The 144,179-nt window shown below is 37.8% G+C and overlaps 4 protein-coding genes and 1 non-coding gene across 9 annotated transcripts; 2 read left to right on the plus strand and 3 right to left on the minus strand.

Annotated features, from left to right (window-relative positions):
- Positions 1-29,301: 29,301 nt before the first annotated feature.
- On the plus strand, positions 29,302-30,983 carry LOC116248924 (probable xyloglucan glycosyltransferase 8). The gene is made up of 3 exons (XM_050076321.1): positions 29,302-29,311; positions 29,956-30,072; positions 30,385-30,983. The coding sequence occupies exons 2-3, from the start codon at positions 30,034-30,036 to the stop codon at positions 30,643-30,645; spliced, it is 300 nt and encodes a 99-aa protein (XP_049932278.1). The 5' UTR covers positions 29,302-29,311; positions 29,956-30,033; the 3' UTR covers positions 30,646-30,983.
- A 6,216-nt stretch (positions 30,984-37,199) lies between these two features.
- Positions 37,200-45,171, plus strand: LOC116249125 (DNA-directed RNA polymerases IV and V subunit 5B-like). Of its 2 annotated transcripts, XR_007572421.1 has the most exons (5): positions 37,200-37,591; positions 37,675-37,854; positions 41,375-41,509; positions 42,732-42,845; positions 44,736-44,751. XR_007572421.1 is itself a non-coding variant. In XM_031622276.2 (4 exons), the coding sequence occupies exons 1-4, from the start codon at positions 37,358-37,360 to the stop codon at positions 44,859-44,861; spliced, it is 654 nt and encodes a 217-aa protein (XP_031478136.1). In that variant the 5' UTR covers positions 37,209-37,357; the 3' UTR covers positions 44,862-45,171. The 2 variants fall into 2 exon arrangements, 1 of the variants encoding a protein (XP_031478136.1); XM_031622276.2 differs by lacking the exon at positions 41,375-41,509 and having other exon boundaries at positions 37,209-37,591; positions 44,736-45,171.
- A 4,694-nt stretch (positions 45,172-49,865) lies between these two features.
- LOC116249124 (uncharacterized) lies at positions 49,866-58,936 on the minus strand. 3 transcript variants are annotated; one of them, XM_031622273.2, is made up of 10 exons: positions 58,727-58,936; positions 58,316-58,661; positions 56,787-58,213; positions 56,565-56,687; positions 56,416-56,482; positions 55,484-55,587; positions 55,276-55,378; positions 52,943-53,244; positions 50,991-51,296; positions 49,866-50,902 (listed from the first exon to the last, which is right to left on the minus strand). In XM_031622273.2, the coding sequence occupies exons 3-10, from the start codon at positions 58,173-58,175 to the stop codon at positions 50,423-50,425; spliced, it is 2,874 nt and encodes a 957-aa protein (XP_031478133.1). In that variant the 5' UTR covers positions 58,176-58,213; positions 58,316-58,661; positions 58,727-58,936; the 3' UTR covers positions 49,866-50,422. The 3 variants fall into 3 exon arrangements, with proteins under 3 accessions (XP_031478133.1, XP_031478135.1, XP_031478134.1); XM_031622275.2 differs by having other exon boundaries at positions 56,787-58,198; positions 58,316-58,936; XM_031622274.2 differs by having other exon boundaries at positions 56,787-58,203; positions 58,316-58,936.
- LOC116249398 (small nucleolar RNA U3) lies at positions 58,712-58,929 on the minus strand. The gene has a single exon (XR_004171167.1). It is a non-coding gene; the product is annotated as a small nucleolar RNA U3 (small nucleolar RNA).
- Positions 58,937-64,123: 5,187 nt separating the features above from the next.
- On the minus strand, positions 64,124-96,371 carry LOC116249123 (protein CHROMATIN REMODELING 5). Of its 2 annotated transcripts, none has more exons than XM_031622272.2 (31): positions 96,179-96,371; positions 94,138-94,946; positions 93,883-93,953; positions 92,411-92,839; positions 89,837-90,073; positions 89,638-89,721; positions 89,335-89,394; positions 89,120-89,223; positions 88,519-88,570; positions 87,384-87,447; positions 84,838-84,931; positions 84,585-84,672; positions 84,357-84,491; positions 82,747-82,938; positions 80,840-80,907; positions 77,392-77,485; positions 77,148-77,272; positions 77,011-77,074; positions 76,669-76,881; positions 72,959-73,201; positions 72,763-72,873; positions 72,575-72,664; positions 72,201-72,383; positions 71,714-71,794; positions 71,337-71,576; positions 70,614-70,766; positions 70,177-70,354; positions 69,792-69,973; positions 66,510-66,863; positions 66,327-66,420; positions 64,124-65,227 (listed from the first exon to the last, which is right to left on the minus strand). In XM_031622272.2, the coding sequence occupies exons 2-31, from the start codon at positions 94,856-94,858 to the stop codon at positions 64,752-64,754; spliced, it is 5,280 nt and encodes a 1,759-aa protein (XP_031478132.1). In that variant the 5' UTR covers positions 94,859-94,946; positions 96,179-96,371; the 3' UTR covers positions 64,124-64,751. The 2 variants fall into 2 exon arrangements, with proteins under 2 accessions (XP_031478132.1, XP_031478131.1); XM_031622271.2 differs by having other exon boundaries at positions 96,045-96,371.
- Positions 96,372-144,179: the final 47,808 nt, after the last annotated feature.

Raw genomic sequence — 144,179 nt, forward strand, 5'->3', positions numbered from 1 at the left:
GTTCCCCTTGGCTGGACTAAGCTCACTCACGCTTGGACAGTCATGCCCCTTCTCTTCAACAGACGAGCTTGGAACCCACAAGGTCTGAATCCATGAAGAGAGCGAGTGCAACCAGATCCAATCCAAGCACCCATTTACTTATGTTTATTTACTCTTTTGTACTGTCTCAGTTTGAGACGTTGTTAGGATCATTTTGCATAAGCTCTTGTACCGTCTTGGGTTAGAAGTAAGTGAACCGAGACACTCTCTCTTGTATATAAACTCAATGGCGAGAAACCCTAGGCATCTTATGCATAATGAAATGAAAAGTTAGAGTTGTTTTCTCTCTCCTACCCGTGTGGGTCTCTCTTGCACTTGTCCTCAACCGGCGACGGCCAGAAAACTCTTTTCCAACCTTCATTGCCGGTGATGGCTGGTTTGTCTTTTTCAACCTCATGACCTCCTCCATCTCAGCCTCTTCTCTCTAGTAAAGTCCCACCTTCCACGGCCGTTTAGAGATACATACTAAAGATCTCAAGAAGAAACTTATGGGAAGCCTCTTGATACCTTCATCTTACGATTCACAACCCTAACTGGCAAGCAACGAGGATTACAGTGCATTCCTCCTCAACCACACGGAGGTTTAGAGGCCAGATCTTCTATGGGGAGGTCTATAGTCAAAGAGAATGCCCGTGAATCTGGTGTTTGCCTTCTCCAACATCAAAATGACCCTCTTCCAACAGCTTAGGTGAACTATTGATTATCATTCAGTACTTCCCTAAACCCTAGAAGCGGATTTACATTTTAGGCAAGAAGAAATCGGAGATCTCCGCCGCAAGAACCAAGTTCGGATGCGGTCGAGCGCTCCGATTGACATACAGAAATATCTGTCTGTTCAAATGGCAAGATCTGAAGATCTACTGAGAGTTAAAGGACATGTCATATACCGTCGGAATCGTCTCGGCATCCTCTACAACATACCCAAATTTCATTGCGATCTATAGTTGTTTGGTTAGTCAAATTGAATGAGAAACAAAACAATTTCTGCGGCAGTGACTCTGCCGTATTTGGCGGTAGACTTCTGTTCTTTGATCTGGATCTAGTGATTCCCTGAGAACTTTAACGCGTATAATACACCGTTGGAATCGTCTTGAGGTCAGCTATCACATACTCAATAGACCTTCCATAACTGCCACCTCCTTTCCTCATGTCATCCCTTTCCATAACGGACTACCTCCTACTTTCCTTCCTCGTCATACCTAGCAGCCGCACCACCTCAACTAGCCGTTGCCAAGTGTGACTCTCCAAACTTAAGGGCAGATAGCCACTTGTGTGACAAACCCTAACCCTAGTCTCTTCCTTCCTAAACAGCCCTTGACCTAGTCCGAACCTACCATTGGACCTTGACCAAACCCATCCACTTCGCCTCACCCGAACCTACCTCCACCGAACCCAACCAAGTGCAACCCGACCTAGCCTTACCCCCTACCCCAGACTCAACCTAGCCTACCTATCCACCCAGGCACCTCTTCTACGAGGCCAAGCAAGGAGCTTCGATTACTTGGGCATCAACTAGCACCAGCCCTTCGGCTATCTCTCTATCGTGGCAAGGTGTGCCGCATTGCCGGAGGGCATCATCCCGCGAGCCACAACCACCTTCGGCAGGAGAATACCTCTTCCTCGGCCAAGAGGGCTGAGCCTCTCCATTCAGGTTGCTGCAATACCCGAGGGTTGGTCTTCACCTCGGGTCATCGTGCGGATTTAGCCAAGCATAGCCTTGGCCGGTGATTTCTCAACCCCTTTTAGTCATGTGGATTGGGTGTTACTTGCATGATTTGCTTTTGAGCCCGGCTACAGCCTTTGCCCTATCTTGCGGTACTTCTAAGGCTCAAGAGGCGATGACACGATTGCGGGGGCAGCAGCCTACCTAGTGGGATTGGGTGTGGTTTGGCCACATCTTAGGCATGTATGGCAAGATTGTTTGATGCATGTGGATGAATGTTGAGTGAGATGCGAGTGATTCTTGTGTATCGATCACGTTTGTAAAAGCCTCTCATACCCTATTAGTGCTGTAGTAGGCAAGACTTTTTTGGGTAACCTCACTTGTATCCACTACTTATTGAGTTTTTGACCTGGGGTTCTTATCCGGTCAAGATTTGAAATTGTAAATAACTTGTTTTAGTTTTGTTTTGACAGCTTCTCCGAGAGATCTTGGGAGAGGATCAACATTTGGCAGCGGTTTTTGGTCGACACCGGGTCTGGTCCTATCAGGAGCAGCCACTGCTCTCGCTCCTTGTCCATTCCATCAGCTAATGCATGCTCTCTCTCTTTCTCTCTACAATACGCTTTTGCCTCCTTCCTTCCTCTCTGTTGTCAACCTTCAGAATTTGGGGGTTTTCTTTTGGTTACTCTACTACCAGTGAGGAACAAAGGAAGGAGCAAATGAGAAGTGACGAAATCCCCATCTTCAATCAGCCACTCCCCACCAGCAATATATGTTGCCAAACACCAAAACTGGTGCTTCTGTTTTGCTTCGCTATTTCAGAAAAAGGGCTATGCAGGAGCAGCCCCCTCAAGCTGATTTCTATTCAAACAAGGCTATGGAGCCCCCTTCTCAGTTTGCATTGACCATGGCCAGTACAAGCAAGAAGCAAGAGAGAAAGGGATGGTTGTATCAGGAGAAGGAGGTGGTCATACGTGGGTCATTTGCCATGGGGGAGAAGGAAGCGGAAACTGATAGTCCGCCGACTTCAGTGGGAGCAAAGGAAGTGTGCAGGAAAAGAGCAACAGGGAGGGAGGATTGGGCGTTGGTAGGGAAAGGAGAGGTGGTCTTCAAGAACCCTAACGAGTCGATGTGGTCTTCAAGACTTCAATCGGTTGAACAAACCTGGCTGCAACGAGCAAGGAGAATCTTCAATGGCTGAGTGAACTGGCTGGCGAGCAGGAGAGTTCTCAATGGGCTGCGCAGCAAATGGCGACAAGTGAAGAGGAGGGGTGAGCCAGCAGCGGTGGAAGAAGATGAAAAGAGAAAGAAGAGCCCTAACAGATAGAAAAGTTTTTCAAGGATTTCGGTCGCACCCCATGGATCATAATCTCATATTTTGGTTGAAAATTTGGGATTATGATCCAGTGTCAAAATTTGAAAATCAGGACAATGATCCCACTTGTACAGTAAAATCCTAGCCCTCCAAGCACCTTAATACCTAAGCAAGTAGGTTACACGTTAGGCCCCTAATATGTGATAGCAGCTTAGGAATTTAAAATGATAAAAAGCCCTATCATGATAAACCAGAGGTTCCTTTTTTTTATAGACAAAAGTGGAATTCAAAAAATTGTCTTTTATAAGAAAGTAAAAAAAAAACTCCTCTAGCAACATGCTAGAACACTAATTCTCTAGTTAGCCACTAACATGGAACCAATCTTTCTCTTAAGAGGATACTAAAATAAATGTAAGCAAAAGAATGAATTTGATCTTGACCTCCTGTATGTATGTAAATCACAAACAACTAGGGCTGGGCATCGGGCCGGGCCGGCCCGATAACAATGTAAAAATGAAAGCCCGGCATTAGAAACGGGCCGGCCCGAGGCCCGGCCCGAGGCCCGGCCCATTTCTAGATGGGCCGGGCCGGGCTTACGTAATATCGGGCCTCGGGCTTCACTTTATGCCCGAGGCCCGGCCCGGCCCGATTGTTAACGGGCCGGGCGGGTTGGGCCGGGCCTTGAGACGGGCTCGAGAGAATTTTTCCCAATAAATGCCTGCCACATTTGCAAGAACCTCAAACGTCAAAAGCTAAACAGATGACAATTTGCTAATAATTGCAGAATTAGCAAAGAGATAATCTCATGCAATCAGTTCATTTATTGCTCCCATATAACGCAACATGCCATATCAAGTTCTGCAAAACCCTGCATTTCTTTTAATTATAGTCTCAGCATAGACAATAAAAAAATGTATTTGATTTCAGACGTTTACAAAATTTGCCAACACCAAGTCACCAACGCTGCTCATTTGGTCAACTTCAACTGATTGCAGGTCTGTACCTTGTAGGCTGGTAGGCTATAGTGAGAACCTGATTTTCAGGTTAGAAGTGACATATCATTTTTCTAAGCACCAAAACAATACAATAACAGAAAGGAAACATACTGAAATAATTTAGAAAATGGCAACAAAGTTGGAAGAACAATATAGGAAAATGAGAGGACAGGAATGAGTATGCTATCTAACTAGAATTCTGAAACAGAAGGAGAAAACAAGGACATCTTGCTGAGCAAGTTACAGAGCGAAAGACCAATTCAATAAGCTGGAATGAAACATGATAATCACCCAACACTGAACAAGCAGTAAGCATTCAACGAAGCATTCAACAGTTCAATCTGAATAACCTTCTAAGTTGGAAGAACAAATGAAAATCACTTAATTAGTGGCCTGGTTACATATGTTTCACTAACAAATCTGAATAACCCTCCAAGGGGTCTATAGACAAAATAAAAATCACTTAATCAGTGGCCTATTTACATGTTTCACTAACAAATCTTATTTACATGTTTCACTGACAAATCTGAATAACCCTCTATGTCCACCATGATTGCAATCCTCCTCTATGTCCACCATGATTGGTGGTCTTGATGCTTCTGCACTTGCAATGGCCCAATGACAAACTTGGATTTCACCTACAAGAGCAACGGTAGGAAACACAAGTAAAAGTTAATTCAATAAAACCTACACGTATAAAAGGCTAAGTGGATTAATATAACCAGATGAACTCACAAACAGATATAATGCTTTAATTAAAAAATTATCCTTGATGGGCATGCATGACTGGAGCTAGTTATGTTATATGGACATGCTAGTTCAAAATATGAATGAAATGTTATAACATTTTACCACAACGAAATATGAATCATGCTAATTCATCACCAGAAGAGTCCTCCTTATCTTCAAAACTACAAAAGACACATCACCACAAGCAAACTACAATGTTAGTATATCATAAAAAACAAAAGGAATGAGCAAAATTTAACATTAAACAATGAACATCTTACATTTCGCATGAGTTATCTTCATCACGAATCCAACTCTGTGTACAAACTAGTGCTTCAACAGTTTCAGGAGTGGTTGAACATCGATAATCATTAATTATTCTTCCAGCTGTATTGAATGAAGACTCAGATGCAACCGTGGATATAGGGATTGCCAATATATCTCGAGCCATTTTGGATAAAACTCTATATTTAATTTCATTTGCCTTCCACCAATTTAATATACAGAAGTTTTCATTGGGCCGAGGTCGTTCTATTGGATCAGTTAAATATGCTTCCAGATCTGTGAGAGGTACTTGAGGAGATACAGAACTCATGTAATATGTGAAGAAGGCATCTCTTGAAAAAGCTGAAGGTCTCTCTTCTTCAAATTTCACATTGGTGTTGTTTGCATTCTCATTTTCTTTATCATATGTTGCATACACATTTTTGTACTCAGCATACAATTCATGAAGACTTCTCTCTACTTTTTCATATTGTACCATTTCATCACGTTCATTTAAATTCTCAAGCACATACTTCAAATATCCCAATTTGGACCTGGGATCTAAGACAAATGCAATTGCAAAGAGGACATTGTAGTCATTTTTCCAATATTTGTCAAATTTTTCTTGCATTTTGATGGCTAATGATCTTATATAATCATTGCCTGCCACACTATGTGCATGCAAATGGTTGCGTACCTTCTGTATTTCTTCAAAAACCACATTAGCTGTTACACTTCTAGTAGCAGAGAAGATATTTGTAACATTATAGAATAACTTCAAAAATTGACACAAGGTAGTTGCATAAGATCATTCATCCTCAAAAGGCAAATTTATATAATTGGGATCCACAGAAGCCAAATGTTGAAATGCATCTTTGTAGAACAATGCATCTCTCAACATAATATATATGTAGAGTTTCATCGAGTTGGAACATCATAGGTTAATTTCTTTGTACCAATCAAGCCCACTGTTCTTATACAATCCTTAAAGGAATGTAACCGCTTTGGTGATCCCTTTACATATTTAACACTTTCACGAACTTTTGAAATTGTATCATACATATCCTGCATACCATCTTGAATCATAAGATTTAGAATATGTGCACCACAGCGAATATACAAATGTTGTCCTTGCATTGGAATAAGATGTCTTCTTCCTAAGTTCCTTTTCAATATAGTTATTGCACTATCAATCGTCGAACAATTGTTAGCAGTAATAGAAAATAACTTTGACTGAATGTTCCATTTAGAGATGCAATCTAATAAAGCCTCACATAAACTATTTGCATTATGTGGTGGAGGTACATGTACAAAACTGAACATATGAGCATGTAACTTCCAATATCTATCAACATATTGTCCTGTCACGCATAGATAACCCAATGTTTGCTGTGAAGTCCACATATCAAATGTCAATGAAACTCGCTGGGTAGAATCATTTATAAATCCTTCAAGTCGGGCTTTCTCAATCTTGTACATTGACATAATTTCTCTTTTCAAAGTTCTTCTAGAAAATGGAATGAACCTATGATTGCAAGCTTGAAGAAGTTTATTATGATATTTATATTCTGCCAAATTGAACTGAAGCTCATGTGCTATTACACACTTAGACATCAACTTTCTTATAGACTCCATGTCAAATTTTTGTATAGATACAGAAGCGGCACCAGAATTATTAACTGCAAGAGCTAAAGTTCTTTGTTTTCCTTCATTGATTTGCCTACTTAAGCAAGATTTTATATGTCGACTTAAATGGCTAGTTCCATGAGCACTGCTTGCTTTCAATCGTTCTCCACAATGTTTGCACTTTGCAAAATCTTCTCCTTTATATGTAACCAATATAAAATCAATCCATACTTTTGAAGTCCTTTTTCTCTTGGAGACAGCTTCTCTCTCGGTAGATGATTCCAATGATTCCATATTAGAAGTTGGACAATATTCTTTATCAGAGATACCGTGCGACATAACTGACATAAGTACTGCAAGGAAAAATATCATTCATTCGAACCAAAAAACAGTAATGCAAGGAAAAACAGTAATATCATTCATTCATTGGTTCAAGGATGATCATGATGCTGACAGTGAAAATGAAGGAATGGAATCATGCATATTTTGAAAGAATATTCTATAGTAGGGATCAGGTTTTGAAATCAATGGCGACTCCAATTCAATGATTTGACTGAGCCGATCATGACTAGGTGATAAATATGAAAAAGTTCATTTTTGAAAGATATAAAAAGAAATCTATATACTTAAATAAAAACAGAACGCTTTCAAATGTTTTCAAAAAATATACATTGAACCCTCGAACCATCCATCCAATCGAATCATTCGCCGCTATTATATTCTGATCAGCTGATTCTGATAACATTGTTAGGAATATGCAGTAAATAAGCCATGAAGGTGGAGCACTGCTCAAGCTCACAAAGAAGTTGAAGTAAACAAGAAAAGTTTGAAACGAGTTGGGAAGTTGAAGGTGGAGCGCTGCCCAACTTGGCTCCATTGATACAGACCCACGAGTTAGCTACGAATATATTTTTATTATATTATAACGGTTATGAATCATTGAAACAAAGTTTTATAGTTAGGATATTATTCTAGTCTAGTCTGCTTTCAGTTCGTTCAATTCCTTCTAAACCAAAATTTCAAAAAAAAAAAGAATCCATTTTTTGAGCAGCAGAGCCATATATGGGCACCAGCCCCTCAAGGTTTCTTTATTTTAAATTTTGTGGCTCTACTACTGCTCTCAACCATCTATCAGATCATATGAGCATACATATATATAGACACACACACTAAACAGAAAATGAATATTGGGTGAATTGTGTTGCAGAAAATGTGAGTAAAGGAGCAACAGAGAAAAACGACATAAAGAAAGAGCTAAAGAATTCCACAAGGATGAACTTTATAAAGTTGCACGATTAATACCAACAATGGAAAAAATACATTTGCAGGATGTCGGTATCGAATAATAAAAAGCGTAACCTTCTGAAAGCATTCACATTGAGAAAGTACAAAAGAAGAAAGCATTTCATTTAAGATCATGACATTGAAAAAAAGACAGTGTTGAGACGAACAGGGAGAAAGGGGAAAAGTGGCGCACCTGCAAGAAGGACGGACGGGGGGACAACAGATGGGCGACGGGGACGGCGACGGACGGACCGGAGGATGCAGCCGATGGGCGATGGGGAGAACCGGAAAAGGCAGCGGATGGGCGACGGCGTTGGCGATGACCAACTGGGAGGACCGGTCACCGGAGAAGGCAGCCGATGGCGACAGCGATGACCGGAGGAGGCAGTGGTGACGAGGAGGCAATCTCAGTCTCTCGACAGCCGATGGAAAGAAAGAGAAAGTGAGAAACAAAACAGGTGAGGAAGAAACCCTAACTAAGTTCATTTTTATTAAACCCTTCATTTTTCAGAAAAAAAAGACGGGCTTCGCGGGCCGCCGGCGATCAAAGCGGCTGGCCCGAGCCCGGCCCATTAGTTACTGGGCCGGGCCGAGCCCGATAACTAACGGGCCCAAAATTGGTTTTCCAAGGCCCGGTCGGGCCCGGGCCGGGTAACCGGCGGCGGCCCGGCCCGGTGCCCAGGCTTACAGACAAGCAAAAGCATGCTTTATTCACCATTAAGATCAACCAATGTATGTGCTTAGAGGTCGTTTGGTAAATGGAACACTTTATGAATGTGCCATGTATCTCAAAATGTGTGTTAAATATTAGAGTAAATCCATGGGCATTTAATTCTAGTGTTCTATGAATATGCTCTAATCTTTAGGCAAATTCATGAAGCACTCTGGCGTTCTAACAGCCAAGCAGCCCTTTAAGGGGCTGCTGGTAGGGAAGTTAAGATGAAGCGAAGAGGGTTGGTGAGGGAAGATGTTGCCTTGTTCCCTATAACACGTAAAAACAAGTAAGGTTGTCTAAAAGCATAGGATTATGAGAGTCAACAAAAAAAGAAAAGAAAAAAGAGGAGGAAGAAGAAGATCTATAACTAAATTATGACCAGGAAGAAGAAACTACAACTACAATTACCATTTTTCAAGTTAAGATCATACGACCATTTTATTCTAGGGCCCGATGAGTGTTCTGAGGCTAACCCACTTGCGTGTTTGACCTCTCACACGATTTATTTCTATTTTTCAAACAAGGGGAATTTTTTTCCCTTATACAGGTTCTCCAATTTCATCATATGGGAGCGTTTTGGTTTTTAGGCCCCAAATTTGCACCCTAGTGCTTAGGGTCTGAACATATAACCAGCTTTGGTTTCATTCATCCTCATGAATCATAAATTGCATTGTATAAATCTAAATTTTGTTTACGACATTATAAGCTTCAAGAGAAATATATCACCCCATTACTAAAAAGGACATATTCACTTTGTTGTCAAGTTGGAAAAGTTCATATATTGCATTGTTAACTAGGTATTTTATTAGTTAATTGATAACAAAAAACACTAATATGACTGATATTGGCACCCCTAAAGAGTGCAACAGCGGCACCATGAGTGGCAAGAAAAGAACATTGAAAAATAAGGGAGTGAGTTCGGTTAAGAGGAAAGAAGGAGCAGAAGGTGGCTGGGCTCTGCTAGGAGATAAGAAGAATGTTAATGGCAATGTTCCTTGAAAAATAATAGGGCTGTTAATAAGGAGAATGACCCGAATTACCATTATGATTTGGGAGGTATGCAGACTTGTATTCTTTAGCGTGAAAATTATAAGTTGGGAAACTCGGGGACTTGTCAATAGGGCAACCCATAGGGATTTTGTTTGATTAATGGAAACTCAGAAACCAGACTTTTGTTTCAGTTTGACACTATGTTGACTTTGACATGTTTGTAAGATTTTGTGTGGGATTTTGAGATTATAATTTTGAGTCAAACTTAGATCTGGATGGAAAACAGAGATGATTTACTTCCAGAATTGCAGATTCAACCTCTTTTGGATGGATATCAATTTAATGACATCCAGTCCACAAAAGAATTTGATGTTGTGGGTGTATATTTGCACCCAAACCTTCGTTTGCGACGGGAGCAGTTCTTGATTCTTGGTGCTGCGTTGTCTAATAAAGAGTCTCCCACCTTGGTGTTAGGAGATTTTAATTCTGTTAGAGACCATAATAAAAAATCTGGTCATGCTCCAGCCCTCCTTCCAAGCATGTTGCTCCAGCCAATCCTTGATAGAATTGTTTCAAATTAGTAGGCTGCTTTTTCAACAGGTAGAAGCATACTTCAGTCCTACCTTTGAGCGCATAAAATGATTCATGCTATGGCAAGAAGCAAGTCAACAAGTATGGAGGTCAAGATCAAGTTGTCAAAAGCCTATGATAGAGTAGACTGGAACTTTTTAAAGGTTTTTTTTTTTATTATCTTGGGTTTCATCCAATTTGGGTTGAAAGGATTATGACTTGCGTTGCCACCACATCTTACTTTATGTTTATCAATGGAAGAGTTGGCAACTTTTTTAATAATGAATGAGGTTTAAGACAAGGAGACCCACTAGCTCCATATCTTTTTCAAAATGTTCTTGAGATCTATAGAAGGAAATAGCAAGCAGCTATAATGAGACAAAAAATTTCCATTCCGAAGATTGGTCGAGGAATAGATAGCATGTTTGCAACTCTATATGCAGATGATACATTTTTTTTCTTAAGCGTCCCCTTGTTCTCTTTCTACTTTTGTTGAGATTCTTAAGGAATTTGAGAATTTTTCTGGGATGAAAATTAATGCCTTGAAATCCAATTTTTTAGCTTTTCTATGCAAACAACGACGTTATTGCTATTAGTGAACAATATGGTTGGATGCCAGGTACCTTTAGCGTAAACACACAATCAATGTCCTTCATTCACTCTGAAACTAGATATCTTGGGTTAACTTTATCTCAGTGTTGCTTATCTGTTGCTGAAAGGGACCGTGTTGCTATTAAGATGCAAAATAGATTGAGCTAGTGGAAAAGTAGGATGTTGTCTTATGCTGGAAAACTTTGTAGTATCAAATTTGTACTTGCTGTCATTCCTAACTATTGGTTTATGGTTCTTAAATGCCCTGCAATCAAATGATTAAGAAGATAGAAGACATATGATCCAATGTCTACGGGAAGACTGAGAGATTTCAAGGAAAATTCATCTCTTATCTGCCAAAGTTCTTACTTTGCCCATTATTGAAGGTGGAGCAGGACTGAAGAGACCAGGGAAGGTTAATATAGCTTCTCTTGTATGGGATGTCTTGCAGTCATGAATCATGGTGTTTCAACCAAAGTCTATAGACTAAAATATTTTGGTAGGAAAGGTTCTTGGGATAACCTAAATAGCAGTAATCGAGCATAGATATGGAGAGGTGGCTAGATTATGGACAGACCCTTGGAAGAATGAGAGACTCATCAATTGTCTTCCTATAGACGATAGGATAGGAATGGATCAAGAGTCCCACCTCTTGGTAAGTAACGCTTTCGTAATTTGTTGTTAATGATAGTAGATGGCTTCAGTATTGTTTTATATGAATGGGGAAGTAAATAGATTGAGAGATGGATCTGATTTTCTATGATGGAAGCTAGAGAAGGTTCTGACTTTCTATGATGGAAGCTATCACATCAGCTAACCTCTATGCAGTGTCAAATGTGGGAGCATATCAGAGCTAAGGATATTGTTATGAAATGGAGGAAGTGGGTGTGGGACAGCAAGTGTATTCCATGAGCATGCTGATTTGTGCATATTTCTTGCTTTGACAGACTGCTCATTGATTCCGGATTGCAAACACTAGCAGTCTCCTTGGCTTCTAAGTGCTATTAAAGATCAACATCATGTTTTGTTTACATGTCACTATTCCTTAACAATTTGGAAATTTGTTGCATCCAAATTTAGGATCTTCTTCAAACCCAGAGAAAATTTATGTTCCACATTTTTTATGGTGGAATGGAAGGAGATTCTTGTGTAAATCGTTTAAACTTTGCTGGAGAATTTGTTTGTGCATCATGGTTTGCAAAAAATGGGGATTAGGAATTTGTACTCCTATGAAGAAACTTATAAAGATGTTACTAAAGCCAAACATGAAGTTTGGTGTTCTGAAAATATTATAAAACATCATTGGAAAGATAAGATGCTTAAGGCTATCCAACTATGGTTGTTGACAGGAGTGTTCAGTCCCTTCTAGGAAAGGAAGGATATATGATTGAGATCTCCTATGCAAAAATGACAACAAGTTGCTTTTGTGTCAGTGTTCTTCGGTATAATGGAGAAATCATCTCCAAGAAAGCTCTTCCTGATAATAGGTCTAGGGAATTTTTTGAATCTGACATATGGCTAAACCTTTTGCAGCACATTCTTGATTGTGCTATTAGAGTTTGGCTTAGAGCTAATAACGTGCAATGAAAGTCTTGGCATCACTGTCTTAAGGAGTCAGCTCCAATCAGTGGCTTTTACCACAATAATAATGTCAGTGGTCAGATGGTAATTTGTGAACAAGCATTATCTTTTGATGTTCTTACCTTGCTTTCTGAGCAGAGATAGTTAGGCCTTTTGGTTGACATTGCTTTGTATATAATATTCTTTATTCTTTCTCCAATGGAAGGGGACCACCCCAGCCCACTTTCATCGGAACTGGGTATTTTATTATTTCCTTGAAAAATATGGCTTAGGAAAGTTGAAAAACATGTTTCCAATGCAAAAAGTTTTAACATGAAGAGAAGTTATCCCTAAGAAGATAATTAGGAATGTATATGCATTGTATTAGCAAGTCAAGGCCACTTCGGAACCAATATCCAAAGTCGAAGTTCAAGTCTAGAATCTAGACAGATTTGGAATTCAAAAATCCAATAAACATTAAAAACAAAAGAAAAACAATATAATCATTAAGAAAGACAAAGATAGGAAGGCTAGACATGCATTGGCCAACCACCGGCCAATGCCTGGCCAATTCCCTCCTCAATAAACCCAGCTAACCAGGCCTGGTCAGCCTCTATTGGGCAGACCAAAGATCAGCCTAGATTCTGGACTTTGTCCCAGTCAACCTCTTTGACTAGCAGTGAAAAACAATTTCAAAATTTGTGTCTCTTCCCTAAGTGTTTTTTCTTTCGGGCTAGTCCTTTCATGGTATGACATATTAGGCTAGTCCTTTCATAGTAGGACATATTATGTCCCTTAAGCTGATGGTTAAGAATCATTTTCACCATTCTATCAAATTGCTCGGAAATGCTGAGGGGTAATCCTTTTCACCATTCTATCAAATTGCTTGGAAATGCTGATGGGTACCCTCACTGGATCAATACTGTTTTGGTTTTGTTTATTTTCTAAGGTTTAAGGAACTTAATGAAAAAATAGTTGGTACTTAATGCAAATGGGCAATGCCAATTGATATGTCGTGTTTTACCTATCTTCCAAACAATAATGATAATGCATCAAATGCATCAAATTTTAATATTAATTTTTGTACAATATTAATAACTTATAATGCTGAAATCTCATGTTTGTGCTTGTGCAGGGTCCAATGAGTCATGGTTTGAATTTGACCTTAAACAGAGCAAAAAAGAGTGAAAAAATGTCCAAACCATGAAAATTGGTATTTAAGGGTGAAGAAATAATTTTATATCTTAATACCTCAGATTTTTGGTCTAGCCTAAGCACACAATGCTTAAGATGGGGTTATTTAGGGGGAACTTAGTTAATGTTATCCAGGTGGTCCCCAATAAAGCTATTGAGGTGGGTTGCAATATCCAACAATCTCTTGTTGTTCTTCCTTTTATTTTTTGATTTTATTGTTTTTTTAATTTGTGATGTTTTTGTTTGTTCATATGTGTGGTCTACAGATGGAAATCCAAATTCAAAAATTTGAATTTGGTTTTGGATGAATAAAGCAAAGGCTAGATTTGCAACTGGTTGCATCCCATTCAGAAAACATGATGGGTGGAACGAAAATCCCAGAATTGAAAATCTACCTGTTAGGGCACCAAGAGGAACCTTCATTGATTGTTTCCATCAACTGATTATCATTCCATAGATAGGAGAAAGGATTACCTAGAATAAAAATCCAATCATCCCAAATAAAATATCCTTTCACTCAAAAGAGGTATAACTGAAGAATGCATAGATCCTTTCTTTATCCTTAGTAAGAAAAATATATGCTTTCATTCGCAACTCTTTCTTAAGACCAATAGTTTCCAACCATATATATACATCTTTCTTTGAGTATATAATGATTGACTCATCTCAAGTATAGCAGCAACACTTTCATTAGATGTTCTACTACTTTCTCTAATTGCAGTGGCAACCTATTCAATCGCATTTTTTATAACTTCAACTTATTTAAAGCTCTCTTCCTTTGTAGTTCTCTTCTTTGTATGCTTTGATGATGAACTAAAATTTGTCAACTTCATATACTTCATAGTCATCGTTTATGTTGATAGAAGGTTCTAATGTTGTTTGATACTGAAAAATCATTTTATCAGTATGTTGAAGAGTATCACCATAAGTTTCATCACTTGAATTCATTAAGTCATTAGCTGAAGCCTTTCTTTTTGCTATTATGGAACCTTCTCGGGTTGCCCTATCTTGCCCAATAGGGTCAATAGCTTGTCATAATTACTTGGGAGAAGTGTAGTCCTCCATTTTTTCGCCTATGGATTTGTTTGTAAGAATATAGAAAAAAAGGCAAAGAACATCAATAATATATAATACAAAAGAATTTACACAAACAATACATAATTAAATACTTGAAATTAAATCAATTGCCTCTATTAATGCCTTCCAAACTTCAGGTTCAGTAATCCACATATTTGTCATTAGGCCAATGCTAAATCCACTCAAGCAATTTTTAAAAATGTCATAGAATTTGCTGAAATTGAATTTCAATGTCTTCATAGATTCTTAATGTGATCATTTGTTAGTATCTTGTCAAGCTTGTCATTTATTTTTGTGACAATATTATTATATGAAATACTTGTAAATGTATCATTTACCTATTATCAATCTCCTATTGTTATTGACATGAAATACCTGTTAGAGAAATAAGTGCCTCATCCATAAATAGACTCCATTGTTATTGACATTCTTTGTCCCTTTCATTTGTTTCTAATTATTTTTTATGAGTACTATATAGATCAAAACAAAAAAAAACACTTCAAAATGAATAAAAAACAAATGATTGGTTTACATGCTCCATACCATTAAACAAAGTTCAAATATTTAGATTCGCATACATGCAAACTGACAAGTATAAAAAAAATAAAAATAAAAATAAACAGAACATGTCGTAGTGATGTAGCTAGTTAGTTTATTGGAGCTTGTAATTGATAGTCTTGCAACACAGTTGATGAAGATATAGTCTGTCATGTGTCTGCATCCCAAAAATTTAATTTGGTTTTTATAGTTTTTCAGAAAAATAAGGCCTTGTTTTGAAAATAGACTCGTCCATCGGTACAAGGATTAGTCATTCTCGGTGCCTTTACCATGAGTAACTAATCCAAGGGATATGCTTATTCTTGATGTATTTTAGTTTTTTTTTTTTTACTTAAACATCTTCTTCACCCTAAATGTGGTGTGACATTTGGAAATAATGTTGAAGATTAATATCTCAAAGACTTTTGGATGAAAAAATGTTGAAGTATCATTTGTGATAATAACCATTTTGGTTTGAGAGATTTTTGAATCAAGAAATCCTCGTGAATATTATTTGGAAAACTTTGGAAACCAATGTTGATATTTTGAATAATTCTTTTAGAATCAATTTAGTGTTTCTTTTAGAATCAATTTAGTGTTTCCTTAAGATCTTAAGTAGGTTTAAGATTTTGCTCTAATTCGGTTACTATCTAACTAGAGCTCCATTTCATTTTGTTTAAGTTATTTTAAAAAACTGTTTGTGATTATTCATGAACTTCATGAGTGATTGTGAATGCATGAATACATTGATTCTACATGATTAAAAATAAATTGTTTATCCCTACCATAATTTATATCTAAAAGCATTCCTATCATCACATACATCTAAAGTTCTCATACTTGTTTGCATATTTTTTTATCATTTTTTTATAAATATTCTTGTAAAGAAAGAAAAGGTTTTTAAAGTGGAATGTGACTATAGACCATCAAACATGATTTCAACATTGAGTCATTACTTGAATTTTGGTCTTAATGATGTTGACAAATGAAGATTAAAATTTTTAGGTATTAGAAAAAGGATATTTGAAGGAGTGAAAGAAAGTAAAACAAGAGAGGAAGTGATTCTAGAGAAAATGATATATATACACACACACACACAAAACACATATCTGCAAATATGATCATCCATAAAAGATGATTCTAAGCCAAAAGAGATAGAGATAGAGGGAAAGAGAAAGAGATTTTACCTGCATATATGATCATCCATAAAAGATTATTCTAAGCCAAAAGAGATAGAGATAGAGGGAAAGAGAAAATTATTTTGAAAAGAGAGACATATATATGTATATATGTGTGTGTGTGTTTATATATATATACACATAAAAGAAAATTTATGAAAGAAGACTTTAAATCAAAGAGAGAGAGAGAGAGAGAAAGATATATATATATATATATATATATATATATATTACGTATATGAAAATTTTATAAAAAGAAAACTTTAAATAAGAGAGAGAGAGAGAGAAGTGTATATCTATATATACATATATTTATAATAATACACATACACACACACACACACACACATATATATATATATATGAAAATTTTATGAAAAGAATTTTAAATCAAAGAGAAAGAGAGAGAGAATGGGGAATATACGTATACAGAAGTATATAAAAGAATATGTTAAGTTAAAGAGATAAAAATAGAGAGAGATATTCATGTACATATAAATGCTTATATACGTGTATATACACATGCACATATATGAAAATTAAAATCAAGAGATAACTTGAAGCATTTTCCAATTTCGATTTTTCTATGTATGCTGGAGAAAAACTTGGGCTCATGCAAGAGCTTAGGCTAAATCACCAAGGCCTCATTGAAGAGGGTTTATACTTTTGAATTTTTTTGAAAATAAAATTCAAAATATTTTCATATAAGCATGTAGCACAATGATTATTTCATCTATTATAAGTTTCTCCCACCATTAGATATAAGAGAAAATCAAGTATAACAAGTTAATAACATAAGAAAACTCTCTTTCGGATCCCTAATTGGGTGATTAAGAGAAACACTAAATGTAAAAATGTCATAACGATGCATTTTAATATATACACATGCATAAGGGTTTTACCAAGTTGGACAAATCTCAACCTCAAAAATTAACATAATAATAAAAAAATCTCAACCCAAGTACTCATTCTTACCTTTCATTCACATATTAATTGAAAAATCAATCAGCATGAACATCATTTCAAACATAAACAGTCACACATTCAGTGAAAGAAACATATTTTGATCCTACAAAGAAAAATAAAATTTACCTCACATTACTCATATTTCTGGTTCACTCAAAAATAGCCCTTGACTTCAGAAAAGATATTTAGAGTTATCTTGTATGGCCATGGGGAGATGAAAAAGAGGGAATGAAAGAAAAAAAAAAAAGATTGGGATATTGACTACATACCTCTAAATAGACTGGTTAAAGAGAACAAAACTTCTCCAGATGATCCTGAAGCCTCCCCAAGTGAGTCTCCAAGTTGTTGAGAATGTCTCTCCAAGCGGTCTCCTCGTACTCCTTTGAAGAGTGGAAGTTGAAGAAGAAGCTTGCTCCTAATGTTGGAGAAGAAAAGAAGAAGAGAATTGGAGAGAGCTAAGGAAAAAACTTTTAAAATTTTGAATAAAAAATTTTAAATGTTCTCTAAGGGTTAGGTCATATCTAAGAAAGAAGATTTGAGAGGTATTTATAGAGAGTTTTGGAGCTAAAACTCAAAATTTGAATTCTTTTGAATTTAACAAGATTTTCATGTGAATTTCAATTTTTTTTTAAAAATATGCCTTGAGAAAAGGGGATTGGCCTTTAGCCTCTAGACACCCCTTTGGGGGTGTTGGCAGGGCTAGTGTCCACCCAACATGCATGGACTGGCTGTGCAAGGCCAAGACATTGCACATTCGTGCGTTGCTTGGCCAGGCGCGCCTTTTCTCCCTTATTGGCCCATTTTTGGGCCAATGAGAGAGGGTGCGACCTCCTTGGCCTCTTTAATGGGGCCTGCCTAAAAAAATTTAAATTTACTTTTAAAATTTATATTTTTAATGTCAAACAATGGAGTCAGACTCATCTTAGATCCAAATTGTGTTCACCTGGTCGCAATGTATTTCGATCGACATCCAAGGCTCGGATCAAGAGTTAGACAAATGTTGAAGGTTTTTACCGCAAAATTGAAACACAAAACAAAGAGGATGTTTGTACGCATGTGCGCGGGGCTAAATAGGGTTGAAAATTGTTATTTTGGTCTCGACTTGGGACTTTGAGTTGAAATTCTTGATTCTTGATTTGGATCCTAAATTTGGTTGTGTATCTAGTCTGGATCCTAGAGTGGCGTTATGCATCCATTTTCCTAGTTAGGACTTGATTTCACATGTTGGACTCAATTATAGACTTTGGCTTCGGATTTCGCTTGTATGTGAATTTGGATCCAAATCTGAATTTAAAATTAGATTTTAGATTTAAACCTTGCATTTTGGATTCCGGTACGGGTTTAGAGGTCTGTTTCGTATCCAAGGTCGATATTTGAACTTGGAACGAATTTAAATGTATGTTTTGGATCGAAGGTCAAGATCTGGGTTTGGATATAGATCTAGAGGTCTGTTGTGGGGTGAGATTGGGCCCAAGGTCTGTAATTAGATCCAGATTGTTGTACAAACTTTTGAATTTTTTAGGTAAATATTGTATTGTTGATATTGGCTTTCCATTAAATAGTGGACTTATTACTCCTTTCAGATGTGTAAGATATTATTTACAAGAATATTGAACCGAGACCCACAGAATGGAATGGAGTTATTTAACCAACTACATGCTTCTTTACGCAACATCATTGAAAGAACTTTTGGCATCTTAAAAAAGAGATTTCCAATTATGGCTAGTTTAGCAATGCTATTCTACTAGTAACACATAGACATATATCATTTTATCCTGTTGTATTCTACACAATCATCTCATAGGTATACATCCAGATGTTGAAGTTGATGTTGAACTTTTAAACCAACCTATTGATGTCCACATTCCTTAAGTAAATGAAGATAAAGACTATAGAGCTGGAGATATTACACAATGTTATCACCCCAAATTTTTCCAAAAGGATTTTAGTGATTTCAATTTCATATTATCAAAAATACTATCATATATCACTTTGAAATGATAATTACTTTCAGGAATTCTTAATTTATCTTCTATCATCAAGGCACTTTCATTATTTGCAAATAAGAAGCAGTTCTTTTCCATTCAACTAATATTAAGTAAATTTCATATCAAAAGAACATGCTGCTAGTACATTTTGAGTTGCTTAGTCTTTTCTAACATGATATCTTGGTGCATCATTTGAATATATTTTAACATGAACATGTATTCCATCAATTACACCAACACAATTCTGAAGCACACATGAATATAAATGAAACGTTCACAAGTCATGAGCTATAGCTTGTTCTTGAGCTCTCAATTCTTCTAAAAATTTCATCTATGTCCTTAACACTCTCTTGTTGAGATGTCTCATGATTGTTAAAACATTTAAGAATAGTATAATGCAATGAGAACTACAATTGATTGCAATACATGTTTTAGAACAAAAACAAAGTAGTTGGTAATCAAACAAAAATGACACAAGATCGCAAATCGATGAACAAAAAAACTTAACAGAAAACAAGAATATTGATATCATGTACATCTCTTCCACAATTCAAATAGATGAAACTTACCAAATGAGGGCAAAAAAAGAGCTTCAATCAAAATCCCTGCTTCAATACTGGTTGGAACACTCAGCTGCAATAACAAGGGCAAACTTTTTAACAAAAGAAAAGAAGAAAAGGAAATGAAGGTGACACATTTGCTAAATTTTCAGGATGTTCTTGAATTTCATGGAATCAAAACAACTGTTGCTACCTTTCTATAGTAGCATACATCTTCTATAAAAGAAGACAAAACAACTGAAATCACTTGGTATCTATCAAAGCCGAAAAGATCCAAAGACGCTATCATCTCCTTTGCGATTAAGGAAAAAGGTCACAACCATGAAAAATTCATCATAGCTTTTTATCGCCTCTCTCTCTCTCTCTCTCTCTTGATAAAAGTGGAGAACACACTAAGCTGATGACAAGGAAGTCCCCCCAAGCATTGGGTTGCTAATTTTGCATGTGCACAGTTCATATTTCTGCTTTTGTTTGCAGACTTTGAGTTGCTTCAGTCATTTAATTTCTAGCAAGTGGGCATCGGTTCCTAGTTAATTTTCTGTAGATTTCTGTTTTAGCTGCATAACACGATGCTTGCCTGTCGTGTTTTGCCTCTACTTATAGGGCTTTTTTAGGTAGATTGGTGATTGACGTTAGAAATCAAAGTGGAGGAGCTCACTGACAACTCCCTACTTGTCCAGCAAGGCTGATGGCTGCGGCCAGCAGCTATTCTATTTAGTTTCCCTTTAATTTCTTGTAGTTGACAGCATGACTCTTCATGTTTTAAGGTGCTTTATGATAGATTAAATGCTTCATATTTATATTGTGTTAATGAAGGAATAAATGAGGTATTAAATTTTAGAGGTTAATGTTTTTTAGTTAGAATGTGATCTAGCTGGTAGAGTCCAACACTTAGTTTCAATATTTTTTTTGTAATTTCATGTGTTTCTAGTCATTATTTGTTGTGTTTATTGGTTACTAACGTAGATTTGATAATTAGGTGTTGTTTTTATTGATTTGTTAGTAGGTTAAATTTTTTGGAGGTTTTTGTGGCTAGCAGCTCTCTAGCTGTCTGGTGAGGCTGCTGGCAATGTCCAACAGCTTGTTGCCTCCCCTTTTCTTTTAATTGCATATCATTGTAGCTCTAATTTTTTGCTCTTGGTCCATAGGAAGATAATAGCCTTTTGATTAGATTAAGTTGGGGGATTTTTAAGTGCTGGCCACATGTGTAATGCGAGGCGTTTGGGCAGAGCGGGTCGGGTCAGGGTCCAGACCCGGACCCTAGCCCCACGCGAGGGAGCCCGACGCCGTCTCTCCTCCCTCGCTTTCTCTTCTCCTTCGTTTTCTTCTTACCGTCTCCTCCTTACCCACGACCGGAACTCAGGGAAGAAGGCGACGGCGGCGGCGATGGCAACGACAGCGGCGGCGATGGCAACGACGGCGACGGCGACGACGGCGGCACTTGAGGTGAACCCTGTCGTCCCCTGCCTCTTCCTCTCTTCTCTCTTCTTCTTCCCGTTTTCTTTTCCCTTCTCCCTCTCCCACTGTCTCTCGTCTCCCCTCTTCACCCAACGCCTCTCTCTGGCCGTCTCCCTCTTTTCTCTCGTGCCCTCTTCTCCACACAATCCCTCTCCTCACTCTCCACCATCTCTCTTCTCTCCCGTCCTCTCCCCTCACTGCCTTCTTTTCCCCTTTTGACCGAACCCTCTCCCCTATCAGTCCCCCTCCGTTTTTCTCTTTTTCTCCCTCTATTCGACCTCCCTCTCTGTCCACGCTTCACGCTCTCTCCCTATTTTCTGTTTGTTTTCTATTTTCTCCAATCAAGCACTCTCTCTCACTGATTTTCACTATTCTATCACTGTTGGATCCGATTTCAGCTTGGGGATTTGTCCTCCCCCTCGTAACAGCAATTAGAGAAGGCCTTGGTAGTGGCGGCATTGGAGGATTTTAGCCGTTTGGGGACCACTTGGATGCGTGAGGTGGCTGCCGGGAGGATTACAACAGTTTAGACCTTCAATCGGGGTGAGCAAGGCGAAATTGAACCTATTTTATGATATATTTTTCTTGGGAACGCGTATAATTATTGTTTGAGCATGCTAGAGCTTAGAATTGATTATTTGGAGCACATGTTAGTGATTTCGCTTCTGGGGGAAAGCTTGCAATTATGTTGGAAAGCGAAGATTCATATATTGGATGATTATTTAAGCTTGATGGATTAATTTTCGAAGCATTAGGAGAAACATGGTAGAATTTGTGAGGTTGTGGGAAAGATTTAGGACCGTTTTAGTGAGCTTGTAGCACGCGTTTTTGTGAACGGGTGCATCTTGGAGTTAAATAGGGATAACGTACATAAGTTGGATGTATCTTTGGGGTAGACGCCTTGATTTAAGAAAAAGAGAGTTTTGAGAAAGGCGTTAGTGATAGACGGATTGAGGGCTTTGAGTTTTGGCATCTATTGGCACGGCTAGAAGTTGGGAAGTAACCTATTGGAGAACTTGTGGGTCGACACTATCCGTCGACACCCTCTTGAGGAGATGACACGTGCCTCAATGATTTTGTTTTGTTTTTGTTTGAATTGTTGAGGTATGTAGTAGGAATCTTATCTTGTGTTTGTGTTTGTAGGTACACCGGGTACGTCCCGTCGACCTTGAGCTACCGGATTCGAAACTCGAGGCATTTTGAATATTCTTGTGAACGCGCCACAGGTATGGCGACATTCCAGGCAAATCCCTGCCTGGGCAAGTGAATGAATGTGTGTTCCTAGGATCATGGGATCCTAGGATTTGTGATGTGAATTGATTGAGTGTTCCGTGATGTGTGTATGCATGTACATAAATTGATATATGATATGATATATGATATGAATTGTTTTGAAAGGCTTATAGTAATTGTTTTGATAATGTTACGCATTTACATGTGCATGCTAGAATTGATAACTGTTTAGGGCAGATGAGGCGGGGTATCGAGTCGAGTGTCTCCTCGACCCCAATTGTGCATTAGAAAGCATCCTAGAATGATAACTGCACAGGACAGCTACGAGCCCACCACAGATTGAGACTACTCTCTGTGGTTTGGCTAAGTTTTCAAAGATGCGATTGTTATGATGATGAATGTGAATGTTATATTTATTGAATACCCATTGCCGCGGGCAATGATGCAAATGTTTGCACAGTGGGTAGTTGTACCCATATTGTTATGACGGCTAGCCAAAACTATTGTGGTTATGTGTAACCCTCGTATGGAGGCAATCGGAGGTGTGGGTTCACTCGTGAAGTGAACCAACCTCATGAGCTAGCCAGTTAATTGTGTTTGTGCAAGTATAAGTATAAGAATGAAAGAATAAGAGACGAGAGGCCAGTGGGATGTGACTATGTGTATGGGAGTTGTCCCGCTTTCGCCACTGGTCTCGCCTGTTCGGAGCGCAGGCAGTGCAAAGCCCCAGAGTACTGTTGTGTGATGTGCTTGGAGCATAGGCTCCCGCCTTCCCAACCTAGGTGTCCTAGGAAAGGCTGATTATCTCTCCTTGGAATTCACACATCCATGGATGAGTGCTCTACCGCTGCAGCGAATAGATGGATCCATACTGTTCTGAGCCACCACGGGGGTTGTCTCTCGGCTGTGGGCCGCCCGCGGTGTGCACGTGCCTGTGTTTGCACCCACAGGAACTGTAAATTTACTGATAGTAATGAAACTGAAATGTATGTGAATGAAATGTATAGGATTGTTGTGCATATGACTGTTGTGCTTATGAATGCAAGTGACATGTTGAGGATGTCTTGCATGTGATTGAAATTATGTTATTGTAGCTATTGAGTGGCCTCTGCATGTCGTGTCCTGACACGACATAATGATAGATTGTTCTGATGTGTAATTGTTTAATTGAGCCCTACCTAAGAGGGTTTGGACTTTTCCTGGCTTGTTGCCATACTGCGAAGGCTAAGCCTTCAGTTGTTTCTCTTTTCAAGTTTTGGCGGACCTGGGGCAGCAGGCTGAGCAGATGGCTACACTCACATCCTACTGGGGAGGTTTTGGGTTTTGTTTTTTATTTGTAGTGCCGGCGCGTCGGGTTTTGGTTTTACTGATGCCTTGTTTTTTATTAGGCATCGATGTTGTGATTTTGGGGCATTTTTGTCAAATGTATAGTTGAATTAAAATGCTATATAATGGAAAGCTTGCCCCATTGATTTGAATTGCTTGGCTCATTCCTTTCTGAACTATTGTGTAGTCACACCTCGATGTTGGATGTTAGAAAAAAAAAATGTTTGAGTGTCAAAAGGTCGGGGTGTGACAGTTTTGGTATCAGAGCCATGGCAAACCCCATTATGGATGTGAGTTAAAGCCCATTTGTGAAGCCGTGTTGCCCAGGTACGCATTCATTTGATTAGATTGTTCTTGTGGTTATGCTTTTTCATGTATAAGTGCGTAATGTGATCTATGTTTTGAACTTCGTGCTAATGCACGTTGTGATTTGATTTGTGAGATTAGTCATAAGACTGGATTTGAGATTAAGGTTCTTGTTTGTACAGATGGAATATCATCGTAAGGGTAAGAAGCGAGCTGGGCCGACCACAGAGGCACAGAGAGAGCCTAGTCCGGCCCATTCCGATGCGCGTACCCCACGCGATGACAGTACGTCAGGGCACCAGTATGCCCAACTGGGTGGGAGTGCTCAAACCCCACTGAGGCAGACTCCACCTGTGGACCAGCAGACTATTTTGCTGACCACGTTGCAAACACTGACCTCCCTTGTGCAGTCCATGGTCAGTAACCAGAGGAGTAATGCGTCTCCTTCAGGAGACACCACTGCGCCAGTTAAGGAGAAGGCATCAGCGGTGTCGTTTCAACAATTCATGGCGATGCAGCCGCCTATCTTTTCAGGAGGGTGCAGTCACGATAAGGCAAAGCAGTGGATTGAGGAAGTTGAACGCATCTTTGTGCTTCTGAAGATGCCTGAGGAAGACAAAGTGAACTATGGCACTTACCTGCTGAAAGGTGATGCCATGGACTGGTGGAAATCAACTCTTGAGATCCGGTATGCAGGCCAACCGTCAATTTCTTGGAAGCAGTTTAGAGATTCCTTCCTCAACACCTACTACCCAGTGCATGCTAGAGACAAGAACATGCAAGAGTTTCTTGATCTACAGCAAAATCAAATGAGCTTGGAGGAATATATTACAAGATATCGACACTTGGAGGCGTATTGCCCACACTTCTACACTACAGACGGAGCCAGAGCAGGCAAGTTTGTGCGCGGTCTGCGGGAGGGACTGCGAACCAAAGTTTTGACGAGCAGACCTCGTGACTTGGACGAGGCGGTCACTATGGCAAGATGTATAGAAGAAGACTGGGCGAGGACACAGAAGGATCACCAAAAGAAAGCAGGCCAGCATTCACAAGGTGGACGAACCCAGGTGAAGCGCCACCACTTTGCAGGCAGGACAAGGCCTTATGAGAGGCGGGATGACCGAACTTTCAGACGGAACCAGCCAACCCGTAGTGAGGCCACCCAGGGGTCAGTGGCCACTCCGACTTCTCAGAGGTGCCCTACTTGTTCACGTGTGCACCCTGGGAAGCCGTGCTATCGAGAGATCGGAGCTTGCTTACACTATGGAAGGATGGGGCACTTTATCAAGGATTGTCCCTTAAAGAAAGAAAGAGAGTTGAAGAAGCCAGAGGCCGGTCCTTCTAGCGCACGACAGACGACCGGACTTGTCTATGCTACTACCGTTTTGGAGCTTCAGGCACACGACCTTGTTGAAGGTATTTTACTTGTTGGTTCTCATATTGCTAGAGTGTTGTTTGATGCTGGGGCGACCCATTCATTTATATCTAGTCGATTTGCTACTTCACTAAAAGTGTCTGCTAGGAAGATGCCGTATGTTTTGAAAGTTGTTAGCCCTATGCATGCTCAAGAGTCGTGTAGTGAGTATCTATCTGATGTGGACGTGGAGATCCATCAACATCACTTACCTGCACAGTTGGTGATCATGAGTTTTAACGAATTTGATGTGATTTTGGGCGTGGATTGGTTATATGCACGTTATGCTAATATAGATTGCAGGAAGAAGCAGATACAGTTGTTGACTGATGAAATGCAACCTGTGGAGTTCCATGCTCGTAAGGCCAGTCGAACTGATAAGATAATGGTGTCTGCATTGAAAGCTAAACGATTGATAGAAAATGGAAATGTTGCTTTCTTGGTCAATGTGTTGACCAATGAGACGGAACCAGTGAGGTTACCGGATGTGGCAGTTGTGAGTGAGTACCCTGATGTGTTTCCTGAGGAACTGTCAAGTTTGCCTCCAACACGAGAAGTGGAGTTCAAGATAGATTTGTCACCAGGGACAGCTCCTATTTCTAAGGCACCCTATCGTATGGCACCAGCAGAGTTAGAAGAATTGAAGAAGCAACTGCAGGAGCTCTTAGACCAGGGCTTCATCCGACCTAGTGTGTCACCGTGGGGAGCACCAGTGTTGTTTGTGAAGAAGAAAGATGGGACAATGCGTTTGTGTATTGACTACCGCATGTTGAATCAAGTCACCATCAAGAATAAGTATCCGCTTCCTAGAATCGAAGACTTGTTTGATCAGCTTAAGGATGCAAAGGTTTTCTCCAAGATCGATCTGAGGACAGGTTATCATCAACTCTTGATACGGGAGGAAGATGTTGCTAAGACTGCTTTTCGAACCAGATATGGGCACTATGAATTCAGGGTCATGCCTTTTGGGTTGATCAATGCTCCCGCAGCGTTCATGGACCTCATGAATCGAGTTTTCCAAGAGTTCTTGGATCGATTTGTTATTGTTTTTGTTGATGATATTTTGGTGTACTCAGAGAGTGTGGCAGAGCATAGAGATCACTTGAGAAGTGTATTGGGTCTTTTGCGCAAGCATAAGTTATATGCCAAGTATTCAAAATGTGAATTTTGGCTAGAAAAGGTAAACTTTCTGGGTCATGTAATCTCTAAGGATTGAGTATCCGTCGATCCGGCTAAGGTGTCAGCTATGCAGGACTGGAGGACGCCATGCAGTGTAACCGAGGTTAGAAGCTTTTTGGGATTGGCAGGATATTATCACAGGTTTATACAAGACTTTTCGAAAATAGCTACACCAATGACTAAGCTATTGAGAAAAGGAGTGAAGTTTATTTGGAATGAAGAGTGTGAGAGGAGTTTTCAAACTCTGAAGGACAAGCTTACTGCTGCTCCTATTCTGACGCTTCCATCAGGTCATTCGGGTTTTGTACTGTACACAGATGCATCAGGAATCGGTTATGGTTGTGTACTGATGCAAAATGGCCGTGTGGTGGCTTATGCATCAAGGCAGTTGAAGACACACGAACAACACTATCCCACTCATGATTTGGAGTTGGGAGCAGTTGTGTTTGCACTAAAGATTTGGAGGCATTATCTCTATGGGGCAACATTTGAAGTGTTTTCAGATCACAAGTCTTTGAAATATATATTCTCCCAAAGGGATCTTAATTTGAGGCAAAGAAGATAGATTGAATACCTAAAAGATTATGATTTCACGATAACATATCATCCAAGCAAGGCGAATGTGGTGGCTGATGCTTTGAGCAGGCAAGCTAAGGCAACAATGTACAGTATGTTAGCATGTTCTTGGAATTTGTTGCAAGATGTGATAGCATGGCAACCTTACCTTTGTGGCGAGAACAAAGCAACGATGAGTGCCGTGATACAACACCCTTTCATGGAAGAGCTTGTATTGAAGCAAAAGGAAGATCCTGATTTTGCTAAGAACGTGGAAGAATGTAAGAAGGTAGATGCTTTTTGGCATCAAGATGAAGTTGGTTCATTGCGATTTCAACATAGATTGTGGGTCCCTAAAGATGAAGGGGTGAAGCGACGGTTGCTGGATGAAGCTCACAAATCTAAGTTTTCTATACACCCTGGCAGTACAAAGATGTTTCAGGATATGAAGAGAAATTTTTGGTGGCCTGGAATGAAGCGTGAAATTGCAGAATATGTGGCAAAGTGCTTAGTTTGCCAACAAGTAAAAGCAGAGCATCAACGGCCCGGAAGCTTGTTGCAAAGAATCGATATCCCGGTGTGGAAATGGAAAGACATTACAATGGATTTTGTAGTTGGATTGCCTCACACCCGAAGACAGCATGATGCCATATGGGTGATTATTGATCGACTGACGAAGTCCGCTCATTTTCTGTCTATTAGAATTAATCAGTCTTTGGAAAGTCTCGCAGAGTTTTATATTGGCGAGATAGTGATATTGCATGGTGTGCCAAGGTCTATAATTTCGGATCGAGATCCACGTTCTACCTCTAGATTTTGGGGGCAATTGCAGAAGGCTTTGGGTACCAAGCTTAAGCTAAGCACAGCGTTCCACCCCCAAACTGATGGGCAATCGGAGAGGACCATTCAGACCTTAGAGGACATGTTGCGTGCATGTGTCTTAGAGTGGAAAGGAGAATGGGACAAACATGTGAAACTGGCAGAATTTGCATATAATAACAGTTACCACTCTAGTATTGGGATGGCACCTTTTGAGGCTTTGTATGGAAGGCCGTGCAGATCCCCAGCTTGTTGGACCGATTTGGGCGATGGTAAAATCGAAAACCCTTTAGTTTTGCAACACTACACCGACCAAGTGCAATTGATAAGGAAAAAGTTGTTAACTGCTCAGAGTAGACAGAAAAGCTATGCCGACATTCGTCGTAGAGAATTGACTTTTGAGGTTGGTGATCATGTGTTTTTGAAGATTTCCCCTACTAGAGGTGTTTTTCGTTTTGGTGTGAAGGGAAAGTTGAGCCCGAGGTTCGTAGGACCTTTTGAGATATTAGGGAAGATTGGAGAGGTGGCCTATAGATTGGCACTACCACCAGACTTGAGCCATGTTCATGACGTTTTTCATGTTTCCATGCTTCAAAAGTACGTACCAGATCCGACTCATGTGATTGATTTTCAAGGTATTCGGGTGCAAGATGATCTGACAACGGAAGAAAAACCTATTAGAATTGTGGATCGAAGAGAGCAAGTGCTTCGCACGAAAAGAATTCCTTTAGGGCCCGTTTGACGGGCAGAAAATATCATGTAGCACAAGAAAAAAATTTCAAATTTTAAAAAATTTCCGGTTTTATCAAACGCAGAAATATTTTTGGAGCCGTTAAACTCGTTTCCGAAAATATTTTTCCGGAAACATGTTTCCACCGCGAGGGGTGGAAACATATTTCCGGGTTTATTTTTGTGACCGTTAGGGCTCGCGCGAGTCTTCCTCCTACCGCTGCCTCTCGCGTCTTCCTCCTGCCGCTGCCTCTCGCGTCTTGCTCCTGCCGGTGCTTCATCGTTCTCAACCTCCTGCCGGTGCTTCATCGTTCTCAACCTCCTGCCGCACTGCTGCTTCAATCCCCTGGTCGTCTCTCTCGCTCTGTCACTTTCTTCGGCCTTCTCTTTCTTTCTCCCTCTGTCTCGCTTTGGGGTTTCCATCGTAGATGTTCCCAGTTCGACGCCGAAGGTAATTCCTGGTGGTAGGGAGTCGGAGATCGTCTCCCATTGTCTCCGGCTTCTTGTGGATTGAAGATAGGGTTTTTCTTCATTCTTTTCTGTGTATGATCTCTAGAAACTTTTAGGGTTTCCGTTTTTTCTTGGATGATCGTCTCCTATCCTCTTTCTGCGATTCGCAAATGTGCCTGAGTGTGGGGTAGCGTGGAGAAGGGAGAGGGGGGAGCTATGTTTTGGTGGTGAACAGTGGGTTTTGTAGTTTTAAAGAGTGTGGTGTCGGCGGTGTAGGGTTTTCCCTGTCTGCAATTGTTGTTTCTGCAACTGTCGGCGATTTTTTCAAGTGGGTAGGAGGAAAGAGAGGGAAAAGATGGCCCAGAAATTTGATTTCTCAGATTGTTGGTCTAGCTAGACAAGGACGGGGAACTCCTGTTGTGGTGACAATGGAGAACCCCAACTTCTCTGTGCTGGAACTTGATGGGCATGCTGCATACGTCTGAGATTCAAGGTTTCTTGCACGCAATTTACTTGTCATGGTTGTCGTTTAGAGCCGACTACATTGCTCCCGCGATTCAGGCACTGTCAAACTTCTGTGTTGTTCTGTTCCTTATTCAGTCTGCTGATCGGATGATTCTGTGTATTGGTTGTTTCTGGATCAAGTATAAGAAGATTAAACCTCAAATCAAAGGTGATCCTTTCAAATCAGAAGACGCAGAGCAGCCTGGATACGAGTACCCCATGGTTCTTGTTCAGATTCCTATGTGCAACGAGAGGGAGGTAAGAAATTGGATACACCTTTTTTGAATTCTGCCAGTCTCCTACACTTCCTCTGATATAATTGTTGTTTGCTTATACACTTTCAAGGATACCAAAACATATCTGTTTTATTTTATAACAGCAAGTGGGTTTCAACGAATGCTAGATCTGATATTCACCTATACAATTGTTGCTTGATCAAGATTTGCATGACAAGAAGTGTTAGTTTGAAGGTCTCATGAGAAATGTCCTCGACACAGTTAGATGGTAGTGTATTGAAAACTGCAGTTTTTTTCTTATTTGTTTTGATAGTGGAGCTGTTAATGATGGCAGGTCTACGAGCAATCTATCTCTACTGTCTGCCACTTAGACTGGCCTAAGGACCGGTTGTTGATTCAAGTTCTGGATGATTCAGACGATGAGAGCATCCAGTGTTTGATCAGAGCCGAGGTTTCAAAATGGAGCCAGCGGGGTGTGAACATTGTCTACCGCCACCGCCTAGTGAGGACTGGCTATAAGGCTGGTAATCTCAAGTCGGCAGCCTATTTTCAGTTTTGTTTAGCACCTGTGCGATCTGCCTGTATTGACTGCTGATTTTGTGTGTTTCATTGCATTAATTTATTATGTTAGTATTCACATCATTTTCAACTGTTTGTTTCTACGTGTAATATTTGTTCCTTCTTGCAGGAAGATCTTTGGATAGCTGCATTCCCTGTTGGCACAGAGGTTTGTACGAAATGCCTTTTCCATTGCCTTTAATCAGAGTATCTCCTTGGTTAACTTTTATGTTATTCTTCTTAAAAATCCTGTTAGTGATTTGTTGATTTGATTCAAGGAGAATTGGTTTGAATCTTGTAATATACATTGTATTTTTGATTTGCCAGTGGCATCATTTGGATTCTCTTTACAAGATCAATTGGGATTTTTCAAATCTAGAGGTACAATGTTCTATTAAACACATGCAACCTTCTCACTCTTCTCAAGTTCTGTACATTCCTGTTGTGGTGGTTGTAAGCTTTCAGACTATGTAGTTTGTTATTGCAATTTGATATTGCATGTCTGGTTCTGCATTGAATTTGATTACTAAAGTATGGTGTTTTAGTTAGAAATTCTGCATTGAATTTGATTACTGAAGTATGGTGTTTTAGTCAGAAATTCATAAATACCTGTGTCTATTAGAGCCCTGCAAACTCGTATGAGGACATCCATGATATGTTTTTCTTATTCCAAAATCTTGTGGGAAACATATCAACGGTGCCATGGGCTTACGCTTGAACATGGTCAAATGTTACACGGTGGTTTACTTTTTTTGTTTATGTGTTCTATTTAAAAAATTCTGAAAATAAGTTTCTTATATCAAACTAAGATATGTATTTCTGAAAATCTGGAAATATGTTTCTTAAAAATCAAACACAGAAATATGTTTCTGGATATATATTTCTGAGTTATCACACACTCATCAAAATGGGAATCGGAAAAATTTTTCCCATTCCCTTTTTCCAGAAAATATATTTCCAGAAATATATTTCGAATTCCATAATTCCATGCTAGCAAACGACCCCTTAGTGAAGGTGGAATGGCAGTACCATGGATTGAAGGGGAGAGCACATGGGAACCTGAGGAGGACATGCGGAAGAGATATCCACATTTATTCTTGCACTGAGGTATGATCTAAATTTCGAGGACGAATTTTTTTTTTTAGGAGGGTAGGATGTAACGCGAGGCGTTTGGGCAGAGCGGGTCGGGTCAGGGTCCAGACCCGGACCCTAGCCCCACGCGAGGGAGCCCGACGCCGTCTCTCCTCCCTCGCTTTCTCTTCTCCTTCGTTTTCCTCTTACCGTCTCCTCCTTACCCACGACCGAAACTCAGGGAAGATGGCGACGGCGGCGGCGACGGTGGCGGCGATGGCAACGACGGCAGCGGCGACGGCGGCGGCAATGGCAACGACGGCGGCGGCGGCGGCAACGGCGATGGCAACGACGGCAGTGGCGGCGACGGCGGCGGCGGCGACGGCGGCGATGGCGGCGGCGACGGCGGCGGCGACGGCGACGGCAACGGCGGCGGCGATGGCGACGGCGATGCCAACGACGGCGGCGGCGACGGCGACGACGGCGGCACTTGAGGTGAACCCTGTCGTCCCCTGCCTCTTCCTCTCTTCTCTCTTCTTCTTCCCATTTTCTTTTCCCTCCTCCCTCTCCCACTGTCTCTCGTCTCCCCTCTTCACCCAACGCCTCTCTCTGGCCGTCTCCCTCTTTTCTCTCGTGCCCTCTTCTCCACACAATCCCTCTCCTCACTCTCCACCATCTCTCTCTTCTCTTTCGTCCTCTCCCCTCACTGCCTTCTTTTCCCCTTTTGACCGAACCCTCTCCCCTATCAGCCCCCCTCCGTTTTTCTCTCTTTCTCCCTCTATTCGACCTCCCTCTCTATCCACGCTTCACGCTCTCTCCCCATTTTCTATTTGTTTTCTATTTTCTCCAATCAAGCACTCTCTCTCACTGATTTTCACTATTCTATCACTGTTGGATCCGATTTCAGCTTGGGGATTTGTCCTCCCCCTCGTAATAACAATTAGAGAAGGCCTTGGTAGTGGCGGCATTGGAGGATTTTAGCCGTTTGGGGACCACTTGGACGCGTGAGGTGGCTGCCGGGAGGATTACAGTAGTTTAGACCTTCAATCGGGGTGAGCAAGGCGAAATTGAACCTATTTTATGATATATTTTTCTTGGGAACGCGTATAATTATTGTTTGAGCATGCTAGAGCTTAGAATTGATTATTTGGAGCACATGTTAGTGATTTCGCTTCTGGGGGAAAGCTTGCAATTATGTTGGAAAGCGAAGATTCATATATTGGATGATTATTTAAGCTTGATGGAATAATTTTCGAAGCATTAGGAGAAACATGGTAGAATTTGTGAGGTTGTGGGGAAGATTTAGGACCGTTTTAGTGAGCTTGTAGCACGCGTTTTTGTGAACGGGTGCATCTTGGAGTTAAATAGGGATAACATACATAAGTTGGATGTATCTTTGGGGTAGACGCCTTGATTTAAGAAAAAGAGAGTTTTGAGAAAGGCGTTAGTGATAGACGGATTGAGGGCTTTGAGTTTTGGCATCTATTGGCATGGCTAGAAGTTGGGAAGTGACTTATTGGAGAACTTGTGGGTCGACACTACCCGTCGACACCCTCTTGAGGTGATGACACGTGCCTCAATGATTTTGTTTTGTTTTTGTTTGAATTGTTGAGGTATGTAGTATGAATCTTATCTTGTGTTTGTGTTTGTAGGTACACCGGGTACGTCCCGTCGACCTTGAGCTACCGGATTCGAAACTCGATGCATTTTTAAGATTCTTGTGAACGCGCCACAGGTATGGCGACATTCCAGGCAAATCCTTGCCTGGGCAAGTGAATGAATGTGTGTTCCTAGGATCATGGGATCCTAGGATTTGTGATGTGAATTGATTGAGTGTTCCGTGATGTGTGTATGCATGTACATAAATTGATATATGATATGAATTGTTTTGAAAGGCTTATAGTATTTGTTTTGATAATGTTACGCATTTACATGTGCATGCTAGAATTGATAACTGTTTAGGACAGATGAGGCGGGGTATCGAGTCGAGTGTCTCCTCGACCCCAATTGTACATTAGAAAGCATCCTAGAATGATAACTGCACAGGACAGCTACGAGCCCACCACAGATTGAGACTACTCTCTGTGGTTTGGCTAAGTTTTCAAAGATGTGATTGTTATGATGATGAATGTGAATGTTATGTTTATTGAATACTCATTGCCGCGGGCAATGATGCAAATGTTTGCACAGTGGGTAGTTGTACCCATATTGTTATGACGGCTAGCCAAAACTGTTGTGGTTATGTGTAACCCTCGTGTGGAGGCAATTGGAGGTGTGGGTTCACTCGTGAAGTGAACCAACCTCATGAGCTAGCCAGTTAATTGTGTTTATGCAAGTATAAGTATAAGAATAAAAGAATAAGAGATGAGAGGCGAGTGGGATGTGACTATGTGTATGGGAGTTGTCCCGCTTTCGCCACTGGTCTCGCCTGTTCGGAGCGCAGGCGGTGCAAAGCCCCAGAGTACTGTTGTGTGATGTGTTTGGAGCGTAGGCTCCCGCCTTCCCAACCTGGGTGTCCTAGGGAAGGCTGAGTATCTCTCCTTGGAATTCATACATCCATGGATGAGTGCTCTATCGCTGCAGCGGATAGATGGATCCATACTGTTCTGGGCCACCACGGGGGTTGTCTCTCGGCTGTGGGCCGCCCGCGGTGTGCACGTGCCTGTGTTTGCATCCACAGAAACTGTAAATTCACTGATAGTAATGATAGTAATGAAACTGAAATGTATGTGAATGAAATGTATAGGATTGTTGTGCATATGACTGTTGTGCTTATGAATGCAAGTGACATGTTGAGGATGTCTTGCATGTGATTGAAATTATGTTATTGTAGCCATTGAGTGGCCTCTGCATGTCGTGTCCTGACACGACATAATGATAGATTGTTCTGATGTGTAATTGTTTAATTGAGCCCTACCTAAGAGGGTTTGGACTTTTCCTGGCTTGTTGCCATACTGCGAAGGCTAAGCCTTCAGTTGTTTCTCTTTTCAGGTTTTGGCAGACCTGGGGCAGCAGGCTGAGCAGATGGCTACACTCACATCCTACTGGGGAGGTTTTGGGTTTTGTTTTTTATTTGTAGTGTCGGCGCGTCGGGTTTTGGTTTTACTGATGCCTTGTTTTTTATTAAGCATCGATGTTGTGATTTTGGGGCATTTTTGTCAAATGTACAATTGAATTAAAATGCTATATAATGGAAAGCTTGCCCCATTGATTTGAATTGCTTGGCTTATTCCTTTCTGAACTATTGTGTAGTCACACCTCGATGTTGGATGTTAGAAAAAAAAAATGTTTGAGTGTCAAAAGGTCGGGGTGTGACAACATGTGTGCTCCACCAACTAGTGGCTAATTGCTTAAGGTTAATTATCCCTGATGCTAGGTCAATTTTATATTTATTTTGTTGTTAGTTAGTTTAGATTTGGTCGTATAATAATGTTTTGTGCTTGATTTTAGTGTGAGGACTAGGTTTCAAGTAGGTTTTCAAGTGCTGGACTGAGTTTTTCTTCTTCTATAAGTTACCAATGGGCATTTGGGGTAGTTATGTGACTTCTTAATTCAGCTGCTTTAGTTGTACATTTACCCTTTATGATTGATTATTAGTTGTATATTGCATGTTAATTAGTTAGAAGTAATAGTCTATGTTTCTCCATTTTTTTATTTGATTATTATCTTGTTTTTACTAAATTCATGTAACAATGGTTTATATTAATTTTTCTTCTTGTTAATCTAGTGAATTTGTAGTTGCATTGTTTCATAAGCCTCATGTTAATAAGAGTAATTGTATCACATCAATAGATAGGAAGAGTTTTCACGTATTGAATGCTTGATGTTTTACATTGTTCTACCTTGAATTTTCACATGTTCTTTTGGTATGCAAATCTTCTTAAGTAGATTGTTAATTTTATTAAATCTGGTTTAATATAGTAGTAAATCACCCAGTTTAGAGTGGCCGACTAGTAGAGACCTAATTTGTAGTAGATTAACTATTGTTTTTAGTTATTTTTTCCTTAGTTATATTAAATAATTATCTTTAGTATCAGTTTCTAGGTAAAAAACAGTTGTCAATCTTTAGTTCAATTAAATTAAGATCGTGAATTATTACTTACAGTTTTTCAGGTTGTAAGTGTAGGGCATACTTATTTTATCTTGTTTCTTTGCTTGTTTTATTGCAAATTTTGTTGCACATTAGAAAATTAGATAGTGATCTGTTGTTTAAAGTAGTTTGTAAATGAAATTCAGTTGTCGACGGTTAGAAATACTCAATTTTACCTTGCAGACAGTTAGGTTTTGTACTTTTAGGTCCTAGATATCACCTGTGGACATTTTGTTTTATTGTGTTTTTATTACGTTTTTTCTATTGTAGTTAGAAACTATGGTCATCTTTTGTTTGAAGTAGTGTTCAAACAAAACAATTAGTTGTTACCCTTTAATTGTAGTTAGATTTATATCGTAAACTGTATTTGCTGCAATTGCAAGTATGACAAACTTTATATTAGATAGTTATGTCATTATTTAATGCATTTGCAGCATGTAATGTATGTAGATATTTGTTAGGTTTTATGCTTAATTTGCATGTTTGAAATGTTTACAGGCGCTCGCCCATAAATAATGAATGAATCCAGCCTAGTAGAGATACAAAAGTTTAACCTGTTTGGAAAGCCACGTTAAATCTGGCTTCCGTTTGCGTGTAATCGAACTGCAAGGCGACCCACATTCAAGAGATTTAGATTTGAGGTCCGAATCACACTCCGGTCTGTTATTTTTTTAAGAGGCATTCGACAGTCTTAAAATTTTCATTTTAAAATTAAAATACTAAAACCAAAATTTCATTTCAAACTGAAATTAGAATAAAAATACCAGTTCTCCCTTCCATTTTATGTTTGACAGCCCAAAGTTTTGATTCTACAATTGAAAGCATGAATTAAAATTTTAGAATTGATCAATTAAAATCATTATGCCATATATTCTAAAAAAAATTAAAGTTCCACTCCACAAGGTCGAATCATAATTCTTGGATTTTGATTCAAGAATAAACATGTAATTCTAGAATCAACATTCTTTATTTGATAACATAATTATTCTTTTATAAAAATAAGAATTTTAATTATAAAATTTTACAATTCCGACATCATCAAATATCTTTTTATTAAATTACAAACAGTTGTAATCACAACAACATGTAATTTAATTTAAAGGATGTACGGTAAATTCGAGTTTAAACTCGAATAGAACCAAACCAAAATGTTAAAAGAAGTAAGAGCATGATCCCATGGAGATTAGATTGAAAAGAAGACATTAAAAAAATCTAGCGTCTGGCTTCCATTATATCGAGCCAATATTCAAACGCAGCGGGTTCAGGTCAATCGTTCTGTTCTGGACTGACCTGGGTTCTATTGTGGCCTGATTGTTCGACCGACTGGAACGGACGGACGGAGCCTTGTAAACTCGCGGTAACCTCTCTTCGTGTCCGCTGACATATTCGCTACCACCTTTGACCGTCTGCACGGGGTTTGGTCCTGCCGCCATTTAAACCTGTATCACTTCGCCACCCGTACGTAGAGACTCGGCGCAAGGCGTTCTGCACTTTCCCCCCTGCAAAAGTGTTGGGCGGGAAGGTTGGGAGGGAAAGGTCGGGAGGAGAAGACAAGAATCAAGAAACCTGTCACCGGGGACCTGAGCGGATGGACGGCGATAGCTGCATTCTCTCTCAGTTCATCCGTAAGGACAAGGCAGCGGTCGACGACTATCGCCTCTTCAGGGTCCGGCGCACAGTCTTCCAGATTCTCCGAGATCGAGGATACGCCCTCTCCGATGCCGACCTTGCCGATGACTTCGAAGGGTTCCGAGCGGCATGCGGCGAGCCCGTCGACCTCCGCACCCTCACCGTCGTTCGCATCCATCCCTCCGCCGGGAAGGTTCGCGCGCCCTCTTGCTTGCAAGAAAAAGTTCGGTTTTTCTATCAATTCATCGGTTAGCTTTTCCTGGGTCGGAATTGCAGATTATTGTCTTCTTCTTCGGTGGAGATTCATTTAAGGTCGCGCACCTTAGGGAGTACCTTGTCCAGTGCAACAGGGAGGGTGCGAGCCGGATGATCATTGCCTACCGGAGCTCCATCACATCGCTTGTTCGGAAGGCCGTCAAGGAGAGTGAGTCGACCATCAAGGTCGAGCTTTTCCATGTACGTTCTTGGCTCTGCAATGGTTCTTCCTGTCGTACTTTCCTTATTAAAGTGTTTGATTCTCATGTAGTTTATGTGGAACACCGGAAACGGTTTCTGCAACCAAGGTTTAGGAGGGAGTCTTGAATATACCTATATCTTTATCCAACGGACGTGGATACATTCGTACGAGAATGTTCCATTGGTCCAAAAAAGTGCATAGATTATGCGCAAAACTGGGATAAATTGTTGCTTGGACGTGGCAGCTTACCCAGATAATCGGCAGTCTTGGTCATGCGCCAACTACTCCACCGGATCGTGGGTAAGCTGGGCTGGTGTATCGTGATATGCTGCAAACTACCATCTCCCAGCTCATCTACGTTATCTGGAGGAAGTCAGTGCAAAAGATACCATTCAACGGCTATGTACACGCTGTCAAGAATTAAGTAAAATGTGTATATATATGTATATGTATATACATGCTTCCCAATTTATCCCTACCTCTGGACTCTCAACTACTATGAGTATTTTTTTTTTATATTCAAGATGTTAAAATTTCTAGGACTAAAAAAAAATAAAGCAAACTTGATGTATAAATTAGATTTTATAAAGTCATATTAACGACTTTGGTTTTCTCAAGTCTCAACTCATAAAATCCAATCTGAACATTTAATTTTGGATTTTGCTTCTTTTCATTTCTATGTTTTCATATACTTTTGTGAGCATGTTATCTGAGAGTGGCAAGGATGTGGTCAGAAATGCTTGGACATAGCAAAGGCACTTTTCAAGGATGAAGGGTGCATGTTGCAACAAGAATCTTTTTACAATCCTGTATGGTAGCAATTATGCTGTTGTTGTCATAGGGATGTCAGTTTATTTCATATCTTTCTATATAGTTATGGAATCAGACATTTGCAAGTCAAATAGAGATCTCCTCACAAGAAGAGCTTGACAAGCTTAAGAACAGTAAATGTCCGTTAAAGGATATATAATATATAGAAAAGTAAAGTAACCAAGTGTGTTCATAGTGCACTATCTTCTTCTCTTGATCTTCTATTTAAGAGAGAAAAAATCATGAAGACAATGAACATAATCGACATTTGGTGCAACCTTTAAATATAAGGTTTAATCTAGCTGACAATTCTAAAGACAGCAAAAATAGATTACCAATCAAGAGAAACAGGGTTCTGATACTGATGCCTAGTTAACTAAGTATCAGAGCAACGTTTTGGAACACGAGGACAATCAAGGATCTGTTCTCAAACAAGAGCCTCACAAGCTCAAGAGTCAAGAACTATCTTCTGAAGGACATACAAAGATGTAAAACAACTATGGCCTTGTTTTGGTGCCATCCCTAAAAACATGGTGTTGCACGAATTGGATTTTGGGCAAAATTTGTTTTATTTTAGTTTTGTGACAGGCACAAACCAGGTTATTATGTTTGAGTGACATATGAAAACCTGGTTATGCTTCATGAAAAACAAATTGTCATTTGGATGATAATAATTTTTTTTTTTGGGGTTTTAAAACATAAATAACTTCTTTAACAAATAAAAGCGAAGCTGCCAATAAGCTCACCTTTTATTATGAAAAAGCATGGGAAAAGCGGGGAGGGGGGCGGGGATGATTTTGTCAAAATGCATTTGCAATTGAGTTTTTTCCCAGACCAAGCATGGTTTGGGCATCTCCAAGACATGCTCCTAACTTAGCTACCTTCCTATAACAAGGTTTTGCCCTGGTTTAGAGTGTCACTTACAGTGTTGCTGGTATGTTTAAGACACACTTAATGAACACATGAAATTGAAAAATAAGTTACACCGATGGCACATAATGTACAAAAAGAATATATAAATGAAAGGGCATTCCCATTTTATATACAATAAAGAGAAAGAAAAGGGTGAAGGAAGATTAGGAAGAGAAAAAAACACGAACACATGCACACACACATACATAACAAAAATACATATAGCTTCTATTGAGATGTACCATGTACATATGGCTTATACTACCACTATACACACTTTAGAATATATATATATATATACTTTTTACAAATATTGCTTTTTTGTAGAAACACAACATTAACATTGAAAAAGGAAAAAAAAAATTGGAAAAGACATGCTTCTTTGAAAATTGTAAAAATGAAGTTGATGTGTTTTACCGAATTCATTTTCTTCTATTGCTTTTCCCTACTTTTCAATTTTTCTGTTTTTTTGACATTAGTACCATCATGGATTAAATTTTAAACTTAAACTAAATGTATTTGTCATCATAAAAACACTATTTTTTATCATCTTCTTTAGTAATTTTTATCTCTTCTTACTAGTTTCTCATTTATTTTATTCCTGCCTAATTGTAATGATCTTTTTCATTCCTAAGAAAATTGCCAAGATTTTCCCGATATTTTTTTGAGGAAAATAACTTTGTTGAAGATACCCAAGGAAAAGCTCGTTGTTAAAAACCTGAGAATGATATTTGCAAGAAGCGATCAGAATGCCCTAAAGCGATTGACTGAAAAGGGTTGGTTGTAACAAGCTGGATATGGAAAAGAGGAAAGATTCCCTTGTCTTTCACAATTTTTGCACCTGATTGGCCCCAATACGAGTCGTCGTTTAGTTGTTTCACTGTGTTATCAACCCGTCCTATCCTTTCGGGGAAGCCCCCAACTAGCAAAACCCTAATGCTTCGGTTTGCTTGTGCTTTATCAATTCGCTTTGTGAGTGTGTGCTTTGTGCAAAGCCCTACGTTTTGCGAGTGCGTGCTTTGTGCAAAGCCCCCACAAAGCCCCAACACTTTGCTTTGCAAATGCTTTGTCGATTTACTTTGCAAGTATGTGCCTTGTGCAAAGCCCTACACTTTGAGAGTGCATATTTTGTGTAAAGCCAATTGATGATGATACACGTCCATCCATCCACGTCCCCATGGTTTTACAGTTATACTCCACAAGTCTTGCATTCTCTCAATAAGCCTGAAAAATCTGTTTCTTTTTAGTTCATCCAACTCTCCTCTGAGTTCACTTAGATTTATATGGTTTACTTTGGTAAATCTGACCTTTAACATTATAACAAACTTAGGTCTTCATGAAGACCATTTTGTTAGTCAATGACTTGATCGATGAGTTGTCTTAGTGGGCCTGAAATCCAGATGAACAAAAGCTTGTACTACTAGGGGTATCAATGGGTTTCTTCTGCAAGAACTAGGTGGAATACCTTGATGGCTTGATCCACTGAGCATTGGTATTGGACCCCCATTTGGTTCCCACAGAATACCCTGAATTATGTAAAAAGATGTAAAAAAAGAAGAGAAAAACTAACATGTTCTGTGCCTAGTAAAAATAATATTTTCAATGCTTTTATCATTGAACAACTGTTGATGTTCATGTTATCTTTTGTTAAGCCTAAGCTGATATGAGATTGTTTGAGGCATATCCAACAATTGAGTCCGAGTCCCACCGAAATAGCTGATCATACCATTTTCTTTCATGCCAAGCCGATTTCTACTGGACCCTTTTCATCAGGTCTTCCTCAACCTTGATGCTCAGGTTATGGGGGCCCGAACGAGGCTTGTTTTGGAGCATTGGGAAAGTTGGAATCTAAATCACATTGGTACTTGGCTAAAGTTCCTGTGCCCGTGTCGCCGTACTGACATGGTGAAACGGGTATTTGGACACATTTAGGTATTGGATCTGAACCAAGTCGAACTGCTTGATTTAATTTGTTTCTACTTCAGTTTTTAATGTTTTTGTGGGTTATTAGTCATTAACATGTAATGGTTTTATTTATAACACTTGTTTATTAAATTTTGCTTTAAGTTTGAATATTTTTAGGCATTTTGCACAATACATCTATATACCCTGACGTACTGCCATACCAGTAATTTTTGAACTTGCCACACTCGCACCTGCATCTCCATACCTGCACCTGAACCCATATGCGCACCCACATGACTCGGTTGGAATCCTGAAGAGGGGACCAATTATGTGAACACACACCATTTACTAGTACTTTTTTTATCAAACTGGAATATATGACCCAGGTCCATGGGACTACCTCTTTGGATGGTCTGATTTTGCTATGCTGAACTTTTGCCATTGTCAACACTATTTTTGTTGCACCTTTTGTATTTTTTTAGTATAAACTCTCTCTCTCTCTCTCTCTCTCACCAAGTGATGGGTAGTGCAACCAGTCGGATTGGGTGGCATTTCATCCATGGAGGGTGCTATCTTGAGGGTATTGAGGAGTGTTGATCTTGGGATCGCGGGTGCCATTATGAGGCCAGGTGTACCAGTTCTCATCCTCCTCCTCTTCCCCCCTCTCTCTCTCTCTCTCTTTCTCTCTCTCTCTTTCTCTCTCTCGCTGTCTCTGTCTCTCTGTTTCTCTCTCTCTCTCTCTCTCTCTCTCTTTCTCTCTTTCTCTCTCTTTTTCTCTCTCTGCATCATGTTTGCACATGCATAACTATTGCTTGCATCATCTTTTCCTAATCAGACATAGGATTGCATTTGTGTGTGGTACTTGTGCAACAAAGCTGCTTTGATGTTCACTCTAACTCACAAAAGGTGTGTGTTCATCTGTTGACATGCTTATGCCCTACAGTCTATATCCCTGTCACTTTGAGGGCTGTATAAACAAAAGTGTGTATGACCTGTTCACCAACTTTCACTTCCATTTCTTCCAAATTTTTGAACCAAAGCAGTCTATACTGCAGAGGGTCGTCTCTTCCACTCTTAGTCCAAATAAGACCGACAAAGTTAACTGTCCACTTGAATTCAGTTTAGCATATGTTTGGACATGGTGAGCATTTTAGTTTCAAGAATTGGGCAGCTAAATTTCTACATTTTGGTGATAGCTGACAGCTTGTTACTGAGCTTATGCAGCCTGCTTATTGTTGTCTTTTATCAGATGTCTGATTTGTTGTGCAATCCCATGGATCATGTTTTGATGCCCAAACATGAGATATTGACTGCAGAGGAGAAGGAAAAGCTTCTGGACGAGTATAAGATCAATGAAAATCAGGTACTTATTATATAACCAGTTATAGCTTTTTGTTTGTCAATCGTTGTGATGTTTTTAATTTGGTTTCTGTGTAGATTACCAATTAGAGATTTTTTATAATAAAAAGTTAAAAACCTTGGATGCATATCCCGATATTATCCGTATCATACGATACGTACCGTATAGGTTTTCTAAATCTATACGGTATGCTTACGACACACGATATGCTCGTGTATCGTAAGCGTATCGCCTGCATCATACGATACGAGCGATACACCCTCGCATCGTACGATATAGGGAAAAACGCACAAAAGGGGCCCGACGGCCCCTTTGTGCATTATGTTTTAAAGTTTAAAGTTTAAACACTCCTCTCTCTCTCTCTCTCTCTCTCTTCTTGTTTCTAAAGACTCCAAGAGACGTGGGAGGGAGAGATTTTTCTCATTTCCATAAAAAATCACTGAGGAATCATCGATTTGGGAGAACCTACTAGTCAGTGAAGAAGCTTTCTCGTAGTGGGAACAGTGGGAAGCTTGGAGAAAGAGGGTTTTTTGGTTGACACCAAGAAGGTAAAAAATTATTCATTTTCACCGTTGAATCGTTCATTTCTCTTAATGAAGAAAATGAAGATGATGATGCAAATGATGATGATTATCGTTGAATCATGAAAGGTGATAACTATATGTTTTGAACTTATGAATTGTGATGTAATCTAAGTTCTAAGACTCCAAGTCATAAGACTCTAAGTCCTAAGATTCTGTAAAATTTTCAAGTTTAAAATTGTGATGGATGCTTATTAGTTATTATGTTGTTTTGAATATCTGATTTCTTATTTTTGAATGTGTTTTTGATATACATGAATGTTTCTTATGTATGATGATTTTTTTTTATATTGAATACATTTTTCTTGATTTGTTTGTTTATTTTTCTGATTTTTTGATTTTTTATGATTTTTTTCTCTTTTTTTCTGATTATTAATATTTTTTAAATTAAAAAATTAATTTTACGCTACGCTACGTTTGTGATACGTTACGATACGGCGTAGGTCGGCTTGACCAACACGTGTTACGCTACACCTTTTACAACATTGGCATATCCTTGTATTTTTTATCTGCTTATATCCCCTCCATAGGGAAAATTTTCTTCATCAAGTGCCTCTTACCAGAAACATCTTTCAAAGTGAGGGCACTGAAAGGATTTGTGATGTACTCTGAATTTTATATTGCACAAACTCAGGCTGCTGTAAACTACTCAACACTTTCACAAAAAAAAGAGCGGCATGCAAAACACAGTCTGCATCAATTACACACCAGGAATCCTTACAAAGAGAGAAGATAAACTCTGAATAATGTTAGTAAGAAAAAGGAATACAAGAGGTAAAAATACAAAGGGGACATACAATCCAACAAATAGGAAGGAGGAGCCGTTGGGATGTCCAACAGCTAGAAAATATAGCCTGGATATCCCAACAGCTTTTAGAGAGATGCTACAAGCAGCAAACAAAAATATAAAAACAGAAAAACTAAAGTACAGAAATTATTTTGCAAATATGACAACAAAGAAATAAACTAATCCTAATCCAATGCTAATAATCCTGATCTCATACTAAATCGTATGACAAATTCCTTAACATCCTCCTCAAACTTCTAGTGATATCACCGAAAGTTTGTTAAGGAAAAAGGAGAATCTTGGTGATGCAAGCCCTTTGGTGGAAAAATCTGTCAACTGAAACTCTGATGTAACTAAGGGTAAACGATAAATTTCTTTAAATTTTTTTTTGACAAAGTGACTGTCCATTTTGATGTGCCTAGTCCTCTCATGAAAATGTTGTTGCTCAATTTTTTTCCTTTTAAAATCTTTTGACACAGAGTAAGTTTTTGCTTGCTTTTTTATTTTATTTTTTCTGTTTGTTAGATGCCTCGGATGTTGCAGACAGATATGGTAGCGAGATACCATGGTCTTGAGCGTGGCCAAGTTGTGAAGGTAACTTATTCTGGTGAAATTACTGAATCACATGTTACATATCGGTGTGTTACATGAGTCTTCAAATTAATGTGTGTAACTTAGTGATTGATATACTAAAGGATTGAACTATTGCCTTGTTATTTGCATGTATATTTTGTTTTGCTCTTGTGACTTCTCTCATCGCACACCCATTAGTGGGGGTTGGATGGCAGGATGACTTGTGAATTTACATCTCTAGCAGAAGAGACGAGTATGAACCTTTGTTGGATTTACTAAATGCACTTGAAGCACACTGGGCTAGGTTGAAGCTCATATGTGTGTTATTGTGTGTGTGGTTACCACAATTAAATAAATAAGGGAAAATGCTGAACATGTTGAATGTATACTAATCTCTTTACCTAAGGTATTAGTTCTAGGCTGGGCACAAGTTGACCAACTTGAGCTTGACTCGTATAAACTCACCTTGAACTTGACTCATTTATTAAACAAGTTGAGTTCGAGCTGAAAGTTTTAATTCGAATAATAAATTGATCTGAGTTTGGTTCATGGTATACTCATGTTACACCTGGTACTCTATTTTGGACACTTCAAAATTGGTTGAAAATCAACCTTTCTTCCATCGTTACTCTACTATCTTGTAAGTCATGCTTTCTCTTGATACCCACACACCCCTTCATTTCACCATGATTCTTTTCTTCTCTATGCGACTTCCCCACCTAAAGATCACAATTTGTCATTTCTCTAACTGAATGTTGTATTAGCTCCTTTTCTCTTCAATTAATAAAACCTTTTTCATTTTTTGTTTTCCCTATGTTTGTCAAGTTTTACACTATCAATATGACATTCTAACCAGGTTCTCAGTTCTCATCTTTTGTTTAGTCTGAAGGAGTTTCCAATGATCTACATTTTTCATTTTCTTAAACCTCTCGTTCTACTGAGGGCACCTTTTCGAGGCATATTGTTTCAGCCTGTCGCAATAAACCCCATCAGCTTTTACCTCTTCATTTCCTTTTCGTCAGAACAGACTAGTGTGAAATTTGTCCTTGGAGACCAGTAGCCGCGAGGAACCTTTTTCCACTGGGGGGTATCCTTTCCATTTGAAGAGCACTAAGATATGGGCAAAGACGATGCCTTAGCTACGAATAAGCAATCGGGTCTCTCTCTCCCAACCTCCCTCTCTCTCTTTCTCTCTCTCTCTCTCTCTCTCTCTCTCCCCACCCCCCCTCTCTCTAGTCAAAACAGTTATTATAGGAGTAACCAGCTCGTTGATGAGCTCAAGCTCTAGCTCAAGCTTGTACTCTGCTCATTTTGGTTAATGAGCCCATTCACGTCAAGCTCAAGCATCTACGGAAAGTATTTGAGTCGAGATCAAGCTGTGGGATACATGAGTTGAGCAACTACGAGCTGGTCAAGCTTGAGTTTGAGCTCTGTGCATGTGCAGCCCTAGTCAGATCAAGGCCTTATGTCAAGGAAGCCATGTTATCTAGTTAGGCTACTATGGTTCCCTTGGTGAAGCTATGTTTTCCTTTTAAGCTGAAACTGAAGTCTGTGACGCCGCTGCTTGTATGATAGGAATGACTGATAAAAGTTATTTTTGGACTGCTGATACTAGGGTGGAGATGAGCGTATGCCGTTTCTGTGAAAGGCTTCCGAGGGAGCATAGGATAGAGTTGGGCGAGAATGAGTGAGGAAGGGAAGCTCTAGAGGGGAGAGGGCGGAAGTTGACACAGAGACACACGAAGGAAAGCTTTTAGATATCAAATGATCTTGTTCCAGGGTGGTTCTAGGGGAGGTTTTTAAAGAAATGAAATTAACATATTGTCAAACATCCTGATTTTCATGTTGCCTATTGATGAACTTTACGTGCATCCTCACTGCCTTTTCCTTTATTTTTGTGACAAATAAACCCAAAATGTCATATAGAATTCAAACAATTAATTTCCACCATTTTTCTTTAGGTGGAACTAGAAAACCCTGAACTTTATTATTCGGTGGTCTAGATTCAGACCAATGGTCACATTTGATGTTTCCAAAAATTATCATGTGATGTTAATGGAATAATGATCAGAAGTACTTTATTCGCTTGCATGTTCCCCAGCCACAAGGGCCTTTCATTAGTCATTATCATGTGCGGTTCGATTTCCTGGGCTATGCACACAAATGATGACTTGATCTTTTTCGTTCTTAATGTGATAAATTCGCTGTTGAGATTGGAGTAGTGTTCAAGCTTGAGTTCTTGGTGATAATCTGGAGATAGGGATATTACTGTGGGATGAGGCGAAGGTATGTCAGATCAAGCTTGGAACCATCAGAACGAACGAGTTGAAAAAAAAAGGCAAGGGGGTGGTTAGTTCTCACTGCGCTAACCTGCTGGGACCCAATAAAAGTTGCTAAGCAGTAGTCGGACCACCGGAGGTGTGGAAAATGTTTGAGAAAAAACTGCTTTGCCTAAAAATGTAATCGTTTAAAAGTAACTACTATAAAAGGCGTTTTTGCTTTAAATGTGGAAATTTAATCTGCAAGGACTTTACAAACATTCATTTCAGGCCCCTTGAGAAAACTCTGCTGGTACTCTTTCTGGTCATCGTAAGGAAAGAAACCGTTGGACGTTATTTGATTTGAACAAAATCTAATTGTATGCCTTCTGCATTGTCAATGACCGAAACAAGGAAAAAAGAGCGATCGATGAATCTAATGAGAATTTCGTTCCCTAGGACAAATCAAATGTGGTGATGCATCCTGTGGAGAAATAAAAAATTTAACTCAAGCCAGAGCTTATATCATCAACGACGTTTCTACGGCTGATTTTTTTCTGAACCAAGTTTCAAAAATTGGGGACTGCAGACATGGGAATCAGGCGACTTTCATTACGTCTTGAGTACCGGCACACGCATTAGGACCAAGTACAAAACCCAAACTCCTCGACCGGACATTAAATCCTTCTAATCGCATATGAGCCAGACAGAGGACACCTGACATTTCTGAATAGATAAGCCTGCCGCTGGATCTGAACCAGACCACTTTTTATATGGTTTTCCAGGTTCAAACTAAATCCATTAACAAATCCAGATTCAATCCAGAAGATATTCTATCATAGATGATCTGAACTCAGGAACCATGTTCGTATGGTGAATCTAAGTTAAATCAAAAGAGCACCTCGTTCCGAAAGAAAAACTTGGTAGTTGGTACGCTGGGGGATGGGGGAAGAGTGGGGACTTAGATCACAAGCTGGGAATTAGGATTGAGATACTCCTCTTGCTCACATGGAAAAGAGCACTTAGTTTAAAGGTGCGATGAGGCCCTTCAGGGAAGTTTATCATGCAACCAAAGAGATTCCTCTTCTCTTACTAAACTAAAAGATTGATATTTTACTTCATTGATTCGCCATAACAAGAGAACAATAGCCTAACAAATATTGGGTTCGGTGAGTTCTAATTCAATATGAAATAAAACCAACCATTGATTTTATTAGAAATTTCCACTGCCCCTACTGCACTACAGCTTGTTAGTTTCACCGCCAGTCCAAGGTTGAGCAGTGTGATTTGACGGCACACTTAAAAAGCCACCTATAGACGTTTGATGTCTATTCATTCCAGATAATGTTTGCATCCTTTGGCTTACTACAGTTGGTGGCGCAGAGATCGCAGAAGCTTATTCATTAGATATCGTTCTTCTCTAGGAGAGAAGTTCACAGCCTCTAGGCCTTCTACCTCCACCCGACATTGCACTATCAAGCTTTCACCCATTTTATAAAATTCCTCATTGTAGCATCTTGTAGGAATCTAGGTAGTGTCTTACTCTAAATGTGGTTGATCCTCCTCTCCAATCAACTATTGAGCATTGCCTTGGTAAGATATCATCACCAACTAGTTAATCAAACCTCTAGTTAATGAAACCTGAGCCCCTCCTCATGTGGATTCCAACTTTTGCAACTCAGCAAAACAATCATTCTAGCTGTCATTCCTATAACACCTCAAAGTTTGGTCTCGTATATAAAATTATGAGGAATTTTTGGAGAACTTGTAACAGGAATTGTTAAGTAGTTGGTTGTCCTTGTTCTTAGGGCTGAAACAAAAATTGCTAAGTGGTGGCTTTGGATTCATCAAACCAGAGATTGGCCCAAAGTGGGAGCTGGTCAGTTGTTTCAGTGGCATCAAAACACGAGTAACCTGAGCTCCTACATGTGCAAACATGTGTGCCTTAAAGGGGGGTGAATTGTAATATCCAATCTTTTAGTCTCGTATTTAAGATTGTGAGAAATCTTGAAAAACTTATAAAATAGGTTGCTAAGCAGTTGATTGTCATGGTTCTTAGCATTTCTCAGTTAGAACTGAAACTGCTAAGAGGAGGATTGAGGTCCGCAAACCAAAAGCCCAAGCCCAATATAAAAGTAGGTTAGGTCGTTTTAGCCCCCCTCTCAAAGGTAGGTTTTTATGTGTTAGTCACCTGTCTACCATTAGAAGCACGCTTGTCGGCATGCCTGTGTTATGCTGCCAGCATTCACATTCATCACGAGAATGAGGTTTAACAACGCTAATATTAAAGCATTGTTTCATGAATCTATCTGAAACATCAGAACAAATACATATAACATCGTGTTTTAGTGTTGCCAAATGCCCATGTAGAACCATATGTGCAATTGCTTCCAACTTAAACCAGATTTTTGTACCTTTTCATTTGAACACCTGCCAACCAGGAACACTAAAACACAATAAAAAATAGATATTATTTTCTGGTCTAAAACTACAAAATTAATGGCCCAATATTATCGCCTGTCAGCTTTCTGATTTAAGTCGTCAGATTTCAAACCAAACGCCCCCATCGATGCACAAGCTCGGGCCAATGACTGGTTGTTGGTTTAGACCCCCTGTATATACCAAAACGTCCCTACGTCCATGACATATATATATATATATATATGCAATATGCTTGTCAAACACCCGTCAAACCGATGAACTTCAAATTCATCACCTCAAACTAGATATTATTATTTAAAGCGAGACTGGCAGCAGGCACCATTTTATACTTGTGTGCACGTGTATGACTTCAATCTGAACAAGCACGTTCATATAAACATAATTTTACAAAATGAACGATTCCAAGATTTCCTCCATATATTCACTTGCCAATTCAGCAACTGACGTAACCAAATTAATATCATGGGAAATACAAGTATCAGTTAAACATATAAATACGGCCGACGAAGCCTCTCCATCGATACCAGTCTGGAAAATCAGTAATAACGTTTCTCTTCAATTCCCCCTACAAAAATTCAGGCCATCCATAGTTCAGGAGCTGGACCATTACAGTCGAACAAAGAGGTCTCCCCCGCCTCATTAAGCATCCCTGGTGCAAAAAGTGGCTCACATGTCAAAGCCTTCACTACAGGAATAAAGGGAACACCAAACCTCCCTTGTACAGAAAAAAAACAACAACAGAAACTGGAACCAATCATCCTGTCAAACTCGAAGACCACAGTTTAATATCAAAGAGTACCCCCTATCTCACAGATGGGCGGGACCAATTTAAATGGCTAACCCCATCGTCGCCCTCTACATGGACACCTCTCTGGGACTGCCTATCCATGATGGCACATGGTAGTGCAACCTGCTTGATGAAAGGTAAAAGCTTTCTTTCTAATGCTTTTGTCTCCGTTTGCCATGCCGTCGTCTTTTTTCACTGCTATCACTATCTGTCTCATCTTCGGACTTCTGTCTCCGCTTACGGCTCTTACTTTTCCTTTCACTTTCACTATCACTATCATTTTTTGGCTTTCTGCGCTTCCTATCATTGTCACTCTCGGTCTCCGATTCAGATGAAGACTCGGCATCATCCGATTCAGATGCACTGGAACTCCCGCTTTCATCAGATTTATCTGAAGAATCCTCTGGGCCCGATTCTGGCTTCTGCTGCTGCATAATAAGGCGTGGCATATCTTTCAAATATTGACGCAAATTCTCTGTGATACCACCCAGACCAATAGATGTAAAGAAATTGATAGAGAATCGGGTGTTTTTGGGATTATCCCTGGGAAAGATAGACTCGAAGGAATCTTGCATCGTTGGATCACTTAATTTTTCATTAAGCATCCGGATTCCAAGTTGCTCAGCCAACTCCTGTCAATAACACGTCACAGGAAATGTGATTTGACTGAACATGAAATGAAGCCAAATGGCAGGTTAATTCAACGAACAAAATACAAACCTGAAATAGGATTTTGATGAATATCCGAGACGATGAAGTTGTGTCCTCCTCCGTCAGACGGATGTAAGCCAAAACATGCCAAGGTAATGCAAATGTGCCAAGGAGATGTGCGAAGAATTTGGCCACATTACGCAGCTTATTTGTTTCAAGGCGGTGGATCATAGAATACTGCTGCACAAAGCACTTTTCGAAGTTCTCCTGGTGCACTTTGTTGATCATGCAGAACCTTTGGCCCAGGAGGCCATAGAAACGCAGGTATGTCCTTTCCTGACTGCAACACTCTAGAAGCATAATACACAGCTCCATCTAAACAACCAGAAAAAGATAATTCAGTACTATGTTCTGATAAAGCTGCAAAAATGCATTAGCGGTATTTCTACTACACAAAGAGCTAACGTGTTCAAACCTACGACAGTCATACAAAGAAGGACAAGTATACAAGAGAAAAAAGACAAAAGCTTTCTCATCTCTATACTGAAATTGCAACCAACCAAGTGTACAACTCAAAGTATAGATGAAATTATGTAATAAGAAATAACATGGACAAGACGCAAAGTCATGAAAAATATAAACAAGCATATGCAGGCAAATATCTCTTTAGTCCAACTATCATTCCTACATAAAGCTTATATAGGTTTCCGTTGAATAGCAAATATAAACATGGAGTGAAATTCAGTTTATATAAAGCTTCAAAACCAAGCTTTTGTATGAAAGAGGATTTACTAACCAAAATTTCTGTTCTCAACAACAGCTGCACTGTCAAGAATAACAATACAGATGTGTAGGCTGGGCAATTCAAGAGGTAAACAATATAAGCTTGGCTGGGCCAGGTTTTGGCACCTCATAGCATCTGAAAACAGTGGCTGCTTAGGTTGCTGTTGTGCAATAACAAGGCACATGGAGAAGTGCTGATACAGTTATCGGACTATTTCACCCTCTGTACCCCAAAAGAAATCCTTTCTCATGGACCTTTAGTATTTGTTTCCACTTTCCACTTTTATGTTTACTCTAAAATTTTAAAAGCTATTTGAATCTTTATCAACATATCTATAAGAAAGTACAAAACTCTTAACTTCATAACTTTAGTATTTTTATGTATCCTTAAATAGTTTCAGTTCCCAAGATTTTCCCGAGAAAAGAAAGAATGCCAAAAGATACTGAGAAGAAGCCCACAGACAAAATACGAGAACTTGGATATATATATAATAGATAGTAGATAGATAGATAGATAGATAGAGAGAGGGAGAGAGAGAGAGGGAGAGAGAGAGAGAGAGAGAGAGAAAGAGTCTCTAGTTCTCCACTACTTTCAGCACAACGTAGTTGTAAAATGGCTGGATATTTCAATTTAGGACAACAGAAAAACCAAAACCCTAAGGCCATGTTTGTTTACGTGGATGTCAGGTCCAACCCCACCAAAACCATCAGACCTCAAAGAATTTGGTTTTAAGGGAGCAGCACCAATCCTTGGTTTCAAAGAAGCAGCGTGGATCTCAAATCACTGTTTGTTTGAACAATGGATTTCATTCAGCACCGATATGAGATTCCCACGGGCATGGTCTTAAAGATTTGCTGGAACTGGATTCTATATTCGAACTTACCTTTGAGCAACCTTTTATATTCAAAACCAGAAACAGTGCCCCAAATCAACCAGATGGATGCAATTTGAGGCAGATGGATCTGAGCTAAATGAGCACATCTGAAGCAATCTTCAGTTGATCGAATTTATTTCCATATCTAACAGGCAATGATGCTAATTTAGAAAGAAAATGGATAAGTTCTTCAATCAACAAGCACTCCAAATTCAGAAATAAAGCAGCAAAACATTCCAACAGAATAGTAGGTATAAAAGCCACCACAGAGAGTCATGCACACCTAACAGATAAACTTTCAGGCCTACATTATTTATGGCCTAGGGAAAAGACAGGAGATACAATAGGGATGAGTTTGCTTACTTCTTGACCAGGCTGAAGTTTAATTTTCAATAGTTTGTGACCAGCTTCCTCAAAATCAACACTGGACATGATTGTGAGGTAAATTGTCCTCCTCAAGTTAACAAGGTTTGTCTCAGTTTCATCCGCAATTTGCAAATTATTTTCGTCCTCTTCATCAGATTCATCATCATCATCTTCTTCATCATCAGAGAGCGCTTCAGAGCCTGCTTCTTCATCAGAGGACTCTTCACCAAGGATTTCTCTCTTCAAGTTCTCATATGCTTTTTCATGTTCCAGAAACTGGGGATCATATTTAAAAATATCTGAAAAGACAAGCAGAATGATACACAATTTTTAGTTGCGTAAGAAAATATAGCTCTATGCTTAGAGACAGAAGAGATTAGTAGGTATGCAAGTAATTTCTTCCCCAGGAAGTTTGGAAACTAAATATTGACTTGAGAAACCATTTAGACCAGAAAGACTCCAGAAACATTTGGTTCTTACAATTTATATAATACAAGTGCAGGTAACCTGTGCGTGTAACCTGTGCCTGTGTTTGTGTTAGTTGGTTCAGGAAACCCTCAAGAAAAGCATGGACCATCATTGAGGTTCAATCAACCATGCAGCTTGGTCAACAATTACAAGTAATTAGGAATGTCATCGTCTACATATTAACACATTAACTAGAAGATTTGGCTCACGTAAATTAAACTAACATTTGTATTGTTAAAACTGAAAAGTGTTAGCTGCAGACTAGGCGATGGGCTGAGCATAAAGCCTAGGTGGGACTTGGCACATTAAGCTGTACAAAAAATTTGAGATACTAATATATTAATTCCCTAAAGTTAACTGGTAAATCTCTAATTCTAACTTCTAATACCTAAAAACCTAAACTAAAACTTCAAATTACTCGTGCCCTGAAACTCATTTTAGGGTTGAGGGTTAAAGAATCTCATTCTTGAGTTGGTCTTTCATTTACTGGCCAAAAATCATCTTCGGGCTAGTTAAAAAAGAATATCTTAGAATCATCTATGGGACTGATTTCTAGAGCTTCCATTCTAATTATGACTTACCTGAGGATATTGGGTCGAATGATGAACTCAATGGTTAAGCCAAACAAGAATTCAACAGTGAACAAAACCATCTAATGCTATATCTCATTGGATGCCCCAACCTCCCATGAGTTAAGACATTAAAAAGTAAGTTGTAATTCAAAACAGAATTGTCCAAGAAAGCCTAACTGTATTTATTCCATCCATACCACGAAGACCTGTAACATTCGTCATGCTTTCTAGCGAGTGCTTGCCACTCTTGTTTCTCTTCTTTATTTGAAAGAGAAAAAAGCCAAGAACATATAAGATCTAAGATATCTTGCCCTGTAGTTGACCGCTGCATTAAACAAATCAAGAAGCAAAATTAAAATTAACACCAATCTTTGATATTATCCATCTCAAAATGACTGTTGACAGACACATGGTTATTCAAGCATGTGAGTTTGTTTTCTGCAAGAGATATGGTTACAGGAAGCACTTATTTATGCATACTGCTGCAGGGGATAGAAGCCAGAGCCAGACAACTACCAGAGTCTGCTCGCCTATAGGATATGAAAATCATAGGAAACCAAGGAAGAAGGACACAGGGAAAAGCTGCCTGGACCCCATTTCTTTTACAGAGAAGTTGTACTTCCAATAAAAGCATTATACGTTATCCAGTATTGATATTATTGCAGGAGGAGAACCGTAATTATCGTAATCCAATTGGCTTCCATGGGTAGAAGTAACTCACTTTTATAATATCTGACTCATAAAAGACGCTCCGTGTTTTATTAAATTGAAGGTATTTAAAGTAATATATTCAAAAGAATAAGTCAATGGCAAGGTATTCAAAAACGTTCTTCATCGAATAGGTGCACTATTTTATATACTCTCTTTCACATAACAGCAATGATATTTTTATGTTAAATTTTATACATTATTAAGATGTTTGCACTAGTTATTGTCCTTATCCCTGGTATATGTCTGAAAATCAAATCCCGAGTCATAGAATCATATTCCATGAGGATCACATCAACAAGTGAGTAATTCAACTCTCTAAAACACTAAAATATAGTTAATTCTTGATTAGTATAGGAAACAAAAAAAAATCCATATGTGACTTTGTATTTTCAATGCCATACGTATGCCTCACACTACATGAAGAAACGTCAACAGTTTTTTATTCATGTTACAGATAGAGACCGTTGATGCGCTGAAAAACAAGATAGAACATGCAAGCATTTTTTTTTTTGGTTCCCTTCATTCATATTCTGACATCTAATAATGAGCTAAAGAATGAATATTGTTATCAAAACTTACCTAGGCCTTCTTCACCATCAATCTCATCTTCAAGTGAAAACTCATGCGTAAACTGATCTTCCTGCTCCACTAGATCCAATTCTGGCCGCACGGCAGGATATCCCTGCAGACAATCCAGCTTCAAATTAAATACTCCACTCATCTTCAATAACAAGAATGCCATGGGTAGGATGTGAGATCCGATAAAGTAGATTTAAAGTACAATTACCTGAAATTTAGCTTTCCGTATAGCAAAAAGGCCTTCAATCAAGAACTGAACCCTTTTATCAATTTCTCCTTCATGCAAGATTCCCCTTAAACGTTCAAAAATACCTGCATATACAAATCAAAGATTATAAGATATTTGTGCCCGATTGTAATGTATATGAGACGAAAGGCAGATACTGAAATTTGTAAGCCATATCCAGTGGGAAACAATACAACCATAATGAAGGAAGAGGCATGGTCAGAAACTTGAGCCAATTTGTTGACTTGACTAAGTTGATCCATGGATTATAGATTGAAGAGCAGGACGTAGGGCAAGACAACGTTTAAATCATTTGATGAACAATATGATGTGGCTTATGTAGAAAAAACCACTTCTGTAGTCATGAGAGAAGATGATGTAGGCTCCAAACAAGCAAGGTCCTGAGATCAACACTCAGCTGAGTAAAGATCTCAATTTACCCCAGTCAAGCACATATTCCAACATGTCACATGTAAAGTATAAAAGCTTAAAGTTGATAACATAAAATTATCGGAACCTAACACCTAACATAAAATACACAGATCCAGACATGAAATACAGTAGCATTTTCTGCAAATAAAACCAGTATATCTTTAGCAGCACAACATAAGGGAGTTAAAATCATGCTATGCTCTTTTAGAACCTCAACATGAATCCTCAAAAATTTGTAATAATCATACTTTACTAGATATTGCTAGACAACTATAGGTACTGAAACTAGGAACAGCTGGAGATCTGCTTAAGATGGTACATGCAGATCTTAGTGAACTTGGCACGTGAGATCAAAATAGCAGTAGTGCCCTTGGACAACATCCACTATCCAAAGCAAAAGGTTCACAGTTATCTGGCAAAAATAAAACACAAAGAGGACAGGAAAGTAAGAAAAAATATCAAGATGAACATTGCAAACTAACCATGAAGGCCCTGGGGTGAAAGATCTTGCAGCAAAGACCCGCATTCTTTGACAAATCCAACTGTCACCTGAAAGATGAAAAGACAACAATTAGCAAACTTGACTAAATACCTGAAACCCAACAAGAAGAAGCACGCAACAACAACAAACCTCTACACTGTCATCGGTGGGTTTCTCTAAAAGCACAGTCAGCAATTCCAAAGCAATAATTTCGTGAGCAACTTGTTGATTTACAAGATGCGCAATGAATTTGATTGCAGCAAGCAACAGTGGCTGCATTGACATAGAGGGAAAGGAAAGGGGATAAGTGAGCTACCTTCTAAAATTGTAACAGGAAAAATACTAGAACGCTAAGGTACTATGAGATGAGACCTTATCACTCCGCTTGTATGCCCTCTTCAGACGCAAAATGATTCTTTTTAACAGCAGTTTACCAACTTCGGGAAATTTGGTGTTGACAACCGCAACCAAAGCAGCAAACACATCCGTAAATCCAGGGGATGCCAACTGAGATTTCAAACACGACCTACAAAAGAGGCCTCTTCCCCGTATGAGATTCTCACTAAACAGTTCCGGAATGATATTCTTTACGTTAGAAGCATTTACTTTGTTTACGAGACCATTTATGCTCTTACGAAGTGCCTCCCATGTCAACCTTTGATACTCTTCGCTGCTCTTATCCTCCACATTTTTCATCATCTGAGCCAGCTTGAATGGTGGTATATAGATACCGCCACTTCGTCCGACATTCGCCCCAGTAGGATTGGCCGGCTTATCATTACTTTGAAGCTGTACATTGTTTACCTTCTTCTTCTCATCAGAATATCTTCTTTCAACCAGACCACTATCATCTCCTTTCCTTACATTGCCATCTCTTTTCTCTTCTTCATTTCGATGTCGACTTCCTTCGCTCCTAGTTCTATTCCTGTCATAACCATATTTCCCCTCTCTATCAAATTTCCGGCCGCCATAATCATCATCATCATCATCACGCTTATCGCGCCTTCTATCCGATATTTCCTCCCTTCGTTTCCGGCTCTTCATTCGCAACTTTTCCCTGTCCTCTTCGTCTGAGTTTCCATGCGGATGCCTTCTTCTATGATTTCCTTCATGAACATTATCGCGTTCATCCGACATTCCACTTGCTTTTCCCTCTTTTTCTCTATGATCTCTTGATCGCAACACTTGACCATCTTCTTCCTCGGAGCTTTCATGGCGGTCCCTTCTCCCATAAGGGTCCTTATTGCGACTATTACCATCACCCGTCCTTCTACCCGCCCATCTTTCCCTCTCTTTGCCCTCATCCCCACTTGAATTACCGTGACGATCTCTTCTTCTCGACCTCTCATGCTCTCGATCAGCACCACCAACCCGCCCGTCTTCTGAAATCTTCTCCTTTTCCCTGTGCCTCTGCCTCCCTCTATCTGAGTCCTTGCCCTCACCGGAATTTTCAATATACTCCCTTCTTCTCACCTCATCCAAATCGTCACGCTTCACATCTGCCCTTTCCACCCTTTCTCTACGGCTTCTATATCTCGAAGCATCCCTCTCCTCATCTGCACTAGAATCGCCACGCTGGCGCCTTCTTCTCTCGCTAGCGTCATGCTCTTCTCGGCCGTCGTCATGCTTTTCCCTGTACACCTCCGACCTCCGCCTTCCTCCACTGTCAGCAGCTTCACGGTCTCCTCCACCCCTCGTCTTCTTTCCATGAGTTGCATCGTGTTCGCTGTCGTCCCCATCGCTGTGATCACTTGTCCTCATATTCGAGGGAGAGATAGAAAGACCTAATCTGCCACAATCTGAAATCAGAAGAATATCATATGGCCAAACAAAAATTTCCACTGGCTGCAGTAACGTTTTGGGAGAGAGAGAGAAAGAGAAAGAGAAAGAGAAAGAGAGACCTGCTGCGACCGCGGGAGCTCCGTGCCCTAGCTTCGCCACCCAAAAGATATTTTTTGCCCAGTGTTCGACCTAAACGGAGATAGGCCGCACTGCTTATCCAAAGAGGAGTTTCACCCGTGCACTCGACCAGAACCCTAATGAACCACACTGCTAACAAAGTCCCAGTACCCGATTTTACAGGAAAAGAAAAGGCGAAGGAGATCTACAACTAAAGAGGACTAAAAGAGAGAAATAAAAAGCTGATGGGCGGTGGCGAGAACCTGCGAGTCGAGGGTTTCCGCCACGGAGGCGGAGTTGGGGGGAACTAGATACAGGCGAAAATGGAGCGTGCAGGGAGGAGGAAATCTGGAGAAAAAGGCAATTTTTAAGAAAAAAAAATTGATAAAAAGGGTTGGGGTCTGTCAGACAACCTCAAGACCATCCATAGTCGACCGAAGTCGGCCACGAAACGATCCTCCGCTCGACTACCGCCCCCGAGGAGACGGCACCCACGCAGCTTTCACGCTCAGGTCGAGAGGTCATGTGTCCTCCTCCAGATTTTGATCTCTGTCTCCTTAGGATTAAGGATTCAGTAGTACAACCTATAGAACAGATCCTGTTCAAGTAAGGTCGTGCTTGTCTTCTCATCCTCCTTTGTTTATAAAGCTTTGCAGGCGACGAAAAAGTAACGATACAGGACTAAACTTGGGGCAAATTCTCGCACGTACATGAGTCAATGACCAAAGTACCCATCTTTCTGTACATTTGTTGCCCAAGGAGGAGAATTTCTCTACATGGGGGCAGCTGAGGAAATGTAGTCGAAGCTGCTTGCTAAATGGATCCGACGGCAGTCTCCTCTGCAACAACTGACACACTCGAGATCTTTAAGATGAAAAAAAAAAAAAAAAAAAAATCTTGAGAGCTCAAGAACCAAAGGCATGGCGTGCGTTTCTCTTGGCTTCAAGCTTTGATTCACGGCTAAACGAAAGGTATAACATGAAAGGAGAAGAAAAAATTCCGTTGGTGTTTGCAAAGAATAGTCAGATTAGGCTGACCGAAAGAAACAGGGGAAGCAATAAGCCTACAGAAACTTATCAAACTTAACATGCTTTCTGTAAATCGGCATCCACAGACGTGTTTGTTATGGTCCACCTCACTTCTTAACCATGTTTTTCTCTGAGAAAACTTTATGTTATCGACGCAAGTGTATTTAACTAGCAAGATCTTAGGCCCTGATTTTTTTCACAGTCTTATAGAAACGTTTATCTGCATTATAAATCAAGCAGTCTTACCGTTGATAATGAAAGAAAAGATCAGAGGCTAATATGAAGAGCAAGAAACTCAGAATGCTAAAAGAATGCCAAGTGCTCTATGCACGAAATACCATGTAGAATCAGATCCACAACAAGCAATGGTTTTCAGATTCAAATCCATATGCTTTTGGTTTTTCTCCCTCATTTTTGTTTTTGGCATTGGAAAAGATTCAAGATTCATTTTTGTTGTAAACAGGAATTAAAATGGGTTATTTGTAAACACAACCCAAATGGGTTATTTTTCATGAGCAAGCAGCGAAACTCGCAGCAGCTGAAAGGATAATGCTTTGATATCAAAATTGACGCCGTGATAATGCTCTAATTTCAAACTAAAGGGAAGAACAAGGGAAATTCAAGGAACTAACAACTAAAATTGTAAATAACTAAAGCTGATGCAGGGAAATAAAGGTTGAACACAAATACGCGGAAGTTAATACTAGAAATGAGAGAAATAATTGGAGAATGGTTTCATTCCAACATTTATCAGAACTCCTTCGAACATGAACCTTGGGACCTTTTGAATATAAAAATGGATCTATGGATCTGGATTTAACTATAATTCGACTTGGATCAGCATAAATTCTAGTGTATATATCTAAAGCCTTCTATACAGAGACTTACTTTCTGGATACAACCCAGGGTCCAAAACTGAACAAAGGATAATCTCAAACATCATTCTAAACACACAAGTTCCTATTCAACAGATCCAGATCTAATATGAAATGGGTTTAATCCACTTTGCATCAATCTTCACTGGTTAGAGAATAGTCGTCCTCGATGAATTATGATGAAGCTGGTGCCTCTGGAGAACATTGCACCATTCTTCCCTGGTTGGAAAAAAGTCATTCGAGATCTATAATATTGCTATTGCTACTAATTCTCCAGCCTCAGTTCATTCTTTCTCGGATGAATTAACGGAGTCAGCTATGTATCTGTTACAACTGGGATAGTGGGGAGTTTGGGTTGGATAAAGGTTTAAATATTTTGTTGGGTTTGGATCTTATTTGGATATATTTTGATTTGGCATTGCATTTGAGTTTGGTTGAGGGTCCTTGGTTTAGATTATGATTTATTGGTTGGACCCGATTGCATATGGATTGCTTGGGTTACCGAGCTTGCTTCGGACCCTTTTACGGGCCAATCGCTTCTGGAGCGGGCAGGTGACGCTCAAGGACTCGACTCGAGTTCTTAGTGGACAGAGCACTTCCCCCCTGCCAGTGTGCTACAACCCCTTGGGGTAGGTCTAGGTTGGTTTAGATTGTGGATTTGCACTAAATTTTACTTAATAGATCTAGTTCACGGTGGGTTTCCAAACTGGATCACAAACTGAGTTTGACAGATAGGTTTGAAATCTAAAATTCGATATAGAACTTTAAAACTGAGTTTTGTGGGTCTAAATCTGTGCAATTAAAAGAGAAACCTTGGATGGGATTGGATTAGATCCAGACAACCCAGCCAAACCAGTTAAAAGGGTATGAATTGGCTTGGACGAAATCTTAAACCCGGTCCAAAACTCTAAGAACTGGGCTTGGCGGTCCTAACCAGCTTCAAGAAGAGGCTTGGCCAAACTAGTCCTTGTTGAAATCTGGTTGGCCCATTGAACCAGAACGTTTTACGCTAGATGGTTGTGAAAGAAGGGAACAAAGCTAGACGATCAAGGTTCAGGTGGTTCGGTTATTGAGCCTACGTCCACACGAGAGGGGGTTTGATTTTCTTGTTCAGTCGTTTGGCAAATACCTTTTCATCTTGCCTTTATACATTGTTGACAAAACAAGTCGATAGCAAGCTTACATTAGTTGCCAAAAAATTAAAAGGGACGTTGGTAGGGCTGCACAAGGAGCCGAGTCAACTCGACCTCAACTCAAACTCACTCGCAAAAACTAAGCTTGTGCTCAACTCATTTATAAACGAGTCGAGTTCGAGTTTCAAAACTCGACTCGTTTATACTCGACTCGACTTGCAAACTGGTACTCTATATAATATTTGTTAAAACCGGTTTCACAAATTACACAAGTTAAATCAGCTTACACAAGTTAATGCCTAAACGAGTTAAATGGGCTAAATGAGTCAGGTTCAAGCTTGGTTTCTTGCAGTCGAGTCGAGCTCAAGCTTGCTATAAGGAGCTCAAGTCGAGTTTGAGCCGAGCTTGAGCTCGAGTTTTTGGAGCCGAGTCAAGCTCGACTTGGCCAAGCTCGGGCTTGACTCGGCTCGTGTGCAGGCCTAGCCATTGGCCAAGTGCACTGTTGGTAAAAGTTTTACGAAATCAACCATTACATGAATAATGGCAACCAAATTTCCCACATAATGTGCATTGCAATTCTTGGGGGTCTTTGATGGTTTGGAATTTTAAGTCGAGAATTAAAATTTCATAAGCATGGTTCCTCCACAAACTGGAATGTAATCAAAATTCCAAGTTTTAGCTTTCTAATTCAGGAAACAAAATACTTAGTTTTTTAAATTAATTTCAACTATTTAAAAAATCAGCATTTAGATTCTAAAATTCCATGATTCTCTAGAGGACCTAATCTCCTTTTCTGTTTTCCTCTTTTTTTTTCCCTCTCGAAGGACTGGGCCAAGGAATTGACTGTCTAATAGGGGGCCCAATGGCTTCCCTTTCCAAGAATCGAAAGTTATCTAGCTACCAACATAAGGACTCAAAGAATCACAGGTAAGAGATCTCCTATGGCCACTAGGCCACATGTAGGCCTGAACAACGAGCCAAGCAACTTGAGTGAGGCTCGAGATCAAGCTCGAGTTTGAGCTGGCTCTTCAACTGAATGAGTCAAGCTGGAGCTCATAAACGAATCGAGTTCGAGTTGTATCCAGTCAACCTGAATAAGCTCAATTTGACTCGATTTGATGTATACAATTATGGTCTCATTTTATATTCAGTAGATTAGGAGGTTAAACAAGCCTAATCGAAAATCTTATCATTTAATGGGTATTGTGAAAGAGTCTAAACAAATCAAGCTCGAGCTTCAACTCGGTCTATCAAGCTCAAACTGACACTGTCAAGCTCGACTTGAACTTGAGCCAAGCAACCTAGGAGTCAAGTCAAGCTTGGGCTCCACTGGGCTCGTGTTCAGACCCTTGAAATGGGTCTGGGTTTGTGTGCATTGGATCGGCGTCAGCAAGGCACCTGAAACTAATAATCGATGCGTGCAGAATGCTTCTGATATACATCGTGACATCCAAGAGGGAGAATTCTCTTCTCTATGTTACAGATCTAACTCGACATTGAACCATAATTTAATCAACAAGAAAATCTGTACCATATACAACTAATGGACTTAAACATATTAAAATAAAGTGATATTCAAATGGAAGGATCAAGTCGATGTCTGCTTTTGTATCTAACAGGTTCACTAGCTTATTAGATCTATACAAGTGCAGTTGTTCAGTTATGACCACCCACACATTGTGATGAATTCCTGCACTTAGCAGGGATGTCTTTGCTTCAGTAGAAGGCTGAATTGATTTGCAGTACTTTCTGGTTTGTGTTGGACCTTCTTTTCGCTGTTCCCTTGGCTCTGTTATATTATTTTATGTTTTGATTGTTGTATTTCTTTTTCTCTGATGGAATGCCAGTTTATACACCATACTCATGTCCACATCTTTGTAAAATTAATGACTTCCAGAGTTTCGGCTTTTCTTGCGGCCCCAATAACTTCATATGCATCTCTTTAATTACATTATGTTTTCTCAACCAGAATATCGATTTAAAAAGCATCGATGAGCGAATACCATCCTACAGGTGAACGTGGATGTGTGTATACGTGTGCGCACATCATTCTAGTTAGATTGCAAAGTGTTGAACAAAAAATCCGATACATCGGAAATTTTGTTAAGACCTTCTTTTAAATGCCATTTTTCACAAAAGGACAAAGCAGACCTATTGAAATTAATTATTATTGTTATTATTTTTGAAATCTAACCTTACAGATATGGTCTGTAATATGGTCTCAAATATGATTTGATGAGAAACGCGTATTTAGTTGTTTTCTTACTTAAATAATGTTCATTTTTAATAGTCAATGGACATAGATGGATATGTGTGTGTGTGTATATATATACAGTTCTAAAACTGTAGAAACATTAGGAATTTCGGATGTATTTAAAAGTTATTCAATATTAAGACATGTTATTATAGAGTTTTAGAAGTATAGCAACAAGCAGCTAAGGTACTTTAAATTGAAAATTAAAAGTGACCATTAAGATAAGTAGGTGTATAACTTCTGGTTCGAAGAAAGAATCTAAAATTAATTAAATTTACCTACATAAACAAAATAGCATTTCCTTTTTTCTATTTGATATTTAAGATTTGTTTATCGCAAATAGCCCATCCGTATAGATGGGTCTGTCTCTCTCTCTCTCTCTCTCTCTTTCTCTTGTGTTTACTCATGCCTGTTCCTCAAATTGAGTTCAATGCCAAAAGATGATCATGCTTTAAGACAAAGGTATGAAGTTCGCACGCAAACAAGCAGTTGCGCTTTTGATTTTGGATCACCCCAAGCATCCATGGTAAGACGGATACGAATTTTATTTTTCATCAACTAAACATATGTACTGTAAAATCCCCATGGCTAACAAACGATGACAATGAATGAACAGCTCATATTATGATTTACAATAGACCGCTGTCATGAAGATGGAAATAATAAAAATGGAAAATTTCTGGGGTTAAAAATCAGCAAAATTTTTTGCCGATCGCGCATATCATAGTGCAACATACAAAACGGGATATGCTCTTATACAGGTTTGTGCCTTTCAGTCTGTTCCTGCAATTTAGCTGCATAATGTACATGGTGCGATGGAAAAATGTGCAAGCCATGCTGAGAACTCTCAATTCTCCGAAGGCAAAAAAACTCCAGAGGATATCATATGCTGCACCTGCCACCACCATCAAGAATCCTGGTCTTCCTGCTCCATAATAAACAGTGGCCTCCTGTAGCTCCTTACCAGGTTCACTATTTCACTTCTGTGCTCTCCACTTCAAGCAACTGTGACAGATGGTTTAACTGATTGCCAGCAATTCCTCTGGCGTATTGCGAGTTTATTGCTTTGGTAATCCAAAAAAATTAGCGGCTTGTAACAATGGTGACAGGACCTGAAGATCTCCTGATTTACCATTGCTGCTATAGTATTATTGGAACTCTTGCTCGTTTCCCATTGGTGGGTGCTGCTGCTGAGGCTTCTTCCATCTCTCATTGGCAAAGCGCCTAATATCACCTGGTGCAGAACCCAAAATGCCTGCCGCACTTGGATCACTTAATCTATTAGGGTTGTTAAATGGCTGCCTATATGCTGCATATTGGAAATCTGGCTGAAAGTCATTTCTCCTCCGCCGCTTCCATGCTTCTGATTTGCCCGTCTCCTGATCCCTGTGGAAAGCATTTCCCGTGAATCCCATGGATTTCTGGTACGCTCTGTCGATAAAAGGTGTGCACATGCCAGCATCATCTCTGCCACTAGGACCTGGGGCAGAGCCACCAAAATGTTGAGAAGGAACCATGGCTTCAGATGGTCTCTCTTGCTTTAGTTTTGAATATATCTGAGAAAGACGGTCCCCTGGCAAATTCGAGAATCCAGCAACATAGTTCCAGAGGCGTGTGGACATTCCTGTAGTATCAAGTTAGAAAAGGTGCATTACTGGAAGTTGCTTAACTTAGAGCTGTATTCACGTCCAGATATTTGATGAATAGATGCTGCAAGCATGCAGAACATGGTAAACACTGCCACAAACTAAGACGCAAGTAGCTGGTTGCATCAAAAGGAGCCTGTACAGTCTCAAAGTCGGCAGAGCAATTTTCATTTGTCGGTAAGCAGGAAAGGCAAAATAATGACATCCCAGATACAATTTGCAAAATAAAATTGCACTTGGGAAATTTCTGATACAGTAAACTGCTTTTCTGACAAAAATACAAAGTATATTGACATCAGACTGATAAAAGATGTAACGTCAGCCTTCTAATTGGTGAAAATATTACACATCAGTTACATTGCCAACATATCTGACATGGAGATGCGATACCTAGTTTGAATTGGACCTTCAATACTCATTAGATTCAGATATTTAAAGGAAAAAGGTACACCATTTGCTGGACTACAAAAAGGAAAGCAAATGCCACAATGAGAAATTACTCATGTATTCACTTTTCCAGCCAGCTATTGACCCAGTACCTTGTATTTGATAGATCCCATTTAGTGTGTACAAAGAGTGGTGCTGACAAGTTATTATTAGAGTTTTTAGTACACTTGTTAATTCTCACTAACAGGACCAGAATAATGATTCTTTATATGGAAAACACCATTAATTGGTGAATGCATGTAAGAATGAAACTTGGAAATGCAAAGTACCTGTACAGCATACATGCATTGGAAACTTACATACGGAGCCAAAGGAAATGCACAAACATACCATATGTACGTATAAACGTTAACATTGACAAATTGGTATATTATGTGGTCAAAACACATGCACAAAATAAAATTGGAATGAAACCATATGTATACAAATAAAATATCAGACAATCAACATGATGCACAAATTAAATGCATAATTGTATGAAAATTTTGATGAAAAAGAATACTGACTGCATTGTTAGCAGAAGTTTAGTGGCATAGCTTTGAGCCGGTCAACAGTCTAACAGGGCTAAAAGAAAAGGAAAAGCAAATAAACTCCACAATAAAAAGGTGCAGCACAAAACACAAGTCTTACTGGTATAATTTTTATGTGATTTTGCATGCTCCTGCACAATGAGGTCAATTTTATGGCCAAGAACTTGTAAATACTTCCTAACTTTGGAGAGCACCTGCCAAGAGAACCCAACACAATAAAAGATCAATCACCAGCTACACTTAGCAGGATTGGTAATGACACAGAAAAATGGCAAGAATTAACCTCTGCTTTCGGAAGATTCTCACTGGTAGTCTGCAACTTTTGTAAGCGTCTGAGTGTACGCAATTCATCCGACATGACATCAGCACACCATTCTCTCCACTTTTCTTCTTTTGTTTCTTGATCAATCTTTTCCTTGTACCGGCGATACCTTTCCAGGTCCTCAGATTCAGAAATTTCTCCTTCCTCTTTCACCCTAGGTTCAGCTTTATTATCTTTGTGAGTCTTGGTCTTAACAGCACCAGACTTTCCCTTTACCCCAAGGAAGCTTACATTAAGAAGGCTTGCCTTCTCTCCTTTTGAAGACTTGCTGGTCAAATCCATCTTTAAGTTCTTGCCACTAACGATTTCAAATTCCTGAAGCCCGGGATTAACCCAACAGAAAAAAAAAAAAACTTTTACAACTAATACTGTGAGAGTATGAACGTCAACAACAATGAATGAGCTGAGGAGTCAACCCTTTGTCTATGCATGATCTAGCTAACAGGCAGTTTAGAGTTCAATTGAATGTAATATCTCCTCAACTTATTAGAATCTGCAATGCAATGGAAATAAAAATGCTGTTGTGGAGAATATGTGAAATCTTGAAGTTGAAACTCATGCTCAATTAATCATTCCGAAAGTCAACATAAGAATTTTTTCTTTCCTTTTACTGATGTATAGATCACAGATTGTATAAGTTTAAACCTTCGTAAATCTAATCCAACTATCAAAATTATATTCTTATGCCATCTCCAAGTTTCTGAACATGAGCATCTACAGTTAGCTTTGCAAAAATGTATTCCAAAAGTATAACTTCATACTTCAATTACCACGAAGCTGATGGCCACAACGTGTATGCAAGTGTATATCAAACACTGAACATATATCATCTACTTTTACCTGGCCCTGGAGTCCTGCATTTCAGCATTCTGAAGTTATTTTCATAAATTCAACCATATGAACAGATTCTACATATCCAGATATATGGAACTTCAGATTTTATAGAGGTTGCAGAATTAACTGCCCCAGCTCTGTTGGTTCATATAATACAATCTAGATATCGAAGAGATATATATATACATATATATATATATATACCGACATTCTGAATTGTCTAATGTGGTCAGGTTGATAATAGAAAAGCTGAAGAATACTGGATGGCATACTAGCAACAATCCCATCTAACTAGTGTGTATGTATGTGTGTGTGTCCTAGTGTACTCAAAGATTACGCCATGGGCTCATGGCAATTGAAATATGGCCACCAAATATGACAGCTGAACTTCCAAAAATTGCTGCATCCAAAAATGTATATCCCCACGTCATGGTTTATTAGTTAATAATTTAGAGGAAAAAACCTACCGTTTTTTATCAAAAGCATGATCTTTTTGGGGGTAAAATATTTAGGTATACCTTGCCCATTGATCTGTGGACCTATATAAAGCCTTTCTATGCATGGAAATTGAGCACACAAAATGCTGCTTCTTACAAAACAAACACCATGTAATCACATCCTTATGTTTGGTTTAATATACATAAACAAGCATGCCATAAATGCCAAGCAGTAGCTTGCAGTCTAGGCAGTTAAATGAGTTAAAAATACTTTTCAATGTTATAAAGCATGCAAAACCTTACAATTTCTGAAATGCCAACTGCTAAAACTCTAATTCTAACTTCCAAAATTAAAATCCTAAAACAAACACTGAAATTACTAATCTACTTAAGAAAATAAGACACATAAATCCTCAATACAATCACAGTTCATGTTAACATAGCTACCAATAAAACTACCTTCCATTGTAATTCCAGTAAACAAGAAAAATATTGAAAAGATAAACCATATATACGCAAAACCAAACTTTGAAACCCAAAGTAACATACAAATCTTCAAAATATAATAATATATGAAATGTAATTGTAACTATAACAATAAGCATGCATGCATACACAAATTCTTTTAATGCAAGATCACATGCAAACATAATAAAGAGAACAAGAAAAACTGCACAAAATTACAAAAAAAAAGGAAAGTGTCTCAAAAGAAGGGGAAAAAATATTAAGGGAAAAAATGTTTAGGTTGTCAAAGAAAAAAGTCTTGAGCATATGGGCGAGACCAAGAATCTTAGGCAATGTTCTAGGTGTTTCCAAGTTGCAGGTTCTGGAGGTCTAGGTCTAAGCCTAGCTATATATATATATATATATATATAAAGAGAGAGAGAGAGAGACAGAGAGAGAGAGAGAGGGAGACTAAATCCTCACCTCAAGGAACTTAAACATCCCATTCTAGCTCTATTCTCTTCTCTCATTAAATGTGATTTGGCAGGAAAAATGAAACAATAAAAAGGGAGTGTCCTCCATCTCGTCTCCCAAACATACATTAACGAGATGGGATGGAGGGAGGTAGCATTCCCTTTCTGTCAGATAGAGAAAAAGAGAGGAAGAAAGGGAGCCAATCTTTCTCTCTCTGAGGCAACCATATCCCACCGTGTGCATATCCTTACTGAGTAAGATTATTATTATTTTTTAGCAAGAACATTCATGTATCCACACAGTTGGATTTGTAACACATGACTTACATTGGTAACAAGGGCCAAACAATGAATCTGAAATGTAAAATCTAAGACCAATACACACAAAGGTATTCAGACAACTAGATCATGACAATTGAAATAATGTTAACTATTTATGACATCTATATTTGATCTTTTGCAGAAGTAAACATAAGAATGTACATAGTCAAAAGTGTGTCTAGGCAGGCTAGGCAGCTACATCTTCGACTGTGCTGTAATGCCTAGGTGCCCAATTTAAAAAAAGGTGGTCATAAGAAAAGGTTTTTTATTCTTCTACTTCTTCTTTTATTGTTATTACTTCATCTTTTCCCCTTCTTCATCTGTTTCTTCTCATTCTTCCTTTTCCTTCTCAAGCTTCGAAATGTCTAGTGAAATGCTTACATGATTCAAAAGAGAAAACTTGAGCACCAAGAAAGTCTTGGAAAAATATTGAAAACAAACGAGAACAATCTCCTTTCTCCTTACTATATTATCGGGCCAGTAGTCTGACATTTTCATTGTACTGCAGCAACCTCATTCATTGAATCACAATTGAATATTGAGGCATCCCAAAATATTGGGTTAGTTTCACATATTTTGTCTTGCTAGCAAAATTATCTGCAGGATATTGTGCTTAAAAACAAATATCATATGAGTCTGAAGAACTTCAAGTGTAGCACCACTATACTAAAAACTATACTTCTGAACAAAGAGAACATGATGCATGTCATTCACAGGACATAATGATGAAATACCTTCCGTAGGAGTGCAGAGGCACGTGCATCCAAGCTGGGTGGACGAGGAAGTAATGTTGCAGAAGCAGTAAGTCCTGCTGGAGCTATCTTACTTGTTAGACCAAGCCTTGAATCAAGTCTTATCTTTTCCCAGTTACCATATCCATGAATATGTATTCCCAAAAGCAGCCTAGCATCATCAACTACACATAGGACAACACACCACAGCAGGAACAGGGCATTAGTGACGCCATAGCAATACTTTGTGGATATAAATCAACAGCATATTCTTTTCACATTCCCAAGAATATAAAAAATTTGGAAATTTGCAAAGGTAACAAGTTGTAGTCGTTCTAGCAGGAGTAGAGAATTTTTCATGAGAAAAATGAAAAGAAACATTTTTTACCTTGATTCCAGCCACAAGATTTTGACCATGCTGGGTCTCGAGGATGTGTTTTCAGACGGAATTGTGCAAATGGATCTTGATACCTCTTTATACGCTTTGCAAGTAACTGAAGTTCTTGCACACGATCAAGCAACTCTTGAGCTTTCACAGGAACACCAAAAAAATCCAATAGCATCCCCTGGAGATGAGTCATCAAAGTGGTAGGTCTGTTAAGCTGATGATATGCATAATATTATATGGCAAAGAATTGAGCAAAAGCACAAACCAGAAAAAAAAATACATTACAAAGGGAAAATAGATAGATAACACAAGCATTCCTGTGTTTGAAGATGTGCATGTCCACATGTATCATGCATGCTGAATGGACCTAAACATGCTCATGGATGCAGGCAGGTGATTTACCTAAAAGTGTATAATCAGTTATATTGATGACAAACCTTGATTTCATTCTTTCCTCTTGATACTTCTTTACAACCATCCATCAACAACTCAAAAAGTCCTATCTGAGCATCAGGTGAAGCAGATTCAATACCTCCACCAACTTCAGCCACTATAGAATCGATACGACTTGCATCTCCAAACTTTTTGACCTACACACAGTAAGAAAATCATAAGCAGATAAGAAATGCATTTTACAGTTGATGACAGGCCCGCATAGCAGCAGACATTGCTCAGGTTTTCTTTTACAGTTTTAAGCCTGCAGCTAATATGTCCTTGGAAGAGCCAAAGTGTACCAAACTTAAGTCGACAAAGACCACAACTGGATTACTGGAGATAATCAAAATAAACGTAGTTAAAGGCCATGATGGCAAGACAATCTCAGAAACAAAAGCAGCATAGAACTGAGACTTTGTCCTCTATAAAGTTACGCGATTTGAGTTCAGTATCTGCAAAGAGAGACTTTATGGATTGAACAAGGAAACTTAACCTTGCCTTGAGTTCAAATGGACTAGGCTTCATTCTCTATGCTCATTTATGACATTCACTGGAGACAAGTATCATCAGAAAAACTACTGTTTTTCATAACTGAGAGTAACAGAGCTTAGCTTAACTAGAAATCTCCAAGTCAAAATTGGCAGATTAGTGTGCATTGGAAGACATTCCAACCAAAATGAAAAATTTTAAACATGACTTCAAATTTTAAGTTCAAAGAATATTACCGCACGGACGAAAGCATTAGCATCCTTCTTGGAGATATTGCCACCAAACCAGTCCCTAACATGAGCAGCTGCCCCCTCAATTGCTGGAAACTGAGTTGAAGCATCTGAAGCCCTGGTATTCCGTCTTGGCAATTTTTCATTTAAATCAGAGCCACGTTTTTTCCTTTTAACAGTCCTCTCAGCCTGCTCGGCTTCAACATAGCTTTTATTACTTCTCGCAGCACGGGGAGCCAATGCGTCCTTCAGTGTGAGATGCCAAGATATTTCCAACGAAAGACAGATTAAGCACCAGCTATTTGCCTTTGAAGGTAAAAAAACATAGAATTGCACAAAGATGAAACATACACCATTGAGTCCTTTGAGTGAAGAAAACCTACTTCAGCTTGAGTCACTGCCTCTGGCTGGATCAATCGACTCCAAAATGTCACATCATCTTCAGCATTACAGAAATTGGCAACCTGATCAAGGATACAGCCATCACATAGGATACACAACAGAACTGATATTGCAGATGCAGACAATGATTATTAAATTAAAAAAATGGGAATTACATTCTTAAAGATGTCACTGCAAGCCTTCAAGGTAATTTTAGCATAACTTCCTTGCTTCCAGGAAAGTGTATCCTATCACATCCATCCTATTTAGGAAAGAAAAGGAGTTTGATGCATTTATGTACCATTCTTTATCTTAAGCCTCCTTTTCCTATTAAGGACAAGGTCCAAAATAACCTTTTATAAAAAATAATTTATGCATTTATAATTTATCACTTCATTGTTAAAAACCAAAAGACAAAATACATTCAGATGCTGCACCACAAAATACATTGAGGGAGAAAGAGGGTAAAAAAGCTAGTGCTTATCTTGCCTTAAAAGCATTTAGCAATTCAGCGCCTTCCTGCCCTTCACTTTCTTTAGACTCCACTTTCTCTGCCCTTTCCAGGATCTCATCAATATCCATATTCTCAAGATTCCTTTTGTTCTCCTCATCATTTCTGTCTTCCTTGAATAGTTCCTCAGCACCAAACCTCAGAATTGCTGACAGCTCATTCTGTAAGAAGTAAACAGAGTTCATGCACTGAGAAACCAACTAAAAGGCCAACGGTGGAAAAGGAGAATAAAAGAGGAGAAAAGAAAAGAGGATATTACATGACAATTGTAAATATAACCCCTCATCAAGCTTAATAATTGACTAACGAATGCATGCAAACATAAAGCAAAAGAAATTTCTGTTGCAATCACCTTGTCAAACATTGAACTGCCCTTCTTTGCTTCTTTCTTTTCAAGTCTGCCTTCCGTATTGAGTTTTTGAATAACCAGGTGATCAAGAACCTAAAAGATGTGGAAAAAAATAATCACAAAATGGGGGAGAAGAGAAGAATCCTTCTCCTAAGATTGAAAGATGCAACAGAAAGAAACAGATTGTGTACCATCTTCTTCTTAGCACGTTCCAGGATATCTTCTTCAACACTTTTGCTTGTGACGAACCGGTATATGTTAACAACTTCTTGCTGGCCAATCCTATGAGCCCTACTCATTGCCTGTGACGTGAACTTACTAAGGGATAACAGACTAAACAGTTCAAGAATATGAAATTATAACTCTAACTGAAAATGAAGTATCCACCTGTAAATCATTTTGTGGGTTCCAATCTGAATCAAAGATTATAACAGTATCTGCTGTGGCAAGATTGATTCCTAATCCACCAGCACGTGTTGATAGAAGAAAACAAAAATCCTCACTCCCAGGTGCATTAAAATGATCCATGGCCTGGTGGCGAAGGTCAGCCCTTGTACTACCATCAAGCCTTTGAAACTGGAACCCTCTCAATGACAAATATTCCGCAAGTATATCCAACATTCTAACCATCTATATAATGCATTAGAAAAAGGTTATGGTAGGAATAAATATCGAATTTAAAATCCAAACAGAATATAGGACAACATATGATCAATTTAAAATCAAGCATCTTAGAACACATTAAAACAGGTTATAATAGAATACAATTCCAAAACACATGTTATCTGATAACTTCATAAAAGGAACAGCATAAAGTAACCATAAGATTCACATCAACAACAGCCCCACTTAATGATCACTATGGGCACCTACAATACTAAAACCTTGCAAAAAATTGATGGTAAATCAAATTCTTCTGCAAAACTTACTTAAACAAAGGCATAATTCTATGAGGAAAGCAATATTAACACATTAATTTGTTTGGATTAAATCAAAAACATGTTAAACTAAACGAGAGAGAGAGAGGCTATGTAACACAGGTACTGCTCTTAAGGAGCAGTGCCCGTACCGTACTAGTACTATACGTACTCATGTGCATCGTGGGTACCGCGTTGACTGTACGTATCCATCAATTTTCAGATTTGGTCAAAGTTGACTGAGTCTAAAATTGTCCATAGGTTAGGGTTTACGTTTTTTAAAAGTTTAAAGAAAACGCAGCAGAGCCCTCAATGGACTTTGCGTTTCACCCACAATGACCAAGAGCGCTCTGGCAAACAGTAAGGGCAACTCTGGCGACCTCCATTCATTTTGCGCCATGTGATTGACCATGCCGGCGAACGGCAGCTTCTCCAACGAAGGGCGATGCCTTTGCTGTGGTATTCAGACATCATCTGCTTCTCCATAGCCTGATTTGGGCATTTTTTTTCTCTGTCCATCGTTTAAGCTTCTTCTATCTCCAGCGGCAGATATTTTCATCCTCTGTCAACTTCTTTATCTCTGCCACTTTCCCTTTCTTCAATTTGATCTGCTTTGTTTGTGGTTCACACGCTGAAAATAAACAGGCAGTCGCCTGATTTGTGTGTTTTTCTTGTCTGCTGGAGATAACCTGATTTGTGTGTTTTCTAGTCCGCTGGAGATAATCTCTCAGAGAAGCTATTGTGTTTCTCCTTCTTGCAATTTATTTAGTAGGACATGCATATTAAATCAGCAATTTTTACAACTACTGTGTTTTTCAGGCCATCAAAAAAAAAAATCGATGGCATTTATAACACCAAGCAATTGATGAAAAAGAAACAAGTTTTTTTTTTTTTTTTTTTGTAAATGAACTTGAAAGAAAGCATATTTGTGAATAAATTCTGAATCTGTGGAACGGCGTTTGAACCCAATAATCTAATGTCCAGACAAGTCATAACTGTTACTAAAAGGAACTCTGTCTTTTCAAGTAAGGAAATTGCTATTGTTCAGTTTTTACAATACCGCTGAGGCACAAAACTTGAAGCCAGCATGGATGGAGAAATATTGAAGTTCATAACTCAAGTATTTCAAATGGATCAGAATTCATACAAAAAGCCTGAGAAAAGATCACAATAAAACAGAACCGACAGGAACGAGAAAAAAAGCAGAAATAGGGCTTAAAAACCCTGAAACAAGACAGCATAACGGCACCAAACAATTACTCCAAACATGATGAGGAAAAAGAACACAGAACTGATCAATACTCAAAAAAGGAATCTGAGTGCCTCATTTAATAACTTGCAAGGAAGCCATGAATGATGAATAGGACCACCAAGCAAATAAAATCTGGACAGATTGATTTCAATTTCAAGACAACACGGAGGACCATGACATGTAAAAAAGAAAAAAATAAGGAGAGACGACAGGACAAAAGCAGTAAGAACCAAAGGGAAGAGCAAACAGGATAAATAATGAATGAACACGTACTTTGGAAACCCAAAGACAAAATTTATAAACACTACATAAGGAAAGAAAACCACAAAAAACACCAGCAAGACAGATTAATAGAAAGATAGTTATCACAATGCCCCAGCAAGGCCCTCTGTTTGATACCATGTAAAAGGGAAAGGTCAGCAGACTTGAATCAGATTTTTGTAGAGAATAGGGAACCCAATCTGCATGTCTTGCTGATCAGGGTCCAGGAAGTGCAGCAGAAACAACAGCAGCCTCCATAATGGGACAGGTCCACTTATTTATAAGATAAATGGAAACACTTCTCTTATTTATACGATATATTAGTACAATGGCCTAAATGAAAGTGTTTGGATAATGACTCTACAATGGATCCAACGAGATAATAAATATGTCTTAACAAAGGTGTACTATGAGTACTTTGGTTCATCATCCCTAACCTAGCAACCCTGGAGCCTCTAGTAACATAACAACAAGCTCACCCAGTTGATGTGTTAAAGATACTGCCTGCAACACTACAATCTTCTTATTGCAGTTAGGGTTTAGGTGGAATTTTACTAAGTAATGCCGATGAACCCTAGGTATCAAGCTTAATATTTTCTTATTGCAGTTAGGGTTTAGGTTGATAAAATTGATGATAAATAATCTGGTTTAAGTTTCAAGCTCAATCCATCATGAAATTAATGTCAAAAAAGAGAAATACCAAAAACAGAAAAAAGAGGCAAAAGGGAAAAACACATTAAATTGATTTTGCTTTAAAAGAACATGTTTTACTAATTTTTTTTCCTTTTCTAACTTTAATATTATTTAAAAAAAAAAAAAAAAACACGAAATCGTGACAATGGCCGTAAGACTACCCTGTTAAGGAAGATGGATAAAATAAATAGCATTTTCAACAGCCTAATAAGCATTTGAAGCTTTTTACATTTAAGTGACGCTTTCTTAGTCCTAGTCTATAACCAAATCCTAGGACACGAGGATGGGAAGATGCCATCAGTGATGCAAACAAAAATCAGGCCTCAGATATAATAGAAAATCAATTCAAGGAATTAGTATATGATCAGCCAGTCTCAACTCTCATCCTTTCCTAAAGATAAATTAGGGAATAACACTGATTGTAAGTTTTTAACAGTCAATGATATGTCTTCCTGACATCAAACACAAAAAGATGGCATATTCCCTCGTTATATTGAATTGATTTTCAATGTTCTGTATTTTACTGCAACTGGAAAACGGCAAAGAGCTTTTATGATTATAAATATTTATTACTTTATCCAATCATCAGTTTAAGTGCCTGAAACAAAGAAATAAGAGCATAAGAACAGATTCACAAGGCCTAGTCAAACCAGGTGATAGTTCAGGTCTAATAAGGGCCCAAATGGCTCATACCATTTCCTGGTGCAGTCATTCATTTCAAAACACAAGGTCATATGCTTCCATCCCAGTACAGCTTGCTTGCAGGGAGGAAATAAGGAAAGATGAGAATGCTGAAAACATTGAAATAGGCATATAACACTTAAGCAAGTAGGTCTCAAGATTTTGTTGACAGGTAGTTGTCTGTAAGCCAAATGTGAACCAGACAATAAACATCTGATCATAGATATAGGACATGTAGGACTACAGAAGAATATACTTCACAGATGAGCATAGAAACCTTGTTCATGACTAACCTGCGAAAAAATCAAAACGCGATGTTTCGTCTCACGTAACCTAATCAGAAGTTTGTCGAGTATAACAAGCTTCCCGCTACTCATAATGATCCTTTGAACTTTACAACTGTCATTGAGGTTTCCATCCCCACCGTAGCCATGATCTGCACTTTCAAACAGAAATGGGTGGTTGCAGCACTTCTTCAACTCCACAACAATATTAAGCAAAGAAACCTGAAAATTAAGAAAAACAACAAAAAATTTGTCTGGCCCTTACCAAGTAGGAGGAACAATATAATTTCAATAACAAATGACCAAAATCTGAACTTTGAATACCAAGCAGCTAAGCAAGAAATAACTAACCTGATTACCACGCACTCCTTTGTTTAAATCATGAAAGTTCCTCTCTAAAATCCACTTGTAGTATCTGGCCAAGCAAAACATGTCAAAACTAGAACAAACCTATTTTAACCTAGTTTTGAGCAGACATAGGCCCTTACTGCTTCTGAAGAGGAGTCATTTCAACTCGAAGTATCCGCTCAATCTTTGGAGGCAGTGACTTCTCAACATCTTTGATAACTCTTCGAAGAAGGTGAGGCCGCAACTCTTTATGAAGACTGGCGAGCTGCAAAGAACCAGGGAAATGGTCAAACTACTAACCATATTGAACAAAGAGAGCTTTTAAAGAGAAGCCCAAGTTCAGCTAGACGTGCATGTGAGGATTATGGCTTAGAAACCTTGTACCTCAATCTCATCAAACGAGCTCAGATTTTTGTATCTTTCAACAAACATTTCCTTGTTCTTAAACTTCTCAGGCTCCAGAAAATGTAGTAGTGCCCTACATAGCACAAGCATTGAATAGACAGATTGATCAACTTGTGGATAAAATAACACAATCATAAAATTGATAAGCAACAGTTTCTCCAAGGGATAAAAGCAACAAATCCAGAACGTTCTTCAATCACAATGATACTACTAATCATACTGCAACACCATAACTGCAAACTGCTGTGATATAAGAAAATAAAATTCCCAAAAAATACCAGTTAAGAGAACGGAGGCATTCCCTATGAAAAGATGCAGACTATCCATTTACAAATCCATACAAAAAGTACCTAAATGAGTGGATCAGAAAAACAGCTCACCATACAAAATTATCATGGCAAGGTAATATAGAGGACATCAGTTCAAGATCAGTGAAGCTTAAACCTAATTCATGAACCGAAGAAGCGATTTTCAGTGGCAGAGACATCTAGAAGCCTTTTTTTCATGTTATAAGTAATTAACAAAATGAAAATTAAGTTACAACTCTGTGAAGAAAGTGCAAATTGAATCTGCCAATATGCATTAGAAAAGGGCATGGGATGAGCATCTCCCACCAGAGGTATATGCAAGTACATCATATTCAAACACATTATCACTTCCACTTTTACAAGTAAGAAGTTCAGAAATTACTAGACAACCAAGTAAACCATTGCAGTTTGTGAATGCAAAAACCAAAAAGCTGGGCATTAGATATCTATATTTGTGAAAGCCCATTCAGAATATTATTTAAGCAGATTTTGACAAAAAAGAATCAAAATATCTGCAATATTAGCATGGCAGGGTACGGTCTATTGGATGGAAGAAACCAAACTCTATCCTTGTCCTCATTTTGTTATAGCCTATATGTTGAAATCAACCACCAAGGTGAGATGACTAGATGGGCCTATGGGGGGTTCTCATTAATCGAGTTGAACAGACGGGAAGAAATATAGAGTCAAATTAAGGATTTGAAAGCTTAAGCTCTACACATTCTAAGAAAACTGACAGTTCTGCACATGCAAAATGTTCAGCTGCCATTTTTATAAGCATTCCAAACACTTCAAGAGAATCACAAAAGCTCAGCCACTTTCCCAAAATAAGCAACTATATCTTTCTTGACTGTAGTTGCTATTTACTGGAGGACACATTTGTAGACTTAGCACTTGGATTCAGATGCCCAACACTTTGGTGGAGAGACGAACCAAGTTGATTCAGTAAATAAAAATGAGGACCACACCTGATTTATTTTTTTTTATTGACAATGAATAAGATCTAAATCCAGGCATAAAACCAGTAACAACAATAGCAACTAAGCTATATAACTATCCATAGATGCAATCTTCAACATTTACAGTTAACAACATCTAATTACTCACGAACAAGTATCCTTCTATAAACACCATGATCTAAAATCATAAGATACACAAGAAAGTATAAAAGAATAGCTGACTTTTATTTTAAAGTTTAAACTTGTTCAAAACTCATAGAGGATTATCAAAAATTACAACTACCCCCTTGCTTCTCTAGTTTCAAAATCAAGTAAAACGCATATTAGATTCATCTAAATTGTGCAAATTCAGAAAAGATACACAAGCACGTTTGCTCTTATGGAAGATAAAGAATTGGTATGAAGTTCTTATAATTTGATTGGGTAGTATGAACTGCAAGTGGCTCAGTCTATCTGGATGCTACATGTGCCTCAACTACTCGTAGCGCACCTGCTGGTTCACTAAAGATAAATTCATCTATTTCAATAAAAGCAGAAAATCCTGCAGATATATCATATATCACTATCCTTCACTCACATCACTTAGAATGTTAAATAACTCCATGTTCTGGCTAAAATACAAATATCTACTGCTAAAACTTATGAATTAATGGATTTTGTAATGTGTTACTTATGACAGAATAAAAAATTATTTATTCCACATCTGAATCCAAAAATGATTCTACAATTACCCAATCTCACACCTAAGTCACATGGGTGCGCCAAATATGGTGCGCACCCGCATCGACTCGAGTCCGGGTGTGGGTGCGACCTGACACGGCACCCGACTCGGTCAAACCGAATCGGGTGCTACTGACCACATCCGTTCTTTTTTTCTCTTGTTTTTTTTTTTCATTTTTTTCTTTCTCCTATCTTTCCCTCTTCTCTCTCTCCTCCCCTATTTTATTCAATAAAATTTTGAATTTTGTATGAGATTAAGGTAACCTTGATAAAAAACAAGTTTAAAAATATAGACAAATAAATTACTTATATAACATATATATATATATATATGCTCTTGTCGCACTCGCACCCAATTTTTTTTGGAACTTGCTGCATCCCGCACCGACACCTGCACCCCGCACGGCCGCACCCATGTGACATAGTTTGACACCCATACACAAACTTTGTGTATGGGTGTCAATGCGTATTAATCCAAAAAAACGTGTTAAATATGCAAAAAAAAACAGCCGAACTAAATAGCAATTAGACGCGTTTTTTTAAGAAAACGTCAGAAAATAAAAACGCAACAAAAAACGTATTATACACGTTTTTTTTCATGTTTTTTAAACTACACAAACTTTTATTCTTCAAGTGTGAGGTCTGTTTTTTAAACAATGCAGCGCATGTAATATTGAAGAAAAGTTGGTTCTTTTTAAACTTGACCTTTCCTTTTAATGGCAAAAAAGTACTTTTAGGTAGAAAAGAGGGACATTAGGTTAGAATAAAAAATCGTTCGGGTGAAAAGGGGTTAGGTTAGTACACAATGAAGCTCGGGTGAAAAGGGGTTAGGTTAATACACAATGAAGCTCTGAGTTTGAACTTTGAAGTTGAGAGGGGAGTTGCCGGATGGACGAAAGCTGAGAGGGGTTGATGGACGGTGCGAGCATCAATGGGAGTCACAGGACTGAAGGTAAGTTGTTGTCGGACGTAAGCTAGGTTGAACTGTTGAAGGCTCGAAGGCTACAAGCAGCCACAGCCATGGGGCTATAAACTTTTGTTAGTTATGTATTTTTCAGACTGTTAGTTTTCATTTTCTAATTTTAATTTGTTGCTTTCTATAGTCATTTTTCAATGCTTTTTTAATTTCTCATTTACTTTTTATATAATTTTGAGGATTTTTTTTAAATGTTTTAAAATTTGCCAAAATTTTTCCTAGATTTACAACTTTGCTGTATTATGCCCAAAAAGATTTTTGCCGTATAATACCCATACACAGTATATGTGACAATGACACAAACAATGGTATCTATAACCAATAAAGGCTTAGTCTTACTCTAGTAAGATTAAGTTTCATGCCAGCAACATGGATAGAAGTGACATAGAAAAAGAAAAAAACATGAATTGTTTAATGCAACCAGCACATAGGAAAATAAAACAAGATCATTAAGGTATTCATACCATAACTCCTCCACACTGTTCTGCAATGGTGTACCTGTGATAAGCAGCTTATTCTTGGTGCTCAATTCCTGTAGAAACACAAATACCAAGAGTCACATTCCAAGTAAAACAAAAGTTTTCCAGGAATGCATTGAATCACCTCTAAGCTGGCTTATGTTGTTAAAGGCTTGCCTAGCATTGCGCCTAGACTCACAGGCTTAACTGATTGCCCAAGCTAGCTAGTTTTAGGCAACCTGCCATTTGAAAACACCTGAATCCTTAGGCTTGCTTTTAGACACACAATAGCCTACCTTAACAATGTTTTTTTCTTCTTCTTTTTTATACAGATTTTTTTTCTTATGTTTTTGTGCAGTCTGCCACATGTGATTTTGCATTAAAAGTATATGTTTATTGTGCGCTTGTACTAATAGTTACAGTAAACAAGTCATATATTCTTACATTTGAATATTTTATATCATTTTAAGCTTTAAACCATTGCCACAGAAAACACATATTATTTGAAAAAAACGCATATAATATGCTAGAAATAAGTCAGCTGTATAAAACGGCAATTAGACACGTCTTTTTTAAAAAATGCCAGAAAATAAAAAACGTGAAAAAAACGCGTATTATATGTGTTTTTTCGTATTTTTTATCAATTTACTTTTTATAATTTCAGGATTTATTAAATGTTTTAAATTTTTTTTAAAATTGCCGACATTTTTCCGAGATATACAACTTTGCCGTATTATACTCGAGAAATTTTTTACTGTATAATACCCGTACACGATATATATGACAATGTTTTAAACTCACATATATATGCATTATTTCTTAATATTTTTCTTGTTTATTAGATTTTGCAGCAAGCAATGTTAATATGAATTATGACTATATTGAAGATTTGCATCGTTTCTTTTTTTAATTAGGTTAGCCTTTTTTTAAAAAAAATTTAGTTTCAGAAATTAGAATTAGAGATTAAGGATTCAGCATTTAAGAATTGAAAAGCGTTGATGTTTACTTGTTAGATTGAGTTGTTCACTTCATTATCAATGTTCTTTCAAAATTCAAACTTTTAATTACGTTTATACCATGTTATGAAATGTATAATGTGTTAATCATGCATTTTAATTGTCCTATGTTATAAGTTAATAGTTGTACATGTCCATTGAGAAATGCTTTAGTTTCGTTATTAATTTCAACAATTAATATCTTTCAGTTTCCCTTTAGGGGGTGGACTGCTTTATGCGCCTAGTACAGCCCAGCAACCTAGGTTCTGCTTAACACTTTTAACAACATAGTCTATATACGTGTGTGTGACTTAATGTGACTGTAAATATTTATTTGAATTATTTTGTATTATTCTCACAATTGTTATGTGACTGTATGTAACTCTGTATCCATTAGATATGTGACTATATACAACAACATTTGGTGTTGCATTTTACTTATTTTTACTTTTCCTTTTTTGGAAGTAGTGCTTAAATTATCTAGTCCAGTCTAGGTGTGCCTAAGCTCTACTCTTTGCCTAGGCTCCGCTGATGTTTCTAACTGTGTGGAATCTCCAAGAAGATCCACAGAAACAAGAAAGAGAGAAGTCAGAAGAGGAAAAAGAAGAGGCAAGAATGTCACATGCCCCACTGTGGGAAATGGTGGCAGATTTTCACATTATAAGGGTGTTGTGCTAATGTTGAAAACACTATTTCACAAGTATACCCTAATAAGAGGAGGGAACTTGCATTGCAAGAAACACATATACATTATATGCATTGGATTGGGCCCATAACCGAATCCAATATAAACATGAATAACAACAACAGTAGACATAAATACATGTCTAAACATTAGCAACAGTATAAAGGCAAAAAGGAAAATAATAGTAGGCAACATAAGGAACGTGAAAAACACAAGTTGGAGATGCAACTCACTGAAAGAGTTGTATATAGTGAAGCTTCACTATTTTTCAGCCTATGAGCCTCATCCACCATAAGATAATTCCACTTGATCTTGGAGAACACAGCCTTATCTTTCAATACCACCTCATATGTGGTCAATAAAGCATTGAATTTAATGTTTCGACCACTTTTCTTATCTGTATAGAACTCGTACTGCTGACAGGTCTGCAGTCAGGGGATAAAACAAGTAAGCCTCTAGTAAATAATGAAACAAAACTAGCTAGGAGACTTAAAAAGTGGATAAAAACTAGCTCAGAAATGACTAACAAGTGAGTCCTTAGTGCGAATTTAGGTTTGAAAATTATACAAAACGATTGCTAGCACTTCTACACAGTGAACACTTCAACGTTTCTTTTAAGTTCAATGCATTGTCAAAATACCATTTTTGAGAACTCTCTTTGTACATGGGTAAACAAAACCAATGTTATAAAGTGCGTACCTGCCATGTATCAGTCTGGCCAAAATTGCCAATAGTTATGTGATACTCTAATGTACCGTAAAAATCGTAATTTCATTTTTTTATGCCAAAAAAATTCAAATAAAACATAAACAATAGAAATAAATACAAATCAAGAAAAATCAGGAAAGATAAGGAAAAATATCTTTTCTATAAAAAACATGTTGCAGATAAGTAGAAGCTTATAAAAATGAATGTTCATTAATTTAGCGTAACATAATCATATAAATAAGTCATAACACATCAAGAATAAGTTTAAAGTCTTGTACGTCACAAAATACACTTGTTCAATGCAAATAACAAATGATTGACATCCTTGACTGCAAGAAATTGAAAAAAATCTGTAAGTTTGCTTTCTTCAACCACAAATCGAACTTCTATGCACAAATTTAAATTTTTAGATGTTAGATCGATGTGTTCTCCTTCAAAATGACATCTCCCCCACACTCAACTCCTAAAAGAGTGTAGGAGTCAGGTAGACAGGGCTCTTTAAAACCCAAAAAGGAAAAACAGGAGTGTAGGTGCCTTCTTTTCCCGTTGATGCCATATCATATCGTACCATATGGAACCATATTGTAAGATATTGTGTGATACAAGTACGATACACCCTCATATCTAGTCATAGGCTGTATTGCATCATAGAACTTAATATAGTTCACAATATGAATTGTATGATACAGCTCGATGTGTACATCATCTAACAATGCCTTAGCATCCACAGCACCATGGCCCAAGTTAAGACACTGAAGTGAATGTAAAGAGGAGTATGTACGACATGGCCCAAACAAGGGAAAAGGCACAAACCGGAAGAATATCATATTATGTTTCCCTACCACAATGTTAGCGTAACTTTTAACTGCCATTATTTTTTTATATCACCCCTTCTATTCCATACAACAAATTTCCATAACAATGGCCATTACCAGAGATACAGCTATGTCTGTGATGTATCAGATGCTAAGCCACAAGAACAGAATGAAATAAGGTATTTTAGACTTTTAATATTTACCTGCTGCTGTCAAACCTCAGAACAAGCACATCAATGAACTCTCAGTACTCAAGAATGTGTAACAAGTAAATGCCAAAAATGCTCAAATGAAACAAATAGCACGTTTAGAAGCCTTACTTCTCGACTAGCGCGGTTTCCAACATACATGACTACATTCATATCAGGAAGCCACCTCCGGAACTCTCTAGCCCAGTTTGTTATAGTTGATAATGGGACTACTACAAGAAATGGCCCATGTATTTGTTGTGTGTACTACAAAAAGCAAAAAACATGTCATACAAAAACATTCATAAAAAAAGGGAACAAAACAAGGACTATTACAATTAGGAAAGAAAAACACAATACCTGTAGAAAACCAAGCATTGAAACAGATTGAACAGTCTTACCCAGACCCATTTCATCAGCTAAAATGACATTTGTATCATTTCTCCAGCTGCATAGGGGAAAAGCTCCATAAATTTTTTCTATTTCATTACTTTTCAATGAGAACTTTTTTAAAACAAATTCCAACCTCCCTACTGATCCAGAGAAATGATATCAGATACCATGAACAAAAATAATAGAAAATGTAACATATTGTAGAAAAGGGAATGGGCACCTGTTGACCAGAAAATTCAAGCCTTCAAGCTGGTAGTCACGAAGTTTACCTCCTCTCAACCAATCAGGCTGCTGATCAAGTTTGCGTAAGCTGGCTGGAAGAAAATGCAGTTCATACTAAATTAGATTGGTAAAAGTAGTAAAGAACGCTGCAAATTGGGTAAACGTCATGAAGAGAGGGTCCACACACTGTTCCAGTATGAAGAGGATTGACGCATATTGATCTATATGAGTTCATACTTCAGACTCATTATTGTGAACTTTCACTCTGAAACATCACTCTAAGGACATGTTTTGTAACTTTTTCGCTCTGAAACATCACTCTAAGGACATGTTCTGAAACATCATTCCTACTTAATGAGGTTTCTACCTTTAGTAACAAAAAGTTAAAAACATGATAAAAATCCTCAGGCCTAGGGTGTGCTCCAAATATTTCAAAAGGAACCAACCAACAATGTGGGTAGAGCATATGGAAGAGAAAAAAAAAATCCACCCAATTCAGAGCAGTAACAAAAGCGTTGCTGGCCATTTATACACAAGAGATATAACCCAAGCAAGAAAGTTTGGGGCTTATATGCTGTCAAAAACACTAGCTTATGAGAGGTGGAGTTCTCAAGCCCCAATAAATGTTTTCCTTTTTTGCCTCAGGATGACTTATGTATTAAGACAAATATATACTAATGTACAGAATGAAGATCCTTACTCTTCTTCGTTGGACACCCACAATCACTCTATCTTTCTTCTTATATAATATAAATATATATTTGGAAGTCAAAATTCAACTCCATGTGGGACCCACCACAGGATATCCTTTATCTACAAAAGGGCAGACACCATTTTTTGGAAAGCATAACTTTCTCTCTATCACTCTCCATTTCTCTCTCTGTGTTGCAAAATTATAATAAAAGAATATGTAACATTAGACATTCACGGACATGCCCACAGTGCATTGCACCCAAATTGACTTGGATAATGCAGCCTATATGCTGCAACCATGCGATAGAGTGACACACGTATGGCATTTCTATCTATTTTTTGAAAAAAGTAACTGCACGGCTGTGGTATCCATTAATGATTTCCCAGGAATCTAAACTTGGTTTCTTCAATTATAAAACATACATAGGCTATCATAAAGATCTGAAAATCAATGGCCCAGAATTTTCATAAATATTCTAGCATCAAAGGATCATGGTTTTCATCAAAGAAGCATGCTCAAGCCTCCATCTTTAACAAATGGACGATGGATTACAATGTTTGGTTTGTACAAGATTGTGCAGAAACTGTGCAGGTTCAGTAGTCATAATCTAGGTACCATAGGTTCATGCATATGCTCACATATATACTTAAGATAATAAAATAATTACATAAATAATGAGTTTTCTACTGAATTTCCTACAAAATAGCATAAACATTCAAAATAGTTATTAACAAACTAAAAGAAACAAAAAAATGAAAATGGTGCTTAAAATATATCAAAAAATGGTTTTCAGGAAACGGAATTGAAGTCTCACAAAAATGATAATTTCGTTGTGATGATATTCCAAAATATCAGGATAAATCTCCAGTTCCATCACAGCAGTTTGAAGTTTTGAACAGATATCTGTGATAATCATACATAAATACATAGACAATATTGTGATAAATTCTTTTGTTTCACATGTTTATGGTGATATGATTGTGATGTTTTGAATATATAGCTGATATCTGTGATAATCGTACATAAACACACATATGTAAGTACACAGACAAACAAAAGGCGTGGATATACGTAGTTCACACTTCACACTTCACACATTATAGGAGCCTTAGGTCTTCCAATCTGAAAATATGCACACCATGATATTTGAAATTGTGACCTTTGTTTAAGACTATAGAAGATTTGTTTGACAAATTTAATCACACTAGCAGATTTTACAAGTCCACAAACCAGGGTTTATCTGTTATATGCAATTTTTGATGTACAGACCTGATTCTAAAAGCCAAAATACTTTAAAATGCCTGTCGTTAAACTGTTAGTTCTGTTATAAGATCCAACCTGTGCATTATAATTGTGCAACCATTCCAAGTTTTGTACTGCTCACAGTTAAAATGCTGCACAAAATTTTTGAAATGCCTATGATGGAGACCATATTTGTTGCCACAACCAGGAAACTAATAGTCAAGAAGGAACCAGCGCTCAATAAGTCAAGAAAGGATTTAGCGCTCAATATAACTTATGAAGGAGTTCATGCATTTGGGAATGAATCTCCTCATTTCGCATGACCAGGGAATGGAAATCAGTAAGAGCTTCATATATCCCTGACACAACTTACAAATGTCCCACATAAGTTTGAGAAAATATAGTTATCCTTGGTGTCACGTGCTTGACACATGATTGAGGTGAACCCACGTGAGAGAGAGTGCGTGTTGAGAGAGAGAGAATATATAAAGTACAATATTTGACAACTGTGAATGCTTCAGTTTATAACTCTTTCAAGGAGTTCTATGCCCGGACATATAATTTTTTCGGAAATAAGGATAATTTCAAACTCAAGGATAAACACAGACCTCTGCTTTTTTTCCTCTGTGAATCCACAGTTTTCCCAACAACTGTCATTGCTGCTTCGCGAGCCTGTCATTTCAAAAACAAGAAAAAGGCATTATAAAAACCACCAAGCATGTGAAAACTTTGTTCAACATCACAGACAAAAGATGAAAGACCCAGTTTGAACTTCTTAAAGATGACCATGCTTGTGGTCGAGACATTTGCTTCCTCAAAATGAGGAAACCGAGCAACCATAGTTACCAGGATTTTTTTAAGCATAAGAATCTTAATCCTCTAGAACCAGAATAGCAATCAATGAGGAATCCTGTCATCAACCATGGAAATCCAAATTCCTATGGCATGGGGATCCTAAACTGGAAACCCACTTCTCCTACACGGGAATCCTGACTCCCATTGTTTGGAAATGCCATTTCCTTAAAATCTTGGTTTTCAAGATTGAAAATTTTGAACCGTTTCAGATTACTGTGTCCAACATATAGTCATGAAAATAATGATGATAAATTCAGAAAAGGGGGTAAAAAAAAGTGCCCAGCAACATAGGGTAGTGCATCATGGTAGTATGGTAGTTGGAAACAGGTAGTATTTTCTATAACGCAATAGCAGAGAAGGGCTTGATGTATATAGTTTCAAATGTATTTTTTCTTTTTCTTTTTTTCTAATTAAGACAAATATGATAGGACAATAGCATATTTGATATGCTTTTATTAGAAGATACTATTAATTACAAGTTTCTTTTATCTCTTCAAATTCTTCCTTACTTTTTCTTCAATATGTTCAATATTCTCCTGGAAAAACACAATTAGGAAAAGAAAATATTCAGAGAAAAACCTTTTTCAGAAAATGCCTTGAATTGACTTGTGTCCATGGTTAAGATTCAACATTATCAATTATTGAGAATACCTAATTCTTATGCTTATGTAAATCATTCCTTCCTAAATGGTTCCACATTTCACCTCAATAACTTCCCATGGTGCTTGACAATATGCTTCGCATTTTGGCACTATGAGAAAAGCATGGACAAGTATGGACAAGCTCAAGGCTAAAAAAATGTAAAATATACACAATTTCTACACATAAGAACCTGCTACCTGCAACAACTTTAGATGAAATATGATCATGTACAGAAGGAAACTAAACCTTGTACTCGTCAATGGCATCTTGAGCAAAAGCAATTTCAGTATCTTTCTCCCTGCAATAAAAAAACGTAAAATCAGTAAAGAAGTGTCTTAATCAGAACTTTAGAAAAAGATGGCACATAATTCTCATGATAAAAATATTCCTGGTCACTTAGAAGTGAGCATTCAGTATTTTTAACCAGAAAAACCTGCAAATACCATTGTCAGACTTCAGGATGACAAAATATTGAACTAACCATAAACCAGATACAGAACTGATAAATTAGAAGGAAGCCATTGGGCATGCAAGAAGCATGGAACTAACATAAGTTTAAGGCTTTAAGCAGAAAGTTACTAGACATCCAAGAAGCATGGACCTAAAATATGTTTAAGGCTTTAAGCAGAAATACCTATGTTACCAAGTTTATAGGCTTGGCATTTGCTTTGCACATATGATTAAACATCTCAGATCAAGGTGTATAATTTCTGGCTTTCAGACTACCTATGGCTACACTTTACCAAGTTCCCAATAGCCTAAATAATAAAAGCCAACCACTGGCTCTTGAATAGAAAATAGCTACACTAAATTCAGTTCTCAAGCTATTCAATCCAATTTCACTTACCAAGTTGCTTCAGAATAAGGCAGTCCCTGCCATTTGACTAAATATTCCTGTGCCTCTTCATCAGAACCACCTCTTGAGGTCCTATCTGCAAATATTCTTTCTACCTGATAAAGAAATAAGGTAAAATTGAGATACATGTTAAACAGAACAAACAAGAGGAATGAAGTGGATTGCAAGAAACATGTGCAATAGACAAGAACAGGAAATTAATTAACCTGGCTATACTGCTTTAGAAGGTCCAACTCCATTTCCTTGTTAACATCATGAACCTCAACCTAAGGGATGTCAAAAGACTACGTTAATACTCCAAAGTTGAAGAAAAGAAACTACCAAAAAAAAGATACAAGAACAGGAAGAAATGCATAGAACACCGCGATTCTTACACCCACAAATATCATATTTGAAATCCTTAAGCATGAATATATTAACACTAGGATGACTACTCCAGAAACATTATCAAAAGGACATGCAACAAATCAAAAAATCAAATAAATTAAGAGATAAAAATCAGGAATTACCTCTTCACGTGATAATGCCTTTCTAAAGTTTCTTTCCTCTTTCACTCTCTTCATATAATTTAAGACCTTCTTGAAGCCACTAAGCTGCAAAAAGACCAAACAAGGCAAGCTGAACTGCTATCTAAGAACTATAAAGCAAGGCAATCCTTGCATCGCATTTATACAAGTACTTCCAAAAGGTATAAAAGAGCTCTCATACATTTTGAAGTTCAGAAAGTGGTTGCCACTGACAATGCATATAGGACTGGCCTTTCCATTTTATGAAGAATTCCACATTCTCCCAATCCAATTCAGAGTCTAACAAAAAGTTAGACACAACTGGCAGTGATGATCTACCATTTGCCAATGCATCATGTGCCACACCTTTCGCTTGGTGCCATAAAACCTTCTCAATTGCATCACCATCTTCTTCTTCTTCAGCATCCTCTGGTGAAACCTTTCATAAAAAAATGAAAGATTAAATTATTCATCATGGGAAGAAGAAATCAAAAGGAATTTTTTTCCGAACACAAGAGGAAGCCAAACCAGGATAAGACATATAAACAAGTTTTGCTCACATTGACTAAAAAATACCAGAAAATTAATGGTAAACCACAGGCTAAAGCTGAATGGACTCAGAGGGTGTCCAAAGTAACAAATGCCTGTGGCATGTGCATAAAAATAGCAGCAAAAGTCAATGTCATGCAACCACCTTGCATAGCACTTCTTCCACAGTCACAATTTACTTTAACAGAACATTTTGTTCTATAATAAGGGAGTTAAATCATAGGCTTTGAATGTCAATCTTTATCTAACGGAGTTACTCTTCTTTCTTCATTGAATTGAATCAAAAAATTGAATGGTTAACAGTCAATACTTGTTAACCATGACTAGGAAGAAACGTTAAAGGCCACAAGATTGAGGTGCAGGTTATCCTAAGACAACCATTAATCTCTCAAAATGTAGCTTACAGGCTAAGTCACATGGGTACTTCAGTAAGGTCCACGTCCCCGTGTCGTCGTACCCGTACCCAAAATGGGTACTTTGACACTTGGGTACCTATAGATCCAAACTGCTTAATTTTACTTTGATTTAATTTTTTCCACCTTTCTTTTTATTATATTCTTTGGATGTGAAAATTCGATTGATGTTCATATTTGACTAGGGGGCTGTTTGGTTGTCCATATGTTTAAAGTTTTTCATAGGTTTCTTAAACATACTACTGCAAGAGCCGTTGATATATATTTTCTATGTTATTTATTTGTTTATGTTGATGTATATTCTTTATTTTGATACATATTTTCTAAGTATTTCTTATTGTTTATATATATATATACGGCCGTACCCCTGCACCCAAGTTTTTTGAAAATGGTCAGTACCCGTACCCGCACCGGCACCCCTACCCGTACCTATGTGACATAGACAGGGCTTATCGATATTTCTAGATGTGCAATCTCCCTTTCACACTGTCTATCAAACACATATACACACACATTCATTTTGGAGATTCTCTCTGTTGGGAAATTCATAGCAGAGTCGACCTATGCAAACATCATCATTCAATACACTAACAAGGGGGGAGACCAAAACATGGAGACTCGGAGGAGGAGAACTCCCATTGGACAGACAAAATTGCTGCTTGTCGCAGACAAAACAATGAAGAGAGAGAAGGAAGAAGATGAAACCAATCAAAGCAGCAACACATAAAATCTAGAATGACCAACAGTTACTCTTCTTCAGTAACAAAGTGCTTCATCTGATTCTACTAATTAGATTCTTGTCATTTCCCCAACTATGTTCACATGAATGGTTCACATTTCTTCAACCTAGATAGTTAGATGCATTGCAGGGTATGCAGCTTCTATGCCTTGAAAGCATGTTATAAAATCAAAACTATATATCAGTAAATTGTAAAGATAAATTCTAAGGAGCAGATTGACTCAAAGTAAAAATTTGTCTAGCAAAAGTTCTGCCATGTTCATTGATAGGAAAGAAAAACAATTAAAGTCTCTTTTCATGTTTTAGCTACATAAGGAGCAGCTCCTAGAAGAAGAGAGGAGGCTTAGTTTAGAAAAGAGCTTTTCCCTCCTAAGGACAGAAAAACTTTGTCCAAAAAATAGTCAAAAAAGGAGCCAGAGGACACAAATTTTGCACAACAAAACTTCTGCCTTATGTGATGGAACCATCACTTCTGGAACAAATTTTGCCAACACCAAAGACGTTAAATTGATGAGGTAGTCAAGCACATTGAAGGAGGAGGGTTAGCAAATCATCCAAAGTTGCAGATGATGCATCTTTCTCAAGCTTTCATGCCTTTATTTTCCTATTGCTCTTGTAGACCTCATAAGGAAGGATCCAAGAAATGGAGAAAATTAGTCCAGGAAGCAGACACCCTTTGGCATCAAGTTCTATTGAAGATTACCTGTTTTTTCTACAGCATTTTCTTTTGAAGATGGTTCTAAAAAGCTCCATTATGAACTTTTCAATTTATCTGGTTGCATTAGTTTTAACTCCATAAATGCACTTCTTTTCTCTAGCATATGATTCTTCAGTTCTAAAAAACAAAACCAAACACATATTGCTTCTCATAGCTTATCAACAAACTCCTCGGTTTAATAAATGAGTTACATGTATCTCAAGCTGACAGTGGTGTTGGCCGTGCTTTGTCCTAATATAGCATTAGCAATAAATCAAGAATTCTGTACTTAAATAAAGATATAACTATGAATGGGCAAATAAAGTTACAAGTATCTTAATCTTAAAATAGCAATAATTTGGCAAAGAAACTGTGCACCTTCTGAGATTTCTTCACTTTGTCTTCATTTGTGTCTTCACTTTCTTCACTTTCAGCATAGGAAACCTTACGCACTGGCCTCCTAGAAGTCCTCAACTCCCTACAATGTGCTAAGCTATTTTCAGGTACAGTGGAACAGTTCCCATTCTTCTTACGAAGATGAGATGCCTGCCTGTTCCCAAGGTCAAAGTCTTCATCACTGTCCTCTTCTGAATCTTCTGCTGATGAGTCTTCCTCTTCTGAATATGCTGCCCTCCTTTTCTGTCGAGCAGCCACTGGAAAAGGTTTGGCTCCTTTAGAGGACTTCGATTTTGTTTTCCTTTTTCTTTTCTTGTTACTGCCAAATTCAAACGCTTCCTCATCAATCTCCTCTAACATATCAAAATCACCATCCTTTTCCTCTCCTTCATCAAAATCATCACTTGATAACTGTCAGCATGACGTTAACAACAAAAAACTGATTAGTTTTGCATTAACTATGTTACCTTTCCGGAAAGATATGTGACCCTGCAGGATCAGTATGATCAGCTAAAGTACAAAAGTATCAATGAATAGGCCTTACTACAGAGTGCATAAGGTCAATTGATTATCTGGATAAGGTTAGAAACAAAAGGCCAACAGAGGGTGTAACATACACTTGCTTCTAGGGAAATTAGTGATGATCTCCATAAGGCAACAGCGGGGAAAAAATATGCACACTTCACAACAGTTAAACATGCAATAAAAGTAAATGGAAAGTAATTCTTGCACAACAATACACTTCAGTTTCCAATTTCTAAAACCGCATTTTATGGCAATGGAACTCCCTTACAAAATGAAATGATAACAAATTTAGATCAAGTGGCTACATTTTTATCATTTTCCTCTTTGGAGCACCTAATTTGGCACATCCTTTCCTGCCACATGGCCCACATCACTATCATGCAGCATCCAACCTTGATTTGTACCATATGAAAATCAAAGGTAAGCATCCCCAATATATAGGATACGAAGAAAAACCAACCATGTTTTTCTGTCCATTACATTTAGAACAAGGGGAAAGAAAGAAAAAGTGCAAAGAAGAATCATTTCAAAGCTATCTGATGACACAAAATCATGTCAATTACATGAATAATTGTGAATGAAAGTAAAAAAATAGTCAAAGTAAACAAGCGCATTGACAGATTAGAAAGAGAAATAAACAGCATTTATATGAGATGGTGCTTCAATGAAAAGCCTGACCACCAATAACTAAGCAATCAACTGCCACTGAAGAAACTATGACCTAGTCAAAAGAACCATAACATGAAAAAATGTACTTCCTACAAGATTGGCACACAAGTCGAACCATTCAACTTCCATCACAACAGCAATTGCTGATAAGAGCAAAAGAAATTCACAAATGAACAGTTGATTAAGAAAACTTGATGACATCAAGAAACTCTGACACCTTGACAATATACATGTGTTTACTTATATAGGACAACACCAACCTCCTGCCTAGTGCCACCGCCTTGATCACCATCATAATTAGGATCAAAATCAGCATCCTCAGGGTCATCACCTGCAGTTAAGAAAGTTAAAAGATGAAATTTGGACATTTTCCTTTGAATAGAAAGGTTGTATGACAGGAAGTAACAAAATGATTGAGAAAGAACTAAGGATAAAGGAACCCAGGTCATGGCAGCTCAGACCAGATATCCCATAGCAAAGTATGTATCTGAAGAAACAAAAAGAAAATCTGTTACCATCTTCTTCATTACAATCATCATCCTCATCGTAGTCATCATCCCCATAGTCAGAATCTGTAGCGACTGAACTTCTTGAAGCCCTCTTTTTTATGGTAACAGATTTTGCCAAGGACCCAGTCTTAGATGCATCACACGTTCCCCTATAGTGAAATTGCTCACTCTGTTCTTCCCCATCCTGCTCATAGTAATCATCAGAGGACATCTCGTCTGCAGGTATGTCGACAGGACCTTTTTGAGAATCTTCCTGATCTTTAGACGTATCAAAATCTTCCATGTCTAGATGGTCTGATGTCCCATCAGAAATATTGTTTTCAAAACCATCTTCAGCCTTATAACTGGAGTCCACATACTTCGAATCTCTTCCAGCTTCAGATCCTTCCCGAGACAAAGGAGCTTGAAAGTCCTTCCAGAGAGAAGAACCCCACGTTCCAACTAAAGCTGTTTTGCGTCCTAGTGGCTGAGAGTTTTGTGTCCCACCAAATTCATTCTTCACAAAACCATTTTCGGGTCTAGCTGCTTCAAGCACGTCTTCCTCACTTTGGTATTCATCATCTGCCTTTCCATCAGCATCCTTTTCACTGGAGCTTGCACCTGTTTCATCATTACCTGAATGGCCAGGGAAATCTTCATTGCTCTCCCTATTAAGATCAAGCTCTTTTTCTTCCAGTAATTGGCGAGTGGACTCCCTTCCATTAGTATATTTTCTATAGAATGCCATTTACACATGAATCCCTTTCCAAGTAGAGAATTCTGTAGAATGAATTAGTAAATGAAACTCGCTCTCCGATATGATATCCTAAAGTCCTCTGCAAAAGAAAAAAAAATACAGGAATGCTTAGCAAGTAACCAGAAATAAAAGAGAAAAAGCGTAAGCCTGCCACTCTCGCATGAACTCTATCATGAACACAAACACAAGCTACAGTCAGTGAATGGCCACTCCAAAACGGTGAATTCTCTCATAACTTCAAGCTGTGAACAGTACACCAGGATAAGTAACGTGAATCTCTGTGACGAACTCAAGCTATGTCAGTAAACGAGGATAAGTAAGCCCCCACCTCGGCAGAGACAGACACACACAAGCATGCACACACAAACACATTGCATGGAAACTGATGAAATAGAAAGTAAAAGTAAGGGACTAAAGTACTTGAAGCATCTAATCTGACGCAATTTGGAACAGAGGAAACAAAAGCTGGAATAGCATAGCTAACAACCACATGGTTGTGAGCATCCATTGAGCTCAAGGAGATAATGCCAAACCCCAGTAGAGCGGGAGAATGCTAAAATAGGTGAAAAAAAACACCATTCAAGAAGGAAAAGAAAAAGGTAACTGCAGATCAATCATGAAACAGCTGTATTAGGATTTGCAAATGCACAATTGGACAGCTGCAGCCTTCAAAAGGGAGCAAATAATGCTCAAACAAGTACTTGCCGGTGACGGGCATTCCCTCTATTTTAAAACTGTGGAAATAAACAAAATGGCGGGACACAGAACCATATTTTACACACTCAGACACTAAAAAGACTCACTCTTTCTTCGACATAAAACTTCAGGGAAACCATACTTGAAACATGGATAAACAGTTTGGGCAGCAATAAAATAACCGATCAGAGAGCCAAATGAAACAGGAAACACGCCCAAATAAGACATATTCCGTCACGATAGAAAACCATCGCCGGCAACTACCAGGATCACCAGATCGAATAAAACCTCAGATCAACACTACAGATTCCAATCAAAGTTTTCTTCCAAACCCCAAAACCTCACCCATGTGAGAAAACAAAAATTGGTCCCACAAAAGCAAAACTGCCATGAACCACAGTTAAGATCGAGTCATCCCCAAAATATAAAGCCGACAAAAAACATCATCGAATTAAAGAGAAGCAAAGAAAGAGAAACGCACAAAGGGCAGCAAGAAATCGAATTATGCACTGAAGACACGTCGGAGTGAGCGACTGCCATCCGGCAGGTGGTCGGGTTCCGGCGGGTAGAACCCCCCGGAGGGTGCGGGGAGGAGTGAGGAATCTGGGGAATTACACGTTGGTGATTATGGAGGAGGACGTCGCGGATTGGTCGCGGCGGTTTTCGGACGGGTTTGGGTGGAGACCGGCAAAGGTAGACGGAGGCGGGGGATTCCGTCCTCCGCTCGACGACGTCCGTAGAATCACCGAAGAAAGGCAGGGAGGAGAAAGAGAGAGTCCAGGCCTTTCTTTCACCCACACAATGAGGCGTTTATAGGAGCACGCACCCCTCCGTCCCCACGGTAGCCAATTACCCTCACTTCCCTTCCCTTCTTTTGGGTTGTAAGAAAAATAAACGTGTTCCTACTGTGCCAAATTAGGCTGCCGATCATATGATATGGGTGTGGGTTCGTGCGCCCACTTGGTTCCGAGCCATGCAGCCCCAGCGAGCCTCCGGCCCGGTCTGGTTGCTGCCGTATTGGGCCCGCCCGCGTTTTCTCCTTCCCAAACAATGTTGGATCGATAAAGGGTTTAGGTTAACTTTTCTTTCTGTTTTTGAATTATTGCAAATTAAATTTTTGTTATTGTTTAAATGAAAAATTATACGAGCCAGTTGGGGCAAATTCATAGAGTGTTAATGGAGCAAATAGATTTGGTGCCACTACCCGTGCTAGCGTTGCTTGGCCAAGGGACATTCGTTGTCAAGGATGTTCATAAATTGTCCTACGACACATCATGAACGAGTCCTAAGTCCAAGGCTTCATTTTCATTTTGTTTAACTTTTTTTTAACATTTAACTTTTCAAATCTGTCATGATAAAAAAAAAATACCACTTGGGAGACTAGTGATGTATAAATTGCCCAAATTAAATAAACCATAATATTTTGGGGTGTAAATTTGATATTATGGACACAACGAACTTATAAATTTCTAATATATGTATAACATATTTGTAAACAAGGATGTCATTCATATAGTAGTGTTTTTAATATATACGCCACAAACAATTCTATAAAAGTACAGATATTGTGTGTGTTAGAGAGAGAGAGAAAAAAAATGGATGGTGATTTTGGCTATTCAAAGTCCTATAGCAAATTCATGAGGACTGTTTGATTCATCGTGATAATGATAAATAAATAAATATATATATATATATATGTGTGTGTGTGTGTGTGCACATACACACATATATATAAAGAGTGTGAGAGAGACGAATTGAAATCCTTCAAACATCCAGTGTTCCGTCCAATCACAACTTTCAATCGCTGCTACCTGATGCAAATGGGTATGATTAATTACACTACCCAAAGCAATGAATTGAGCAATGTGCTGCAAGAGGCTAGAGGATTTCTCCAAATCCAAGAATTATATATATGTATGTGTGTGACCTGATGTTGGATGTTGTTGGCCGGCAAAAACTAAAAGTTTATTGTTCAAAGCACCTAACACCATATATGCATTCTGGATGTTGCTAGTTTGTTAAAAATTTAAAAATCATCACTAAAAGCACCATAAACCCCTGCTAAAAGCATTAGAAACTTTGCTAAAAGCACTAGGAAACAATAAGGCATCTAGTAGATTTAAACTTTCATATATATATGTGTGTGTGTGTGTGTGTGTGTGTGTGTCCATATATATATATATGTGTGTGTGTGTGTGTGTGTGTCCATGTATATATATATATATATGTGTGTGTGTGTGTGTGTGTGTGTGCGTGTGTGTAGAAAAACAAAAATCAGCCAGCTGCCAGATATTGCAGGATGACTAAATATTTAGAAAATACAGCTAAAACACCATAAATCGTCATTAAAAGTGTGATACATCAATATTGGGCTATAAACCATTGCTAATGCTCATGCGGCATGATAATTGTAGTGATATTTTTTAAATATATCATCAAACAGCATAGGGTTGCAACTGGTTTCAATTCCTATATGTGTGTGTTTTGAGATGTGCACAAGTAATTTATATAATAAGCACAATTCCCCCTCTCCAAAATTTTTAGAGTTCCTCATGTGCAAACCTTCCTCCTCTCGTAGGATCCTTCAGCCATCAACTGCCACAACAATTGATCGCTGACATTTCCATAGATAAAGCCGTCAGTTGCTAGAATTCTTCAACCATTTGCCCCTAACTGCTCCTTACAGCCTCAAGCAAACTACATGTATTTATGATCTCAATCCTTTTGCCAATGACCATAAAAAGATCTCATAGTTGTTCATTGTCATTTCTCATGCATTGAACACCAGAAATGTCATGTTGAAACCATTCACCAACGACATTCTTTAACCAATTGGTTGTTAATTGCCACATCACACTGTTAATCCGTTAGGGAGGGATCATTGGCATTTCCTAATCATTTAGGACTGCAATGCTTGGAGCCATCAGTCACACCAATGTTCTCAACCAATTGACCACTAAATTGCCACATCATGCACTCAAGCACATATACAAGTATTCACACCCTTTTGAACAATTTTCTCTTTTGTTGAAATAATCCTTTTCTCCTATTGAGCCATTAAGTGTTACAGAATTAATTTTGGAGGGTTGGTTGAGCATGGCAAAGATTTCCTTTGTTATAATCAAACAACCACTGTAAGTGGAGCATCATCAAGATTTTAATAATCTTTAAAGGGGACTCCTTGTTCTTTTGGCAACTTTTGTAAAATAGTGTCTGCACCAGCTTATTATACTCCAAATGTAATGCACATTAAAGGATTAGGTTTTTTATCTCATTCCAATTTCTTAAATAATTGTAATTTGCTTAAATTTTCACATGAAATTTGTAGTACATCTATATGAAATATGATAAATGAGAATTAATAAACAATATCCAAGAGTGAGCTGGTTGCTTATTGAAGCCGTTTTGGATATGTCTTTTAAAAACAGGGAATTTCACTTTTAAAAAGAATTTTTTGTGTTGCAATATAAAGTGAAACGACACACCAAATGATATCTTTATCTGGAATTTAATGAATAGTAGTGAGTACCAACTCAAGGAATAGACTGTATAAAGCAAAAACAGACAAGGGAAATAACTCTAATTTCTAAACTCCATGGGAATGTTAAGAGGCATAGTATTCACATGCTTCCAATTTCTAGACTTCCATGAAGTGTTAAGAGATTTATACTTCATTTGCCTCTAATTTCTAGACTTTGAAAGAGTGTCAAGAGGCACAACATGTATTGGTGTTCATCATTAACTGCCACAAACACTCATGAGGGGAAGTCACAACGGAACATAGTGAAGAATAGTATATAGACAGCTCCTTAACTTCTTAGTTCTTACATTAATTGTTCATTTAGGCATGAACTATGACTAAATTAACAACTTATATTGTTTAAACTAAACTTAACATTGTTCACACAAACACAAAAACTTAACTGAAGGGCTCCACACATGAAGTTCAAATTTAATTCCTAACTGCACTTCAAGGTAAACAACTTGAATGACATGCTTCAAATAGGGCCATGAACTATTATATGTCCCTTGGAATAAAAACCCAAGTTTAACTGAAAATTAAAACAATTTAGCATAAAACTCTTGATAGGAAACACTTAAAGGGAATATATTTAATGCCTAAATGACATGGAACTCGACACAATCTTAGATAAATTTATAAAAGACAATAAGAAACGCGACAGTACCAAGGAAAAATACATATGCACCTAAAAACTAAACTAGACTCAAATGATGTAGACAAAGACATAAAAGCCCTGAAACCCTTAGGGGGAGTTTGCATGACACCATGAATGGCATTTTGAAGGCAAAATGCCAATCCCTCTTTATAAAGCCTCCCAAGCTGCTTTCACCGTAGGCCAACTTTGTTTTAGTGCAGTGGCAAAAAAGTAATCACATATGATTTATGATGCTCACACCCATTGCATGATAGAAATTCTCATTTCTAGTAGTTCATCTATTTTGTCAATTTAGATATCAACCATCCTAGTTTCTTTGAAGCAATGTTGGTACAACTCAACCTTACAAAATATGAAAGAGAACAATGTCATGAAGAGGACATAAGTGTCAAAATTAAAATACCTTATCCAATTTTTTTGATACTGCTCATACTTAGTACTTCCTGAAAAAAACCGAAAAGAAATTAATATAATTGTTATAATAGGTTAAAGTCAACAAAATTACCTAGCAGTGTTTAGAAGACAAAGTCCATTAAAATATTATACTAAAAAAACTATGTATGATAAACAAAGTAGAACCTTTTTTGTGTATGTATGCTTTAAAGGATGGATATAAAAAAAGAAAGGGAAAGAGAAATATGAATAGTATTTTATTCACATAAAAGGAAATAAACCTCAAAAACAGTCTACAATGTTTGAATATATACAAAGGTGAATTACTTCTTTTTAAGCTAAAAATGGGCAAAAAAAAGTCTATATACATACCCAACTCTCGGAATGCCAAGTTCCACCAACCATTGAATTCATCTTTCTATATCTCCTTAATGTCCCTATATGAAGGAATTGTACAAGAGGTAACATGTGTCAAATTCCTCAAGATTTTATATAGCTGCTTTGTGATGGTTTCCTGCAAAAGAAAATTAAATGAAAGAACATATAAGGGCTTATTTAATGGGTATGCACTTTAAGGTCATTGATTTTAGAATCATTGTGAAGATTCAACATCATAATTTATTCAAGAGAAAATATATTAGACTATTTTGACACTGACCAAATCTGTAAAATAGTTCAAGTGAAATTATAATGTTGTGTTCTCTAAATGTTTTCCTTGTCCAATTGTTTAGGCAGGTGCTTTTAATTAACAAATAGAATGCTAGAAACAAAGAGTACATTTATAGTTATCTAGATTGAATATTGTTGTAAAAGGTGAAAAGCTTCTCCATAGGGCCAATTATGTTTAAGAATGGAAATAATAGAATGAATAATTGTCTATATCAATGAAAAGTACTTGTTAAAATAAATGAAAGGGATGCCTTGAAAAACATTCATGACATATTATGTCATCTCATTCATATGTAAAGGAGCAAGTTTCCTAACATATCTTATATCTTCTCCCATACTAGAATTGAAATATGAAAAGCTATTAACCATTTTTTATATACTAAAACATATTTTATTAAGTGCTTCAATTAGTGACTTTTGTGTTCCAAAAATAAGCAAGAAACAACCCAGTCCTTGACTCATTCACCAAGCAATGCTATCAAATATTCTAAGGGTAAACAAGATATAAACAAAAAGTACAACACGATGTAGACATACTATAGTGCTAGCGAGGAGAGTGGCTGCTTCATGTCACTCAAACAAGAAAAATTTCTATTTGTAAGGGGTAGTGGATCAATTTACATGGAAAACTTTTCAAATCAAGAAATGCAAGCAGTCACCCACATTTTTAATTAATATATACACAAAATCTATTTTAGAAATTTCTTTTGAAGTTAAAAAAGGATTTAGCCTACATTGAAAAAGAAGAAGAAAAAACTTGCCTACAAAACTCATTACATAAAAATATCAAACTTTAAAAAATCTACATAAAAAAAAGTAAAAAAAATCAGAACATACCTAAAATTAGTGTTTCATGGTACTCAGAACTTCTTATACTATATAATGAGAAGAACAGATCATTCTATTCTACACAGAAAAACTTTAAGCTTGTATTTATAGCCAAAGCACTAACTTCATATGGAAACTATAGATTCAAAAAAATTAAAGTGAAATCATCCCAAATAAAAGAATTATATGTACAAAAATCAATTTTTTTTATCTGCCTTACTTTTTTGCAGAAGAATTACTTTTTATAAGTTAATTTGTTTTTGTACTTTCTGCAAATAAAATGTGCATTTGAAGAAAATATATGGAAAGTAGAAGAAGATGACTTCATTTCTCTATTTATCTTCATTGCCTATTAAAGAAACAACTAGGATGCTTTTGCTGTAGATTGGCTAAATTTTTGAATCTTACAAAATATGATGCTACAACCTAAAGCCCAGTAATTATTTCTAGACCCAAAGGAATTGGTATCAATGGTGGATAGCAAACCCTTTGGGGCTCAACCCACAATGGGCGAGGCTCGGTTTTGCAATTTCACATAAGGACCACAGTGCATTTTGCCTCCAAACTGCTGTTTAAGGCATATTAGGTGATAGTCAAAATTGAGTTTATAGAAAACCTAGTTTTGATGAAATGGTGTTTCCAAAATGAAGTTAATAACGTAACCCCTAGAGTTTTTCATAGAAAACATTGTTTATCCAAACAAACTAGATTTTAATAGATGATTAGGAAACTCGTTTTTAACAAAACCTAACTTTACAAAATGATGTTCTTTGAGGGTGTCATCCAAATGCTACCTAATTTTTAAAAAATGACGCTAAATGGCAAAAATTATATATTCTAACCTATGACATGGTGAACCTGCCTACGACACTTCTAGACATGATTGCCACTCAAGGAAAACACAAAAAACTGGGTAAACAATAGAAAGTAAATGTAAATGGATTAAGCAGACACATCTACAGCCTTTGGATAGAATTCAAATCACATAGAACAATAAATCAACAATAATTTTAGAGAATTTGACAAACTATGCACATCCAATTGTCTATAAAGTCAAATACCTTAGCGACATATTATAGGAAGCACCAACCTTGAGAGAGCTTCTGACTAGATTATGACCACCTCTGGTAGATCTAGACCTGCCATAGACCAAAGGTGTGGGAAAATGCTTTAGACACTATCAAAACACAATACAACACACAAGAACTTCAAAGCCTAGGATTTGCATGTTAGGAAGAGGACATTAAGGCCAGGTAGTGACTAGGACAACCCAATGGAATGAAGGTAGGTAGGGAACTCATGCGACATCAGACCAGCCTAACCCATGGTGTTAAGGCACTAGCCTAGCCATGATTGAACATAGTGCATCAAAGCCTTAGTCCAATTGTGCTCGATTGAGATAAGGGGTCCTCAACTGTGGTCGTGTTCTCCCATAGTGGCCAAAGGTCAAGGGGGTGGGTCTTGCGATGCTTGGCTATGGCAGAGGGCACTTGGATATGGCTAAGGGAACATGTGATTAGTTGGGGTTGTTCATTGCAAGGAAACACTTGGCTATGTCCAAGCATGAGTAAGCATGCTGGCAAGGCATGCAAGTACCAAGTTCATGTGAGTTGCAAAAAGTGGTTTGTGAAAGCAACATAAGGTATATGTGTTAGAATCATTATGTGGGCCTATATATGTCATGAGCAATTTCACATGTTATGTGCTATATGAGGGAAATATCCATAAAATAATAAATTAAGTTGGATATTTTGTCATTTTATATGGTATTAGGGGTGGGCATCGGGCCGGGCCGGGCCGGCCCGGTCCGCTAAAACCCGGTCTGGGTCGGCCCGTCTGGCCTGAAACCCGGGCCCGGGCCCGGCCCGATAATGTTGCCGGGCCGGGACGGGCCGAGTCCACCAAAATCAGGCCCAGCCTGGCCCGTTTGGCAGGCCGGGTCGGGTCGGATCTTCTTGCGCTCCAGTGAGTCCGGTCCAACCCGCGCTCGATGTCCGCCCGTCACCGCTCGCCTGCCGAGTGCCGAACGGTAGTCGATAGGGTGGTGGTCTTTCACCGGTAGGCGGCAGGCACCCAACTTCGTGGGTGGCCACCGGCGGATGCCGCCAGGACGCCCGGCCGTCGTCCACCGTGATGGCCGGCCGTCGCCCACCGAAAAACAGCTCAAGGGATCGAGAGAGGAAGAGGGAGCGGGAGCAGAGACGGAGAGGGAGACCAGAAGGGAGAGGGGGAGTGGAGAGGGAGAGGGATATGGGAAGGGAGAGGGGGAGTGCCAGAGTGGAGAGGGAGAGGGATGCGGGAAGGGAGAGGAGGGAGACGGGAAGGGAGAGGAGGGAGAGTGGAGAGGGAGGCAGACGATCTCTCCCTGTTGTCTCTGCTCTGAACATTGGTGGAAGCTCCAGCTGCTCCACCGTCGGTCGAACGAGAAGACGAGGGAGTCAGGGAGGTGCTTCCGTGAGGAGAGAGAAGATCGGGCGAGAAATGAAAAAACATTTAGGGTTTGACAAGTTTTATATCAAATTTGGAAAATTACAAGAATGGTCCACCATATTTGCGAACTTTTCAGAAAAACAGTTATAATAACTTAATTTTCAGAAATTTATGATGCAACCGGGCGAGCCAGGCCGCCGCCGGGCCAGCCTATCCGACCGGGGCCTGGCCCGGGTCCACTGCGGGGCCGGTCTACCGGGCCCAGGCCTGGCCCGGGCCTGAGCCCAAACAGGCCGGGCCGGCCCACCGGCGGCCCAGCCTGATGCCCAGCCTTATATGGTATAACTTTTATATGTCTATATACTTGTATGCAATTTTAAATTTTATGATGAGTTGAATTCGAAATTAGTTTAAGGTAGTGGTCCCATATGTCATATATAGAGGAAAACAAAAATTTCAAGGTTTTTTTCTTTCCTATCTAAGAGAAACCACATGCTACATAGAGGACTTATAAGATCTTACCGCTAGAATCTGCCATTGCTTTCATCAAGATGGATTCATGTATGCTTCTATAGTGAATCATATTATAGTTCGATGACTCAACATGAACATGTATTATATTTGGGATGTTCAGTTCTACTAATTTGTATCAAAGCTAGTGTTCGCACCCTACCCCATCCTTAGGGGTGTCGATGCAAATCAGCAAGAATTTCAAAATTGGGCTTTGAGGAAAACTCAAGAGAGAAGGGTTCGCCCATCGGTACAAGGTCTATCCATTCTTGCCACCTTTAATAAGAGTAATTGGACCAAGGACTAAGCATTTCTTGGATCATGTACAAGTCATTTGATGCAATCCTATATGCTTGTCCATAGAGGGTTGAAATGGAAATTAGAAATTCATTTCAAATTTGGTTTTGAAAGCAATTTCTAAGTTTGTTTTAGGCAAGTTGGAATGGAATTTAGACAAGTTGTTTGGAAAATTAACTTGTTTTGACAAGCTATTTGAAAATTCAATTTGCCTTTAGGAGTTTGGGTAAAATTGAAAAATCTTCCAGATGGAAGACCATTATTTTGGTTGAAAATATGCCATTTGAATTTGATTTCAAATTTTGGCATGAATATTGAAAATTGATTTGGGTTATGGTTTTGACCCAATATTTTGAAACTTTGCTTGATAATTTGAAAATTTGGATTGGAAAATTTGATAGATAATTGAGAATTCAGATTGAAAAATTGAAGATTTTGTGATTGAGATCTAGTTACTTACTGTGAAGTAAGGATCATTCTATGATTTTGGATTGAAATTGATTGAGATCAACTTATGAGCAAACTTTTAGGAAAAATGGCTAAGTTGATGTAGCAAATCGACCAAATTTTGAACAAAGTGTTAACACTTTTTTAGGAAATGAATGGTTTTGAATGCTCTTTTTGCCAAATCATGTGATTTAGTTTAAGAAATATGAACTTAATTTTCAAATGAGTTCTCCCTTTAGAGTAGAGTTGGGGGCAATAAAAGTGACTCTTTTGATGAAGATTCCAAAATGCTCGGAAATAGATTGTTTTCAAAAGTATTTTGACCAAATTAGGATATTGATGCTATTTGTGTTTTCTTTCGAAACTAAGTGAAATTTTCAAGTTCTTGTTGCAATATGACTTGGCCATCTTTTGAAACTTGAAATAGAATCACTTAATTTCTAATGAATGTGCATGTGGGTAATTGAGTTTGGTGAATGTGAATGCATGAAAGAAGAAGAGAAATTATATGAGACGTTCATTCTTCTCTCTCTCATAATCTCTCAACATAAACTTAGATCATGTAATCTATACACAAAAAGATTGGTTTCCAATTGAAGTGTAGGACTTTCCCTACATATGCTTAACATTTTATTAAGCATAAGAGTTAGAGATGTAGTCCACAAGTGAAGTTAAAATCAATTTTAAAATGTATGGGAGCTGTGGATGACATCCAATTTTGTCTTAAAACAGCCATAAAATCAGATTTTATACTTGCTTAAGCGGCCAAAAATCGGAAATGTTAATTCTAAAATGCTTGTTTCTTAGGATATGATGTCAAACCATTGAAAATTGCTTAACTTTTCATGAGTTAAACATCTAAAAGAGCAAGAGAAACGTTATTCTTGAGAACATGTTCCATTTGGTGTTAGATATGCACATTGGGTCATGACATGAAGTTTTATAGAACTTTCTTTTCTAAAATCAAGTTAGATTTCAAATTTCATGCCAAAAGATTCATCCTTTCCTTGGACGATTTCAACACATTTAGTCTTCTGTTTTTAGAGAAATGAATTGAGTTTGAATATGATTTTGAAACATTTTGGGATGTTGATTAATCCCATACAATATCTACAAATATAGGAATGAAACCAATGGCTCTTAAAATATTTTTAGGGTGCTGATTTTAATGAGATTAGAACTTTCTTAAGTTCTATGGAAGATAGCCACTTGGTGGCTGGAAATTGACATTTCAAGAACTTAAATTTTAAAATTTTAAGCTAAATTTTATCAAAGCATGATCTGATCTTAGCAATATACATGAATTTCATGTATGTATTAGTAGAATTGATAAAGTTTTAAGATGGAATATTGAGTGATTTTGTAGTTTTGAACTACATACATAAAAAATGAAGTTCTCTTTCTTTAAAACCAGTTTGGAAACATGTTCCAACATAACTTTAAAAGAGAAAAATGATTTTGAATAAGAAGTTATATATGCATATATATAATAATATGTATACATATCTTGCCTATAAAAATGAGATATTCGATAAGGGACCATTTAGCTTATGAACCATGATGATTTATAGTTGGGTTCTTTTACGTAAAAAGATTGAAAACTAGTTTCTAATCTCTTCTACCACCATTAATCAACTAAATTAATAATGCATGAACCAAATTGACACAAAATGGAAGAAAACAAGAGATTACTCAAGCTTATATGTCTATGATTTTGCCATGCAAGGTGGTTCACATTCATGAGAATGTATCCATCCCTAATAGGCTTTTAAAATATATGTATTACAACAAACATAAATTACTCTCTTACCGTGGGATTCATTCATGGTAGGTAGTTAAAAATGGTTCAGGATAACTATTTTGAAAGAGAAGTGGCCTTGGGGTCCTTTTCAAAACTTGATCAACGGGTTCTTTTTAAAAAAAAAACCAATTCATGCATGCATTATGCATTAAAATGTAAATTGATTGAAGCTCTCCCTAGCTGGATATCATTCTCAGCTATGAATAAGAATGAAAATAAAACCCTCCCATAGATATTAAACTTGAAGATAAATAGCAAAAAAGCAAAAATAGATGGCACATAAGCTAGAATCACCTACCTTGTGGTCGGCCTTGGTGCTTGAGGCTTCTCCTTGCTTGTTCTCTAAGTCAACCAATCCTAAGCAAGAATCCAAGTTTGGATTCAAGCTTAGCAAAGCTAGAAGAAGAGAGTCTTCTTGCTAAAAATTGTAGAGATGAAGAGGGTTTTCCTTATGCTAGAAATTTAAAGCAAGAGTCCAATGAAGTACCCTAGCTTAGCAAATCTAGAAGTAAAAAATATGAGAGAGAGAGAGAGAGAGAGAGAGAGAGAGAGAGAGATTGGACGATGGCAGCCTTTCCTATTCTTGGCTTCTTCTTCTCTTCTTCTTCTTTCTTCCTCTTGGCTGCAACTAAGGAGAAGAGAGAGAGAAAAAATTCATCCTTCACCTTGGCTCTTAAGGTGGGTTTATATAGAGATGAAATTGAATGAGGAGGTGGTTGCACCTACCTCCTTAACTTTGAAACTTGCCCAAGGCTTGGGGAATTTGCCCCTCTTTGAGCTAGTAGGATAGGATAGGTCCAGCTATGTACCAAGTTGGAATTAAAATTCATTTAAATTTTAGAAAATGGCCTGAGGTGGTTGCTACCTCAGCCAACCTCTAATTCAGCCAATGGCTAAGAGAAACTTGATTTCTCATTGGTCTAATCCACGACACATTTGGCAAGAGGAATTAAATAAGCTTTTAATATTCTTTAAATGACTCCAACCAATCACACCTAGCCCATACACGACCTGGGTGTACTTGGCTAGGTCTGGTCAATCATGGTCCATAGTTAGTCAAGTCCTAGTTTGACAAAAAATTTGGATAGAAATACCGTTGACTCGGGTTTTATTTTTTTACTTTTTTGAAATCGATCTTGTTGGGTTTAAACCTAGTGGCTAAGCTCTAAATGCTATTCAATTGTAAATTTATTTTTGACATTTCAATTAAATTTGAAAAGACTTTGAAAATCCTATCAAATTTGATTTAAAAGAGCATTTTCAACCATAATTCAATTGAAAATGAATTTAATTGAATCAAATTTTAATTTGAAATATTGATTTCCAATTTGGTATTTGATTTGTGTATTTGACAAATTCAAATGTGCATTTGATTTTCATAGAACCTAATTTGAGTTCTACGAATTCAATTCGATCATGGAAGGACAACATTGTCTGAATTTGGTCAAATTTGACCAATTGACCAAAGTCAAAGCCCATTTTTTGAGCTTGTTTGAGGTAAGTTGATGAATTTGAGCTAAGTAGGCACTTAATTGTGTTTCAATTGTGCTCAATTTCAAATTGTACTTTGACTAGGATCAGTCAAAGTAGATCTGATCCAGTCAAGGTTTTATCTCTGTCCAGTAACTGGACCATTGGTGGACCTAATCTTTGATGAATTTTAAGCTCATGTTGACTGAGCTTAGTGAGGTGTGGTGCCACTTTTTGGTCCACCTAAGTCAATATATACTTGGTTTAAGTAGGTTAGGTGAAGTCATCATGGCTTCCTTGGAACTAAGTCCTCTTCATAATTAGAGGGTTCCTTTTCAATTAATAGAGAGATAAATTTCTCTCTATTCCCATGGAATTTAATTTTGATGTTATCTAGTTTCATTAAAAAGGAGATATTTTTGAAAAGAGAGAGGGAGTCGTGGACTCTTGGGTCTCACACTGCATATTGGATCCTGAACTGGATCAAGTTTTTTGAATTTGAATCTTGATTCCAAGTTAGACATGGATTCCAAATGACAATTGTAATTGAATTTGAATTTCAAAAACCTAATTTGGATCTAGTTTTGAGTACCAGATTAGGATTTGGACTTGTAGTCATGCCTTGGGATTTATGCTACGAGTCAAATTAAAGATTTGAACATAAATTGTGTTTAAATTCGAAATTGACTTTGAAATTGAAGTTTTTCACAATTGTTTTGTGAAATTCTTTTATAAGATTTTGAAATTATATTTGTCAACTGAGATGAAAAAATTTGGGTGTTAACAGATTCTCTCATAGGGAGCTCTATAGAGGATTTGATGTTGATTGGAAATTTTACATTTGTAAGAGTGTTTGCACTTGATGCTTGGAGAGCTTAGCTCTGCATGCCTTTTGCCAATGGACAAGTGCTTTCCTTTGCTTTTGCCTTTTTGGGCATTTTGCTTTTGAGTTTTGATTTTTCTTTTGAGTCATCCTTCACTCTTGGGGAAATTCCTCACCACCCTAGGAGCTACTACAGAGTTCCACCACATTGGTGGCTTTGTGTTGTTTGCTTTATGCAATATCAAGTTTATCATGCTTTCTACTGAACCCTTGTACTGAGCTTTGGGTTAGTAGATCCCAAACCAGTTGGCTTAGGGTACTAGGTGTAAAACACCCATCAGATTTACTTACTCGAATTCAAAAGGCTTTAGGAGGCTTGATATGAGCAAAATGTTCATGGATTGCTTTTAAGCTTTACGATGTAAGCATAGGTCATATGCCCACCCGCTATTGCAGAACTTCAAACTAGAGGAATATATACACTTACCCCAAGCTCATTGCTCAACTCCTTTTGTTTGATAGCTTTTCTTGCATCTTGCCAAAGTCTTTTGGTTCACAAGGGTCTTTCCTCATGGTGGCTCATGTTAGACCTACACAAGTGCTCAATTGCCAGGACCAACATTAGTTCCTAAACATCGATCCCTCAATTTCATTGAAATTTCTCACATGGTTCAAGCCAATGACCTTGCAATTACTTTCCTACAAGCGAGACATGGACTGAATTTAGAAGAAAATTTAAAAAATTTTGATTGAAAAATGCCTTTTGAATTCTTTTTCAAAATCAATCTTTAAAGTTCCCTCTAAGAGATATGATGCCCCTTAGTTGGTTTGAAAATTTGTAGAAAATGTGCTTTTCAAAGCATAATTCTTTTGAAAATTTTGAATTGTAAAATAAAGTACAGAATTTCTTAAGATGAAAAACATTAATTAGATAAGAAATTTCGACCCTATCGGCATCAATTACCTAAGAAGAATTGTAAGGTATAACCTCCTTGATGACATATGGTCCTTCCTAGTTTGGCGCCCATTTTCCTTTAGGTCTGCGCCTAAGTGGAATTACTGATCTTAAGACAAGGTCATTTACCTAAAATTTTCTTTCAATGGCTGATTTGGCATAATGTCGGGTGACTCTCTTGTGATAGACTTCAGTGTGTTCTATTGCTTGTAGCCTTTTCTCATCTAAGATGTTTAGTTGAGCAAGTCTCTTTTGTTGAAACTTGATAATTGGAAGCTCAATGAGAGCAACAAATTTCATTGCTGGTTTAGATATGTAATGGAAGGATAATTTTCATTCCATACACTAATTCTACTGGTGTATAATTGGTGGTTGTTAAAATTGTGATTCTATACACCTAAAGTGCATTATACATTTTCTCATGTCAATCCCAACCTATTTCGATAGTCCTTCCTAAAACACAAATTAAAATTTATTAGTTGCTTCTGCTTGACCATTACCTTGAGGGTAATGTGAGGTAGAAAAATGATGATGTGTTTTGTATTTGTGACAAAAGTTGTGAATTTTTTTATTTTTGAAATGAATGCCATTGTCTGAGCAAATATCATCTGGGATGCCAAACCTACACAAAGGGTTTTTATGAATGAAGGACACAACATGGCGTCCTTTGACTTTTTTAAGGTGATTGCCTCTACAAATTTGGTGAAGTAACTATGCCCATTTGAGGCATGTGGATTGATTGGCCTACCATGTCGAAGGCCCACATTAAAATGACTAAGGTGAGCTGACCGAATGAAGGTATGCTATTGGACATGAATTAATGGTGCGTGCAACTGACATTTGATGCACTTTTTGACAAACTACTGACAGTCATTCTGCATTGTAGGCCAATAGTACCTGCTCTGACTATCTATTTGACAAGGGTTTGATACCCTACATGTCCCCTATAGATTCCTTCGTGGACTTTTTGAACTACTTCTAATGCCTCATTTTTATCAGGACATCTAGCATATTTTGTGCTCAATCCTCAGCTATATAGGATTTCGACTAAAATGAAATACCTTGAGGACATGTGCCTAAGAGCTCTTCACTCCTTTCGAGACATTTCATGTGAAAATGCTCCTGCTTAGAGATAATTTTTAATGTCTTGATACCAAGATGCTTCTCCACTTTTCGCTTGTACCACCTATTTTGGCATGACATAAGATGGTTGTTCGAGTCTATCAACTTCAAAAGATCTAATAAAATCCTTAGGCTTGAATGTAATGGTAGAGCCCAAAATGGCCATATCATCGATAATTGGGTTAAATTCTCTCGTGACATCTGAGAGTTGATATTCCTCAAATCGCTTTGTGAAAGATGTTTCTAATTCTTGATATGGGGTCAATTTCTGATCTTTGACTTGCCAATTACCATTAGCTTGACTCACAACTAGGAGAAAATGAACTCTTTGCACTTTAATTTGAGAAGCATTTTGAGTCTTTGTATGAATGCCTTGTATTTTGCCATATTATGCATGCAAAAGAAAATTAATTTGAGGGAGTAAGGGATCATCTCCTTCTCCGATGTAACTAAAAGTATCCAAATGCCTGCCCCAACCATGTTGATCCATTGAAATGCATCTCCCACATCAGTTCTGGTTCGAAGGATTTGCTTATCTGGAAAATCATCATTTGTTTTAATTTTTTCAAATAGATGAAAGTCTACCAATTGATCTGCAATGGCTTGACCCTTGATTGGTTTTTGTGACACATATTCCAAATCATATTGCATCAATAGAACTTGCCACTTTGCTATCCGCCCATTTAGAAATGGTTGTTTGAGAATGTATTTGAGTGAATTGAGCTTAGATAAAATTTTGACTTTGCATATAGTAGGTAGTGCCTTAATTTTTGACACATCCATACCAAGGTTAAACAGCTCCTTTTTATGTGTCAGAAATTCTTTTCATATGACATAAATGTTTTACTAACATAATAGATAGCAAACTTTATTTGGCTTCCTTCTTCATATTGTGCCAAAAATCCACCACCTGTTGAATTGTTGAATGCGATATAAAAAAGTAGGGGTTTCTTCAAAATTGAAGGTTTCAAAATTGGAAGGCAAAGGAGATATTTCTTGATCTATTTTAATGAGGTTTGACATTCATGTCTCTATTCAAACTTGACTCCTTTCTATAGTAAATAATTGAAGGGTTCAGAGCTCATGACCCTTCCCGAGACATGAAAGTCCGAACCAATCGAGAACCTAGTTCCCAAGACCTACTTGAGAGTCCGTCTAAAACTAAAAATCCTAAGCAAATTAATACAGAGAACTACCCGGCCGGACAGGACCCCGGTGCAATCCCAATAGGATGAGGGTACAAGTGTGGGTATTCCCAAAAAACCTATCTAAGGCAAGCCTACTACAAGAGACTACAAAGGTGTGAGGCTGTACAAGTGCGATCGATACAATAATGACTCTCACAACTCACTCAAACAAACCATGCAAACCACAACTATCGTGCAAACCACGCCCTTACCCAAGTAGGTAGGTCAAGCTCTTTGTGGTCGTGTCTTCTGTGCTTGCACCTCCGAGGTACCATGGTCAAGAGCAAGGGCGAAGCCGGGCGTAAGCAATCAAATCAAGCAAACTAAATGCAACCTAGAGCAAAAGCAAGAACAACCACCCCGGAACTACAAGGGGGAAAATATCATGATACCGGCCAAGGCTAGAGCTTGGCGAGGCCGGATATGAAACCACGGGAGGAAAAGCCTTGTCCCGGGTATTGCAGCAACGGTACTAGAATTCTGATTGAGGCGAGCCTCCACAGAGCTTGCTGTCGGGAAAGGTCGCCTATGGACGGACCGTTGCTGCGGAGACCGCTGGCTGTAAGTGGCTGTAAGAGTTGTCCGAGAATGGCCGAAGGAAGTCCGCCTTTGCAGCCGCCTGCTGCCGAGAAGTCGGGCGCGGATCAGGCAGCCGCCTGCTGCCGAGCGCTGTGGGCGAGCCGGGACGCTTGTCGCTGATGGTGCGGCCTGAGGAACCGCCGAGGGCGCAACCGCCTGTCGCTATAGGAGCGGCCTAGGGTGCCGCTGGAAGTGCTGGGGGGGGGGGGGGGCTGAAGCCGGGAAGCGGCAACGCCGACCTGTCTTCGTCGGAGTGTGACTCTGCCATGCACGTCGGGGATGGCCGACAGAAGAGGGAGGTGGCCGAGAGAAGGACCAGAGAGACTAGCAAGGAAGCTAGCTCGCGGCCAGACCTAGTCCTAACTAGGCTCGAATGGGCTTGGACGATTAGGCTGTATATATGGGGTCGGTCTAGTCAAGATGAGGTTAAGGATAGGGTAGGCTTAGTCGGATTGGGCTTAGGTGGGAAACGTAGGTTGCTAACTAGTAGGTAGCTGAGTTGGGTAGGCTAAGGTGTGAGCACGAAGCTCGGGCGGGGGGGGGGGGGGGTGTGGTCAAGTAGAACAAATGAGGGAACAATTGACTAACTAGGTAGGCTTTGACTATGTTTGGACTGAGTTGAAATGGGTCCGGGACTTAGGTGAGTTGGGGGCCCACGAGCTAGGCGTGTGGCCTTAAATGAGGCTAATGAAGGGGGGTAGGACGCGGCGGGACGAGTTACCTAATTTGGCTAAGTGAGGCTAGGGTTGAGGGTTAGGGCGTCAAGGTAGGAAAGTTACATAATGGAGAGATGAGGTGGCGCGCGCGAGGCTGGCCTAACGGATATGGAAGGAGACTAGGCTGGTCTTGCCTAGGATGGCGCCGATGGGATCTCACGAGATCTAAGAGATTCGCTAAGGGAGCTAGCGATTAAGGAAGAGATGATCACTTTCCTAAAGAATAGGAGAAGAGATCGGCCAAGATACGTGGCGATATGGAAAGGGGGACGAGGATTCTCTCTCGAGATTTTTCTTTCTCCCGATGAACGACACGTGGCTGGGATAAAGGGCTAGGGTATGGTGCGGGATTTGGCTAAGGATTGGGTGAGGATCGGCTGGAGACAAATTAGGAAGGCTAGATAGAACACGCTAATGGTTTCCTAAACTATAAGGGGGAAAACACGTGAAGGAAGAGGGCAAGTCCGCATGGATGCCACGTGGAGACACGTGGACCAGATGAGACGCGTGGAGAAGGATGTGGCTGATGATGTGGCAGTAGGAGCTGGCTGATTGAAACACTTGGCGAGATGGAGGGATGAGGCAATCTGCAGGTTAGGGTTGGCTTCCATGAAAAGTGCACCGATAAGGAAAGAGGAGGGACGCGGCTAAGGGTGATACCAAACAGGAAATGCGAGTGATCCGAAGGGGATCTCGGTCTGGGACACACTTGGCAGGTGGCTGACGCAAGCTGGGATCAAGGAGGAAGGTGGCTAGGATGGTGACATGTAGAGAAATGAACAGGTGTGGTTGATCCAAGGAGAGACTTACCAGGAATAGACCGGCGGCGAAGGGAAGAAGCTCCACACGCGCCGGCGGCTAGGGTTTCCTTCCTCGACGCTTTGACCACAATGCCCTTAGTGAAAATGAATGAGGCTTCATGGGAAGGAGAGCAGATCTGTCCTTGCTGGCCGGAAAGTGCAGCGGCAGCCGGAAGTTGCAGTGGCAGCCGGAATTTGGAGTTTTGCCGGTGAGAGCCGAACTTAGCCAATTGTTGTCCAATAAGGCCCAAATTCGAGTATGTTAATCCTTTCTTGATGGCGATTCCAATGGGATACTTTTCGGAACTTAATCACGTCCAGAAGATGATGTTTCAATAGCTTGAATTCAGCTGGGTTTCGTGATCTTCTTGAGGCAACCGGAAGTGGTTTTGATGGCGTATATGCCCAAAACCGCAACCGACGTTCTTGGTTCGAACCAAGGGAATAGAGGTCAGATCTAGTCCTTGTTCGAGAGAGTCTAGGGGAGGCTTTTCCACCGGAATTCCAGACCCCACTCACGGGTTTAGCACCATGAATCAGGCCTAGACGGTCTATGAATCCGCCGCTAGACACACCCACAAAACACTAAATCCGACTACAAACCCAAAGTACTAACCTCTAGATTTTGGTGTCGATATTGATGGAGTCCGTTGCCGGTGTTCACCAATCTTCTCAATGAAGAGGCTGACCTTTCAACACCCGTGGGAGTGTGGATGAAGGCGTCAACTTCTTCTTACTTGTTCGTGAGGAGGAAGTCATGGTCACGAGGAAGCTACACCGCCGGAGCCGTGGAGTCGCCTTGAGTTGTGGATCCTTGGGCCGATTGGGGAGAGGGAGAACAAGAAGGGATTCAAAGGAAGAGGATGAAGCCCGTGGTTGAGGAAGAAGATGCCGTGCCTTGGATGAAGCCGGAGACACCAAAAGGGTTGACGAGGGGAGGGGAGCACCACGCGGGAAGGGGGTGCGACGGGGGAGGAGAAACACACCTCAGGTTAGGGGGATGCGAGAGAGAAAGATGGAGCCCGAGAGAGGAGAGAGATGGTGCATTTGATAATGGAAAATAGCTGCCATAGCCCTTTGATATGTTGCTCCACTGTTCTTTAGGCCAAAAGACATTATGATATAGTAGAAAGTGCCCCATGGGGTTGTAAATGATGTTTTGGGTTAGTCTTGGGCAGCCAACTTAATTTGGTTGTAGCGAGGATATCCATCCATAAAAGAGAACATAGCTGGCTGGTAGTACTAGCCATCAACAAATCGATATTTGGAAGTGGATAGTTGTCTTTGGTGTGACTTTGTTCAAATCTCTGAAATCAATGAAGAATCGAATTTTGCCATTCTTCTTTGGGACTACCATGATGTTTGCTAGCCACTCAAGATAGTTAATTGCTCGGATAAACCCTGCTTTTAGTAAGCCTTCATTAACTTGTCCCTCAAGACGATGGTCTAATTTTCTCAATTTTTGTTTGACTGGCTTGCATTGTTTCAATAGCAATCAATGTTCGACTAATTTGGTATCGAATCTTGGCATGTCTTCATACATCCATATAAAGGCTTCTTGATGATTTTTGAGGAAGTCTATCAACTTTTCTCTTTATTTTGCAAAGAGGGTTGTCCCAATTCGCAAAATTTTTAGATTTTGTTTCATGGCAATGTTAATTTCCTCTATTTGGGTCATTAAGCAAAGGTGACCGTTGATCTTGCTTTTCCCTTTGAATGAACTTTGGACATTTTGCCATGGTGACTTATGGATTTACTTCTTTGAATACTTTTGATGTTCAATCCTTAGTTGCCATCCTGAAGATTATGAAAGTGTAAAATAAAATTGCGAAACTATGTAAAACAACGCAAATTGCATATATCATTGCACATTTGAAGTATAACAAAATGAAGACACTTGGTCTATCAAAGTGCAACGATGACAAAATGACAAAATGATGATCAAATGTCAAAATGATGATAGACTTACTAAAACAATGATTAAAATTGAGGGTGAACATTCACCTATAGTGTTGCTTTTGACAAAAGGCACTGGTTTGAATTCTTCTTTGACGTCAACCTTTTCATAGTTTTGGCGTCCTAGGGTTTGAGTGCCTCCTTGCTATACCATTGAGATTGGTTCCAAAATTCCATTTTCATGTTTGCCATGATGCATCAGTAGGTCAAATCCTTTTTTATTTTGAGAGAATTTTTTGAACAATTGAATGACTTTTGTAATTTGTTGTGGACAGATCTTGGTACCTTTTACCACCCACATTTGCTTCTTTGACTTTTGAATAGCCAATTTTTGTTGAGATTCTAAGACAATTCTTCTTCTTTGTCAACTCAGATACTTGGTACCTCAATTGTATATGTTGGTATTGGATTTATTTGATGCGTAAAGCAATTTTTCATGTCCTCCACTTAAATTATGATGGTATTCATATTATGAGTCCATTTGACATACTAATGTAGTATACAAGGAACTGCATTTGTAGCATGAATCGATGGTTTGCCAAGTAGCAAGTGTGTATAAGGTGATTTTGCCCGTCCTTCGCATAAATTGTGACAATATTCATATTATGAGCCCATTTGACACACTGATGTAGTGTAAAAGGAACTACTTTGTAGCATGAATCTATGGTATGCCAAGTAGCAAGTTCAATGAGGACTCTATATCTACCACATGAAATAAAACCCAATAATGTGTCCCAGAGATGTCCAGGTCGAGATAGACACAACCTACGCAACGCTGTCCCAGCCCATCCTACCCATGAATGAAAATGAATGATGGGGTGCAATCAGCTTGCTTTATGCCCAACATGCGAGCTATCTATTGTGGACCAATGTTTAGGCTAGCTCCTCCGACGATTAAGACATGATAAATTCTGACACCCATTGTCTCAATCACTATGTGCAATGCATCATTATGTAATGTGCCTCTATTTGGTAGATCTTCGTCACAGAACATAAGCTGACCATTGCTGTATAGTTTGAAAGCCCATTCATCTCCCCGATTAGGGATAAATTTCTGCATTTTGATTTGAGGTGGAGAATTTAATTTCTCAAAGATTGCTCTAAAGGTTCGAGATCTCATACCTGAAACTCTTGATTAACCTCTGTTTGAATATTATGCTTGCTCAATCTAACCTGTTCATTGCCAGATCCTTTGTCATATCTAGAAAGCAACCCAAAGAAATCCAATGATGTTTTTTTCTTTCTATCTGCCACCATGATTTGATGAGCTTGTATGAAATCTGACCATTATGACCATTCCTTTCCCATGCTTAGGAAAAGGGTTTTTGAGAATGTCTAGCTGTTTACTGACTACCTTGACTATTTCTTTGTCAACTGCATCTTGTACAATGTTTTTGAGAACAAGAAAAACTTCTATATCATGTCTCGAAGCACGATGAAATTTGCAAAATTGCTCTTTGTTTTTTCCCATCATTGATGAAGGATTGAAAATTTTAGGAAGAAGTAGAGTACCTCCTTCAACCAGCTCATGCATGATTTCTTCGTAGCACTAATAGGGTAAATTTTCTGTCATGTCCCCAACCAGAATGTTTGTTCTTGGTGCCATTGCTGTTGCTGGCTTTATTTGCTATTCCCTTTTTCTTAGAATAGTCTAGCTTTTCTTTTTTGAAGGTAGCGGCACTGACTATGAAGTTGATTGGAGCATTCTAACTTCTACTGCTTTTCCTGACATGTCCTTTGAATTTTACTAGGATAACAAGATCAAAAGCTCCATTTTGAATCCCTAAATCGATGCATTCAACTCTCTCAGTAAGATCAATGAAAGATTTGGTTGGAGCATTAGAAATGAGGCTCCTTAATGACCTCCATCTTTGAATAAAATTTCTTAATTTTTTCACCTGGTCTGCTTCAAATAGCAATGGTGGTCATTGTTGGTAAAGTTTCGACATTGTGAATAGATCTTTCAATGAAAATGTTGATCAATCTGTCAAAAATTTTCAGCTCCACATGATTAATGTACTCCTTGTACCATTGTGTTGTAATTCCTTCTAATCATCTAGGGAAGCATTGAAAGAGAATTCTATGATTGTTACAAAAGTATAGCATTCCGCAAAGAACACGACCACGTGTGCCTTTAGGTCTCCATGGCCAAATTTAATGAATTTCTTAGGCAAATTTTTGATATGCTTGTCATTTTTGAAGATTTCGTAGAAATCTTTGCAAGTAAAATTTCTTTTGTTCTTGTCTTTGAGTTGAGCTACATTTAACTTTTTTCAATTTCCTAGATTTTAGCCTTTCAGGATTCTTCCTTCTTTTTTTTCTTGGGAGTCTTTTGTTCTTCTTCACTACTTGATTTTGTAGTAGTGTCTTTGAAAAAATTAGAGCTGCTTGAGGAAGATTTCTTTGTCTTCTTCCCTTTCTTTTTGGCTTTCTCTGTCTGAGCTTGGTCTTCATTGAACATGATCATTTATTCATGAAATCTCATGTATTCTTCATACTCTGGATCACTTGCTTCCATCCTGAGAGTTGTACTTGAGAAAGATTCTTCTCTCGTGATTGGTTGCTCTTGTTCCATCTCAATCATCTTTCTTTGTTGGCATCTAGTCTCCACCATAAAGCAGATGTTCTCATTGTAAGAAGAAAATTGAAAATGTAAGGGTTTGACTTGATGAGAGATAATTTGCACAGATGACAAATTGAAGAAAATTTTGCACAGATGACAAATTGAAGAAAATGGCAAATTTTGATTGTATAATACAAGAAAAATGAGGTTGAAAAGACTTGACAAGGTCTGACATAACTTGACAAAATTTGACTTGGTTGACTACATTATTGAAACTAGACATGATGATCTTGGATAGAAGGGTCAATGGGCGGACTTCATTCCACCAATTTACATATTCTGAACCAATGCTTGGGCCAATGATGAGGTACAAGTGGGCAAATGATTCCCAATATTGTTTGGTGCGTATGTATATTCCAGAGCACTCTTCGATATCCAGTTCAAACTCCACAATGGCTTCCTCTGATTCAATTGGATATGCTTTCCTTTGACACTATGAGAATTGTTTGAAGCAATGCTCTGGATGGTAGTCAACTATGAAAAATGGTCTCAGTTGAAAGCTTCCTCTAACTAGATTGTAGGTGTATGATTTGATGACTTTTCGGCCAAAGAAGTTGCAAATGATAGTGAAATCTTCCACTTCCTCCGTCTTTGCATGGGAATGCTCCACAATGGATAAGCGACTGACGATGCCTTGAAAATGACATGATTCTGGCTCCACATGCTTGTACAACCATGATTGTAGTAGAGACACATTCTTCTATTAAGTTTACATCCCCAATTGAAAATTTGGTCAATCCTCAATAAAGGAATGCCAATGCTGTCATTGCCATGGATATGTGAAGGACTTTGATGTGCACTCTTTTTTTTAAGAGGTGAGCTGTGTGAAAATCTATTATGTGTTCTTCATTGTAGAAGAATATGGAACCCATGGTACAAGTTACCATGGAATCTATATTTGTTTGCAGCACTTCTAGAGAGTGAAACAAGATTAACATACTGGGAATATGCTTCACCAAGTTCTTCTAATCGAAGGTATTGGTGTCCTTCTTTTTCTAGAAATAGCTAACTTAGTTTACTTGTGGGCTTACAAATGACTTCTAGAGTTTTAATTTGACCTTGACTGAAAATGGATTGGTCTTCAATTGGTTCTCTTGGGTCACTTTTGGCTCGGGTAAACCCATGATGTTGGAAAATTTATCTAGGGTGATTGTCATTTCAACCCATGGGAACTAAAATGTGTTGGTTCTTGGATTTCATCTTTTGCTGATTGCATGGATTAGATTGCCATTTATGGGCAGCATTGCTAGATTGATTGCTTCATTACCAAAATCATCTAAATGGTTTGAAAACATACACTAGAAGGTTGGATACCATGAGAGATACCACTGAGGTAGATAGACTTCACTTGGGATGATGTTGAAGTCTGGATCAACCTTGACATGACCCGGATAGAATATGATCATTCGGGAAAATGCTTTCCAAGTCCATTTGGACAAGAGAAAGTATTAGATATTGACATAAATTGACCCAATAGAGACTCTAGAGGAGTTTGACATTGGGTTTAAATATGGACTCGGAGACAAGGTAGGGTATTCCATCTCATATATCCCAGCAACCAGTTGAAGAAAAATCAAACAATTGGTAATGCATTTCTTAGGGCTCTTGCTTATATGCATCATTTTAAAAATTGGTCTTGGAACCTATGAGGAATAAATAGATTAATTGATCACAATTTATTTGAAATTTGAGGTATGCTTATATACCAAATCTACGGTACTAGCATAAACTCATCCAAGGGTTTTCTAAATTTGGGCTCTCCAATTCTCATTGTTCGCACATCAATATAATGAGACTATTGTCCATTTCAACACTAATGAGAGGACTTCTCAGTCAAATCAGGTGGTGCTATATCTTGGACTAATATCCTAGAAATAGCCTGCCAACATGATGACTGAGACATCATATAGGTAGGGATTGTTTTTCAAAATTCATGAGGATACATGAAATAGATGGCTCTATTGCATATATTACTAAGAGATAGATTTGAAAATTTGAGAGCATACATGGGCACCATACAACTCCTAAATTGAGAGGGGTAAGATAATTCATAGAATTAAAGGGAACATGAAATCTCCCCAATTAGTCCCAGATGCATACAAATATAATGCCGATAGGTGTGGTGATGAAAGGTTTCATGCACTTGACATTTGGCATTGTGAAAATGACTTGTATATGATACAAGAAATCCTTAGACAATGATAATGGGTCCTACCATGATCGCCATCTGTTCGCACCCCAGCCCATCTTTGGGGGCATCGATGTGAATAAGTAAGAATTTCAAATTGGGTTTCAAGGAAAAATTTCAAGAGAAAGTAGTCCGCCCGTCGATATGAGGTCCAACCATTCTTGCCGCCCTTAACAAGGGTATCAAACTAAGAACTACACATTTTTTGGATCATATACAAGTCATTTAATGCAATCGTATATGCTTGTGCATAGAGGGATGAAATTAAAATTAGAAATTCATTTTGAATTTGGTTTTGAACAAACAATTTCTAAACTTGTTTTAGGCAAATTGGAATAAAATTTGGATCAATTGTTGAAAATATTAACTTGTTTTGACAAGTTATTTGAAAATTCAATTTTCCTTTAGGAGTTCGGGTAAAATTGAAAAATTTGCAAGATAGAAGACCATTATTTTGGTAAAAAATGTGTCATTTGAATTTGATTTCAAAATTTGGCATGAATATTGAAAATTGGTTTGGGTTTAGGTTTTGACCCAAGATTTTGAAAATTTGCTTGATAATTTGAATTGGAAATGTGATAGATAATTGAAAATTTGGATTAAAAAATTGAAGATTTTGGTGATTGAGTTTTATTATTTTGGATTGAAATTGAGATCAACTTATGATCAAACTTTTAAGAAAAATGGCTAAGTTGACATAGCAAATAGACCAAAGTTTGGACAAAGTGCTAAACTTTTTTAGCAAGTGAATGATTTTGAATGTTCTTTTGGACAAATCATGTGATTTAGTTTAAGAGATGTGTACTTAATTTTCAAATGAGTTGGGGGCAAGTAAAAGTGACTGTTTTGATGAAGATTCTAAAATGCTAGGAAACATGTTGTTTTTCAAAAGTATTTTGACCAAATTAAGATCTGATGCTATTTGTGTTTTCTTTAGAAACTAAGTAAAATTTCAAATTCTTGTTGCAATATGACTTGGTCACCTTTTGCAACCTGAAATGGGATCACTTAATTTCTAGAGAATGCATGTGGTGTAATTGATTTTGGTGAATGTGAATGCATGAAATAAGAAATGAAACTCTATGAGACATTCATTATTCTTTCTCTCATAATCTCTCAACATTCATTCAATATAAACATGGATCATGTAATCCATACACAGAAAGATTGATTTTTAGTTGAAATGTAGGACTTTCCCTACATATGCTTAACATTTTATTAAGCAAAAGAGTTAAAGATGTAGTCCACAAGCTTGAGGCTTGAATTGAAGTTTGACAATAGTAGAGAACCATGTAAATGAAGTTAAAGTCAATCTTTAAAATGTATAGGAGACATGGATGTCATCCATTTTTGTCTCAAAGTAGCCATAGAATCAGATTTTATACTAATTTAAATGGCAAAAAATCAGAAATGATTATTCTAGTTTCTTAGAATATGATGACAAACTATTTAAAATTGGTTAACTTTTCAAGAGTTAAACTTCTAAAACAGCAAGAAGAATGTTCATCTTGAGAACATGTTCTGATTGGTGTTAGATATACACGATGAGAAATCACATGACGTTTTATAAAACTTATTTTTTTCTAAAATCAAATTAGATTTCAGATTTTTATGCCAAAGAATTCACCTATTTCTTGGACGATTTCAGCATATGTGATCTTCTCTTTTGGGAGAAACAAAGATTAGAATTTGAATATGATTTTAAAGCATTTTGGGATGTTAATTAATTCCATGAAAGATCTAAGAATATATGAATGAAACCAATGACTCTTAAAATATTCTTACGGTCAAGTCCTATGGAAGATAGCCACTTGGTGGCTGGAAATTGACATTTCAATATTAAATGAATTTTTAAATTCATATAGTTTGGAAACATGTTCCAACCTAACTTTAAAAGAGAAAAATAATTTTTAATATGATGTTATACATGCACATATATTAATAATATATGTGTGCATATATTGCCTCCCAAAATGGGATATTTGACAAGGGACCACTTAGCTTTTGAATCATGATGATTCATAGCTGAGTTCTTTTACGTGAAAATGTTAAAAACTAGTTTCTAGGTGCCCTCTACCACCCTTAATCATCTAAATAAAAAATGCATGAATCAAAATGACACAAAATGGAAGAAAGCAAGAGATTGCTCAAGCTTATTTGTCTATGATTTCGCCATGCAAGGGTGGATTACATTCATCAGAATGTATCTGTCCCTAATACACTTGTAAAATATACATATTTCAGCAAACATAAATTACTCTCTTGCTGTGGGATTCACTCATGATAAGGAGTTAAAAATGGTTTAGGATAGCTATTTTGAAAGGGCCGTGGCCTTGAGGGCCTTTACAAAACTTGATTCATGGTTTTTTTTTTTAGAAAAAAAACCGATTCTTGCATGCATCATGCATTAAAATGTATATTGATCGTAGTTCTTCATAGTTGGACATCATTCCAGCTATGAATAAGAACGAAATTAAAACCCTCATACGGATATTGAACTTGAAGATAAATAGCAAGAAACAAAAATAGATGGAGAATAAGGTAGAATCATCTGCCTTGTGGTCGGCTTTGGTGCTTGATGCTTCTCCGTGCATGTTCTCTAAGTCAAGCAATCCTAAGCAAGAATCCAAGTTTGGAGTCATGCTTAGCAAATCTAAAAGAAGAGAGTCTTCTTGCTGGAAATTGCAGAGATGAAGAGGGTTTTCCTTATACTAAAAATCCTAAGCAAGAGTCCATTGAAAGTACCCTAGGTTAGCAAATCTAGAAGCAAGGAATAAGAGAAAGAGAGAGAGCATGGACGATGGCAGCCTCTCCTCTTCTTGGCTTCTTCTTGGCTTCTTCTTCTTTCTTCCTCTTGGCTGCAACTAAGGAGAAGAGAGAAAAAAAAATCGTCCTCCACCTTGGCCCCCAAGGTGGGTTTAGAGTTTAGTCAAAAGGTAAGCTCATGTCGACTGTGCTCAATGAGAGAAAATTCTTTTGTAAGATTTTGAAATTGTATAAAAAATTTGAGGTGTTAACAGCTAGGTTTCTTATTGAATCATTAAACTTTTGTTTTTTGTTTCTGAGAGATCACAGTGGTTCCTGCTTCAAATATCTACAAATTTGAGTTCCATTCTTGAGTTAAATGATTCAAATTTCAAGGTTTAGAAAGAAAATGTGATGATCATTCTGAGCTGTATGGATTTGGATTTTGCACATCAGGAGAAGTGGGCCACGTGCTATGATATATGAAAGTTCTCGTTAGGGTAACTGGAACTTTGAGCTATGGGAGTCTCATGATAAATGAAGTCTATCCTAGAAAAATTTCGGCACTACTTCTGAGGTGGTTAGTGCCAAAACGTTCATCAATGAAGTTGAAAAACATTTTGCAAAGAACAAGAAGACTAGAATAACTATTCATCTGAGTAAACTTGTTACATTAAAGTATAAAAACAAGGGGAACATAAAGGAGCACATCATGAAGATATCTTATTTTGCTTCAAAGTTAAAGACATTGGTTATGAATTTACCTAAAGAGTTCGTAGTGCATAGGGTTTTCCTCTCCCTTCGACCATAGTACGGGTAATTTAAAATTAGTTATAACCACCAAAAGGAGAAGAAGGCACTTAATGATCTCATTTTACACTTTGTGGAAGGAGATGAAAGCTTCAGACATGACAAGACTGAAAGTGCTTTTTGCTACTACATCCAAAAACAAGAAAGGAAAAACAATTAAAAAAAATTGTAATTGACTCTTCAATCTTTAAAAAATAAAAGAAGCCTAAAAAGGACAAATCTGGTTGCTTCTTCTGCAAGGGTGATGGCCATATGAAGAAGGATTGTTCCAAGTACCAGGCTTGATGTGAGAATAAAGATAAACTTTTCACTTTGGTTTGTTCTGAGGATAATTTGACTTTAGTACTCAAACACACTTGTTGAATAAATTCAGGCGCCACTGCTCACATATGTTTGTTAATGCAAAGTTGCTTAAATTGCTGACTACTAAGTAATGCTGAAAGATTTTATCGATGAGTGCAATGGTAAGAGGGTGGAGGAAAGCCATAACAAATTTTTGGTTATGATTAAAGATTGAATGTTATTTGAATTTGTCAGAGACTTATGCAATAACATCTTTTAGATGAAATTTAATTTATATTTCTTTATTAGACAAATATGTTTATCTTTGTTTATTTAAAGATAGTAAATTTAAATTATTTCTGAATTCAAATTTAATTGATACTAGTTCTTTATACATTAGTGATAACATTTATTTGCTTAATACAATTGTTTCTTATCGCGAAACCTCATATGTTAAGTCCTGTCTAAATGAAAATTAGTTAATAAGAATTTTGCTATGTCAAGGCATAAGTGCTTAGGTGATATTTTTGAAAAGATAATTAGAAGGCCTGTCAAATAGAAGTCTTGATTCAATCAATTTGGAGGCTTTTATGCTTGCGTTGAGTGCATAAAGGGAAAAGAAACAAATGCTAAGAAAACATGTGCCAATCAAGCTTTTGACGTCTTAATTTATGCAAATGTTAGTGGTCCATTCCTTATGATTTGTTAAAATGTTCAACAATATTTTATATTTAAAAAAATCAAAATGAAAGATACACTTAAATAAGCAAGTGATATAAATAAAAACATCACATATTAATGAACAATAACCAATGTCATCAAATGTGTGGGATTCAATGCTGAAGTGCATGCCTCAAAATGCCTCAACACCCTTAACACATTGAAGCGTTGAAGGCACACTTTTACCTGATGTGTGTGCCTCACTAGTGAATATTGTTTTCATTTGAAAAAAGAGTATGAAATATTTCTTCTTTTTTGTTCTTTAATGTCAAACTGGAGCATATTTACACTTCACAAGCCTGAAGGACAAGCCCGATAAAGAAAGGGAAAAGCAAGGAAAAACCCTTGCAGCCTTCCCCTCTTTCGCTTAGCCTCCCTCCACTCTCTCTTTTCTTCTTCTTCTCGTTCTTTTGTCTTACTTTGTGAATCTGAGGTAAAGGGATAAAGTCAGAAGTTGGAATGAAGAAGATAGTTCAACTTTTCTTTTGGTGGGTTTTCTAGGTTCTACCTTATGAGTACATGCTATTGCTGGTTCAACTCATTTTTTTGTTATATTTGGCTTTAAGTTCATCCATTGAATGATGGAAAGTAATGATGCCTGTAGGTATGAGAGCATGTTGTATTTGCCAAATGCAATTTCATGTTTTTTTACATGAAAATGCTTGCTTTGGCTGTAAAATGTGCATGCTTGACAATCTTTAAGAGTTGTCATTGCTTTGGCCCTATATCTATTTGATTTTTTTTTTTAATTCTACTTTATGAATGTGGATTGTTAACAATTGTTTGACTAAACTGCACATACAAAGTGTTGTTTAGGATATGTTGTATTAAATTAATATGAGCAAATAAGTTTTTTCACATTGTTCATTACTTATGTTGTTGTTATTTTAATAGTTGTTCTTAATTTTATCACATTCATAAATGATTAAATCTCATTATGGTTACTTATATCTAATTTATGAGAAGTCATAGATTTAAGGCATGTTCAAATGCTTTAAGTTTGAAGTTGAAACCAACTATGCAAGAGGGTTAAAGCTACCATATCTGACCGTGATAGTTAATATTATGGCAAATTTGATGGACCAAGTGAATAATATCCAAGGCATAGCCCCTCAATATACTATGCTGCATACCCATAAAGTGAATAGTATAGCTGAAAGATGAAACATGACTCTTAAGGATATTGTAAGGAGTATAATTAATCATTTGATCTCTTCCTTATTTGAGAGAAACTGAGTGCTATGTAGAGGCCTTGGAAGATCTTGCCATGTTTTCATTGAGATAGATTTTGGTACACTTCCACATAAATTCATATTATAACCCGACGATTCAACATGAATATGTATTCTATTTGAGATTATTCAGTTCTAACAATAAGTGCTAAACACAGACTAAACAAGAAAATGGTTCATTTGAGGATGACTTACACAAGCAGAGACGATCTTTGTAGGCATTTGCTTGCTAAGAAAGAGTTCATCTGGGCTTGGCTTTTCAACAATGTATGATGTCGCACAATGAGTGGTGAGATCATGACATGATCAGCCATTGATGAGGTCTTTCACATGGCCAAATGAAGTGAGCACTAGGGCACTATCATGGCCATGGGTGCGGGCTGCATGGGATGCATCACACAACTGAGGGAGATCAAATGATGGTATCAACTATGGCTAGGCTCATCATCAATAGCTGAAGTGAAAAACCTTGTGCAAGTGTTTAGAAAGGTTCATGGCCTTAGAGTGCAAGGTCAAAGCTAGCCATTACTGTTGCTGCACATAATTGAATAGAAAGCTTTGGAGGAGGCGAGGGGAGGTAGTAGATGCTTGGTTGAGATTATCCTTAGCTTGGAAGAGCATCGTTGGCAAGGTAATGTGGTTGTGAGGGAAGCCTCTTACTATGATTAGTGTGCTCATTCTCTTGGGTGTAACCCAATGTTGCTAGAAAATTTTGGGTTACTACAATTTGAGGATGGCTTGTCATGTAGCTTAATAGCAACTAGTAGACTTTCTCTGTGGTTGTGGGAGAGCTCTACCTTAATAGCAACTACTAGTAGACTTTCTCTGTGAACTTGGAGTAGGATTACTTTCAAGCATTTCATAATCATCACTTATGTTGGACAAAAGGTTCTAATGTTGCTTAATTGTGAGAATCATCTCATTAATATGATGGATAGCATCTCCATGAGTTTCATTACTTGAATTCAATGATGACATTTCACAAAGTCTTCATTTTATTGTTATGGATCCTTATCTACTTGCTCTATCTTGCCCAAATAAAGTCGTACCTTGCCATAATTGTTTAGGAGAGGTGTAGTCCTCTTTTCTCTGACAGGGGATTTGCTTGTAAGAATACAGAAAAATGACAAAGAACATGAATAATGAGCAATACAAGGAATTTACACAAACAACATATAGTTAAATAGTTAACCTAAAATCCATTACCTCTATTAATGTCTTCCAAACTTTAGGTTTAGCAGTCCATATGTTTGTTATTGGGTCAATGCTGAATTCACTTAAAGCATTTTTAAAAATGTCTCAACACTTGCTGAAGCTGAATTTCAATGTCTTCATATGATTATTGATGTGATCATTTGTTAGTGTCTTGCCAAGTTTGTCATTTGCCTCTGTCACAACATTATCATATGTAGTAATTGTAAAAATGATATTTTACCTTGTTAATAATCATTTGTTGGTGCAATATAGCATGATTAGTGCCTCATTTATAGATGCACTCCATTATATAGACAATCTTTACTCCCTCAATTTATAATCAACATTATCTAGATCAATACAAAGGAAAGCACTTCAAACCGAGCAAAAAACACATGACTGATTCACAAGACTTGTAGCATTAAGCAAAGTTCAAATAGTTAGATTCACATACAACCTAAAGGAGAAGTATCAAAAAAACCAAAATAAACATAAAGATGAACATATCATAGTGATATAGCTAGTCAGTTTGTTGGAAATTGTAAGCGATAGTCTCGCCACATAGGTGAAGATATAGTCTACTATGTAATTTCTCTTATGCTACAATCTTCATCTTCATTTACTTGAGTATGGAAATTATCATTAGGTTGATTTTAAAATTTTGCATCAATTTCATCAATAATGCTATCATTTGGATTTATAAGGAAGAAATAATGTATGTAAAATACAACATGATACAATGATATCTATTTGTGTGTCACAGGAGTATAATAGCTCTACAGAACTAGCTATAACAAATCTCTTTCTTTAAGATACCAAAAGATCTTTCAATGACTTTGCATAAAGAAGCACGTTGATGCTTAAGTAACTCTTTTACATTCTGTGGACTTCGTTTAAAATATTCTTTTAAATGATATCTCACACCTTCGAAAGAAGTAATAAGTCAATTCTTTAATAAAAAGTCAACATCAACAAGATAATGTTTACTTAAAACACAAAAAGAAGTGACATTGCTGAATTCATATTGACAAAAATACTATAGTATATAGCTTTGAAATGATAATTACCTTCAAGAAATCTTATTTGTATTCTCTCATCTATGTATTTTTTATTATTCACGAATCAAAAGCAATTTATTCCCATCTAACTAATATATATGTAAATTTCATATAAAAATGACATGATACTAATACATTTTGAGTTGGCGAGTTTTCCTACCATGATATTTTGGTGCATCATTGGAGGAAAATTTAACACAAACATGTATTTGATCAATTGTACCAATACAATTCTGAAACACACATGAATATAAATGAATTGTTCAAAAGTTTACCACATATAACAACTTATTATTTTTTTTATTACATGAAAGTATGAATAGAATCTATTATAGAATAAAATTTTGTTTCGCAGAGTTTATCCATCAGATTGTTGTATAAAATTTTCTTTTATTGAAATCATATATCTCAAAGCTCTATGGAAATGCCAAGATATTGACTTTGTGGGCTGATGAAACCAAAATTGAACTGAATGATGTTTATATACATGAAATAACATCATCAGAAAGAAGGTGACTTCTGATGCAAGACTGCTAGGAGTTGAGCTCCCTTCCCATCTCATTATCACAAAAATGAAAGGAACATCATACAATTAACAAGAGAAACATTCCCCATAGCCTATACTCAAGCTAGTGGAACCAGCAATGACAGGATAATCTCCCTACATCAAAATTAGTACACCGATACTGATTTAGCAATTCAATCACATCCCTTGCTGGATTACAGTCACAGAAAATTATGATGTGTTGTACCACAACCGCATTCATTCCACCCCAGCCCTTATATTGACACCTTCTCACAGATCCTCTCAGGCTTCTTCACCAAAATGGTGGTTCACCCACAAAGCAGATGACCTAAAAATCTTGCCAATTCATATTCAAGATAAAACTAACAAAGTCGTCACCATCCCATTTTCCAAACCTTCTAATTCTAACCCTAGATGTAAGCTGATCACCTCTATGCGACTGCACCACATAAGCTAGTTTTTAAATGCCTTGGCTATAGAAGCAAACTGACTGGATGATGACAGTCTCATGACAACATAATAGCCACGGGTCTGGTCGTATACATGAATGCATCTATGCTATTACATCCTCTTTATAACGTGAGCACCAACTCACATGATACATAAAAGTCTTAGTGTCCTTCCAAATCCTTATACACATATTTCTTCCACAGGTCTGACCCTGATAATGAACTATAGCATTTCTTAATTTCCAAATGTTCAATAGCATAGTTGGGAATGACATTCTCCAACATTTCTTCATCCAGAGTGCTAGAAAACTGTGACTCCACCACCATTCCATCGTTCCTCTCATAGAATTCTTTAGGTTTAACGTTATATTAAACCTATCTGCCACTGATTTCTGCACTGGATTTACTTGTTCACATTCCAGCAACAGATGATCAGCAATTTCTGTTTTTTTTTGTCCACACAACACACATCTATTCGCCATACTTATTCCAAAGTGTTGAAGCTTATCCAAGGTTAATATAGCCTACCATCCAATGCAAGAAAGAGAACCCACTTTGCCCTTTGTGCCAAGGCTGCTTCAGAGCTACCACTCTAATAGCATTATATATCTCCTTCCTCTTCATCTCATGGGCTTCCATAATATCCCACTGAAGAGTATCATCCTCAATCCCTAAAAAGGTATGTCTAATTACATGCTCAATCCAAGAGGCCCTTTTAGCCAATTGCCTTCCTCGTCAACTTGAAGCCAGCATTTCAAAAACCTTATACTTGTAGATTTATACCAATTCATAATGGGATATTGGACCAAGAACTGAAGTATACCCCAGCCCCAATTTTCAGACCAGAATTTGACAAATTTTCCGGTCTCAGGTTTCCATGTCACCCTGTCTCATTTCTTCCCATCCTCACATGAGACCTCTCCATGCCCAAGAATGTTTAGAACACCGCCTTACTGTCCAAACACTGTGGCTCCATAGGTATTTTGATTTGAAAAATGTGGTCCAATTGAACTAGATCGATACACTTTGAGAAGTGAATAGAAAAAAGGCAACTTGCTCTTTTACTTTGCAGTGTATGATACTGCATAGTTCATCATCACTTTGAAGAATACATGATTCCTTATGTGTGTTATGTTGTGGTATTATATATCATCTTTTAGGTTATATGTGATTTGATCTCTAGTATTTTTGTCTCACTTCAAATGAAAACCAAATTGATTGGTGCACATGGTTTATCTATCATATCTTCAGTGAATGAAATAATAAGCAATGTAATCTGAAATTAGAGCTACAACTTGTTCTTGAGCTTTCATTGCTTCTTGAAATGCTATCCGTGTCATTAAAGCTCTCTTGTTGAGATGTCTTATGTTTTATAAAGCATTTAAAATAAAATTATGCAATGAGCACTACCATTGATTGCAGTACAGTCTTCAGAACAGTTGCATAATAGTTGGTAATTGAAGCAAGTACAAGAAACTATATATATTAGCTACTTATAGAGTACATACATATATCAGCTACTTATAGAATAAATACATAAAGATGAAAAAACAGACCAACTAAGAAGGCTTACAAATTCTTGAATTTCTTGTTTGCACCTACAAAAGTGACAAGTATCTATCAGCCATGTAGAAAGAGTAAGAATTTGAATTTTGTTATTAAGGAGCAATATCTGCACATTTTCCAATATAAGGAGAATATAATTGGCTGTGTAATAATAAGTTTTTTGGTCTTTCATATTTTCTTTTTCTTGAATATGAAAACTGGTAGCTTGTGGATGTACTTAAAAAATACTTCAGAGAAATACCAAGTTGTATCCATGATTCTTTAGTGATAGCAGCAAATAAATTATATAAGATATCAAATAATTTGCAAGCCATCCAGGTGGATACTCAAGATAGCAAACCACATTGCCAACAATAGGCATGGAGGATAACAAATAGAACTGAACATAATTCTAAGGGGCCATTTGGATGCACGTTGAAAACATCATTTTAGAATCAAAACAACATTTTGCTTCCAAAATTTTGTTCTTAGCACGTTTGGGTGAGCCCAAAACAATGTTTCATTAAAACAGCTTTTTTTGAAAACTTTGTTTTGCCTTGTGAATGAAAACCCACAGCCCCTTGGGTTTTCACTCAAAAATGATGTTTTTGTTGTTGTAGCTTTTCGTTGTTTGTTAGATGAAGTGGGTAGAAGATGTTGTGCCTGAAGATGGTGACCACATTGTTGACGATGGCAGTTCAGCTAGGTTTGACTATGTTTTAATCATCCATGATCCTAAAATCGACTTGTGAGGAAAATTTTGGCAAGAAGTTTAGGTGACTGCATCAACCCCTAAAGGAATGTATCAAATGAGGTCTACAAGCAACTGCAAACACATGAGGTGCTTCTTTTATAACATAGAAGAAATTGATTTCATATCATCCATCATATCATTTCTTTTGTTAGAAATCCGACTAAATGTCTCTTTGCAGGGCAGCAGTTGCTTATTAGAACAGATGGGCATCATTCTTTATTAGCCATCCAGAAGCTTTTTGGGGCATTATGATTTCCCTAATTTCTTTTGTAATTACACATCTTCATCCTATATTTTGTGCATTTTTCACTTTGCTGGTGTTTGAGTTTGTGAATTTGGGCATTGTCCACAATTGGTGGCAAGTATAATCATTTAGACATCTTTTTTATTTTCTTTTTGTTTCTTCCCTGTGTTTTCTATTGTATTTTTGTTGAGAGATTTACTGATCATCCACAATCGGTGATAAGTAGAATCAGTTTGACATCTCTATTTTCTTTCTATTTCTTCTCTCTTGTTTGTGTTTTCTGTTGTATTTTGGTTTAGATATTTACTGATGAATGACCTATGACTACGAGATCATCTTGAATGCATTTTTCATTTCAAGTTTTTTGGGCTCTTTTCACTCAATAATCTGCAGCTCTTTATGACAATTGATGTTGTAAGTTTTAATTCTCTCTTATATGATGGGATAAGTGGCTTTCATGTTGGTTGTTTCTTGGTATATGATTTTTCTCTTATAGAAATATAAACACAAATACATAATGCATATCATGAAGCCATTTTCTTATTTAGAAATTATAATTAACTACCATTCAGTTGAAATTAGTTTTTGAAGGCACCTTCTAATTGCATTTTTTGTCATCCAAACGAAAACCAAGTTTTAAAATGTCAAAACCTGGTTTTGTGGTAGTACCCCAACATGAAAACCAGGTTTTCAAAACTCAATAAAAAATTGGTTTCCACAATACTAAGTTTTCACAAAACCCATTTTTTCAGGGTGTCCTCCAAATGCTACCTAACAAATTCAAAAAATGAACATAACCTACTCATCCTTTTCAAGTTCTATTGCCTTAGTTACCGAAATTGGGCTGGTTCCTTCACTCTGCTCCCCATATGTAATCAAGAGAATCCATCTTAAATATAAAGGCCGTCAAGTAAATGTTAACATCATATCCAATAATTAATAAAAACACTAATCAAAATTGTTGTTGAAAAGGATGTCAAGTGAAATCACATGGATCCATATACAACCATCTTCTTTGTTCTAACCCTCCAACCCTCACATGTCTAAGTTAGTTGGACAGACAACATTGTTCAAGTCGTAGTGCTTGTGATCAGCTTGAGCTTGGTTTATTTATGAACCAACTTGAAGCTTGAAAATTGTGTTGGATAATCAATGTCCAACACTACTTTGCTGTTTGTGAGTATTTCACACATAGAAACAAGGTTAATTTAGCCATCTTCGTGAAAGATTTGGGCATGTGTTTTTCTTTTATAATTGCTGGTTTTCTATAAATTTTTCTTTTCTAAAATAGTAGTCCACCTCAACTGGTGCTATACATAACGATATGATAATTTTTAGTTATGAAGTACTAATTGTGTTTGTGGGTATTTTATGTATCTATTCTAATCTTAAGCATCAGTGTCATTGACATCAACAACTTATTGAGAAGCAGCCAAAGACACCAATGTTCCTATTACATGACCACAATGCACCACAATGCAAGACAATCAAGAGGGAAGAGAAGAACAGAAAGAATAAGAAGAGGATGGAATGAATAGACCAAACCCTATTTCGACCAGCAGGATTTAGCCATCAATGCCTTCTAGTCATCCATGGCAGAAGAGAGTCAAAGATGGTTCAGATCTGGGCTTCCCGTGCTTCTTCAAATTGGCATTAGAACAGACGTGGGAGACCCATTGCCTCCCTTGCACAAGGGATGTTGATGGGAACATCCCATGCACTAGAAGGGCACTGGTTCTCCAATGGGGACTACCCGCACACTGAAAGGTCACTAAGTCTCCCATGGGGCCCTCGTTATGCATCATAAGTGGGATCATCTGCAATAGAGCCTCTGACCAAGCATCTTCCCATCATCGATGGCATAAAAGAAACAGAGATGGCTCAGATAGGGGCCTCTCATGCTTCTCAAATTGGCATCAGTGAAGGGGTGGATGACCCACCACCTTTCCTACACAATAGGGCTGCCCATGGGAGACTTCCATGAGCTGGAAGGGCACTAGTTTCCGATTGAGACCACCCATTGGGTTTCCTATGGGGTTTCAAGTGCTAGAAGTGGGGTCATCTGCAACAGAGCCTCCAACCATTAGAGGCCTTATTGTAGACAACATGGCCTACCCTTATTGTGGTGTCCTCAAATTGACTGCCATTCACCAAATTTCCTATGTCCGACCACACGAGAGAGAGAGAGAGAGAGAGAGAGAGAGAGAGAGAGAGAGAGAGAGAGAGAGGAACACCATACATACTATTGTATTGGAGGAGGAGGATTCTGTTTAGAAGCTTGGTGTTGCTGATGGCAAGTACTGTTTTGCTTAGAAGCTCTATGGTATGCGTGAGGATGAGTTGCTGCTGCTATTTCTCAAATGATTCTTTCATGCAGACACAAATGTGATGAGGGAAGATGAGTAATTTTGAATAACACCATCTATTTCCTTTTGAATCTCTTCAAGTTTGGATGCATTCCAAATAAACACAACTTTCCCGTCCCTTCTCCATCCTTTCCTCCCTATCCAAACAACCTTACTGTCATCCTTCCATTTGCCTTATCACTTTCCTTCCATCCAAATGACATCATCTATTAATTTTTCTTTCTTTTCATCTCGCTTTCCCCCTACCAAACAAGATGTTAGTTCTTTGGATTGGATCAATAGTGGCTGTGCAGGAAAATAGAGCACGGGTAGTTAGCGAAGTAGACAATGGAAGGTGGTCACATGGTTGGCAAATGAAGGCGAAGGATCGATCTTCCTACTTGGTAGGATGTGCTGGCCAAACGGTTGCTTTAGTGATACCTTTTGAGTGGTCGACAATATGCAATACAGGAACGGTATTACACAAGTAAGCCCTGGCGAAGGTGATTGTTCAGCCTTTAGTAGGAGTACTTGTGTGGCCAGGAGGCATGCTGTCAAGTATACATGCACACCTATTGAATAAAATGGAGGACCCCACGGCAGTAGCACCAAGGCTAGAACGACTTTGCTTGGGTTAAGCTGTGGGAGTTTCTAAATTGAAGAAGAGGATCAGACTTTGTGGAGAGCAAGAGGCCATGAGATTGGCAAGCTCAAAGGAGAAGAAGAGCACCACCATGGGCTGCCAAGGACTCAAAGCCTTCCATTTGTCAAGGAGAGCTCGGTCGAAAGGGTTAGCTTGGTGAGGGATGTGATGCAATTTTGGATATGTGCTTTTAAATAAATAAACTTAGCTTCTTAAAATTGATTATTTTTTCATCATTGCAATACAAAGTGAAACTATATACAAATAATATTTTATTGGCACCACAAGCAGTGGATATCAGGTTGAACTCAAAAATTATATTATTGAGAAGAGAAATAACAAATTAATGTAACTTTTATTGCTTAAGTAGAATCCCATAATGCTTAACGACTAAAAAGTTCAATGAATCCAAACTCAATAAAAATATCCTATCTAAACTTTAAGGCTAGCAACTCAAACATACATGGTGTAATGCCTAATGTTTTTATTTTAGCAAGCTGTGGGCTGATCTGATCAAAGTCTAGACCCAACCCAAAGCCCTCCCCATAATGCCCATTTGAGCTGAGAAAGGAGTCCAATTGCTCAAAGGCTTCTCAGCATCTTTGGTGGAGCCGAAGAAGGTAGAAGAAGAGGAAGATGCAGAGAGGACATAAAATGAGGAAGAAGAATGGGGAGGCTGGGGCGGAAGAACATAGGAAAAGAAAAAGAGAGGAGGAAGAAGAACTATGAAAGAAGGAGAGACGGCAGAGGATGCAGGGAACAAACAAGAGGCAGATGATAGAGGGAGAAGGAGGTGGCAAAAAAAAAAAAAGCAGAGGTTATCTCTCTCCTCCCCCTCAATCTCTTTCATTCTTTCTCTTGCTTTCTCCCATGTTCTCCCTCCCTCTCGTCTAAACTCTCTCCCAAACTTTCATTTTGCTTGTCGGCTCTCTTCCTTGCTCTCAATTTCTTCCCCCCGTTTGAAATCTCTCCATCTCCCATATTCTCCTTCGTTCTCATTCTCTCTCTTGCTCATGCTCTCTCTCCCTCTTGCTCACTCTCGTTTACACCTCCATACTCTCTCTCTCTATCTCTCTCTCTCTCTCTCTCTCTCTGGCCCAGACCCTCTTCCAAACTTACACCCTCACTCATCCTCCACCACACACCTTCTTGATCCCTCTTTCTTTCATTTTCTCACTTCTATACTTTTTTGGTGATGTTTTCAGGATTAGCAGCTTGAGAAATACAATTTCTCCATTTTTCCAGCAAGAAAGAGAGTTGGGTACGACAACAGTAGAACATTCTTGGTGATTTGTGCTTGGAGGGGCGCTTGGGTGGCCGTTGAGGATGGCTATAGTGGTTAAAGCTCCATAAGAGGGAGAGCAACACGGCTTCCTTTAGCTTCAGTTCAGGGAATACAACAAAAAGATTTAAAGAATGGACAGAAAAATTAAACACATAAGGAACTAGAACATTGTGATGTTGCAAGTGAAATCTTTGACAAAAAAAGAAACCAACTCCACACAACAATCATGTTTTTTCTAAAAAAAATAATCAATCAAGCAAAATTGTCTCTTGAAACCAGTAGTCATTGTTAATATATGAAAAGAAAGGTCGTTTGAAGACCATGCATGCTAGAGATGTTTCAGGTGTCACCATTGACATGCTATGCTTCACTGAGACAATAGCATTCAGGTGGCCAAGCAAGCTCATCTTGTCAGGGTTGATAAAAATGCACTTGTACAGTGGCTTGATTGCCCTCAAACAAGCTTTTGGATGAAAACCTTTAGTTATTCTTCCGCACACTTCAGGGTTGTCTTAGTAACTATTAACAGAAGTAGTAAGGAGGATAAGGATGACAAATCAGCTGAAGAGAAAATTGACAATCAGAAATTGGATAAACACGTCAGGCTGGTAACAGAAGATTGTGATCCTATGAAAAAGGAAGAAAATCAGAAGATAAGGAAATGCGACAATCTTGGGATCAAATAGAGATTTCATCTCATCTAGGCAAGAACGATATTGCCTATGATAATACGTAATTGCTTTTCCTATAAAAGAGACTCGATTCCAGCATTGTATCATTATCTTCTTATCAATAAAACAAGTCTGAGTGCCTTTCGATCCTGGATGTAAGCTTAACCGAAGCCAAACCACGTTAATTCTTGTCTTCATCCTTCTCTCTTTTCTTGTTTTCTTTGCTATGGACGAAGAAATTAAAGCCTTAGAGAAAAATAAAACCTCGAGACTTGTACCCTATGATCCCAAGATGAATCTAGTTGGTTCGAAATGAGTATTTAAAACCAAACTCAAATCAGATGGGATGTTGGAAAAACTTAAAATTAGATTTGTTGCTCGAGGGTTCACTCAAAAAGAAGGAATTGATTTTCCTAAAACATTTTCTTCTATAGTTCATCCTACTGCTATTAGAATTGTCCTTTCCATTGCTACAGTTAGACGGTGGGAAACTAGGCAGCTTGATATTAAGAATGCTTTCTTACATGGTGCTATTCATGAAGATGTATACATTCAACAGCCTTTTGGGTATGAAGATAAAACAAAACCAGACCATATTTCTAATTTGCAGTGAGATATTTATGGTCTAAAACAGGCATTGTGCACGTGGTATGCTAAATTAAGCAGTTTTCTTCTTGATTATGGTTTCTCTACTTTTATGGCTGATCCGTCTATGTTTGCGTTGCATTAAAAATCTAAAACTCTTGTGCTCCTTGTGTATGTTGATGACATGATCTTAACTGAAAATTATTCCATATTTTTGCAAAGTTTTGTTAATGACTTTCGCATAGAGTTTCCTGTTAAAGATCTTGGCAGGTTGAGTTATTTTTTAGGGGTGGAAGTGACTTCGACAGAACAAGGGATTCTCTTATGTCAAACCAAGTACGATAAAGACATTCTTGAAAGAGAAAAGATGGAGGATTTCAAACCAAGTACCACACCAATGAGTCAACAAATACCTCAGACAATCCTACTCTCTACAAGCAGATAGTTGGTTCCTTGCAATATTTGACTCTAACGCGACCATACATCTCTTTTGCTATCAATTATGTTAGTCAATTTATGCATGAGCCATTTTAGATTCACTATCAAATGGTCAAAAGAATTCTAAGGTACATCAAAGGATCAATACATATGAGACTTAACATATTGATGCAAAATACTCTTGATTTATATGCATTTTCAGTTTCAGACTGGGCAAGATGTTCTCAAACTAGGAGATCCACCATAGGATTTTATGTTTTTCTTGGAGCTAATTCTATATCTTGGAGTGCAAAGAAGCAACATAGTGTAGCTAGATCTAGTACCAAGGCTGAATATAGAGCCATGGCATCGATAGCAGTAGAACTTACATGGATGCAATTCTTAATGAAGGACATTGGAATTAAGATGATCAAAGTTTCAATCTTATACTGTGATAATAAGAGCTCTCTTTATATGATGGCAAATCCAGTGTTTCATAACCGAAGCAAGCACATTCAAATTGATTTTCATTATTCAAGAGAAAGGGTAGCTCAAAAACAACTGGAGACTAAGTACATGTCAACCAAAAATCAAGTCATCGATCTTTTTACCAAAAGCTTACCAAAGCGTTCATCAATCTTCTCAAAAACAAACTCGGCCTCCAGCAGTGGCTCCGTTTGAGGGGGAATGTTAACGGAATTAGCAAGGAGGATAAAGATGACAAATCAGCTAGAGAGAAAATTGACAATCAGAAATTGGATAAACACGTCAAGCTCGTAACGGAAGATTGTGATCCTATGAAAAAGGAAGAAAAATCAGAAGATAAGGAAAGGCGACAATCTTGGGATCAAATAGAGATGTCATCTAATCTAGGCAAGAATGATCTTGCCTATGATAATACGTAATTGTTTTCCCTATAAAAGGGACTCTACTTCAGCATTGTATCATTATCTTCTTATCAATAAAACAAGTTTGAGTGCCTTCCGATCGTGGATGTAGGCTTAACCAAAGCCGAAACACGTTAATTCTTGTCTTCATCCTTCTCTCTTCTCTTGTTTTCTTTAGTAACTACATTGACAATAAAAAAGATTGCTTGTTTATATCCTTATTTTGAACTGATAAATGAAATTCATACAACTCAATGGAGGGTGGCACTAGTAAATGAAACCCTCCACATTTCAAGTCATTTTGAAATTTGTGGGTGTGAAGTACAGTTACAAGTTACAAAAGAAGCTATGGAATTCAATAGGGATTCTATTCTTAAAAAGCTGGTCATCATTCAGCCTTAGGAATAAAGTATGCTATCAAAAGTAAATTCCTGCCTCATCATCCCATAGTAATTACTCTTAGCATTTCATGTTTGGCCTAACAAGTAGGAGGCTGAAATAACCAAGAGTGATTTCCAAAGTAACTGAAAGGGCTAGCTAAATAGACAGGGCATGCAACAAGTTAATCAAAATAAATTTAACCAAACTAGATGTTATTTATGAACAACAAATCTGCTACAGTTGGATTAGGTTTGATTTCAATAACCCATTATTGAGCCACCAAGCAGAAATAAAGTGTTCTATAAAGAATATGGACAAATCCATACATATGTTGCTTCCATGGTTTCATAACAAAGTATTTTCAGATCCCACATACCAATGCTAAATAGCTACGGAGAACTACAAACCAAAAAACATGATATACTATGTTTTGACTGTAATCACCCCAAATTTTTTTCAAGCCCAAAATCTAATTCGTATATTCAAAACCCAAGTTCAAATCCAAATCAAACATTTCAGACCCACTTGCCCCTCCTTTTGATAAAAAAACATCATTTTAGTGGGCGATTTTGGTCTTTTTGGTGGGCAAGACTCATTCGCCCTTTCTTTTTGACAAAAAAACCTCATTTTAAAGGGTGATTTTGTTTTTTTTGGTGGGCAAGACTCATTTGACCTCCTTTTTGACAAAAAACCTTATTTTAGAAGGCTATTTTGGTCTTTTTGGTGGGCAAGACCTATTTGCCCATCCTTTTGACAAAAAACCTCATTTTGAGGGCGATTTTAGTCTTTTTGGATGGACAAGACCCATTTGCCCCTCCTTTTGACAAAAAACCTTCTTTTAAGGGGGCAATTTTAGTTTTTTTGGGTAGGCAAAGACCCAACTCATTTATCTATATTATACATATATATGTATGTGTATATATATATATATATATATATATATATATATAAACCGAATGGCCAATCAAAACTAATTTCAAACCATTTCTTTTTCAAAATTATGTGAAATTCAGATGAAAATGAGATGAAATTAAAAAAAGTTCAAATTTTGGGTTTTGGCTCCAAAGTCCTCTATAAATACTCCCTACTTCCTCCCTCTTGGATAAGAGTTGGCCCTTGAAAGAAACTCTAGTGTATTCTCACTTGAAGAAGACTTAGAGTTTCTCTTGAGCTATCTCTTTCTCCCTTTTCCTCTTTCCATTTCTCTCCAACTTGGGAGCAAGCTTTATGAAGTCACAACCCTTTTAGTGGCATCATCTTGGAGCTTCACTCAAGGAGATCTTCAAAGCTAAGGTGTTAATATTTCCAAAAGCTATTCTCACTAGAGGTATGTAATCGATATCTCACCTCTTTCTTTCTTCATCTTCCTCTCTTCTTCATCTCCTCATGGCTAAAGGAGATAGCTCTCACTCTCTATTTTAGAGTCAAGAGGCTATGCTCGAGTGTACCGGGGGCATAAGAAGATGAGATGATCTTTCATTTCATGTTTAAATCATGTTCTTTCTTTTCTTGATTATAGTATTGCTGTTATTGTTCTTTCTCGTTCTTGTTATTATTGCCATTTCTTTTTCTTGAATATAGTTTGGTTGTTGTTCTCTTTATTTTGTTCTCATCTTCATCTCCTCATGGCCAAAAGAGATAGTACTCAACCTCTATTTTAAAGACAAGAGGCTATGCTCAAGTGCACTGGGAGCATGAAAAGATGAGATGATATTTCATTTCAAGCTTAAGTCATGCTTTCTATTTTATTAAATATGGCATTGCCTTTCATTTTTCATGTTCTTATCATCTTCATCTCCCTATGGCCAAAGGAGATAACACTCAATCTCTATTTTAGAGACAAGAGGCTATGCTCAAGTGCATCGGGAGCATGGAAAGAAGAGATGATCTTTCATTTTAAGCTTAAATCATTCTTTCTATTTTATTAAATATGACATTGTCTTTATTTTCTTCTCATCTTATCTCTTCATGGCCAAAGGAGATAGCATTCAATCTTTATTTTAGAGACAAGGGGTTATGCTTGAGTGCACCGGGAGTATGAAAAGATGGAATGGTATATCATTTCATAGTTACCTCATGTTCTATCTCTCTTTACATCATGTTTTTTGTCTCCTTCACTCCATCATGTTCTCTCTCTTTCTCCCTCCGTCATGCTCTCTCTCTCTCTTTCTCTCTCTCTCTCTCATTTTCCTTCCTTGAATATTGTCTACATGCTATCAATGCATGCTTGCTTAATTTTCCATTTATATGTGAATGCACGGTGAGAATGAGAGTGTGGTTTCGGATTCTCTCTTTATTATTGTGTTGATTAATTTTTGAGGTTGAGACTTGTCCAACCCGAAAAGAACCTTCACGAATTTGTAAATGTTAAAGTGCATTTTCATATCATTTCGTGCTAGTTTCCTTTTAATTGACCGATTAAGAACTCTAATGATCAGCCTATCGTGTGGTTTGAGTTTCTTCCATACCCAACGGTGGAAGAAACATATTCCTTTGCAACTAATGAAATAACTATGTTTTATGTTTTCCAAAATATTTTCAAAAGATTCCTTTCTAATATGGCTTTGGAGACATAGCTTAAGCTCTAGTATGAGTCCAAACACCCCTCCGGCCTATATCAAACTTGAAGTCGGATGATTAACTTATCTTTCGACTCATGAAGACATACATGTTATATACATATATGTGCACATGATGATTCTCTTTATTATTCTCTCTCTATGTTTACATATTTCTTTCACAATTTTTTGTATCAATATGAATGCATATATATATGAATCTCTTACTTTCACTCTCTAGAATTTTTTTCTCTTTTCAAGTTAAATGCCTTCATCAACAAATTTCTTATATATATATATATATATATATATATATATATATATATATATATATATATATATATATATATATATATATATATATATATATATATATATATATATATATATATATATATATATATATATATATATATATACTTCTCCATTTCTTTTCCTCTAAAATCTCTCTCTTTATTCAAATCAATGAGTTTTTACAATCTTCCATATATGTGTATATGTGATAGTATATACACATGTATGTACATCTTTTCTATCACTTTCTCTTTCGCTCTTTCTTTTGAAAGCTTCATTTTCCTTCTCTACTCAAATTCAAACCTCATTTTCATAAACTTACATATATGTATCTATATGTATATATATATACATATGTATATGTGTATATGTATATGATTGCATATCTTTCTTTCTTTCAAATCTTTGATTTTGTGATTTTCAAGATCTTTTTTTCATTCTCCTTCTCTAATTTTTCTTACAATCAAAGATCGCATCTTTTGCATTCTTTTGGACATTTTTCTTTTCTAAGATCATTTTCATTTACTGACTTCACTAAGACCACAACTCAAGTAATAACCCAATATTGGATTCATGCTTGATGGTCTACAATCTCAATCCAATGTCCAAAAAAAAAAACTTTTCTTTCTTTGTAAAAATGTTTATTTTAACTATAAAACAAAAATCTTATATGTATGTTGTGGTAGGAATGCCTTTAGATGCATGTTGTGATAGGAATGTTTTACTTTCTTCCAATCATGTAGAATCAATGCATCCATGCATTCACTTCTACTTAATATCACAAATGAGCACAATCATATCTCTAAAAGAACTTAAGCAAGATGAGATAGAGCTCTAATTAGGTGGTAACCGAATTAGAGCAAAACCTTAAACCTACTTAAAGTCTTCAGAGAACACTAAAGTGATTCCCAAAATGATTCTCCAAGCTTTCCAAATGATGTTTACAAAGATTTCTCAACTCTCGTTTTCCTCAAAATGTTTCACATTCTCAAACAATTCTTCAAGAACCTTTTCAAACG

This window comes from Nymphaea colorata, chromosome 2 (genome assembly GCF_008831285.2).
Source record: "Nymphaea colorata isolate Beijing-Zhang1983 chromosome 2, ASM883128v2, whole genome shotgun sequence".
NCBI lineage: Eukaryota > Viridiplantae > Streptophyta > Magnoliopsida > Nymphaeales > Nymphaeaceae > Nymphaea > Nymphaea colorata.

Excerpts from the sequence above, each read along its gene's own strand:
- LOC116249125 (XM_031622276.2), top strand. The coding sequence starts at position 37,358 with ATGGACGGCGATAGCTGCATTCTCTCTCAGTTCATCCGTAAGGACAAG. Across the intron at positions 37,592-37,674 it reads TCCATCCCTCCGCCGGGAAG|ATTATTGTCTTCTTCTTCGG; the intron begins GTTCGCGCGCCC and ends TCGGAATTGCAG. Across the intron at positions 42,846-44,735 it reads ATAAGATCAATGAAAATCAG|ATGCCTCGGATGTTGCAGAC; the intron begins GTACTTATTATA and ends TCTGTTTGTTAG.
- LOC116248924 (XM_050076321.1), top strand. The coding sequence starts at position 30,034 with ATGGTTCTTGTTCAGATTCCTATGTGCAACGAGAGGGAG. Across the intron at positions 30,073-30,384 it reads CTATGTGCAACGAGAGGGAG|GTCTACGAGCAATCTATCTC; the intron begins GTAAGAAATTGG and ends TAATGATGGCAG.
- LOC116249123 (XM_031622272.2), bottom strand. The coding sequence starts at position 94,858 with ATGGCATTCTATAGAAAATATACTAATGGAAGGGAGTCCACTCGCCAA. Across the intron at positions 90,074-92,410 it reads AAGTGAAGAAATCTCAGAAG|GTTTCACCAGAGGATGCTGA; the intron begins GTGCACAGTTTC and ends TTTTTATGAAAG. Across the intron at positions 70,767-71,336 it reads CTAATGCTTTCGTCCGTGCG|GTCAAAAAGTTTGGAGATGC; the intron begins GTAATATTCTTT and ends TACTGTGTGTAG.
- LOC116249124 (XM_031622273.2), bottom strand. The coding sequence starts at position 58,175 with ATGAGGACAAGTGATCACAGCGATGGGGACGACAGCGAACACGATGCA. Across the intron at positions 53,245-55,275 it reads TGATGGTGAAGAAGGCCTAG|ATATTTTTAAATATGATCCC; the intron begins GTAAGTTTTGAT and ends TTGTCTTTTCAG. Across the intron at positions 50,903-50,990 it reads TCATCAAAATCCTATTTCAG|GAGTTGGCTGAGCAACTTGG; the intron begins GTTTGTATTTTG and ends TGTTATTGACAG.